Source organism: Adiantum capillus-veneris, chromosome 16 (assembly GCF_014529385.1).
Source record: "Adiantum capillus-veneris isolate H3 chromosome 16, ASM1452938v2, whole genome shotgun sequence".
Lineage (NCBI taxonomy): Eukaryota > Viridiplantae > Streptophyta > Polypodiopsida > Polypodiales > Pteridaceae > Adiantum > Adiantum capillus-veneris.
In genome coordinates, this window is record NC_140946.1 from 5141621 (window position 1) to 5285799 (window position 144179).

The 144179-nt window shown below is 42.4% G+C and overlaps 1 protein-coding gene across 2 annotated transcripts; it reads left to right on the forward strand.

Moving 5' to 3' along the window:
- Positions 1 to 11545: 11545 nt before the first annotated feature.
- LOC147438490 (Zn-dependent exopeptidases superfamily protein) lies at positions 11546 to 100538 on the forward strand. Of its 2 annotated transcripts, XM_086484587.1 has the most exons (10): positions 11546 to 11886; positions 11959 to 12043; positions 44566 to 44701; positions 45235 to 45507; positions 64525 to 64654; positions 64734 to 64973; positions 65314 to 65446; positions 99671 to 99852; positions 99943 to 100055; positions 100143 to 100538. In XM_086484587.1, exons 1-10 carry the CDS (start codon positions 11647 to 11649, stop codon positions 100249 to 100251), a joined length of 1641 nt encoding a protein of 546 aa, XP_086340713.1. In that variant the 5' UTR covers positions 11546 to 11646; the 3' UTR covers positions 100252 to 100538. The 2 variants fall into 2 exon arrangements, with proteins under 2 accessions (XP_086340713.1, XP_086340714.1); XM_086484588.1 differs by lacking the exons at positions 11546 to 11886; positions 11959 to 12043 and adding an exon at positions 18831 to 18854.
- The last annotated feature ends 43641 nt before the right edge of the window (positions 100539 to 144179 follow it).

Sequence of the window (144179 nt, forward strand, 5' to 3'; positions counted from 1 at the left end):
TCAGCTCCCTAGGCCAGATACCCACAAGGTGTGCCCAATTCCTATTGGAAGACCCTTGAAGTGGACCAATGAGAATTAAGCTAGAGTAAATCTAGTTTAATTAATTTAAAAACATTTAATAAAAGAAACCAATAAGAATTAAGTGTCCTAGAAGACTATTGGGCAGTCTCCCAAGGGGTCCAATGAGCATTCAGGAGCCCCATGGCTTGCCTGATTCCTATTGGCCAGGAGGCAAAGGGGTCCAATGAGAGTTTAGTTTAATTATTTAATTACCTAAAGCTCTCACAAAAGGGGAAAGGGGGACACATGTCAGAAGGCTATCACTTATGCTGCTTAATCCCTATTGGCTTGACCTGGGGAGGTCCAATGAGGCAAAAGCCAGACTTATTTAGCAGCTAGGGCTCGCCCAAGAGAGGGGGGGGGGCTGATTTTTGCTTGGCATTGACACACACACTCTCACACTTGACCATGTGTGAAGGGAAAATACTCTATCTCCTCCCAAGCTTTAATGGAGAGCTCATCACCTACTCCAAGCTTGTGAGATAGAAGCCTACATCAACACTCTCTTGGCATGTGGATGCAAATCCAACCAAGAGCCAAGCTTCAATGCATGCTCATCTTCTCTACCAAGCTAATTACTAAGCTAAGCTATGCTAATATGAGTGATTATGTGAGGAGATGTACTTCTTTCTCGTAAGATACTTCTTTTTCCTCTCAATCTACTCTCATACCCTGCTAGCTCTCACCATCTTCGAAGGTGTGTGAGGTCTTGGGTCTGAGAACGGGGATAATTCAAGTTGTGTTTGATTAAGTGTTTTGCTTGGTGTATGAAGCTTCCATCTTCATTGCACTAACTAGTCTTGAAGGAACACAAAGAATTGTATTGTACAATGTCTCTCTTGATGGGAGAAATCATAATACAAAGCCTTTTGGAGGGGGGACCGGCTCCATGCAAATCCGGTCCTCAACTGTTGTCAATAGCTTAATTGCTCTCTCTTTTGAAAGTATTGTCGATGCTATCTAACTAGGTGTTATGCTTTTTGTTGCTCTCTCCACCCAAGCACTCTTGTAATTCTCATTAAGAATCAACTCTAATGAAATGCCCACTATGTTCATGCTAAATTCCGCTACACAAAAGATTTTAGGCCATTAAATGTTACATTGGTATCAGAGCTCAAGGTTTCTCTTTTCTTGCTCAAGAAGGGAGGTCCTCAAGCTAGCTACAAATGGTTGGTATTATTAATTGCCTGTGAGTAAGTAGAATAGGGATTTTTCAGCCTTGCAGTGCGCCTGCCTTTGTGCAGTTAACGGGGCATCACCGTCGAGAGCTATGGTCTTAATAGTGGAGTCCTACGGGGCTTGCCTACGGCTTAACCACTATTGAGCTATTAGAAGCTTGACAGGAGCCGGTGCTGTTTTGGTGTCGAAAGACCCTCTCTTCTATTCCTTGCAATTAATGGTATTCGAGCCGCGGGTACAGTAGCTTGAGTGCTTTTTCTAAAGGGGTAAAGAGGAGTAGCAACTAGGGCTTGAAGTGCCAAAGTACACCTAAAAAGTTTACACCTAAAAGTTGTTAGAATGGCTGACAATATTAAAGAGAGTGAAATTAATGTTGATAACTTTGATTTTGCTCATGAGCAAGCTACTAATGATGCTTCAATGCTTGTTAATTATCTTGTTTCTAGGCTTCAACAAGCCATGGGCAATCCATCTCTCCAAAGTGAAGTGCAACGGCAGCTCCGTGCTCACGGGATTCTCCAAGCTCATCACCATGACGAGAGAACACCTAGGAAGCCTCCTTGTGAGACTACCAAAAGAGGTCTCTCTCCGATTCGGGAAGAAGAAGAGAATCCATATGAAGGGCTCAAGAACTTACTTCTTGATGATGCATCTCCTTCCCAAAGGAGAACTCAAGAGCCTCCATCGAATGAACGAGAAAGAAGCGAGTCTCCCGCCACCTCGGCGGAGATGGCTCCACGAAGACGGCGGGCTAAACGCTCTCCATCACCACCAAAGCGGAGAAGACCATCACACTCTTCTCCACGCCATAATTCAAAGAGGGATGATAAAAAGCAAGAGAAGAAAAAGGCGAGAAAGAGGACACCCTCTTCTCCATCTTCTTCATCCTCTTCCTCTTATGAAAGCTATGGTGAGGACGACAAAGATCAAGACAAGAAAAAGGCGAGAAAGAGGTCACCCTCTTCTCCACCTTCTTCAAATTCTTCATCTTCTGAAGAAAGTGATGGTGCAACTTTTGAACCATCAAAAAGAAGAGGCCATAGAAAATCCTATGCCGCATGGAAGAGGTCGTCCAAGCTGAAGAAATTCAAAGAGGGAGGGAAGAGCATCTCTTTCCTTACCTATGATGGCACCTTCGGTGCTACAGACAAAGTTTTGGCCTTTATCCAGCAATTCGATGCGGCGTTTGGAGATGAGGGCTTCACGGAGTCCTCTAAGCTACGCCATGTAGCTATGCACTTTCAAAAGTCCGCCAGACAATGGTGGTCTAGCCTACGAGCCAACGGTGAAGCTCCACGAACATGGAAGGCTTTAAGAGCTTCCATTATGAAGCAGTTTTTGGCCACCGATGCCAAAGACAAAGTACTCACCGAATGGCGAAGCTTAAAGCTCTCTCCCAATGAATCCATCCACAAATATGTAGACAAGTTTTGGGACCTACAACTCAAAGCCACTGTCTTCAAAAAGTTGGATTTTGGAGAGCAAAAGCAACAATTTTGTGCGGGCTTAACCGAAGAAATGGCGGAGTATGTCAACTCCCAAAGGCCACGTACCATATCGGCGGTAATACACCATACTATGGTGGCCTCGCGAATCAATTTCCAAACGGGGGGTAAAAGAAATAATAAGCCCCCGGAAAACAAGGGTTCCAATGAGCTTAAGGGGAAGGACAATGTCCAAAAGTCTCCTAAGGGCAATTCCAACAAAGCTAAAGAGAAGGGAGTTTACAAAGGAAAGAATAAACTCTCTCCTGAAGAGCTTGAGCGTTATCGTAAAGATAACCGGTGTTTCAAGTGCGGCGAACAAGGGCATGCGTACCGCGCTTGTCCCCAAAAGAACAACCGCCAAGATCCTCCTAGAGCTTCTTTGGTTGAAATCCAAGAGGAGGAGATTCACCAAACTCACCACAAAGGATCTCCTCTATGCCATGCTTGGGGAAAGGTAAGAGAACATGATGCTTTTATTCTCTTTGACCCTGGTTCTACTCACAATTTTATATCTATGGAGTTAGCCACCAAGCTAGGCATACAATCCTACGAGATGGGAGATATCCTATCCGCAGACAGTGCCTTCAAGGGGCAAGAAGCTTCAGTCACTCCCTTAATCGGGAAATTGAGGCTTCATGTCCAAGGCTATGTGGACAAAGAGGACTTCTTTATCTCTCCTCTCAAGCATGAGGATGTAATCCTAGGGGCACCATGGTTTGACCGTTTGGCTGCCCATGTTAAATTTCCTGAAAGGAGAATCTCCTTTAAGTTCAGGGAAAAGGACATGTATATAGATGCTAGGGAGATGGGTAACACCATCCCCATTGTACATACACTAGCTTTCAACAAGTCAATAAAGAGCTCTATTTCCGTGTACATGATTTTTGTTAGAGATTCTCAAAATGAACCTAATGCTTTAGCAAAAGAAAATAAAAGCAACCAAAAGGAATTAGAGTTATCCAATTTTCTCAAGGGGTTTCAAGATGTCTTTATTGACGACATCCCTTGTGAGCTACCTCCTAAACGAGGTAATGACGACCATGCAATTGAACTTCTTCCAGGAAGTTCACCGCCTAACAAACCTCCTTATAGAGTTTCTCAAGCTCAACAAGAGGAGATTATGCGGCAAGTGCATGAGTTAATTGAGAAGGGCATGGTTAGGCCTAGCTCATCTCCATTTTGCTCACCTGTGCTATTAGTGCAAAAGAAAGACGGCACATATCGTATGTGTGTCGACTATAGAGCACTAAATAGGATCACTATCAAGAATAGGTTTCCCGTTCCACGGGTAGAAGACCTATTTGATAAGCTACAAGGATCGACCTACTTCAGTAGGATTGACCTAAAAAGTGGCTATCATCAAATAAGGATAGTTGATCAAGACATTGTAAAGACCGCATTTCGTACTACATTTGGTCTTTACGAATACATTGTCATGCCTTTTGGCTTGACTAATGCACCAGCTACATTTAACCGCTTGATGGAGAAGCTGTTCAGACCTCATCGAACCTTCACTGGAGTGTTCTTTGATGATATTATCATCTACTCTAATTCATTAGAGGAACACAAGCAACACCTCCAGGTAATATTTCAAGTTTTAAGAGAGAATAAACTTTATGTTAATCGAAAGAAAAGTGAATTTTTCTTGCAAGAGATTCAATATTTAGGTCACATTATCTCTCAAGATGGAATCCAAATGGATCCATCCAAGTTAGAGGTAATAAAAGGATGGCCTAAACCAAGGAATCTTCATGAACTAAGAAGCTTTATAGGTATGTGTGCATACTATAGACGCTTCATAGAAAAGTTCTCACAAATTGCGGGACATTACATGACCTAACAAAGAAAAATGTTAGGTATACGTGGTCTGCTAAGGAGAACAATGCTTTCGAAAAGCTTAAAGAAAAGCTTATCTCTCAACCTGTGCTTACACTACCGGATCTCTCAAAACCATTTGAGGTCCAATGTGATGCTTGTGGTGATTGCCTTGGGGCTGTTCTGCTCCAAGAAGGGCACGCCATAGGCTATGAGAGTCGAAGGCTCGACCCTGTTGAGCAAGCTCTAGGCATATACGAAAAAGAACTCCTTGCAGTTCTACATGCCTTAGACTCATGGAAGCACTATTTATTGGGGACTCCTTTCATTCTGCGAACGGATCACCAAAGTCTTAAGTACTTCATGACGCAGACCAAGCTCTCCGACAAACAAATGAGGTGGGCAAATTTCCTTTCGCAATTTCATTTTCATATTGCTCACATTGCTGGCAAGCATAATCAAGTAGCCGATGCACTCTCAAGACGACCGAGAGTGAATGCGGTTTCCATAGCAACTCACAATGATCTATCTTTAATGATAGATGAGTATGCTATTGATCCCGATTTTAGAGATGTGATTTCAGCCCTTGCATTAGGGAAGAAAGAAGAACCATTTACTTTACAAGATGGTTATCTTCTCTATGGCAATAGACTATGCGTTACTAACTCACTACGTGAGAAAGTAATGTATGAATCTCATGCTCCCCCATATGCGGGGCATAGAGGGATTCAGTCTACCCTAAAGGGAATTGAAACATATTTCTATTGGCCTACCATGAAAGTGAACATACATGAGTATGTTTCCAAATGTGTGGTATGTCAAAAGACAAAATTTGATAGAGGGAAGCAACTTGGATTGCTTCAACCCTTGCCAATCCCTAATTCACCGTGGGAGAGCATATCCATGGATTTTATCTTTGGATTGCCTAAGTCTATCCATGGGAATACGGGAATATGGACGATAGTAGACAGGTTCAGTAAACAAGCTCATTTTATACCTGTCAAAAAGACTATCAAAGCCCATCAAATGGCAACCCTCTTCATTTCACAAATTTTCAAGTACCATGGCTTGCCAATGTCCATAGTGTCGGATAGAGATCCTAGAATGACCAGTAATTTCTGGAAGGGTCTCTTTGAGAATTTAGGAACAAGGCTAAACTTCTCTTCGGCCTATCATCCACAAACTGATGGCCAAAGTGAAATAGCTAACCTAACTATTCTCGATCTACTAAAAGCCTATGTAACGGAAGTAGATCAAAGATCCCAATGGGAGAAGTACTTACCCTTAGTAGAGTATGCTTACAATAACACTGTACATACTTCTACAGGAAAAGCACCTTTCGAGGTAATTGAGGGAAGATCAAAAAGTCCCTTGCTACTTCAGGTACATGGGAAGATCTTCGCTGCAGATGAGTATAGCCGAGACCTACAAGAATCTTTCCAAAAGATTAAGGATGCTATCTCTATCTCACAGCAAAGGCAAAAGGCTGCTGCTGACAAGCACAGAAGAGCCCAAGCCTTTAAAGAAAACGATTGGGTCTTGTTAAAGTTTCCCAAGGCTCGATTAAGGCACACTACGGGCAAGAATCCTACGGGCCACCAAAAGTACTATGCTAAACTAGCAAAAAGGTACTATGGTCCCTTCCAGATTCTTAGGCCAATCAATGAGATGGCCTATCAACTTAAGTTGCCCAATCATTGGCTCATACACAATGCTTTTCATGTGAGCCTCTTAAAGCCTTACAAAGGAGAGCCACCTCAAGAACCAACTATTGAAGACCCATCGGAGATCGAGGACCACGAGGAGGTGCTGCAGCCCGAGTCCATTCTCCGACATGAAGACAAGGTATTAAGAGGCGGTAAGACTATCAGACGATATCTTATTAAGTTTAAGAATTATCCTTTTGAAGATGCTAGATGGATGCAAGGCATACAATTAAAGGATAACCTAAACCTTGTCAATGCTTACAATGCTTCCCAAGAGTAAGCAAATGTACAAAATGTTAAAAATGAACAAAAAATTTTGTCTTATAAGACTCCCTTTTTCTTTATTTGTGCACAAAAATGAAGTAGTATGCATGCTTAGATCAAGTTTGCGGAGACGACGTCTCCCAAACACCAAGTAGAGCTTGTCACTCTAATGTGCAGACATGCTTGCGGCAGCCTCAGGCTCTCAAGCGCCAAATGGACTAGTCATCCATTATGGAATGATGTCGTAGGGTAACATAGGGATCCTCTACCCGCTAAGAAAAGGACTCATGCATATGCTTTATCTTCTCTACACCATAGTCGAGGACGACTATGATTTCAAGAGAGAGGTAATGTCATAATAATCAATATCTAATTCTCCTAAATGATTTTCTCATATTAAACTAATCATTTAATGTGGGGAAGTGCCAAGGGAGAAAAAGCTAGAATATTGGTTAAGTTAGCAGACCGGCCACAGTAGGGATCCAAAGGAGGGAAAATAGGGATCCAAAGGGGGGGCCATCTGCAAAAGAGCCATGTGAAACAATGGGCCAAAAAGACCCTAAGGTTCAGCCCATTAAGACTTCCAAAATGCTAAGGTTCCAAAATTCAAAGGTTGTGTCCAAAGGTCAACCCTAGGGAAAATTGGATGCTTAGTGTGTGCCCTAAAAGTCTTTGCATATCCCTACATGGGAGGGGGCGAGCCCCAAAGCTAGGGGATGAGAGAGAAAGCCACACACACACACACACAGGCTCCCTTTACACAAAGGGAATGAGGGACACATGTCAGCTCCCTAGGCCAGATACCCACAAGGTGTGCCCAATTCCTATTGGAAGACCCTTGAAGTGGACCAATGAGAATTAAGCTAGAGTAAATCTAGTTTAATTAATTTAAAAACATTTAATAAAAGAAACCAATAAGAATTAAGTGTCCTAGAAGACTATTGGGCAGTCTCCCAAGGGGTCCAATGAGCATTCAGGAGCCCCATGGCTTGCCTGATTCCTATTGGCCAGGAGGCAAAGGGGTCCAATGAGAGTTTAGTTTAATTATTTAATTACCTAAAGCTCTCACAAAAGGGGAAAGGGGGACACATGTCAGAAGGCTATCACTTATGCTGCTTAATCCCTATTGGCTTGACCTGGGGAGGTCCAATGAGGCAAAAGCCAGACTTATTTAGCAGCTAGGGCTCGCCCAAGAGAGGGGGGGGGGCTGATTTTTGCTTGGCATTGACACACACACTCTCACACTTGACCATGTGTGAAGGGAAAATACTCTATCTCCTCCCAAGCTTTAATGGAGAGCTCATCACCTACTCCAAGCTTGTGAGATAGAAGCCTACATCAACACTCTCTTGGCATGTGGATGCAAATCCAACCAAGAGCCAAGCTTCAATGCATGCTCATCTTCTCTACCAAGCTAATTACTAAGCTAAGCTATGCTAATATGAGTGATTATGTGAGGAGATGTACTTCTTTCTCGTAAGATACTTCTTTTTCCTCTCAATCTACTCTCATACCCTGCTAGCTCTCACCATCTTCGAAGGTGTGTGAGGTCTTGGGTCTGAGAACGGGGATAATTCAAGTTGTGTTTGATTAAGTGTTTTGCTTGGTGTATGAAGCTTCCATCTTCATTGCACTAACTAGTCTTGAAGGAACACAAAGAATTGTATTGTACAATGTCTCTCTTGATGGGAGAAATCATAATACAAAGCCTTTTGGAGGGGGGACCGGCTCCATGCAAATCCGGTCCTCAACTGTTGTCAATAGCTTAATTGCTCTCTCTTTTGAAAGTATTGTCGATGCTATCTAACTAGGTGTTATGCTTTTTGTTGCTCTCTCCACCCAAGCACTCTTGTAATTCTCATTAAGAATCAACTCTAATGAAATGCCCACTATGTTCATGCTAAATTCCGCTACACAAAAGATTTTAGGCCATTAAATGTTACACAGGGTTTGTGAGCTGAATTATGCTTTTGTGAATGCTCATTGTAGTCTTGCAATGTTGTTTCTGCACCAAAAAAGTTGACATTTTTTTTTCTTGAACTGAGGCATATAGGTTGCGTTCTTGGTTTGATGGGTGCAATGATCGCTTGTTATTCGTGTCGAAAAAGTGACGTGTTCACCTGTTGTGTTATGGCTCTGTGCCTTTGAGTGGGCATGCTTTGCTTCTAGTTGTGGGAAGTGTCTTTTGCTCAGCTGATCGTGTTTTCGCCATCCAATGCTGCCTGCCAACTCGTTGAGCTAAGTGCACCATCCAATATTGTGTGCCCAAGTCCACCAGGTTGCATGATTGATGCAAACTGGTTCTGCTAGTTGATCATCATCTGCCTTACATATTCCAGTTGCTGCCTGGGCGTCAAGTACACCTGATTTGTCATGGGGCTCACTCATTCTTGCCGATGCTTGTTGTTGATATGTTTTGGTTGTGCTTCCATTGCCTTGCTCCCACAATAGCCAGCTAGCCAGTCCCCTCGGGTTTTATTCGTTGGGAATCTTAGCCTGGCCTCCCAAAGCAACACCAGAAGCCATGTCCCATGCTTTCGAGCGTTTTGCTTGGATGGCCCGATTTTCCTCAGCGTTGGTGAGTGTGCTGGTCATTTTTATGTTGTCTTTGGCTTGCTCAGCTGGTGAATGTTTTGCTTGAGTTGTGGCTTCATCTTCTTGTTCTCTTGTAGAGTAGCGCAAACTCGTTGAGCCTCCTCCTTGCCTTGCAAACAAGCGTGCAAGGCACTCGGCGTCAGAGAGCTTTGTTGAGTCGTCCCCAAGCCCGAACTCCAGACAAGGTGTAGTCAGGAAGAGGTTTAGGTGCTCCTTGTTTGAGGAAAGCCCTGCTAGCCATTCTATTGCGTGTATGCTGGCCATGCATGTATGGCCATCATACACGTGTTCTTTGCCGGGTAGACTTGACGAGTCTTATGTTGTAGTCTGTTGGAGTGTGCTTTTCAATACGCAACCACAGAGATTGACTGGTGATACCGAGAAAAAGAACTTCAATTCCCTTATAAGAGATTACCGCCATAAAGATACCTTAGAGGTGCAATTCCCATTTTTGTATCTGTACTTCTGTAGTCAGAAAATTGCTGTTGATATTTATCCCATTTTGAATGTTTGGATATCACAATCTATTATCTGACATGTCTTGGCATTATCTAATTCGCTAAAGTATAGTGATTGATCACACGAGAGAGAGAGAGAGAGAGAGAGAGAGAGAGAGAGAGAGAGAGAGAGAGAGAGAGAGAGAGAGAGAGAGAGAGAGAGAGAGAGAGAGAGAGAGAGAGAGAGAGAGAGAGAGAGAGAGAGAGATTGGATTTACATTGGGGGGCACAAGAAGGGAGAGGAGGATTTGGAGCATCATGGAGCCCTTGTGCCTGTAGAAGAGCATGGAGCTAGGCACACAACTAGCTGTGGAGAGAACAAAGTAGCTCACTCTGCAGGGGGCCAGGCCGTTGTTGCTGTTGCTCATCATGAAGGCCCTCTGGAGAAGGTGAAGAACGGTAGAAATATCCGCATGAAGGGGGTCATCAGGGTGACGATGAAGGCAGAAACAGCTCCAGCAGTGAGAGCGACGGCGAGAGCGGTTGTAGGAAGAAAAAACATGGACAGTGACGGACTCTTCTAAGTTCTAGGTAAACAAAGCCGGCCTTCTGCACTTAGTCCAACACAATCGATAACCACATCAGAAGAGCTTTTACTTAAGGCTTGATTACATGCAAAGTTATCGAGTTTTGATGTAACATAAGCAGAGCCTAGAGGTTCATTTTTTCTGAATGCTCCCAATGATCGATAAAGTATCAACATTTGCAATTTTGTGTGTGTGTGTGTGTGTGTGTGTGTGAGAGAGAGAGAGAGAGAGAGAGAGCCCGGCATAGGATGCTTCTCCCACAATTTTTGCATCCCTCGACATAGGAAAAGATGCGTACCTTCCTCTTTCTTCACCTCACACCTTCCTCAATCTTCTCTTGTGCTTCATGTGCCGAGCATCACACACACAAGATATCAGCACTTAACATCATTCGTAGACACTTTCAAGACAAGTTGAATGATGTCTCCTACTTAAATGAACTGGACCATAGCAAACGGCATAAGCTCCACATTGCGAGGCTACTTCCATTCTTAGCTCACTCATCATGCTTTGTTAAGCATTCGTGGACAATCTCTCACTCTCACTACACCTTCACTTGATGTCTGAAACAATAGAAGAAAAATATAGGGAAAATTACGAAAATACCCCTTTAATTTGTGGAAATTCCCAAATACTTCTCAAATTTCAAAATTTCCCGAAATGGCCTTGTATCTTTTTTGGATAGATTGTTCAAGATTTTCTGATCTTTTTCCTTTTTGACGAATGAGATCTGTTTTTGAGTGCTTGCCACTGCTAGGGATGTAATTTGCCACAAATTACCTCCAAAAAAGGGCAATTTATACCTAAAAATAATGAAGCAATTCATCTCCAAAGCCTACATAGCCAACTCAAACTCTAGATATGCATCTTGATTTGATAGACAATCATTGTTCTTATGAAAAGCTACAAAAAAATTTATATTTGGAGAAATTTGATCTCACAACCAGGTGTATCTTTGAAATTTTGGTTAAGAGCATTTTCGAAATTAATGGCAGAATATCAAGGGTACTTTGGGTACTTTTAAAATTTTAGGGGTGTTTTGGGAATTTTAACAAATTAGAGGGGTATTTTGGTAATTTTCTCAAATCTCTCTCTCATATGAGAACACATCTATTTTGTCAAACATTAGTATATATAAAGATATAAAGAGATTATGATAAGGATACTCTTTTATTTTGAAAGTTCAGCCGCATCGTTAAACACAGAAAATTTGTACTTGATTTGATGTAGATATATTTTACCAATGGCAGGCCTTGTGATCTTATCACTTGTTTTTAAAACGTCCACACATACGAGGAACTTAGTGTGAACAAAAATCACAAAGAAATTTGTTTCCGATCAAGCTTGATAGTGATTGAACGGTGACGATACATCTCAGCTGGTCTTGCTTTCATGTCCGTGGGTTTATTACGCTAACGAATTTTCAATGTCAACCAGGATGTGCATCTATCCCATTCACCATCCTCAGCTCTTGCAGGAGGAGAAAGGTGCGCCGCCTGCCTGATTTAGGAGGCGAATGGGATCGTTCGCCGCAGCCACGCTTCTCTCTTCCTCTCCTTCATCATCTCCCTCGCCTCACTTCTTCAGTTCTTCCTTTATTCTTTTCCATCGGCCTCTGGCGAGGTGGTTAGCGAGCTGTTTCAGCAGCAGCTCGCCAGTGCGATCGTACTTAAGCAGCTGTTTTGTTGGCCGGGGTCGCGGGCATTTCTGCGTCTTGCCCGGCAGGGCGTTCAATCATTTGCACTCTGCACCAGAGGTGCCTTTCTACCTACGTTTCTACCCTTGTCACTCGTTCCTTGCAAGCTGATTCAGTTTAGCGTGTGTACAGGAGCCAGTTGTGCCAGCGGACGCATCCATCGTTAGTGATTTGCTGGCGTTTCTGAATGAGTCTTGGACTCCTTTCCATGCAACCGGTACTTTCCAAATGTTGTCTGTCAAGTGTAGATTTCTTCATGCCTTCAGACATTCACATGAGAGATGTCTGTGCAATAAAGGGAAACCTAACTTCTTAGTGGTGCCTTGTTGAAAAGTGTTATGCTTCATGTCGAGAAAGCTCATGCATTTGCATCAAACTAGAGTGTTTCGTTAGGTGCATGAGGAGGAGAGGAGGGGTAGAGTGAGTAGATGTCACTAATATGATCCGACGATCATTTGAGAATCTCGATGAATCGAGAACGGAACAAGGCAAGAGAGAATCTAAAAGACCTTGAATTTTATTAAAGCAATGTGCGTTTTACTATAGAGCGGACATAACATGGGTTGAAAAGAGAGACACAACATTGAAATTATACATATTAATAAATTTTATTTGATGTTCATAATGCAAGTGCGGTGACGTCAAATAGAGGGTTAGCAGTTTTGCTTGTGTGCACAGGTAAAAGTACAAATTGTTGTGTCAGGTGAAGATGAATGGAAATCACATTAGAGTAATTTATTTCTATAATCGCAATTAGTCCGAGCATAGGGTCACTCGTGAGGAAAGTCAACCGAGCTTCCAGGCGCGTCCGCGTGAGGATGACGTGAGAAATGTTTTTTTCTGACTTGGCAAGGATTTTTACACGTGGACATTTTTTTTGCCTTAAATGTGAGCTTGGGTCATTATGAGTTAGGGTGCCTGTGAGAATATGAACCTCCGCACCCAATTGTAGCCCTGTGCTCACTCAAGCCTTACATCGAGTGCCTCACCTCCTCTCTTCACCCACGAGCCGCTTCGATCCTACCTCCCGTTGCCATCTCTTGCTTTGCTCTAGTATCTATTGACCTTTGTTCCAACTCTCGACTCCTTGATTTAGTTAGATTCTACAATTTCTATGGTGTTTTCATGTAGTCTGTGATTTTGTGCTGCTCTCTAGTGTTTTAATTTCAAGTTCAAGTTGTTATATATATAGACTATTTTTTATGGTGCCGTATGGTATTCCACATATGGAATTTCTGGGGGGTTTGAATTGGGCTTATTTTGGGCTTCCATACCCGCCCGAGTGAGACACATGGTTGACGTATGAAAAACTATGAATCCAAGTATGTTTGCAATCTATACGATATTTTTGAGCTTATTTCTCATTGAAGTGCGATGTCTTGCTTTTGATCAATTGAGATGTATTTTGCGTTTTTTAGCTTGATCAATCAAAGGCTTATTTTAAATTCAATCTATATCTATTTAATTTCACTACAATGAAAAGGCTGTTATAGTCACTCGCTAGTCATGTGCAAGCAACAAACGATGGAAGCATGTGAAACAACGATGTACTTGGTGCTTGATCGCGTTGTTGTAGGTTTTGCAACTGGCTAGAGGTGAAAGGTGATGCTTGTTAAGGTGTGCCTTGCCAAAAAAAGGTACAAACGGTTAGAAAAATAGTAGTGTAGTGTTGAAGGTTCTCAGAGTACTCTCATTATTGTTATTATTCTTTTTTTATAGAAAACAAGAAAACATGCAAGTCTCTTTGCACGAGGAGTTTGCACAATCCCTCCCAATTTTTATAATACGAGGGAACGTGCTATTTCCACGACAGTGTGCAAATTCGAGTGTGTTCATTTCATTGCGTTTCTCACGGATCAAGAGTAAAATGTGGTAGTACGTACTCACCGCACGCTTATATCTCATGTCTGCAAAATGTATGAGAGTTGTGTCCAGGCTTTTTTATATGTTAACTGCAATGAAACATAATAATATAGGAAGGTTTGAAATTTAAGTAAGATGCATTAAACATTTTCCTAACTTTGAATGTTCAACAATTAAAATAGAAATCGGAACAATTTGTGAGTTTTTGCATCAATCTAAGTACAATGGTATTTCACAACAAAATTTTGTCGTTTTTCATAATGACTGAGATGTCAACGATAGAACTCTGACTCTATATTAAAGCTTGCTTGCAATAAAGGAGTTGGATATATTCTAGAATCAACGTTTACAATTAGCAATCATATTATGAATTCTCCCTGCCTTGCTTTAGTCCAACACTACTCATTTGTAGCAGCCATGGAGAAGCTGTGGGATATTGAGTGGCCATTTGAGATGCATGAGGTCCATCAATTTCAACTCTATAAACGACCGGTTCACCATAGGATCAGATGACAAAACGAGCCAATGATTTATCCTGGCTTACATATCGATCGAGGCAGTACCAAGCAAGACGTTCTGATTTAAAAATCCTTGTCTGACAATATCATCGTTGCCCATATTGGAGTCCTACAAAGTGTCACAAAATGGTGACATGGCATGACCACCTACTGACGTGGACAGACAGTGCAGATATACAATACGCAGCTGATGACGTGGTAGGCTATACGACATGCTGACATGGTCGTACGACGCTCGCAAAACGTGTTGGCAGGTTGACGTGGCAGATTGTACGGATCTCCACGTTTCACGCTTGCTGCTGATGTGGTAGGGCTGTACGGAATTTTGTGAATTGCGTTGGTGCTTTTTGGCAGCTTTTCGGAAACCAATTGCTTTTTGGGACTCTTTACTTTTGAGTTAGAAGCTTTTGGACCAATTGCTTTTGAGTTTAACTGCTTTTGGGGCTCTGCTTTTGGCATCCCTTGGGTGGAGTACCGGCATTGTACTAAGTTCAAGTAATATAAGAAATATCGAAAGGGGCCCCAAGGTTTGGGGTCAATACTCTCTGGGGTGGAACTTCGCCATTCTTCGTGTTGTCTCTCTCTTTCAGTTCAGTTGTTATTGAAGTGCTTAAAGTCGTTCTGTCCGTTCTTTTCCTTTGGCACGTGGTGCTCGTCCCGTGACAGTGTTATCAGAACATCAGGCCTGAGCTTTTCTCAAAGCATACCGGTCCTATCAAAGAGCAGACAAGGCATTTGGTACTTTTGGAATTCGATATTAAAGAATCTTCGTGCCCCGACCCGGAACTTGTTAGCCACTCCTACCCTTACTTCATCACGCATCGGACGCGCTCCTGTCTTCATCGCTCTGTCTAATAGGGCATAGCCATAAAGAATCCCGGATTACACATGGGTCTTGTGGAGAATCTGACAGAGATAACACCTCGACGAGAAGGCAAAGAAAAGTTGAAATCCTACACGGGAACTGAAGAAAAGAATGAAGATTTGGACAAATTTTTCAACGGAGAAGTTTGCTAGAGCGAAGTATAAGCGTTAACTGCAGGTTGATTGTTGGGTGAAGAGGGGAAGATTGACCGCTTAAAATATTCAACACAAGCTTCCAAGCTATCACCATCAACCTGTCCACCTCTTCTTCCAATTTCCAAGCACACACACTCACCTAAACTATGACACACACACACACACAATAAACATAGAATTGACATAGACAAGCTTGTAAGAGAGTGTAAGAGATGTGTAAGAGATGGAGACTAGATTAGAGAGTACACAACAAATAACCATAGCATAAGAGAGTAGAGAAGAGAATCTGCAAGAGAAAGGCCTAAATATAGCCCCAAACTCCACGGCACCTCTCTTGTGGAGTTGGTATTTAATATATTATTTTGAGTTTAAGGTGTCAAAAATTTAGGCCCCTCGTTTTACAACCACTTTACTTTTGCAAATGAGTGAAGCTCATTTGTTCTTGCATGACCCATAAGGGGAGTTCCCACTACAACTATTTACAAAGCCATAGTGGCTTATTGCAATGATGTTCTAAGATACTGTGCAAATATAAAAGCCAAGAGTAATTGCCGTCGCCTCTTCATCAACTCCCCGCATTCCACTCTACAAAATCATCATCAACTCAATTAGTAAAATAAATAGACAGCATATAATTAACCATTACGTCCAGCTATCCCAATTGCAGCTAACCACTACAACAGGAGGGTGCCCAGTCTCGTAACATCCCTCCCACCAGGGATAGCAACTGTCCTCAGTTGCTCAATAGAGAAATCAACTGGACCGTGAGTGATGGAAAGTGTGGAGAACGTTGGGAAAGTTGCGAAAAAACTTTTCAGGCATTCATTTGGCATCTTCTCTAGGGTGGCCTTTGAAAGTCAAAAGGTAATGGTTATAAACCATTCCAGTGTGTGTAATTGTGGTCAACTATTTTATCAGGGATGAGTTGCTCTTCTTGATCTACAAGTGAAGGTGGGTCTTCATAAATGTGGTGTGTAGGTAGGGGTCCTCGGAATGGGCGTAAAAGACTAATGTGAAAGGCTTTGTGAATGTGCTAATGTGCAGGTAGTTCTAAACGAAAAGAAACATCATTAATGACAGTTGAAATTTTGAAAGGTCCATAAAAACGAGGAGCAAGCTTAACAAAGACATTAGTATCAACGCTTTTGATCCTGCGTTTTTCGATGCGAAGTAAAACATGATCACCTTCTTTAAATTGGTGTGCCTTGCGGTGCTTGTTAGCATGCTTGGTGTAAAGTTCTTGTGAGTGTTTAATGGCATAATGCACACTTGCATAAATATCATGAAAGTCGGTAGTGAAATCATCAGCGGCAGACACAACATTAGAAAGTCGTGAAGCAAGAGTAGGAAGAGAGTGACCATATACAATTTCAAATGGAGACTTACCGGTGACAGTGTGAGTGGTGTTGTTGTATGCAAATTGCAAAATATGTAGGTAATCATCCCATTTTTTTGGTTGAGAAGAAACATAAGCCTTTAATAAGTCAATAATAGTGCGGTTTGTGACTTCGGTTTGACCATTGGATTTAGGATGAAATGCAGAAGTGAAGTCAAGTGTAGTGCCAAGATTTTCAAACACAGTAGTCTAAAAAGCATTACAAAATTTTGAATCTCGATCAGAAATAATCACTTTAGGCAAACCATGATGTGGAAAAACAGTCTTAAGAAACAAAAGTGCAGCTTGATGTGTTGTGAGTGTTTTCTTACAAGAAACGAAATATGCTTGTTTAGAGAAACGGTCAATAATAGTCCATATCATGTTATGTTTGTGTATTGTGAGTGGGAAACCAGTGACAAAATCCATTGAAATATGTTCCCAAGGTCTTTTAGGAATGGGGAGAGGGTGTAAAAGTCCCAGTTTCTTACCTGTAGTTGTTTTGATTTTTTGACAAATCAAACAAGTTGACACATACTGTTTAACATCCATTCTCATAGTAGGCCAATAGAAATCACGACATAAATTTTGAAAAGTTGCAGCAAATCCTCTATGTCCAGCGTAAGGGGGTTTGTGCAATTCCTCAATAATTAATGTACGGAAAGGTTTAGTCACACACAATTTTTGTTTGAAATAAAGGAAGTTTTCTTGAATAGTGTATTCGAGAAATGTGTGTACAGAATTATCAAGCATGTGTAACCATGCCGTTTTGAAATCATCATCATGTGCATAAGTGTCAGGCATAGTGTCAAATGAAGTTCCCGTAATGGTTGATAGATGATTAAGTGAGGGTCTTCTACTCAAAGCATCAGCTACAACGTTTTCTTTACCAGGTTGATATTGAATGTTGGGCTGAAAACTTTGAATAAAAGCGGCCCACTTAATATGTCTATCATCTATTAAGGACTGAGAGTAAATATTTGATACTTTGTTGATCAGTTTTAATGATCAAGTCAGTACCCATTACATAGTGTTTCCAAATTTTCAATGCATGTACCATAGCAATCAACTCTTTATCATAAGTACTGAACTTTGTTTCAGACGGTTTGAATTTACGACTTTCGAAAGCAATTGGATGGTTATCGTGTACGAGTACTGCACCGATACCTTTTCCACTAGCATCAGTGACTATCACAAAGAATGGTCTTTCAAAATAAGGCAATTGCAATACATGTGCATTAGTCAAAGCATGTTTAAGTGCATTAAATGAGCTTTCTTGCAAATCAGTCCATTCATAAGGCGTGTTTTTCTTCAACAAGAGAGTCAAATAATGTGCTTTGTAAGCAAAATTATGAACAAATTTCCTATAATAGCTACAAAGACCAATAAAAGATCGTAGCTCATGCAAGTTTTTGGATCTAGGCCATGATTGAATGACTTCAATTTTCTTTGGATCGACATGTATTCCCTTACCCGATACAATGTGTCCCAAATATTCAATTTCAGATTGGAAAAATGAACTCTTTTCAGGATTCAAATACAAGTGATTTTGTATAACCAGATTAAATACACGTGTTAAATGTTGCTTATGCTCTTCTTCAGATTTACTGAATACCAAAATGTTATCAAAAAATACAATCACAAAATCTTGATGGTCAATGAAAATTCGATTCATCATGCGTGTGAATCTAGCTGGTGCATTTGTCAAACCAAATGGCATGACAAGAAATTCATAGTGTCCAGTTTGTGTTCTGAAAGCAGTTTTTGTAGACATCATGTTCAAACATTTTGACTTGGTGACATCCTGATTTAAGGTCAATTTTGCTAAAGATGTGTGCCCCTTTCAGTTTGTCTAGTAGATCATCCACTCTAGGAATAGGAAACCTATTCTTAATGGTGATCTTGTTTAAAGCCCTATAGTCGATACACATACGAAAGGTTCTATTTTTCTTCTTGACAAGAAGTACTGAAGCTCCGTATGGTGAACTACTAGGTCGGATTAGGCCTCGGTCAAGTAAATCAATGATTTGAGTTTGTATTTTCCTGTGTGCGGTAGGATTTACACGATAAGGTGCTCTACAAGGAGGTTCACTACCTAGTATGATGTCAATTTTGTGATCTTCTGGGTGTGATGGTGGAATTCCAGGTGGCAGATCATGCATGAAACAATCTTTAAATTGTGAGAGAAATTCATCGTGTGTGGAGTTCCGTGAAGTTTCGGTTTCAGCAGAAATTTGATTTACCAAGACTAGGTATGTTTTCCCCTGTTTTCGAATTGCTCGTTTGGCTTGAGTGTGAGAGAGGAGTGGAAATTTTTGATGTGCCAGTGTTGCTTGGATGGAGAAATTTTTATTATTATGAGTGAGAGACATTGTACGTGTTTTATAATTAATCAACGGGTCAAATTCATGACGAAATGACATTCCCAAAATCATGTCAAGATCATGCAATGGTGCTACCAAAAATGTACGTGCTTGTGTGAATTCACCAATACAAACTTCAACAGTGGCTTGAGTTTTACAATTAAAACGTTGATTATTAAAAACTGTTTTGACCTTGTGAGGTGATGAAATTTCAGAGAGTGATAGTTGCTGTGCCAATCGTGTGGAAATGAAATCATGGCTACTACCATCATTTAGCAGAATAGTGACATTTTCACCCTTAACAGTGTCTTGCACTTTAAACAAAGTGTGAGGAGATATAGGAGTACCTGAGGATGGGTTGTCATTGTTATCATAATCAGGATTATATCCCTCACGGTAGTTAACTTCCACTTCGTTGTCGTCGGGTATAGCATCTTCGATGAGGTTAAGAGTAGCTCCGTTGGGGCGGTTGTTGTTGAAGGGTTTCTGATTTAAATTCCCGTTGATTCCATTTGAATGGCCATTGGATTGACCATTGCCCTTAGCATGACCATTTGGGCACTTATCTGCATAGTGACCATACTGAAAGCATTTAAAACACTTCACCTTTTTGTTACCATTAGAATTTGGAGGAGAACGCTGGTTAGAAGGATGTTGGTTGCCTCGTTGCTGAGTGTTGTTGTTGTTGTTGCTCGTATGAGGTTCAGCAGTTGTAGGAGGATTGTCAAATCTTCGTCTTTTGAAAAAAGTACGGCTTTGGTGTTTGCTTCTGTCAAAGTTAGGAGAGAAAGGAGGTCTCTTGTTGCGGTTAGTGTTAGCAGGTTGATCAGTGTGAGAGGAATGTCCACCTTTCTTCTTTTCTGCGTTGAGAGCCAAATTAATGGCCTTTGACAGAGAATCTGGTTTGAACATATCTACCTCAACACTAATTTGTAGTGCCAAGCCTGATATGTACTTTCGCTTCAATTTCCTGCGACTAACATGTTCAATAGCTTGCAATTGAATTAGATAATTCCAAAAACGGTCAGTGTAACCTTGTACATCTTCATTTCTACCCTGTCGAATTAAATCTCATTGACGTCGTGCTTTAGCTTTGTACTGTGTGGACAAAAATTGGGGTAAAAACACTTTTTTAAATGCATTCTAGGTGCGTGGTCTTCTTCCATGTTGTTTGGTGGCGTTCCACCACAATGCAGCGCTGCTAGTGAGATGATTTGATGCACACTTTACCATTTCACGCTCGGGAAAGTCTTTATCATGAAAATAGTCATCTAGTTGGCTAACCCATGCTAGAACCGTGCTAGCATCTTTAGTGCCATCAAAATCTTTGAAAGTGAAGGCTTTTCTGCTAATTTTGTTTTTCTTGGGTGCCGGTGCAGATTCGGTGCGTGCAGAATACAATAATTTATCTTCAAGTTCTTGCCTTCGCATGCGTTCATATGTGAGTGATTGTTGCAGATTTTGAAGTTGCTCCGCAATCGTGTGTCCTTGAGGAAGGTGTGTCATGATTGCATTGTTTTTTTTTAAATTTTTTTCCTTTTTTTAAAAAAAAATGGTAATGCTTAAAAAGGCTATTTGGTGATATTCACAGATGCAATTTGCGGAATAAAGAGTAAAATAAATAACAAAATGTAATGTACTTAGCTGAGAAATAGCGGTGGCGTCCAGTCCGGAATGGCAATGCGCTAGGAAATTGCCAGAGAAGTGGACGGTCCGACGGTGCGTCACCGAGCCAGTTGAATTTTGTAGCGCCCGATCTCCCTTACCCCAAAATGATAATATAACTGACAATTTTACGATATGGTTACCGCTCGATCCGCGCCCTGTGTTGTAGCGAAGAGTTGCTAATGATGCACGGCTTTTGTGGCTTCCAATTATCAATGCCTGCTTCAATCTCTCGATGTGAATCCTGGGAGACGGTGAAATGAAAGCGACCAAAAATTGGCCGTAGGTTGTGGCGAGTGGGTGATATCGCGTGTTGCTGGTATTCCAAGCGAAAAATAATTTGTATATGAAAATCTTCGGCTTTTGCTGGCTTCTTTGACTGTTCGGCGGCCGATCGGTGGGGGGGGGGTATGACCACCCTCCTTAAGCTATATAAGAGTTTAAGTTATAAGGAAAGAAGGGCTTAATAGCCTGCCAGTTAAATCAAAAGGAAACTTGGGGTTGTCACTACTTTAAAAAAGTAGTGTGAAGTTGAATGCATGGGAAATTGAAGAGGCAGCGAGCTCACAGAGAGGGAGGTTGCGCCCAGAGAAAGAAATGGTGATGGTGACCTAAGAAGGCATTTTCGGCCCGAGTGCAAGAAAGCAAAAAGACTCAGACGACCAGGGCGCTCAGTTTGATGGTAATCCTGAGTGTTTTCGAGGTGGTCGACAAAGAAGCTCTTCGACGGCAAGGGTTACTTTCCGCGCAGACTTGAGTAAAGGTAGATTTCAAGAGTGGTGTTAAGAGCCAGTTTTTGGGCTAAACTCTTTGGTCTATTCCCTTGCGTGCTTGTCGACTTGCTTCTTCTTCCGCTTTCCCTTCTTTGAAATCCTCACAATTTCGTCGTAGCTTACGAAGTCGATGACGTTGAAAAAGACATATCCAACCTTGATCGCCAATTTCTGTTTGAAACCAAGACTCTTCCGAATCTTCAAGCTCTTCTACTTTCTTCGACTCTTGCTCTCTTTCATGCCTTCACCATTCGCACGATTTGTTGCCGATTCATCATCGATTAGCGACCGAGCAAAATTTTGTTTTGCAAATTTGAACAATTAAGCTTTGAATTTCCACGAATCCTTGAGTCTTTGTATTGCAGATTTGATAAATTGCAATTCGGAGATTGTCGATTTGAGGGATTCCGTCTTGAGATTGAAATCGGGTTCCAATTTTTCCTTGAACCTGATACTCTGATACCACTGTTGGGTGAAGAGGGGGAGATCGATCTCTTAAAATATTCAACACAAGCTTCCAAGCAATCACCATCAACCTGTCCACCTCTTCTTCCAATTTCCAAGCACACACACTCACCTAGACTATGACACACACACACACACACAGTAAACATAGAATTGACATAGACAAGCTTGTAAGAGAGTGTAAGAGATGTGTAAGAGATGGAGATTAGATTAGAGAGTACACAACAAATAACCATAGCATAAGAGAGTAGAGAAGAGAATCTGCAAGAGAAAGGCCTAAATATAGCCCCAAACTCCACGGCACCTCTCTTGTGGAGTTGGTATTTAATATATTATTTTGAGTTTAAGGTGCCAAAAATTGAGGCCCCTCTTTTTACAACCACTTTACTTTTGCAAATGAGTGAAGCTCATTAGTTCTTGCATGACCCATAAGGGGAGTTCCCACTATAACTATTTACAAAGCCATAGTGACTTATTGCAATGATGTTCTAAGATACTGTGCAAATATAAAAGCCAAGAGTAATTGCCGTCGCCTCTTCATCAACTCCCTGCATTCCACTCTACAAAATCATCATCAACTCAATTAGTAAAATAAATAGACAGCACATAATTAACCATTACGCCCAGCTATCCCAATTGCAACTAACCACTACAACAGGAGGGTGCCCAGTCTCGTAACATTGATACGTGTGAAAAAGGTTGATTAAGCACCCCAGAGACCCAAGATTTATGAAACACCTAAAGAATTACCCATTGATGAGATTAACTCAAGATGGTGTGAGGCCATTGAGTCTCCTCTCAGGACGGGGTGGAAAGCTAAAAGGACAAACGAGTGCAGAAAAGCGGAAGCTTTACTTGCAGGAAGAGCTGGAACATAACTATTGACGAGAAGATGAACTAGATACTTGAAAGGACACTGAAAGGGATACTGATGTACTGACAATCTGGTTGTTTGTGACAGATAACTGGAAATAGGAGTGAGGAATTCGCATCTGTATGGATTGGGAAGCATGGAGCTGGACATCCACTCTTTTGCAACGAGGTGAGCCATCTCCTTGCCTGTTTTGCAAGTGAAATCGAGGATGAGATGGTGAGATCGGGAGTGACGGAAGCTCAAGAGTGGATCCATTGATTCGAGATAAGAATGATGAATTTAAATGAATGGATGATGACGCATGATGACGCATGTTGAAAGATTCTAGTACATCAAGACTCCATATGAATGAGATGACTGGATATTGTGGTGAGCGCATCAAGAGTTCCTGCAGGATGAGATGGCCACTTAGGGATCTAGGTGCATCAAAACTTCTAGACGGATGAGATGACTAGATGATTGAAACACTGTGTTCAGTATGGACTAAGTGTGTGCATGAAGAACTTTGAAACAAGAATTTCCCAAGGTAAATGTGATTTATATATGAGATTAATGTACTTTGGAAGAACTTGCTAGATGTGTGCAGATAACAGGTGAAATCGATGATAATGGATGACGAATTCAAAGCAATGACAGCTCGAGAATGAACCTGACAACGATAAGTGTCATGAATTTGGAATGAAACTAATGAAAGAACCTGCTATTTGTGAACACCTAGTAACAGGATTAAGAATGAAATGATGATGATTTTGGAGCAGTGACAACTATCGAATGAACCTGATAATTGAATCATGATCGATTCAATGGAACTGTCGTGCGCGCATCAAGAGTTCCCGCGGGATGAGATGGCCACACAACTGAAACTGAATGATTGGACTACTTTGTTCAATATTACCTTAGTGATGGATTGGAATTTTTGGAAATGATTACTCGCACATGACAGTGCTTGAGGCGAATGATTACCCACACACGACATTGCTTGAGTCGAAAATCTATGGACATGATCGCAATATGGGATTGATTAATCCGGCATCAGTGAGGTTCGGGATGGATCTAGATGCGATTGCTAAATACGTTACGAAGAATCACGATCTTAGATTAGAATGAACTCTATGTAATGTGAATGTGATGCGATCTGAACGTGATGTGATGTGATGTCACTGTCATCTTTGTAGAAGTGCTGTATTTGTGTCGTCTAGTGCATCGGTACTTAGAGTCGGTGTTTACTGAACTGGTTTATGGCTTATGTCTGATTTTGCAGGCGTAATCGAGGGCGATTACAATTCTTTCAAGAGGGGGTTATGTCACAGAATGTTGATGTGGCATGACCACTTGTTGACGTGGACAAACAGTTCGCACTAGATGACATGGCAGGCTATACCACATGCTGATGTGGCAGCTGCACGGATGCCCGTAAAACGAGGTGGCTATGTGAGATTGTATGGATCTCCGCGTTTGATGCTGGCTATTGACGTTGCAAGGCTGTACGGAATTCCGTGAATTGCGCTGGTGCTTTTTGGCAGCTTTTCGAAAACCAATTGCTTTTTGAGACTCTTTACTGTTGAGTTAGAAGCTTTCGGACCAATTGCTTTTGAGTTTAACTGCTTTTGGGGCTCTACTTTTGGCATCCCTTGTAAGAATTAAAGGAGCCCAAGGGACTCACTCTTCAGAGCATCTGGACGACGCAGAGTTTGAGAGCCGAGGCCTCGTAGAGTTGTACTTTGATCAAGCATTAATAGAAAAGAAATATCGAAAGGGGTGCCAGTCTTTGGGGCCAATCTCTGTGGGCACGGAACTACGTCGGGCCGTGTCGACCAAATTGAGCGTATTCTATTTAGAATACACGACGTCCCATATTGAAACGTACAATACGTCTCATAACGTTCTCTATTCTAACGTTTTTTTGCTCAAAACGTATGTCTTTTTCTAGTTGATCAATTGGGTTTTAGAGCTTCATGGTTCTTGTTTATGTATGCTATTGTTAAATATTGAAGAGTCATTGAGAAGGTCCATGAACGGCTTCATTTGTTCTTATTAAACTATCATATCTAAAAAAGTTGACGTATTTTATTTTTGATTCTCAAAAATACGTCTAGTACGTGTATTGTACACTGCGTATTAAACGTTCCGTCCCGCACCGTAGTTGCTATGATTGTGATTTTAAAGTTGCGAAGTATTTTAAGTGATTCTCTCGTGTGTCGTGTTGGATTCTTGACTTACGGTACCCAAGCCTGTGACACAAAGTGCCACATGCCTTCAAGATGCAAGCATAGGTGATTACATATGGAGAAATGTCCTCCGTTGAAATCAGCCCATTGCTTCTTGCCCTACTCTTGTTGGGAATATCCTGCAATAAGTGCATTACGAGAGATGGCATTCCGGACAGGAAACTTGTCAAGCACTTTTCTGAGCTTTTTGAAGTAAACTGCATTTGGCGTATATGTCAACCAAGGCATTTCCAAGCATGACTTCTTTTTCAACAGCCCTTGACTAAAAATATCATCGTGAATTCTTTTGCCCATATCAACGTCTTGCGTAATGTCACATGCCATCAAGATGCAAGTGCAGGTGATTCATTTGGAGAGATGCAATCTCTTTGTATCTGCTATAAGCAGCCCAAAGCTTTCTGGCCCTGTCCCTGTTGGGTATATCCCGCAATCAATGCACTCCAAGCAATGCCAAGCACTTCTTCTTTTTTCAACAGCCCCTGACTAACAATAACAAATTGAATTTTGTTGCCCATGTCGCGTAGTGTCACATGCCTGCAAGACGAAAGCATAGGTGATTGCATCTGAAGAGATACCGTCGCTTCGCATCTGCTAAAGGCTTCTTGGCCATACCACATTTGTCATACATGTCGATGAAGGCATTGCCAATCATAACGTTTTTTTTCAACAGCCCCTGACTAACGATACCATCGTGAGCTCTTTTGTCCATCCTAGCGTCTTCCAAATTGCACATGTCTTCAAGATGCAAGCATAGGTGATTCCAACATTTGGAGAAATGCGCTCATACGCATCGACTGAAAACAGCCTAGAGCTTCTTGGCCCCACCCTTGTTCGGCATATCCCGCATTCAGTGCAATCCAAGCTCCTAAAGAACTTTTTGTGCTTTTTGAAGTTCACACTGTAACCGGCTTGGATACTCCAAGCGAGAAATCAATAGCAACACACGAACAAAAACTTCATAATCACTGAACTTTAATGGAGAGAGAGAGAGAGAGAGAGAGAGAGAGAGAGAGAGAGAGAGAGAGAGAGAGAGAGAGAGAGAGAGAGAGAGAGAGAGAGAGAGAGTCGACATGTCTCGGCGGAGCTCCGTGCACAGAGGTATTGGCCCCAAAGATTGGCGCCCCTTTCGGTATTTCTTTTTATATCAATCTTTGAGCAAAGTACAACTCCCGCGGGTGCTCGCTCTCATACTCTTGGTCCATGCTCTGAGAAGTGAGTCCCCTTGGGTCACTTATAAACATTACAAGGGATACCAAAAGCAGAGCCCCAAAAGCTTCAAACTCAAAAGCACTAATCCCTCAAAAGCAACTGGCTCAAAATCTGCCAGCGCAAAAGCGGAATTCCGTATAGGTTGCCACGTCAGCACCTGTTAGCGCAAAACACGGAAATTCGTATTGTTTGCCACGTCAGCATGTTAGCGCAGATTCCGAAAATCCGTACAGTCAGCCACGTCACCTGTCTGTACTACAGTCCACGGGCAGTCATGCCACGTCATCATTTTGACACACCACATTTGACATAAATGTCAACCAAGGCAGTGCCAAGCACGATGTTTTGTTTCAACAACCCCTAACTAACAATATCATCGTGAATTATGTTTTCCATATTGGCGTTTTGCATAGTCCCACATGCCTTCAAGATGCAAGCGTGATTGCACCCGGAGAAATGCCCTCGTTTTGCATCTACTGAAAACAGCCTAGAGCTTTCTGGCCCTGTCCTATTTCGTAATTAGTCTATTTCAAGAGATGACATTGTGGACAGAAAGCTTCACAAGCACTTTTTGTGCTTTGTAAAGCACACGACATCTGGCATACATGTCGATCAAGGCAGTGCCAAGCACGACGTTTTGTTTCAAAAGCCCTTGTCTAACAATACCATCGTGAATTTTGTTGCCCATATCAATGTCTTGCGTAGTACCACCTACCTTCAAGACCAAAGCATCGGTGATTCCTGGCCCTGCCACATTTGGCATACATGTCGACCAAGGCAATGCAAGCATAACATTTTGTTGTCGATAGCCCCTGAGTAACAATATCATCGTGAGTTCTTTTGCCCATTTCAACGTCTTCCAAATTGCCACATGCCTTCAAGATGCAAGCATAGGTGACTGTATCTAGAGAGATATGCTCGCTTCAGCCCCTCAAGAACTCATTGTGCTTTTTGAAGTACACAACATCTTCCTGGCCATACCCCTGCTCCGCATATCTTGCAATCAGTGCGTTTCAAGAGTCGACATTGCGTAGAAGAAGCTTGTATCGGACTTGGACACCCCAAGTCATTATATGATACGACACTTTATCACAGTTAAATAGAGTCGACACGGCCCGATGTAGCTCCATGCCGAGAGGTATTGGCCCCAAAGTCTAGCGTCCCTTTTGGTATTTATTTTCATATTAATGCTTGAGCAAAGTTACAGAGTCCAAGGGTCCTCTCTGCGGAGCTGCTCGTCAGCAAATTGAGTCCAAGAGGCCCTTTCAATACATATTTAAAGGCCCGTCGCTTCTCACAAAAGCAGTTCATGAAAGGGCTTCAAACTCAAAAGCTACTTGCCCAAAAGCTGCCAGCGAAAAACGCGGAAATCCGTACGTTGTGCTGCACGAGCACGTGTCAATGCATTTCAGAGAGATCCGTACGGCTTGCCACGTCAGCATGTCAGCTCGTTTTTCGGGCGTCGTACAGTTGTCCACGTCATCAGTTTGACATACCCCCCTCTTGAAAGAATTGTAATCGCCCTCGATTACGCCTGCAAAAACAGAGCCATAAACTAGTTCAATAGACATTGACTCTAAGTACCAATGCACTAGACGACACAAATCCAACACTTGAACAAAGACGACAATCACTGAACATCAAATCGCATTCAAATCGAATCACATAGAATCCATCGAGATCTAGGACCATGATTCCTGGCAACGTGTTTAGCAATCACATCTAAATCCACACCGGACCTCATTGATGTAACATCCCAAAGCTTTGTGTGTTGAGCATATCCCGCAATGTGTGTGTTCCAAGAGACGACATTCCGTACAGAAAGCTCCTCGAGCGCTTTTGGTGCTTTCTCAAAAACACATCATCTCGCGTACGTGATTGTTGGTCCTACGTAGTGCCACATGCTTTGAAGATGCAAGCATAGGTGATTACATTAGGAGAAATGTTCTCGCTTTGCATCCTGAGAACAGCCAGCCAGAGTTTCCAGGCCTTGTCCCTGTTGGGCATATCCTGCAATCAATGCACTTGAAGAGATGACATTTCGGACGTCAAGGCAATGCCACATGCCTTCCACACGAAAGCATAGGTGATTGCATCCGGAGAGATGCCCTCCCTTCGCATTTGCTGAAAACAGCCCAGGGCTTGCATCTAGAGAGATGTGCTCGCTTCAGCCTTGTTCCGCATATCCTGCAATCAGTGCGTTTCAAGAGTCGATATTCCGTACAAGAAGCTCCTCAACCACTTTTTGTGCTTTCTGAAGTACACCATATTTGGTGTACATGTCGACCCAGTCAATGCCAAGCACTGCTTCGTTTTTCAGCAACCCCTGACTAACAATATCATTGTGAATTTTGTTGCCTATATTAGTGTCTTGCATAGTGCCACATGTCTTCATGAGGAAAGTATAGGTGATTGCATCTGGGGCGATGTCCTCGCTTTGTGTCTGTTGAAAACAGCCCAGGGCTTCCTGGCCCTGCGACATTTGACATACATGTCGAACAAGGCAATGCCAAACATAAAGATTTTTTCTCAGTCCGTGACTAACAATATGACCGTAAGTTCTTTTGCCTACCTTAGCATCTTTCGAATTGCCACATGCTCTCAAGATGTAAGCATAGGTGATTGCATATAGAGAGATGCGCTTGCGCCACATCAGCTGAAATTAGTCTAGAGCTTCCTGCGCCCCCCCCCCCCCCCAATGCTTGGCATATCCCGCAATCAGTGCAATCTAAGACTTAACATTTTAGACAGATAGCTCCTCAAGAACTCTTTGTGCTTTCCGAAGTACACCACATCTAGCATATACGATGACGTTTTGTTTAGCAGCCCCTGACTAACAATATCATCGTGAATTATGTTGCCCATATTGGTGTTCTGCATAGTACCACATGCCTTAAAAATGCAAGCATAGGTGATTGCATCTAGAGAAATGCCCTCGCTTCGCATTCGCTGAAAACAGCCCAAAGCTTTGTGTGCTGAGCATATCCCGCAATCAGTGCGTTCCAAGAGACTACATCCCGGCAGAAAGCTCCTCAATCGCTTTTTGTGCTTTCTCAAGAGAACCACATCTCGCATACGTGATCGTTTCTTCTACTTGATGCCACATGTTTTGAAGATGCAAGTATATCAGGAAAAATGTTCTCACTTGGCATCTTGAAAACAGCCAGCCAGAGCTTCCTGGCCTTGTGCCTGTTGGGCATACCCTGCAATCAATGCACTTGAAGAGATGACATTTCGGACGTCAAGGCAGTGCCACATGCCTTCCACACGAAAGCATAGGTGATTGCATTTGGAGAGATGCCCTCCCTTTGCATCTGTTGAAAACAGCCCAGGGCTTTTGCCCATCTCAGCATCTTCCAAATTTCCATATGCCTTCAAGATGCAAGCATAGGTGATTGCATCTAGAGAGATGCCCTCGCCTTAGCTTCTCAAGATCTCAATGTGCTTTCTGAAGTACACATCATCTTCCTAGCCCTGCCCTTTGTTCTGGAATCTGCATATCTTGCAATCAATGCATTTCAAGAGTCGACATTTCGTACAAGAAGCTCCTCAAGCATTTTTTGTGCTTTCTGAGGTACACCATATTTGGCATACATGTCGACCTAGGCAATGCCAAGCACTTCTTCTTTTGTCAGCAGCCTCTGGCTAACAATATCATCTTGAATTTTTCTGCCCATATCAGCGTCTTGGGTAGTGCCACATGCCTTCAAGAGGAAAGTATAGGTGATTGCATGCCCTTAACTAGTACTCTCATCGTGACTTGCTCACAAAAGCGTCATGCAAAATGCCAATTACCTTGAAAAATGCGAGCATATCAATTGCTTTGCATTTGATCTATTTAACCAAGAGCTTCTTGGCTATAACCGTAGGGCGGTAGACGTAGGCTTTCACCCGTAACTTTACTTTAGACTTTAAAACACAGAGAAACTTTGCAAATAAAAACCTGTAACGAGAATTAACACTTCAAACACACGGCTTGGAAGCTAGAGCGCTACCAAGCAGACACCGATACCTATTGGCCCCGAAGACTGGCGCCCCTTTCGGTATTTCTTTATTTTTAGTGCAAAGAAACGATCCGATCAGTTTCACTAATTCCCACCAAGCGGTCCGGACCTGTCCATGGCTGTAACCGCAGGTTTTTGACCCAATTTCGCCAGCATAACGGCGCAAAATCCCTGTAGGTCAAAAGTACACGCCTAGGACACTTTTCCCCACATTTTGGAAGGTTTACGATGAACTGCAGGTCATTTCAGCGTGCTGTAATTTTCTGTTTTGCCACTGTTAGGTGCCTACAGCCTTGCATACGCATCCCAAGGCCTTTTCGAGGCTCCCCTGGCGATTCCCTGCAGTTTAGATGCGAAACCCTAAACCTGCAAAAAAACACAGCAGGCTGTAATTCTCTGTTTTGGACTGTTTCAAGCGGAGCGAGCACGCCTACGCGTCTCAGGTGCTCCCGCACGCAATAGAATAGTTCCCCTTTGAAACAGATGAGTTTTCACGTGAGAAAATTCTCTGTTTCCCAATCCTTCGCGATGGAACTTTGTGTACTTGTGGGGAATTAGCAATTAGCTAATCTGGTTCTTGTTCGGAAGGCTCTTGCCTTGGCAAACGCGCATATGCCATAAACCCACAGAACCGTACATGGTCATCTTAGTAGCCCATCTAGTGGGGCATTACCATATGTACCAAAGGGGGGAGAGAGATACGCGAGAGCAAGTCATCGTGTTGCATGAGACAAGGGAGAAGGAAAGCTTTCCATTAGAGTTGTGATCACCTGCACCGACTACTCACCCACACATTGTAAGTCACAGTGTGTTGCAAATCAGCCTCCTCTTTCAATTTGGGCGCCCCCTCTTGTTGATGCTATTGGCAAATCGCTCTGGAGCGGCCATGTGTCCAATTTGCCTCTTTAGAGTTAATTCTTAGTACCTACCGATTTATAAGTGTAGCGAGGGGGCCTAAATGACTTTGAACCGAGCCTAGACACCCTTTTACTGCTTGGATTCGAGTGCTGACTGGCCCGACCATCTTGTGGCGACCTGCCCTTCTGAACTGCGGGTGAAACTCTCGGCCATCGGCTGTTTCACATTGGCCACGCAATGTCCAGCCATTTGTGACTTCAAAAAGAGAGTCCCAAAAAATTAAATAAGAATCATCGGAAAGAAACCAACAACTAAGGGTAGCAGTTGCCACGTCCTCGTGACATACCCCCCTCTTGAAATCGCAAACGTCCTCCATTGCATGCCATATATACATGCCATTGATGATCTTGTGTTGTTAGCACGCTTTTATCATCGCATGTACCCGCAAGAAAGATCATAACACATAGATACAAATGACTTAATGAGACCTTCATACTTTTGTCATTTCCATCTATGATAGAAGTGAGCATAATATCTTTAACACTTCTCAATGCACACTTCTATTGCAGTGAATCCGTATGTACATTTGATGTGCCAGCTCCATCACTACCCCTCCTTTGCACACGTTGGGTTGGGGCATACATAGGTTGTAACCCAAAGGCCTCAAGGTAAAGCTGCAATACATTTGGCGACTCTGACAGTTCATGCTCTTCCATCCACTTTTCCATAGGTAGATAGTTCTTGAACTTCACCAAATAATGCCTTGCAACCTGTCCCTTAATTTTTCTTTCTTTATGTGCCAAAATCTGCTCAGGTACCAAGATCTCATCAAGTTCATCGACTTCTGGCTGATCTTCCTGTGGCGTATCTTCTGGCACATCACCCACAAAGGGTCTCAGAAGACTCACGTGAAACGCTTTATGAATCTTCCAAGTGTTGGGCAATTTCAGCCTATAAGCAACATCGTTGATCTTATCAAGTACTTGAAAAGGCCCATAGTACTGCATGCTAAGCTTCGAAAATAACCTTTCCTTGCTCTTCATCTTCTTTAACCTTGCCTTTTCAAACCGTAAAAGTACCCAATCACCAAGTGAAAATAGTAATTCACAACGGTGACGATAAACAACCCTTTTCTGCTTTGCTTGAGTCTTTTCCAAGGTAAGCTTAATCTTGTTATACATTTCATCCATGTTCTCAACATATCGATCTGCCTCAAAGATCTTGTCCTTTGTATGCAAAATGGGAGGAACCTTTTTTCCACCTTCAACAATCTTAAAAGGTGCCTTGCCTGTGGACAAATGCACCGTATTGTTGTACGCATACTCAAGCATAGGCAAATACTGTTCCCACTTGCCCTTGTTATCTGACACATAACATTTTAGCAGATCCAAGACAGTAGAATTAGCCTCTTCTAACTGTCCGTCAGTTTGTGGATGAAACGAAGACGAGAACTTGAGCGTAGGGCACATGTTCTCAAATAATCCTCTCCAAAACAAACTCGTCATGCGAGGATCACGATCACTGACAATCGATTGTGGCATACCATGGTACTTATAAACACATTGTACATGAACAACCGTGCTATCTGGTCAGATTTTATCTTCTTCTTGACAGGAAAAAAATTGGGCCTGCTTGTTGAATCTGCAAGTAATGGTCCATATACCACCATTTCCCGAACACGTTCTTTGAAGATCAAAGATAAAATCCATAGCAATGCTTTCCCATGGCTTATCCGGAATCGGCAGTGGCGGTAATAACCCTGGTGCCTTTTGCCTGTCAAACTTGACCTTTTGGAAAATCACGCGCACAAAGGCATCCACATCTCTCCTCAAAGTAGGCCAATAAAAGAACGTCTCGATTGCTTTCGCTATCGCATCCATTCCACGATGCCTTGCATACAGTAGGACATGACTTTCTACCATGACCTTATGTCGCAATGGCCTAGTGACACAAAGTCTGCCATGCATCATCATAAAACCGTTTCGAGGAGGTAGTTCTCATGACGTTTCCGATCTTGCAACTATTCAAAGATCCTTGCAAAATCTTCATTAGTAGCTTGTTCCTTCATGTCATCAAGCTCATGATGATAAGGAATTGACACAATTGAAATTTGTGGCTTCCTTGATAAGGCATCAACCACAACATTCTTCTTGCCTTCCACATGCATAGTCTGGAAGTGGAACATAGAAAGAATGTTTGCCTATCACATATGCTTTTTGGATAGCTTTGACTGTGTCAGGAAGTATCGCAAGGTCTGATGATCTGTCTGGACAACGAAATCAACACCTAACTGGTAGTGCTTCCAGCTAGAGAGCTTATGAATCACGGCCAATAACTCTTTCTCATAGATTTGCATAGTCTTTTCTAGCCCTTGCAAGATTCTTCTCTCATAAGCTACTACCCGACCATCTTGCATTAGCATTGATCCGATGCTATTGCCACACGCGTCACATTGGACCACGAATGACTTCTTGAGATCTGGTAAAACAATCATGGGATTTGAAGTCAACTTTTCTTTAAGAGATTGAAAGCTGAAATCTCTTTTTGGGTCCATCTGAAAATGACCTCTTTCTTTGCAAAGCATGAGCTATCTTTGCAAAATCTAATAAACCTTCTAATTAGCACTGATCCGATGCTATTGCCACACGCGTCACATTGGACCACGAATGACTTCTTGAGATCTGGTAAAACAATCATGGGATTTGAAATCAACTTTTCTTTAAGAGATTGAAAGCTGAAATCTCTTTTTGGGTCCATCTGAAAATGACCTCTTTCTTTGCAAAGCATGAGCTATCTCTGCAAAATTCCTAATAAACCTTCTATAGTATGAGCACAGTCCCAAGAAGCTTTGGACATCATGCACAATCTTTAAGTCTGGCCATGTCTTAATTGCTTTAACCTTTGCGGGATCCATTCGGACACCATTCTTTGACACTATGGGGCCAAGAAAGTGGATCTCTTCCAAGAAGAATTTACCTTTCTTAGGATTGACAAGTAACCTGTGAGTGCGTTACTCTTCGAACACAATGGTCAAGTGATGCCTATGCTCCTCTTCATTCTTTGAATAGACTATCATGCCATCAAAGAATGTGCCAACAATCTAATCTTTTGATGCGAGCATAAAATCCGGTCCATCATCCTATTGAACGTAGCAGGAGCATTTGTAAGACCAAATGGCATCACTAAAACTCATAGAGACCAAATGTCGTCCTAAACGCAGTCTTGTGCATATCCTTTGGCCTTATACGAACCTAATGGTACCCACTCTTAAGATCTATCTCTACATTGACACCTAGTCCACCCTACTATTTCGCCAAATAATCAGTCTTAACTGTCTTCTTTACCGGAATGAAGTGGGCCCATTTATTGAATGTGTCGATGACTATCCAAATGCCATCCTGCCCGCTTTGAGTCTTGGGAAGATAAAAAATAAAATCCATGGCAATGCTTTCCCAGGGATGAGAGGCTATGGGTAAAGGCCATAGAAATCTTGGTGCCTTATGCCTATCAAACTTGACCTTTTTACAGACTAAGCAACTGCGAACAAACTTGTCCACATCCTTTTTGAGCCTTGGCTAGTAAAAGTAACGCTCAACACTTTCCAAGGTGGTATCTATGCCGCGGTGGTCGGAAAAAGGTGTACAATAGTACTCTGTCAAAACCTTTTCCCTCAAAGGTTGTGTAATAAACAACACTGTTTTCTGTATCAATTAGCCATCGCGTAAAGCCTGCAACTGTCTCTGAGCTTGGGTAAGAGAAAAGCCTTCTTAAACGCAGATTGCAAGCCAAGAACTCAAGAACCTCAAGAACTATAGAAATTCAAGAACCCAAGAACCCCAAGAACCCCAAGACCTCAGTGCATGGTCATCACCCGATACTTCGCGTGAAGGTGATGAGAGTCGAGTTAGAGAAGAAGAAGTTTCTACACCAGGTGGATCGTTCCCCGATCCTCCTTTATCCCTATCTACTCCACAGATTGAACCATATCCTATGGAGGCTTTGGTAAAGTCGATGATGCTACAACAAGAGGTGCAACGTGCTGCCATGGAAGAAAGGAGGGCAGCCATGGAGCGTGAGCGTGAGCGTGAGCAAGCGCACGAGGCTCAATGCATAGCGGATGAAGAGAAGCGAGCGGCTATGAAGTTAGAGCGAGAGGCGCAGAGAGATCAACGCATGTAGGAGTTGGTCCTACAGGTACTCTCCTCGAAGCCCGAGCAACTCAAGGAGATTGGCGATTTATTAGGTAGCACATGTAGAGACGTCGATTCCAACAACGCAGTCACTGAGAAGTTGACGTTTAGTAAGTATGATGGTAAGATGGATGCATCTTTGATTCATTCTTGGTTGCATCAATTTAATGCGTACTTTGCGACTGTCAGGAAAACAAGCTACTATAAACTTTTGACTGCTGCCATGTACTTAGCAGGTGATGCCATTAATTGGTATCAAGCTTGGCAAGAGTCATAGATGGCTCAACTTGAGCATGCCCAGGAAGGCGTACCCCTCTCTTTCAGTTGGGTTGATTTCCAAGACAAGCTCAAGGCTCTCTCCATGCCACCACACTACCTTGATCGGTTAAAAGAAGATTGGCGTGGTCTTAAGCAGAATGGATCCTGTGTTATGTCTTTTTCTAACCGTATTTTGCAGATTGGCGTGCAATTATAAGTCGGATGAGGATCGCAAGGAGGCTTTCCTCTTTGGGTTAGACGAGTACATCAAGTTCAATGTGCAAGTTTTCAGCCCTAAGGACTATAATGACGCCGTCAAAATTGCCTTAGCACAAGAAATGAAGCACAATGAAGGCATATCAAAGGAGAACCAGTTGAGTACTTCGCAGGACCAACCGAATGGTAAGCACGATAAGACCATTGGTAAGCATGACGGTAATTTTTCTTCTCAATCTTATTCTACATCTAGAGCACAAAAGTCTCACAATGATTATAAAGGAAAGGCTAAAACTCAGGACACCCCTAAGTTGTGCCAGATGAAAAATCTGCTCAAGGAATTTTAGGAGGTTGGTTAACTCTTCAAGAACGAGCCCAATATGCACGAGAAGAAGATGTTTTGAGTGTCACACTAAAGGTCACATGAATGGGATGGTCTTAAGAAAGAAGACCCTAAAGAACCCACAGGAAAACCCACCGAATCCACATCATCTGTGAATGCCCTCAGCGCACACTAATGTGTGTGAAGTTTCTTATGATCATGTAGATGAGTCTCTCATGTTGTGTTATGGTCATGTGAATAGTACACGCATTGTGATCTTGTTTGATTCGGGTAGTATGCATGATGTGATTAGCGACTTTCTCGTGAAGAGTGCACATTTAGAAGCTCTCCTCATAGATCCTATTGAGATCTCTGGATTTGCTCCTGGCATGCACTCTTCTTTCACGCATGAATGTCCTGATGACAGTGCTAGATCAAAATGGTGGTTTTCGTCATCGTTTTGTGGTTTCTCCTCTCAAAGGATGTGATTTGATTTTTGGCATCAAGCAGTGTAAAGGTTATAATCTAGCCTTAGGATCTTTAGCCTTGAGGCCAGCGTTGATCTGAAACACTGACCTTACTACAAAAATGAAAAACACTTTTACTTCTTCTTCAGCTTCAACCAGCAATGTTGATGACTCTCAGGTACACCTTTTCGACCCTTCTTTCTTTTCAGTAGCTAGAAGTAGTCATAATCTGTATCAAGAAAGATTTAAGTTTTTAGTTAAGTCTAATTTGAAGAATTTGCATGTTTTTAGTGACGGTCCTATTCGTTGGGCTTCTTTTAAGAATGTCTTAGTTAGTACTCATTACACAAGTTCTTCCATAAAAGCCCTCAATCGTTTGAGGCGTTTAAGGAAAAAACATCTTGTGGTAGATCGTCCTCTAATTCCGGTTCATACCTCTCGAGTTATTTATGTTAATTATAATATTCACGATAGTTCTATGATGTATGTTGGCCAAACCTTTTGAACAGCTTGTCCGTTTTCGGGAACATGTAAGAGAATTGAGAAAGTTCAAAGTAAGAGCACCGTACGTGAAAGTGTGAAACCCTTGTATGCGGCAATAGCAAAACATGGCGAGTCTTTCCGTTGTTTTCCCATTGAGCACATAGAGGGTAATTTTAGAAACTCTAAAGAGTTCTATAAATCAGCGTGGCCTCGAGAGTTGTTTTGAATGAGAATTTTGAATAATTTTTTCCCTAAAGGTTTCAACTTGGAAGGAAAGTCTTCTTTACGTAAAAATAAGACAATTTACCATAAGAAACCTATGCTTTGGCGAAGGTATCCCAAACCCGAGTTAGTTCTCCCTTCAAGTCAGTTTAAAAGAACTTGGATTCCTAAAGGTTCTCGTTCAGATCCGCCTTCTATCCCTGAAATCAATCTAGTTGTCTTGCACAACACTATTTCTAGTAGAGTACAAGGTCTCCATAGGGCTTCAATTTCTAGAATTGAGAGTGATGACCCTTCTAACCATAGAATTTTTGCTTATAGAGATTTCAAAGGGAGATTGATTTACCTATATAGAGTCATGGAATTGGGTTCTTTTTCTTATAAATTATTTGAAAGGTATAATATAAGGATCCTATTTAAGCTCTTGTATACCCTTGAGAACTACTCTTATGAAGATTTGGAGCTAAGAGAGTCTCATAGTATTCAACTTCGAGTACTGTTAGGCAAATTTCTGAAGTCCAAATGTCCTAGTCTGAAAAATCCCTTGGTTGGAAAGAAAGATTTGTTGATAACTATCTTTACCTCCCCTGACTTAGACAAGATTGGATTAAGCTCTATTTTGAGATCTCAAGAAGCTTTGGATGCTCTCCCTCCTTGTGTGAGAAAGGTATGGAACCATCCTGTCGTAGCTTTCAAATATGTGAAAACTTTAGGACAAAAAGCTTTCAACTATAGTGACATAGGACGTAATCTTAAAAAGCAAAATAGGCTAGCAATCTCAAGTATTGATTGCCCTTGTAGTAAAACTGCCTTTTCTTCTTACTTAAATGGAGCTTTGGGTCACGTAGTTACTGCCGATTGTTATATCCTGCCTTCGGATTCCTTCAAAGACCTTTTCTCAAGAGGTACTAAATATAGGCTCCCTTCCTCAAACGATTCTTGCCTTCTCAAAGCCATAGAAAAAGGAATTTCTAGTTTCGTAGTAAAGTTTGAGGAGTCTTTAGGAGTTCAAAGGTATCTTTACCCATTGGAAGTCTGTAGTCCGCAAGAAAGCTTCTTTGAAATTAGCATCATGCTCTCGGAACGTTTCTTCAGGAAGGAATAGCTTATCTTCTTCTAATCGTGATGCTCTTAGGAAATTTCATTGTGATTTTGTAATCTCTTATGTAGATAAGTGCTCTAATAACTTTGTTGTTACGTGCAAAAAGTTCTATTTAGAATGCTTGTTAGGTGAAGTAAACTCTCAGACTTACAATGATTGTGATCTTTCAATGCAAGAGGTTATCTTGAAACATCCTTTTTTATATACCGTTTGGAAGTTCCACAAGAACCCTATAAAGCCTAGATTTATAGCTACTTCTTGTAACACCTCTTTGACCGAGGTTTCCAAATGGCTTAGTTATTGTTTCAAAGCCATTTTACCTAGCGTAAATGAATTGTGGAAAAATATGCTAAAGGAAGTAGACGTACCTACCGATTCAAGTTGGATTTTAAATGATTCAGTAGGTGTGATTCCTGTTTAAAGTTTTTGAACTCTTCAAGAAGCCTTAAGGAGAAATCTTCTCTTTTATGTCTCCAAACTTTTGACTTTACAACGCTATACACGAAGCTAAATTTGGAGGACCTTAAATTTAGAGTCAAGTCTCTTATTTCAAAAGTTTTTGCGTACGAGCTTGAGAAGGATGGGTACAAGGCATTGCTAGTAGAAAAGTCAGCCTTGAACTTTGACTTCTTATGGCTGAAAAATAAGAATGCATATGTAGACAAAGGAAGAAAGAGATTCACCAGGATTGTAGATAACATTGACATCATATCTTGGTTAGATTTTCTTTTGGACAATTTATATATAACCATTGGCGACTCTCTTTTCAAGCAAACAATTGGTATCCCTATGGGCACCAATTGTGCTGTTTTTTTTGCTAATTTCTATCTTTTTACTTATGAGTTTGATTTTATGGAGCGTCTTGTCCTTGCTAACACTTGCCCAATATTTTTGCACAAGTTATGCAATGTAAGACGCTTTGTAGATGATCTTTTTGTCCCTGACGTTTCTTCTTTTCAAGATTTTATGTACTTGAATTCGAGTTCTGTAGGCAGAGGAATTTATCCCAAGGAGTTTTGTGAACTTAACTGTACCACAAATAGTGATTGTTGTGCCTTTTTAGACCTTAAGATTTTTCAGACTCCCTTGGGATTAGAAGTAGATATCTATGATAAGCGCCTTGAACCAGAATATGCCAATCTAAAAATCATCCGTATGCCTCACATTTCTTTGAACATTTCTCTTTTAGCTAAGTACGGTGTCATTTGCTCTCAACTATTTAGATTTTCTCGTCTTTGTTTTAGTAAATCTACTTTTGTTGTTCAATCTTGCCATCTTATTTCTTTACTAGTTGAAAAAGGATACTCATTTAAAAGAATCATGAAAAACGTTCGTTCATTTTTGCATCGTAGTAAGTTTATTTTTAATGTTTCTTCCTTTGGAATGTTCAAGATTATCAGTAGTAAATTCAATAGAAGTGGAGAGCTAAAAAGACCACTTATTGTTTGACTTAATAACACCTTATGTTGTTGTTTTGATCTTTAGCGCTTCTAGTATTTTTACTATAGCTTGACAAATGCTAGCCTTTATCATGGCTGAGTATGCCCATCACCTCCGGAGGGTGATAGAAACTCAGCTCGTTGGTTTTGTAGAGTACGTTCAAAGCATGAATGACCTCTATGTAAACCTGCACCTACTCTTGGGCACTGATGACGTGAGTAGGGATGTCATAGCTGTTGTCCAAGCTATGCATGATGAAGGTTATTCTTCCTGTTTGGACAAGCAGCAAAGTTGAGATCACATATTGTCAAGTTTGGTTCTTTGCTCTTCGTAGGTTTGTAGTAGTATTCATTTTTCGATTTTGTATTTAGCTTACTTGAGGACTTAAGGATGTGTTCCGTTAGAAGTTGTTGTGCGAAGTTTGATTTCTAGGATTAAGTTTTTAAGATGTCTTATCCTTTTTTTGCTTAAAGTTGAGTACTTGTTTTAAGCCAAGTAAGTTGCGTCAACTTATTTTACACATGCCTTTTTTAAAAACATTTTTAAGTTAATAATGTTTTGTTTTATCTAGTTTTGTTTCGTAGCAAACAAAGTGATTTAGTTTGTTTGTTTGTTTTTGTTTTTCTTTTCTTTTCTTATATCCCTTGCTTTTATAGTTTTATGAGTACTTTATTCCCTCTTATAATTCGTGAGTTCAGACTATTCTGAACTTATGAAGGTATATATAATCCATGTATTGATTGGAAAGAAAACACTCTCTCTCACAGTTGATGGAGCACCCCTTGTGGTCCTTCGCTGTGACAAGAACATTCCTTCTTTGCCATTAGTCTCTCACTCTCATGATTCGACAAAGGTTAAAACACGTAGTATGATTGTTTCTCTTAGTACACAATTCCACAGTCTAGAAAAGCATGAGTCATTGCATGAATAGAACTCTCTTGCCGTCACGTCTTATCAAAAGCACGACACACATTTTTTGCATGATAGGGATGTGATTGTTGGTAAGAAGCAGTTTGGTTTTGATAATGATGTTTCTAGAAAAGCTAACCTCATTGCAGATACGATCCGTCTCGCAGGACCGATCCTGGCTCTCTAGTCGAGATCCAAAGAACCCATTCAGGAAGTATTTTGTCTTCGCATGATTAGTCAGTACGCATTGTTCGAGTTTCCCATTCGTGACGGTCTCTCGTATTTTCGTTATCGTCTTTATGTGTTCCCTTTTCACAGGCATGTCATATCGCACGATGCACATGATTCACTCATGGATGAGCACAGATGTATGCGGATTACTCTAGGAAAGATAAAGGTTTTTGATTCAAGGGATTCACAATGTCTTGTCTGTTTGGTGAGTCGATTTTGCATGTTTATTCCTTGGCATGACACATTTACAGAAAAAGCATGAGCACGATTGTCCATCAAGCATTCGCAATTCCGTTGTGATCTGCCACAATTGAAGGTTTAGGTCAAAAGGTCAAGTTTTGATCTCCGTTTTGGGATGTGTTTGGTGAACGGCTTGAGACTTCGTCACTTTGTTCATCTGCATTGCATGCACACTCATTTAGGGAGAATAGTAATTTTTCAGTCACTCTACATGGAATGGATACGTTTATGGTGTTGTGTTTTAAGTGGTTTTTGGAATATTCCTCAGTGGAGATCCTTGAAGAAGATGGACCAGCGACCATAGACGAAGTTAAAGCACTGGAGCCACAACAGTTCTGTGTCGCCTTCTGCGCGGCCTAGAGAAGTAAGCATTGCAGACCTTCATGAAGTTCAAGTATTGCACGATTCACGCAGCAGAGTGTTGACGGACTCTACGGATGCCATACAACTCGATACCAGTATCTCACCTTGAAAAGGGGTGGATGTCACATGCACATCTAACCCTATGTGTACGTGGACAAGCTGATCCTACTACTAGGGTTTAGGAAGCCTAGGAAGTGTTCGGCAACCTTGTGAGCATGTACGCAAGCCGTGCATGTCCAGGCACTTTGAATAGCTGCATACCCTTTGATTGCACAACTCAGGATTAGCATCATTGTACAGTACCTAGCATGAGCATTTTCCACTGCATGGTTCGAGTTTCTAACCTCATGTGTGAAACACCTCTTATAGTCATTTATGCTATAAGTGACTTTTCTGACTTTATTATTTATGAGATCGTGGGCTGTTGGGACGGCTGCTCAACCCAGCAATTGCAGGCTATATAAGCAAGGCCCAAGCACCAAAGCAGAGCAAATGACAAAAGGAGAGCACATGCATCAGATGCACAGGCCCTCCCAGCGTTTTCTCAGCAGTTTAGCCCAGTGTTTTCAACATTAGCAATTCAGTGTTTTCAGCCTACAGCCACCAGCGTTTTCAATTTTCAGCCCTTAGCTTCGCAGACCGCAAGTCTAGAATTTGGCACCACACACGAGAGAATCACTTTAAAATACTTCACACTTAAATCACAGTTTAATTTAGTCGACACGGCCCGGTTCCGTGCCCAGAGAGATTGGCCCCAACGACTGACGCCCCTTTCGGTATTTATTTTTATATTAATGCTTGAGCAAAGTACAATTGCCCGCGGGTCCTCTGTGCTCGAAGGCTCGTCAGCACAACTGAGCCAGAGAGTAGCCCGGGGGTCTTATTTAAAGGCCCTTGGCCATGGAAAAATAGTTGCATGAAAAGCTTGCAAACCCAAACGCAATGGCTCCCAAAAGCTGGTGCTAATTTCAGCGAGCGTAAATTTGAGAAATCCGTACGCTGCCACGTCAGCACTGTTAGTGTGATTCCCGGGCATCCATACAGCTTGCCCTCCAGTCATCCATTTTAATTCTTAATGTTCCTAGGGTCCATCGTATGGGACCCTATAAGTTGGGACAACTTATTACTTTGGGTCTATTCCATCGTTGTAGGGGCTTGACCCTGATTCAACCATGCGATCCACCATTGAAGCGCATTCCCTTTCAAGAAAGTGGCACCCTTGCGTATCTCTGAAGACTCTGTGAAGTTTCCTCCAACATAAGCTGCATCAAACTGCTATATGCATGTCAAAGCCTTCAGTTGATTCTCAGTTCCCCTTAAGGTTTCAAACTTCACTGCCTGTTCACCTTACTTGTAATCCTTAGGTTGACTCAAAGGAGTCAAATTGTCATAAACAGATGCTCGTAAAAGTGGTACTCGAGAATTGGCCATTCCAACACTTGCATCACCTGTTTTACTTGTCATATCTGCATTTTGGGAATATGCCTACGAAAAACCAGCCATACCAAATTGTGTTCGAGGCATTCGACATTGACCATAGGCACCCTGAAAACCTGGTTGAACACCCATGTTCCCGTACATGGGGTTAACCATGCCTAGTTGCATTGTCCCAAACACATTCCCTATCATATAACCTTGCAAACTTGTGGAAGGTCCAACCGTAGCTTGAAATACTGAACCACCTCCAAAATAGCCAGGATATGAGGTAGGTAATGGAAGGATCTGACGTATAGCATATTCATTGCCTTCTTGACCATTCACAAACGGTTCTTGTCCAGGTAAAGCAATTTGTTTGGGATCATTGGACACTGCTGGTTGCTCAATCACATGGGCTTTCTCTCGAGCATCACGAGACCTCTGTGCATGGGAAATCTCCTTTTTGTGCAGCGGCTCAGTCATGCCCTGTGCCGAAGCCTGAAAACCATGTGTCAGAGCCTGTAAATCATGTGTAAGAGCCTGTAAGAACTCCTCCATCCTTGGGCTCTTAACCAATTGTTGAAAGATTTCCATGCAGCTATGCAGTTGAGCTCTGAACAACTTGTTTTCTTCTTGAAAAATTGAAGGAACTTTCTCTGTGCCATGTGAGGAAGATCCCTCTTCAGGTACTTGGTCTCTCTTCTCTGCCATAACAATAAGCTCTGTGTTTGCTTTCACCCACAACAATCCACGCTGCACTTGCACGTGATAGGGGGTGTTAGGAGTTCCGTTTGCAGGGAATCTCATTGGGTGACCATCACGAGCTATCGGGTCACATTTGGTTTTGTTCATTGGGGTTGAGTTTGCCCTTCTTCATAGATTCTGATGGGGTCTCCACTTGGGTCAGGGGTTAGAGTCTAAGCAAATACACTTAAGCTCCATTCATAGTTGAGTGGCCACATTAGAAAGCTGTTTTCGCATTATGCTCTTAGATGCAAGTAGGGCTTATGTTGTTTGGTATGCAAAGTGGTGGGAGATAGGTTGGGATAAGCCTTGGTTCACCTTCAAAGGAAACTGTATGGTATAGACTTGCGGTAATCGTCTACAAAGGCAATATAACCATAATCTCATCATGCATAACGTTGACTAGATATAAGATACAGTGGCCAATAGTGGGTGTAGAAAAAGGTATCAATATATGCTCCGATACATGCGCGCACACACGGACGCACAACTGACATACATCAATACATATTACAAAGTTCTGCATATCAGAGATGCAGGGCAGACTCAACCATGATGAAATGTAGCACTCGAAGAGCTCTAAGTAGGAAAATCATTCTAATGTAAAGGTATTTGATAGGGCATATACACCACAGAATATAGAGAGAAGACACCGCTATATGATGAAGACATATACCACCAAGATGAATCCAAGATGAGCTCAGATGCAAGGTGTAGACTCATGGTAATTATCCATAAGACCTAATAACCCATCAGCTTCATCATGCATAGCATTGACTGAATACTAGGACATCTATTTTTATCATTATATTGCAAGACATTTTGGGTAGTAACGTTGAGCTCAATGGATCAACAGTTTCAGGTCACTGCTCATTATTTGTAGCTGCTACCGTACTTTGACATTTCTGTTTTCTACTGCAGCTGAGGCCAAGCAGCTGCTGCTTGCAGCAGGATTTCAACTGCTAAGAGAAGAGGACGAATGGAAACTTATTCCAGGAGGCCGCTACTTTTTCACACGCAATATGTCAACTATTGTAGCCTTTGCTGTTGGACAAAAGTGTGCGAAGCTCCCTCTTTACATGTTTCTTGATGTCCTCATTTTTGGCACAGTTTCTTCTTACGCATTCTTATGCCGTTTAAAGTAGCTTTATTGGGACAAACTGTCCAGGAGTTTCATGTTGTTGACAGCTGACACTGATAGCCTGAAAGAAAGAGAGAAAAATTGTTGCAAATTAAATCATGATCAAAAGAAGTATGGAGAGGATTTATGACTTCTTTGATTCTGAATGTAATATCCCTTGTATAGAATATCATCTCACCAATTAGTTTTTTTGCATAGGATTTTCTCACTAGCAGATGATTAGACGCAATTGTATTGAGTATACCTCATTGTAATACATGGAAGATCTTGGGCTGAGGAAACTTAACATTAGTGTTATTCTTTTACCCTGCGGGCATACCTTTCTTTAGTAACTGGACAATTCCATGCAAATCACATCTGGAAACGAGAAATGTCTGTTTGAATCCGTCTCACTTATGCCATAGAAGTCGAATGAAGGATATATTTGTATGATTTCATTTTTTGTACAGGTATCAGCCAGGGAATGGCTTCCATGTCATTGCGGCCCATACAGATAGTCCATGCCCAAAGTTAAAGCCAGTGTCAGCAATATCAAAATCAGGGTTTTTGAACGTTGGGGTTCAAACTTATGGAGGAGGGCTATGGCATACATGGTTTGATAGAGATCTTTCTATTGCTGGACGAGTTTTACTTAAGTTGACTGATGGCTCTCTGTCACACAGACTCGTCAAAGTAATGAGACCAATCATGCGGATTCCGACTCTTGCCATTCATTTGGACAGGTACTTCAGTGTGTTTTGTTTTTTATTCAATTATATGGTTTGGAAAACAAAGAATACGTGTTTCATAGAAATTTGTGTGGTGCATGAACAGGTGATAATAGTTTCATTTTTTCTCTGTTGTTATAGTCAATTGACATATTATTCAAAAGATTGTACACACAGACACACAACACACACACAAGCGCGCGCATGCACACACACACACACACACACACACGCACGCATGCACTTACACACTCACACTCACACTCAAATACACATGTATAGATATATGTATATGTCTGTGTGTGTATACACGTGTGTATATATATATATATATATACATCTGTCTAGGTAAAAATATCTACACACATGTATAGATATATGTATATATTTCTCTGTGTAGACACGTGTAGATATATACATCTGTGTACACACACACACACACACACACACACACACACACACACACACACACACACACACACACACACACACACACAAACACATACACATATCTATGCATGTGTGTGTGTGTGGGTGCGTAGGATCCAACTTACAAATCTTGCGACGTATACATGAGTTTTGGCACAAATTGGATTACAAATGGATATACATATATATACTGCATATGCAGAAGTGTATATACATATATATCTATACATCTAAAGATCTCTATGTGTATATAACTATTGTGTATATATGTGTGTGTGTGTATATATGCGCGTGCGCGCACACACACACACACGCACACACACACGCATGCGCGCGCACACACACACGCATGCGCGCGCACACACACACGCATACACACACACTGACACTTTTTTTGTTATGTTAGATTGAATTACCAACGGGAAACCTCAAAATGAGGAAAACCCATAGGAAATATTACAAATAGTAAATCAGAAACAGTCAAAGTAGAGCTCGTAATGACTAACGGGGAGCTCTTCCAAGTCATAGGCAACTTGAAGAGACTTGTCTAAGAGATATCTTGAAGAAGGAGACATATTCCACTTGAATCTGTTGAAACATGAGGGAAATCCGTGCTCTCCACACTGTCCATAGCACCCAAAATCTAACCCAACCGAAAATGTATGCATACGGTCGAAGCAATGGCAGAAGTGCTCCAAAGATTCAGGAAAGTTTGCCAAAATTTATGCCAGGGAAACATGAGTGCAGAGTTGTAGAGATGCGATCCACAAACTGTTGTGTACGAGAACAAGACCACATTAAATGTGGAATATTCTCAATGCCTGCACCACAGCGAACGCATCGCGAAGAGGCCAATCTTCTAGAGTGCAGAAATTTACCAGTCAGGAGAACCCCAACGATACATCTCCACATAAACAATCTCTCCTTGAGAGGTAGCTTAGCATGCCACACTTTCATAACTTTACTCCACCACCAAGTAACACTCTTATCCATATTCCATACCTTTTTACAGTGTTCTTGGATCCAGGAAGATGACTGCAAATGATAGTACACTTTCTTTGCAAATATCGAACCAATGGAAGAACGAGCGTAGAGCCAATCGCCAATTCGATTGTCCTCAACTAGCGACGGAATGGGAGATATCAAGTCAGCCAGCTCCTTAATGGTGTCCCACATGCGCATGTAGTGTAACCCAAGCCCAAAGGTAAGAGCGGCCTGTCTAAATGAAAACATCCGTCCATCATCGTCTATCACATCCATTATTATGTCAATACCTTTCTGTGACGGTAAATAGGCCTGTCTAGGAGATCGCTGGACAAGACTTTGATAAAAAACTCGACTTCAATGTAAACTCTCCAATTGAAGCGAATTTCCACAGGCGTCATTTCTACCATTCCATAATAATTCCCGCGTGACCAACTTTCAATCCGCCACAAGACTGGAAGCAATAGGGCATCCAAGAATTGTAGCTTCAAACTTACCAAAAACCACATTCCAATACGACAGCTTCCAATGGCCGAAAGCTGGTGTAGAAATTGCATGATAGCACAAAATTGCAAACATCTGTATCGAGGGCTGTTTTTGCTCAAACAACACCAATAACAAAGTAGTCTTCCTTGCTGTAACATGAGAACACAAATGTAGAATGTTCAGACCACCACAACGGTTTGAAGTACACAGCTTGTCCATCGTAAGCAACCGCAGGTCCTTTTTTTGAGACCAAAAGTGTTCCAGAATCCGAGACATGAAACCTTAAGACGACGGGGTGGCCAATGCAGCAGTGGCAGGAAAAATTGCATATATGCCACCAAAAGAGACTGCACTATTCTTACATGTAGCGATCAGGTAGACAATTTCCAATAGTGCAATTTAGACCTCAATTTAACCCATTCCAATATTTTTGCATAGTTAACCGACCTAGCCAATGGATAACCAAGATGCCTCACAATTTGATCCGGCTTCACTATCTCACGTGGCCATAATATAGAGTGCCAATCCATTTGATGCAAAGGCAACAATTTAGATTTTCGGAAATTCACTTGCCAATTTGTAGCCAACCCATAAACATGTAGCTCTTCCATAATGCATCGAACATCCTCAGGTTGATTTCTAGGCCAAAACATGGAGTCATCCGCATGAGATTGTGCCACAAAGTGATCATGAGATGGTAGTTCCAATCCATGTAACTCACCAGATGTTGTTAAGGAGTTCAAATACAACAACAAACGATGTGTAGCAATAGCATACAACATAGCACTCAAAGGGAATCCTTGCCTGACTGATCGACCAAGATCCCACAACCGAGTCAGCTCTCTGTCAAGAATACCAACAGATTGACTATGTTCATAAAAAAAATAGACCACCCGGCCGACGCATTCTGAACCCAAAGCCCAAAGCCATCATGATTTGAGCAATGAAGTCCCAATGAACGATGACAAATGATTTCTGTATATCAACCTGCATGATAAGTACATCTTGTCCAGTATATTTTGCAAACTTAATTCCAATGAAAGCATTAGCAATATTATCCATAATTTGGCGGCGAGGGATGAATCCATATTGAGCCGAATGTATACCGGAGAACAAATGGTCATTAATACGTGCAACTATCATTTTCGACAACAATTTGTAAATGACCGGCATAAGTGTTATTCGACGCCAATGTGAGAAGCATTCACACAGTGCTTGCTTAGGCAATAATTTCACCAATCCTTCTTTCCACCGCGGCAAAGATTGTATAGTCCATGCATGATTTATCATGAAAAGAAGAGGCTGCTTAAGGGACTCCCAAAAGTGAAGGAAAAATTCAACCGTAAGCCCGTCCCATCCAGGCAATTTCCAATGACCAAGATGCAACAAAGTGTCGTGCAACTCATCCTCAATTAAACTGGCCTCAAGGGTAGCTACATCAGTCATTGATAATATAGGATGTACATATGACAACAACAACTGTATGGCTTGCAAAAACTCACTTGAGGGAGCCTTCGACCTGGCAAAAACCGGTTGAAAATGATCTGCCATGGAATCCGCCAATTGACTTTTCTCGGTCGTCCATTGCCCAATATCATCTTTAATCCTTTTGATAGAGACAGATTGTCTCGAATGATGCAAATGCTTAAAGAATTGTTTTGATGAACAACCTTTATCCATAAAAGCGTTTTGCCTCGATCTAACTTTCCATTTTTCAAGTTTCCTCTTGTCATTATGCATCAACGAGGCTTTAGCTGCACATAATTCCTCTTGTTCCAAGCCGTCAGTATCTGCAAGACTTTCTAAAGTTTGACATGTCGCCTGATTGACTTACAAGCTTTGCATAGATATTTGTATCTTCCTGCACTTTATTTCTCAACTAGTACCAAATGTTAAAATGGGAATTGGACGAGACAAGGCGGGCTTTCATGACACCAGCGTCTTCTCCTCCTACCGCCACTGCGAAAGGCTGTGTTCTGCATCGCTGACGCTCGTCCCTTATACTAGCTCTCACAAACACCCAGCCCCCGACTTGCGACTTGCAAGGGATGGGAATCCACAATATAATTGCTTCTCTTGTAGTGCTTAAAGCCATGCTAGGGTACACTTGTTTGGGGAATCTGTCTGAACTAGGCATCTGCCTATTCTAGGGCAGGATGTTTGGGCTCTCTATTGGCTATATAAGGTGCGTATACCCTTGGGTGATAACTCACTTAGTTGTGAGTGTTTGTTTTTCATCAGTTGTGCATTTCATCATTAAGAGTAAGTATTTTGAATTTTCAAGGGCAAAGGTTGCAAGCGACAAAGGAAGCTGCAGAAACAGCATTTGTGAATACAACTGTGTAGATGCATTTCGAAGGGAATATGCTGGACACTCATGCATACAATTATAAATAATTTTCTTGATCTAGGAATGGATTACCTCACTAAGTAAGAAACGGTTTGTTAAAATAATTTTCTCGATCTTTGAATGGACTACCTCACTAAGTAGGAAACAATTATTTCTAAAGAAAGGGGAACACTGAATAGGTAATTGCTAGTAGCTCACTTCACTAAGGAGGAAATGGGGTTTCTTTTTTTAAACAAAGGGGGAAGATCTTTGTTGGGTTGATGGTTCACATTTCTGCTTATTAAGAGATATCGGTTGGTATGGGAGCATGTAAACTATCATGAAGGCTTGTTGCTCCCTCTGATGGACTGCTGAAATTCGGTAAAATTAACCTGCATTGCTGAGGAAATCTTGAAAAGAAAATTGTCTTTACCCTATGGCATGGAAGCATTTGGATTTGGTCATGGACGGATAGTATGATTCTGATATGTTAAAAAGGCTGAAGCCTTTTCTAACATTAGGATGGCTACTAAGTTCTTGTGCAAGATGATTTTACTTGGTGACATAAGTAACTAATACGATAAAGGCTAGCAGACAAATGATTGAGGTTATGTTAAAGGACTATTGAGCATTACTGATTTGTGTTCCTTCTGGCTAAGAAAACCTGTATTGGCTTCAATATTGTACTTGACTTTGGATTATCTCAAGGAGGTAGTGCTCTCGCTCTCTAAAACCGGCCCGTAGGGAGGTAGGCTTTGGCTTTCACCCGAAATTCTTTACTTTTGACACACACAGAGAGAACGTGCAAAGGAAACCTGCGACGGGAATTAATACTTAAGCACACACACGGCTTGGAAGCTAGAATGCTCCGAGCAGACGCCGACAACCTATAGGCCCCAAAATTGGCGCCCCTTTTGGTATTTCTTTATTCTTTAGGAGGGTAAATTACAAAGAAGTGTCCTGGGAATCCTTTAACTGTATCCTGCTACATACCACCTATTTTGGCCAAATTTCGGCAGTATAACAGCCCCAAAACTTGCGCGAAACCAATTCACCTGCTAGAACTCACTTCCATTGGCGTAAACCCTCTGATTCCTGCCCAAAAACAGTAAATTTAGGTCGTTCTATTTACTCCTAAACAGTCCCCGAACTGTTCTCTGCCAGTGGGGCACGATTCCCAATGGTTCTAGCATCTGTATGGCTGAAAAACAGTCAATTTACAGCGCATACATAGCGCTGAAAACGCACCACACTAAACATGAGAGGGAAAGAAAGCACTCCATTGCTCTTAACCTGTGACATGAAGCCAATGAGGCCTCTCCCAACTTAAAAATTCAGCACCCTTTTTCCTTTGTGAGCCAAGTGCATAAAAACTGCCACTTGGTGCGATTACAAGCCATTTCCCCTATCGGGGTTGCCGCCTAAAAATCTCCCGACTGGTTGCCCAGTTGACTTCGTGGTAGAGTTGTTAAATGTTCCCCTGGTCATACTGAAGGTAATGTGTCACGAGGACGTGGCAGTTATTAACCATGTCACAGAGATGTGGCAACTGCTAACCTTGGTTGTTGGTTTGCAAGCCATTTCCCCTATCGGGGTTGCCGCCTAAAAATCTCTCGACTGGTTGCCCAGTTGACTTCGTGGTAGAGTTGTTAAATGTTCCCCTGGTCATACTGAAGGTAATGTGTCACGAGGACGTGGCAGTTATTAACCATGTCACAGAGATGTGGCAATTGCTAACCTTGGTTGTTGGTTTCTTTCCAATGGGGTTTATTTTATTTATTTTGAGACCCTCTTTTTGAAGTAGCAAACGGTCGGACATTGTATGGCCAATGTGAACGGTAGATTCACCCGCAGACGGGAAGTGGTCGGCACTGGAATTCGTATGGTAAGAGGATGTCTAGGCTCAGAGCAAGATCATATAGGTCCCCCCGTCGCACTTAGCAAGTTGGTGGATACTAGGAAGTGAACTCAATTAAGGCGTAAAGTCAAGGTGGGACTACCAACCAAAAGTATCCGACAGTTGGGCCACATTGCATTTTTGGATGCGGTCCCAATGAGGATAGATGGTCAGAAGACCAGTGGGAGCCCAACGGAAGCATCTCCTAAAATTTAGGGAACTGCTATTTTGGGCCACGAAATGTGTTCGCGTCATTACCTTCGGTATGACTAGGGGAACACTTTACAACTCTGCCGCGAAGTCAACTGACGCACCAGTTGAGATATTTTTAGCAGGGAAAGCCCAAACTCGGAAACTGGGCGACGTGTCAGCTTGTGAGCGATTCTGCCACTCTGGGAGGCAAAAACGAGCTGCATATCATCAAAGGGGGCGCCATTTTCAGCCACAGGCGGATTGTCACAGGTTAAGAGCTATGGAGTGCTTTCTTTCCCTCTCATGTACAGTGCGGTGCTAGGAGTGATGCCCTGCACACTACACACTGCTCTCTCTCTCCCCTACGTGCAGTTATGTGATGCCCCACAAGAGGGCTACTCATTTGACTGATGTACAGTTGTGTGGGTTCATGCTTTTGTGCTGAGGCAAGAGCCTCCTTGAGCAGGAACAGGGGTAGCTAACTGCTGCTCCAAAGCAGGCACTGGTGAGGGTCATAACCTCACCGTACAGGTGCAAAATCAGCGCTGTGTATGTGCTGTAAATTCACTGTTTTTCAGCCATACGGACGCCAGGATCATTGGGAATCGTGCCCCACTGGCAAAGGACAGTTAGGGGACTGTTTGGGGCTGAAAACAGGGCAAAAACCAGTAAATACAGCGTGCTGAATTTACTGTTTTTGGACAGGAATCAGAGGGTATACGTCAGTGCAAGCGAGTTCCAGCAGGGGAATGGGTTTCGCGCAAGTTTTGGGGCTGTTATGCTGCCGAAATTTGGCCAAATCAAATGGTATCTAGGTGGATACACGTGAAGGATTCCCAGGACCTTACCTTGTAATTTACCCTCCTAAAGAATAAAGAAATACCGAAAGGGGCGCCAATTTTGGGGCCTACAGGTTGTCGGCGTCTGCTCGGAGCATTCTAGCTTCCGAGCTGTGTGTGTGATTAAGTGTTAATTCCCATTACAGGTTCTCTTTGCAAAGTGCTCTGTGTGTGTGTGTATAAAGTAAAGAATTCCGACACCGACATCGACACCACCTCTCCGACATCGGCAAGGGCGGCCTCGACATCGGCGACTTGCCGCTCCATCCCGGCACATCGGTTTCGACACCGATCTTGACGACCACGATGGCGTTCTTGCACTTTACACGGGTAGATTTCTGACATCCGACCCCAACACCGAGCGTTCCCATGGACGACCTTTTTCCTGTGGACGGTCGTACTCGACACACGCACGGGTGGCAGATATTGTGCTCCTCTATCTCTGGCTCTCTCTAGAAAACTGGCATAATCTCTCGTTGGGGGGTATACCTCTGTATCAACCAATCTCTATCGCCAACTGATGAGATGAGTTGCATAGCTAACCAATAACACATCTAATGCTATGAGATAGGTGGGTGTTCCTATACTTGGGGACGTGAGATAAACCTATCATTTGTCGTTTGGAGAAGATGGTCTTGATAAACAACCATCTTCATCCCCAACTCATGTGACGGAGACAATGTCACGAGGGACGTGGCAATCGCTAACCTTAGTTGTTGGTTTCTTGCCAATGATTTTTGTTTAATTTTTGAGACCCTCTTTTTGAAGTTGCAAATGGTCGGACATTGTATGGCCAATGTTAATGGTAGTTTCACCTGCAGACGGGAAGTTGGTCGGCACTGGAACTCGTAAAGTAAAAGGATGTCTAGGCTCAGTTCAAGATCATGTAGGTACCCCCGTCGCACTTATCAAGTTGGTGGATACTAGGAAGTGAACTCAATAAAGGCATAAAGTTAAGGTGGGATCACCAACAGAAAGTATCTGACAGTTGGGCCACGTTGTACTTTTGGTGCGGTCCCAATGAGGATAGATGGTCGGATGACCAGTGGGAGCCCAACTGAAGCATCTCCTAAAAATTAGGGAACTGCTAATTTGGGCCGTGAAATCTGTTCGCGTCATTAGCTTCAGAATGACAAGGGGAACATTTTATTACTCTGCTGCAAAGTCAATTGATGCACCAGTTGAGAGATTTTTAAGTAGGAAGCCCAATGCGGAGAAATTGCATGCATGAGTGCCAAGTGGCACTTTTTGGCCAATTTACCAAGTTTGGGAGAACAGAACTCGTAACAGACTTTTTGGAGCAGTTTTGGAAGCTGATAACTCAGATTTTCAGCCATTTCTCTCCATTTTTGAGCTTCTCATTACTTTACCTAGGACCAAGGAGCTCATTTTCAGAATTGGAAGGCGTCAGATGCGTGTTTACAGGGTTGTTTTGCTGCGTTTTCAGCGATAACGCAGGTTTTGGCAGCCATGAAAATCTTCCCCTTTTGCATCTATTTGTTCATAGATGCATTACAGGTCAAGCGCAGAAGAGGGGACGCTCGATTTATGCTGGGGGGATGCTTCATTGAGAACCTGTCACAGGTTAAGAGCTATGGATTGCTTCCTTCCCACTCTATGTATAGTGTGGTGCTAGGAGTGATGCCCTGCACACTACACGCTGCTCTCTCTCTCCTCTACGTGCAGTTATGTGATGCCCCACAAGAGGGCTCTTCATTTGACTGATGTACAACTATGTGGGTTCATGCTTTTGTGCTGAGGCAAGAGCCTCCTTGAGCAGGAACAATGTGCTACTCCAAAGCAGGCACCAGTGAGGGTCATAACCTCATCGTATAGGTGCGTTTTCAACGCTGTGTATGCGCTGTAATTTGAATGTTTTTTAGCCATACGGACGCCAAAACCATTGGGAACAGTGCCCCACTGACAGAGGACAGCTTGGGGACTGTTTACGGCTGAAAACAGGGCAAAAATCAATAAATACAGCATGCTGAATTTACTGTTTTTTGGTAGGAATCAAAGGGTTTATGCCAGTGGAAATTAGTTCCAGCAGAGGAATTGGTTTTGCGCAAGTTTTGGGGCTGTCATGTTGCCGAAATATAGCCAAAACAGGTGGTATCTAGTTGGATACAAGTAAAGGATTCCCAAGACTCTACTTTGTAATTTGCTCTCTCAAAGTATAAAGAAATACAGAAAGGGGCGCCAATTTTGGAGCCTACAGGTTGTTGGCATCTGCTCGGGGCATTCTAGCATCCGAGTTGTGTGTGTACTTAAGTGTTAATTCCCGTTGCAGGTTCCCTTTGCACATTCTCTCTGTGTGTGTCTAAAGTAAAGAATTTCGGGTGAAAGCCAAAGCCTACCGCCCCACGGGCTGGTTTCAAGGTTCCATCGTCGGGACATCAATCACTTTTTCCTCAAAGAGTGAGCCTCGGTTGTTTTGGGTAAAGTTTTTTTCCCCTGTGCATTGTATATACACCCATCCTAGGACTATCTATCTTGCCATTGCACACTAAGTAACATACTCTCAATTGTGTGCCTTGAGCTGTGTGCATTTCTCTGCAACCCTAATTCCAACAAGGGTAACAGAGTACAAGAATGGGGGATTATACTATGGCCGACAAAGGGAAGGGCATTATGGAAGAGGGTTCCTCTTCACAGGACAGACAGGAAATTCCGCTTGTACGCCTTGCCAAAAAGTGGTCAAATTAGGTCTGATTTTCTGGTGCGTTTTTAGGGTTTGCAAGTATGAACCAAGATGAGATAGGGAGATGTCTCACGGTGGTAGATTGGCCACTAGATCTCCTGCGGGAGTGATGTGGGTCTGCCAGGTGGCACGTTGCTCGTCGATTCTCTGAGGCGATTGCTTAGATTCTTTGACGCATTGGTAAATCATCTTGAAATTTGAGCTTACTTGGTCGTGGGTAGTACGCTACAGTGTTGTGGAATTATGCTCGTTTGCAGAGGCAAGAGCCTCTTGCACAGGTAAAAGTTAAGAACAGGTTGCAAGATGCTATGTGGTGAAGTTTAAGAACTATCGACCTATGGATGGAAAGTGGATGGAAGAGCATGAACTATCAGAGTCACCAAATGTATTGCAGCTTTACCTTGAGGCCTTTGGGTTACAGCCTACTTATGCCCCAACCCAACATGTGCAAAGGACGGGTAATGATAGAGCTAGCACATCATATGTACATATGAATTCAGTGTAATAGATGGAAATGACAAAAGTATGAAGGTCTCATTAAGTCATTTGTATCTATGTGGTACGACCTTTCTTGCTGATACATGCGATGATAAAAGAGTGCTAACAACACAAGATCACCAGTGGCATGTATTTATGGTATGCAATCGAGGACGTTTGCGATTTCAAGAGGGGGGTATGTCACGAGGACGTGGCAACTGCTAACCTTGGTTGTTGGTTTTTTTTCAATGATTTTTGTTTAATTCTTGAGACTCTCTTTTTGAAGTTGCAAATGGTCGGACATTCTATAGCCAATGTGAACGGTAGTTTCACACGCAGACGGGAAGTTGGTCGGCACTGGAACTCGTAAAGTAAAAGGATGTCTAGGCTCAGTTCAAGATCATGTAGGTACCCCCGTCACACTTAGCAAGTTGGTGGATACTAGGAAGGGAACTCAATAAAGGCATAAAGTCAAGGTGGGAACACCAACAGAAAGTATCCGACAGTTGGGCCACATTGCACTTTTGGATACGGTTCCAATGAGGATAGATGGTCAGATGAACAGTGGAGCCCAACTGAAGCATCTCCCGAAAATTAGGAAACTGCTATTTTAGGCCGTGAAATCTGTTCGCATCATTAGCTTCAGAATGACAAGGGGAACATTTTATTACTCTGCTGCAAAGTCAATTGATGCACCAGTTGAGAGATTTTTAAGCAGGAAGCCAATGCGGGGAAATTGCATGCATGAGTGCCAAGTGACACAATTTACCAAGTTTGGGAGAACAGAACTCGTAACAGACTTTTTGGAGCAGTTTTGGAGGCTGATAACTCTGATTTTCAGCCATTTCTCTCTATTTTTGAGCTTCCCATGACTTTACCTAGGACCAAGGAGCTCATTTTCAGCATTGGAAGGCATCAGATGCGTATTTACAGGGCTGTTTTGCTGCGTTTTCAGCGATACGCAGGTTTTGGCAGCCATGAAAATGTTAGGTGCAGCGGAAGTGAATGTTGAACTTTGCTCAAGATGAGTGCTCCGAACTGTGCACAAGGTTCCTTTTACTTAGGGAAGGGAGAGCCTTTCGTTCTTTAATGAGAGTGCAATGGACACAAACAAAGTGAATGTTCAATGGACACTGTGTGTGAAGGTGCATGAGATTGAGAGATAGAGAGAGAAGAGACTATGACACCAGGGAGTTGTCAAACCCTTCTTCAAGGGCCCCACTCTCGACGGCGAGAGTGGTCTACTATTGATTGCACAATTTGGTACAAGATGGTGATGCAATGAGTCTAAGTACTTGATATGTCGAGGTCGACGGTGTGGACGACGAGGACGAGACTAGGGCTGAAAACTGAGTGCTTCGAGTCGGTAACTGTTGCTCCAAGTCGGGGGCTGATCTGCTAACTTGTTGGCGGAAAAAATCGGCCGTTCATGTTGCTACAAAAACGTTGGTCATAGGCTGAATTTTGCTGTTGCTGAATCGCTGTTCTACTGCCTTGTAAAGCACTGATCTATGGCTGTTTTCAAACGCTAAATCTGCTAGCAAAAACGTTGGCCTGCACTGCTGGAAAACGTGAAGTAGGCTGGCTGAAAATCGCTGAACAACAGGTCCAAAAACGCTGCTCTGCTGAGTCTTGCAAGTGATGAAAAACGCTGGTCTAGCTGAGGGGAAAACGCCAGGTTGAAGGGGTCCTTGTTCTTGCTTGAGAATTGGCCTATTGAGCAATGCGCGTGCTTCCTCTTCTGCTAGAAAGTGCTAGCTTTGGTTTGCTTATATATTATCGTAGCAAAATTGCCCTACCTAGTTCCCAACAAAAGTCACTTAAAAATAAGTAAGTGAAAAATGTCAAAAATAAGGAAAATAGGTCTATGCACTGTAAAAATTCCCTCGATGGATTCTGATGGTAATGCTGATGATCATGCTGTGTGCAACGGGAGGATATGTATCTAGTCTACGTGACTGGTCATGCACGGTCTGCGAATAGACTCACAAAAGTGCCTCACTTCCTATTCTAGACTGACTTGACTGAACTGAACCGTGGTCATGCTGTAGCTTGTCCTCGGCTACATAGGGTTGGATGTGTCACGTGACATCCCCTCCTTTTCAAAGTCAGGTACTGATACCGAACTGTATGGCGTCGAGGGAGATCGCCAACAGCGTCTGAATCCTGGAAAGGACTCTTTGCCGGCCCACTCTGATGTGTGGGTCGTGCGATACTTGAACTTCATAAAGGTTTGCAATACTTGCTTCTTTGGGCCGTGCGGAAAGTGACACAAAATCATCTGTAGCTCCTTTAATGCTTCAACTTTGTCTATGGACGTAGGTCCGTCTTCTTTAAGAATCTCCAAGGCTGAAAATTCTTGAAACCGCTTCCAACACAAAAACATGAACATATCCATTCGATGTAAAGTGATTGGAAAAAATCTCGTCTTCGCTAAAGACTGGGCATGCAATGTAGATGAACAAATAGACGGAGTGCCAAACCGTTCACCACACACACGCAAACAATGAGATCGAATCTTGTCTTTCTGATCTAAATCAATCAACTGTAACAATTCACAACGGAAATGCCCATGCTTGGTGCTCATACTTTCTTGTGCTCTTTCTACAAATGTGTCGTGCCAAGGAAGAGACATGGAATGTGACTTCCTTGAATGCATACTTTTCAGCTTTTCATGAATAATCCGCATACATCCGTGCTCATTCATGAGTGAAACGTGCTCAACATACAATATGTCATGCCTAGGAAAAGGGATCACATAAAGATGCTGACTAAAATACAGGAAACGATCACGAACGAAATACTCGTACAATTTGTGCTGACAAATCATTCGAACACACAGTACTTCTTGTAAGGGTTCTTTGGACCTAGGCTCGAGAGCCAAGATCCGTTCATCGTGTTTGATGGAATTTGCCCGGGGGGGGGGTTGTGGACCTCGACTCGAAAGCCAAGATCGATTCTTCGTGATTGATGGAATCTGCAACGAGGTTAGCTTCTCTAAAAAAAGTATCTACTAACACATTATCCTTGTGAACAATCACATCATCTTCATGCAAATCATCATGCTCGTGAGAATCACATGTTGATCATCATGCAAATCATCATGCTTGTTAGAAATCACATCGTGATCATCATGCAATTCATCATGCTTGTCATTCAAATCATCTTGCAAATCTTGTGGGTCATGCTTGGGAGAAGAAGAGACTAAGAGGATCTCCTTTTCCTAAATCTCTTCAATCTTCGCGTGCACATTAGAAATGAGAGAGAAAGAATGAACAACGTCCTAGCGATCCAATTCTGTTTTTCTTTCTGCGTACTTGCGATCAAATTCTTTGGCCTCCAAGCGTAATTGCTCGCGCTCACGCTCGCGCTCACGCTCGCGCTCACGCTCCATGGTTGCCATTCTTGCTTCGCGCCACGTTGTCATCATGTCCATCATCGTCTTGCACCAAGCCTCCATAGGATCTGGTGCAATCCTTGGCGTAGATGGGAAAGGGGGAGGGTCAGAAAAACCTCCTGGTGGGGAAAATTCTTCTTCACCCGTCTCATGCTCATTACCTCTAAGCGAAGTATCCATTCTGCTTCGAGTGATGACCATCCACTGAAGTCGAGGGTTCTTGTGGTCTTGGGTTCTTAAGTTCATGAGGAACTTGGGTTCTTGGGGGTCTTGGTTCTTGGGGTTCTTGAATTCTTGAGGTTCTTGCGGGTCTTGAGGTTCTTCTTTTGCTTGCAATCTAGGTTAGAGAAGGATCTTCTCTTCACCCGAGCTCTTCTCTTTCTCGCGGGCGCACCCCTTGGCGGCCTTGCGCTCACACTAAGGTTGCTTTTTCCCACCTCATGTCGATTGGCCGGCCGCTAAGTGCAGGGTCCGCTCTCAATGAGTGAAAAGAGAACAAGGGGAGGCTGGACAAGCCCTTCGTTCTTGGGTTTCCCGTCACTCTTCAAAAACGTGATTAGGAATCGACACGCCCAAGAGGACTTGGGTTACGTGCGACGACAAGAAGCAAAAAAAAATTATGAGTGATACAGAACACTGCCAAAGCTCTGATACCGATGTTAGGTGCAGCGGAAGTGAATGTTGAACTTTGCTCAAGATGAGTGCTCCGAACTGTGCTCAAGGTTCCTTTTACTTAGGGAATGGAGAGCCTTCCGTTCTTTAATGAGAGAGTGCAATGGACAGAAACAAAGTGAATGGACACTGTGCGTGAAGGTGCATGAGACTGAGAGATAGAGAGAGAAGAGAATACGACACTGGGGAGTTGTCAAACCCTCCTCCAAGGGCCCCACTCTTGATGGCGAGAGTGGTCTACTATTGATTGCACAATTTGGTACAAGATGCTGATGCAATGAGTCTAAGTACTTGCTATGTCGAGGTCGACGGTGTGGACGAGACTAGGGCTGAAAACTGAGTGCTTCAAGTCGGTAACTGTTGCACCAAGTCGGGGGCTGATCTGCTAACTTGTTGGCGGAAAAAAACGCTGGTTCATGCTGCTACAAAAACGCTGGTCATAGACTGAATTTGCTGCTGCCGAATTGCTGTTCTGCTGCCCTGTAAAACGCTGATCTATGGCTGTTTTCAAACGCTGGATCTGCTAGCAAAAATGCTGGCTTGCACTGCTGGAAAACACCAAGTAGGTTGGCTTTAAATCTCTGAACAACAGGTCCAAAAATGCTGCCCTGCTGAGTCTTGCAAGTGATGAAAAACGCTGGCCTAGCTGAGGGGAAAACGCCAGGTTGAAGGGGTCCTTGTTCTTGCTTGAGAGTGGCGGAGTCCACCTCTAGAGAGCACTGGCCCCAAACCTTGGCGCCCCTTTCGGTATTTCTTTATATTGCTTCAACTCAGTACAAGCCAGTACTCCATGCCCTGCACCTTCACCTAGGAGCGTGCCAGAGAACGAGCCCATGGCACATATTTAAAGGCCCTTGGCCTATGAAAAGCAGTTACATGAAAAGCTTCAAACTCAAAAGCATTTGGTCCAAAAGCATCTTCCCTAGAAGCTGCCAGTGCAAAACAGGGAATCCCGTACAATTGCAATGTCAGCACTTGCTAGTGCAATTTGCGGAAGTCTGTACACCTTGCCACGTCTGTAAATCACGGTCGTCCGTATAGCTGCCACATCATCATTTTTTTCCTCCTGCAAGAGATTGAGTGTGTGTTTGTGATCTCGCTTTATTTTAAGGGCTTTAGGTCCCTTGGTCCCCATCGGACGGGGTCGTGTAAGTTGGTGGGAAGTCTTCTTTAAAAATAGGCCACTTGGCAAGACTTTGCAAGCTGGTGAAACTTCTTGTGCTGCTGCTGCTTCTTAGGGTTTAGGCCCCTTGGCTGGGATCTACTAGTTGGTTCCATTCTTCACTGGCTTGACGCGTCAGTAGTTTGTGACACTCTCCATGGATCTCCATCCATAGAGAGGTTTTGTTCAGGTCTGCTTGTTTCTTTCAAGTTGCAATTCCTGCTCTGCCATATGTGTGTGTTAGTGCGTGTGAGTTGGTTTTGCATATTTTGTTTTCTTCACTCTTATATCGACCAACTTTGGGGTGAGTGAGTGCATATGGGTGTGTGCTTGGGTGGGTGTGTAGGGGTGAGTGAAGTTTGTTTTTAGAGTATGTTTCTTTCGTTTTGATCTTGGATTTGTATTTGCTGTTATCTTCCCTTGTGTTCTTTGCATTGGGTTTATTTGGGTTTACGTATGTTGGCTTACGGCTTTGCTTTTGACTCACTGCACTAGGCAGGTTTCCAAAGCTGTTGTCCCTCGAGTCTCCTTCATCGTCTTCCTAGAGTTCCCTCCCTAGCTCTATCTTTCAAGAGCTACCTTCAGCAAGTGGATTGGTTTCTACCTTGGCTGATAACTCCTTTTCAGCTCTATTGCTGTGCTTTGTTATGCATCTTGTGCCATCCTCTTGCAGTTTCTTGGTAATGTTGGTTGCCTCTTCTCTCTCATCTTTGTCACCGACAGCTCTCTTCCTTCCATCTTTCCATCGCCTGCTACTATTAGGTTCTACAGTTGGCAGGTAATGCCTGACATTGGAGCTCTTGCCATTGTAGATGTTCCTTGTCCTTTTCACTGCTGGTGGCTTTTGATGGTTCTGGTTTTTGATTTGCATTAGAGGAGTTTTCTCTTGGTGGAAGTGCCTATCTTTCAGAGGCTACTGTCATCCTCTCTCCACTTAGCGTGCCAGGGCACTTTTTATTCTCTTTAGGAGAGGTTTCACCCTGGCTTTCAGTTGCTACAATTACCATGTGGCTAGCTATTTCTAGTTTATAGTTTCGAGATTATTGCCTTCGGTCCTGCTTTGTAATCAGCGACGTACTTGGTCTCAGAATCGGCACCATTTGGGCGTTTTGAGAGACTTCTCAAGTAATAGAAATCAGCCTCCTCCGTTGAGAGAAAGAGAAATGTAATGTAATATTAACGTCTTCAAAAGGCCAAAATGACCTATGAGACTAAAAGGTTACATGTGGTGAATCTAATACCAAGTCTGGGTACAAAAAGTACAAAGAACTGAAAAGAAAATAGTGGGTAGGGGTGGGGTGAAAGCTGATACAAAGGAAGACAAAGGGTGAGCGGATACAATGGAGCTCTTCGACAGTCGAGGCATCATATACATATACATCAGTATCTGGGACAGCTCCTATGTCGCGCCAGTATGGTATGGATCCTCTGTCGCAGTCTGTGGTGATATCAAGAGGGCCCTCTCATCCGTGGGCGACGGGACCGCCCCAACTCTATCGCCCGATCAAGCAGTATGCCTTTGGTACCTCTGGTGTTGTTTTGCTGTGGGGCTGCTCGAACTCCTCTGTTTGTGACTGAAAGAAATTTGTGATCTTCCACTGTTGCTGGATCTCTCTCATTGTGCCCCTCTTCAAGAGGTCCTCTTTGTGTTTGCGAATCTCCAGTAAGTATAATCCGAGGCATCTCTAATCTTGGTATCTCATGACCATAGAAAGTGGCCCAAAACCCTCTCTGAATAGACAGTGAAAGCAGCTTCGTATCTCATAGTATACTGGGCAGTGACATATGTAATGTAGCTCTGTTTCTGGCTCTATTTGGCACACCTGACAAATCCTAGACTCAACGGGTACCCCTCTAAATGTCTCGATCTCTAGTTGATGTGAGGATGTGCGTATCTGACCAATAGCACATTGTATCCCGTGGGATAGATGAGTATCCATGTATCTTGGTCTGATTACAAAACCATCCTCCGTGAGTTGGAGAAGATGCTCTCTATAGAAAGTCATCTTCGTACCTACCTCATGTGTAGGCTGTATCCATGTCCTCTTTGTATCCGACTGAATCAAGTCCTGTCTGATGAGCCTGGTAATCTCTGCCCTTGTGAGGGGGATGGGGGTAGCCGGTCCATACTAAAGCCATGTAACTGAAACCAAGATGCCATCTCTGCATACCAACATGATCTATCTCCCTGCAATGCCAGCTGTCGCGAAGACTCTAGTGCTAATCGAGCATATCTGTCTCTAGGGAGAGCCCAAGTGCTATGCTTAAATGAAACTGATCGAGTGAGTGCCTCCACTACCAATGGAGGAGCAGCGAGCTCTGCCCTAACAATGTCATGTGGTACTGAGGCCTTGGCCCTAATCATCCGAGAAATCATTGACACCAATGGATTCTTCATACATCTCCATCCATCAGTACTGCCAGCTCTGCTATGATGATCAACTGAGGGTTCCCCATATCTCCACTCCGTACAACATGGCCGAAGTGACCAAAGTGTCAAAGAGCCAAAGCTTTGTCCGAGGTTCTTGGAACTGAACCTGCGAACATATCCTCTCAAGTCTCCCCAATGCTGCATAGGCTCTGGTCAATCGCGTATCTGCTGCACGCCTCAGGGAAAATATTGGACCACTGAAAACCGCCCCAAGATAAGTGTATGTATCTGCGTACTCCATAGTCTCTTGATCATATGTAAAGGTGGGGGCGGACGTGGTGTTAAACACCATTACCTTGGTCTTACCAAGGTTCATAGACAATCCATTGTCCCGTGCAAATACATGTAGTGCATCCAAATGACGTTGCATCCCTTCTTGAGAATCGGAGATCAGCACATTATCATCAGCATATAATAGCAACGGAATCCATGTCCCTGCAAGCTGAGCACCTCTATCACCCTATGTACCTACATAATATGAAAACTCATCTACATATATCCCAAAGAGAGTCGGAGATAGGGGACAACCTTGCTTCACCCCAGTGGTGGAGTGAACCATGTCGGACATGCCCTGAGTAGTGCGCACCTGTCCTACCACTGTCCTGTATAAAGCTAAGATCCCCCAGATCAGCTCTGTGGGCACCCCCATGTCTTGCAATCTGCGTATGAGTCTTGCTCGTGGCACTGTATCAAAGGCTGTGCAGAAATCCACAAAGCTACAATATATCCTCTTGCCATGGTGTCCACCCTCCTCAATAATGGCTCCGAGTGTCAAAATCTGGTCAAGAGTGGAGAAACCTCTCCTGAACCCTGCTTGTCCTGCTGCCCGTATGCCCTCTCTCTCTGCCCATCCACTTAACTCATGCTCAAGAATTGATGCATATAGCCTTCCCAGAGTGTGACCAACCATGGTAATTCCCGGGAAGCATAGGATCTCCCAACTTGAAGATAGGCACAAAAGTGGAAGAGAGAGAGAGAGAGAGAGAGAGAGAGAGAGAGAGAGAGAGAGAGAGAGAGAGAGAGAGGCTTTGCTCAGGTCTGTCAATACCGATGGCTTCAAGCCAAATTTGGAAAGTCACCTAGTACCAATTCTTGCTACTCAGCTCAAAAGCGGAATTGCTACAAATGATGTCCCCACAAAATTCCATCATCCACCACTTCTACAGGTGTGTATAAGATGCCAATTCACCTGTTTTTAGCTTCGTTATTTTCTTTTGATACCTGAGTCAACTGCACCTGATGCAGCTACTTGCAGAGGAACTACAGTGTACTGTGGAGGAGATTGCAGATTTGGAATTGAATGTTTGTGATACACAGCCTAGTTGTCTTGGAGGGGCACACGAGGAGTTCATATTTTCTGGGAGGCTTGACAATCTAGCGTCTTCTTATTGTGCCCTTCGAGCTTTGTTGGACACCAGCAAAGATCCTGGTGATCTTGTTGACGAGACTTCAGTAAGGATGGTTGCCCTCTTTGACAATGAGGAGGTGAGGCTATTTTTGTACTTCGTTACATGTGGACTGTCTTATTTTATTCATGATATAACTTCATTGTCTATTGGTGTGTGACTTATGTGACGTAGAAGAGCTTTCTCTGCATATAAGAAGCCATTCGTGTGTTACTTTCAGGGTTTGTTTGAGTTTACAAAGCTGCAGGCAGGGATTTAATGAGGCTTGCATTTGAATTAAATGGAGGGTTTTCTAGCACCTTATAATGAACGAGCTATGAATTTGTCGACATAGCAGATGCTTGGAAAGCTTTTCATCCCTCCCAAAATTCAAGAAAGAAGTGTGTCCCTCAATTTGATCTATATTAATTATTTGGCAGGTTGGATCAGACTCTGCCCAAGGAGCAGGATCTCCAACAATGTTCCAAGCAATAAGTCGGATATCAAAAGTTTTTAGTGGTACTTCTTTGCATGAAGGTCTTGTGGAAAGATCTATCAGACGGTCATTTCTTGGTATGATCTTTGTACCTGCCTCGCTGGATGCCTGCTGTGACAGCAAGAGATTTGTGCTGCGAATATGTAGATTTGTGTTTGCACCTGTCAACCATTGATGGGGCTAGATTGACCGAGTCGTAAAAGTTTTTTGAAAGAACATATAATGTAACTGGTTTAAATGACGAGAGAGAAGCCGATTGCAAGTCTTCTGTAGCATCTCAATCTTCTTTCAGCTCTAATTTTGGAGGCTTCGTCTCGCAATGAGCCTCCTGTTTGACCAACTTATCAGATTGCACCCCTGAAACCTCGATTTCCTGAAACATTGAACAGTCACGTTTCAGAATAAAATGTGCTCAATGTAAATGTAAATTAAACACGCAAACTTATGATTTTTACAGGTAGATTTATTTTTTGTTATGTCCACTTGAGATTTTTTTGTTTGTTTGTGTTTTCTCTTTTGCGTGAAAATGATCCTATTTTCAGTTTTTTATAAAACTGCCCAATGGGCTACATCTTTTATAGCAAGAGGGTACTCGGTACAAAATAAAAGAGGGAGACTCTCCTACGCAGAAAAAATAAATTTACAACGGCTGAATCACAAAATGGTAGGGGGGAATAGCCACCCAGGTGTCTGATAATTCCACTAGATACCCTGGCCCATCGTGAAGAAAGGCACCGAATGGCAGTTGGCGTTGTCTCTTTGCTCCATTGGAGCTACCCTGTATCTTGTCATACTGGCCATGGAGTGTGTGTATCAGCTCCAGCCATAACGCTTTTGGGTATGCCTATTCCGCGAGACAGGTTAGCTGCTTGTTGAGTAATGCAGGGTTAGAGTTGGTTGAACAGGACAACTTTCAACCATTGGTCCTTTTTATCTTTGTTGGGCACACATATATTCTATTTGAAAGGGGCTGGTCAAAATCAATAAAGAAATGGTCCTACTCTAAATTATTAACAAAATATAGACCTAAATTTTGGGTATCCATATTTTTTCAAACTAAAGCTAAGTGACGTGGAGTTCTGCCTCATTCTTGGAGAAACATAATCAAATTGTTGAAGAAAGTTTACACAAAGTTTCTTACTTGCGACAAACGTGCTCCATCATATGGTTGAATGTTGCATGTGTAGTGGTCCACCTGAAAGGGATGACAAGAAACTCAGAGAGTCCAAAAGTCGTGCGAATGGCAGTCTTTAGAATGTCCTCTGGCTTGATTTGGATTTGATGATAGCCACTCTTTATGTGGCTTTGGTGAAACAAGAAGATTATTGTAGACGGTCCAAGATGTCATCCATGCGAGGGTCGGAAACAAACTCTTATTAGTGATCTTGGGGCATGATAGTCAATGCAATTACACCAAGAACTATCCTTCTTTTGCACAAGTAAAACAGGGAACAATAGGGAGAAGAGCTTGGCTGGATGTAGCCTTTCTCCAAAAGCTCGGACGCTTGGCTGAAAATTTTATCTTGTTGAGGTTTTGCTGTGCCATTAAGTGCTATATTAGGGGGAGGTGAACCAAGAACAAGGTGAATTTCATGATCTCCTAGCCTCACAAGAAGTAGTACTCTAGGAGGTGATTCCTCAAAACAATGTTTATACTCACATCTTTGTCTAATTGAGAGACATGCATGGTTTCATCTCCGGACGTATCTAGCTCTTAATTCTAATGCTCAAAAGTTTAAACTTTTGCCTCCCCTCCCTTGCAATGTGCTCTAGGATTGTTCCTCGGGTGCATGTGGGAGAAATTGATCCAGCTTATTCCCTCACTCCGCACAAAGATACGCAACAAACATAGCACTAGGAGATGAGAGCACCTAATCTAGTAGTATATAACAAGGCAATAAGAGTAGTTACATATATGTTAATTAAATTAGTATTTAAGGTAATTGCAGTGTGAAATCTGTAGGTTTTAATCATAAAGGTTCATAGGAAGCCATGGGTAATAGGTGGTGTATGTACTAGGAACGTAGCTATAACATTTTATGAATCTCGGAGTTGTTGCTAGCATTATCTATGTGTGTATGGTTCAAAGCTTACACTAGTAGTAAGAGAGAGTTCTTATGAGTCTTAATGCTTTTGTGTTGTAGCTCTCACATGCCAAGAGCGAAGGAAACACAAATTTACTTTCTTTTTTCTAGATATATGTAGAGAGTATGACATTCTAGATCTAGACCTAAAATTATTTAATTAATCCTTGCAAGTTTTTTCGTCCTCTTGTTTCTTCCTACGAAGAAATGTATCAAGTGTTTCAAAGCAAAATGGGTTTTCATGTGACTATGAGGGGAGGTAGGCCTTCCACAATAACTTTCCTCTTCAAGAGTGTGATGCTTTCATGGTTGATGTGACACAGCCTCTTATAACAAAGAGTGAGAGAGCTTGGTGAAGTATGAGATGAAATGTTAGCATGATGCGATACATGCCAAAGAGTGAGAGAGCTTGATGAAGTGTGAGACGAAAAGTTTGCATGATGAGATGCCTGCAAGTGATACTGGGGACAAGTAGGACATTGGACAAGTCTTTGACTTCACCTTTTGACTCTGCAATTGAGAGGGTGGTTGCATTGTATTGGGTGTTGTAATCATCTCCTTTGAGGACTGATACTTCTCCTTGAGTGGGTCGAATTGATTAAAACCACTCATGGTGATGAGTCATACAATTAGATTCTCTTGAGTTGAGATATTATCCATCTTCCAATTCTTCAGGACGATTAGCCATGTAAGCAGAAAGAAAATCTCCTTCATGTTGACTTGAACTTGAAGATACATAGATACCTCATTGTTATTCGGTTCATTTTTTATTTGAGGCCGCCTATTGGTTGCCATCTTAGTGCATTCTCTTCCCCAACATCGAGGAATGTTGGGCCTTCTTTTTGTTTGGGTAAGCCCAACCTTTGACAAGGCTTGGTTCCGGATGGTTAGTTTATGGAAACCTTGCAGTTAATTGAGATTGTGCGACCACAGTAATCAGATGGTTGACCTCCTGAGAAGATGCTGCCCCTTGGGCCATGAATTAGTATCAGAGCCATGTTGGACGCGTTAGAAGTTTGTATGGTAGTGTTGTCTTTATGTAGTTAGTCATTGGTCCAAACCCCAAGGGGAGGTTTGTTGGGTGTGTGGGCTTTGTCGCATGATACCGACTACTCTATTGTGACAACCCTACTTTGTATCTTGCAAGAGTCTTCATGTCATAGTAACAGGGAATGGCCGTTTTCAGGTCTCCGTTCCCCATTCCCATTCCAAGTTCCCGTTCCGAATCCCCGTTCCGTGTTTCAAACGTGAGTACCCGTAACAGGGAATGGCATTTTGTTCCGCGTTCCCGTTCCTGGTAACTATGCTTCATGTGTAGCACCTCTTGTCCATTCAGATTGTAATCACTTCTGGAGACAGATTGGACAGAAACTCAGAGATAATTGCAATCCCTAGATGGCACTGGCCCCAAGACTGGCGTTCCTTTCGGTATTTCTTTATTATTGATTCGCAAAGGTACAATGGTCAGGGACTCTCCTTTGCTTCTCCACACGGTAGAATGCCAGAGAGAGACCCCTCATGACATATATAAAGGCCCTTGGCCAAAATCAAAAGCTATACTTGAAAAGCGTGTTTTGTGTTGTTGCAAAAGAACTCCATCATTGTGTTTCAATCCTTAAAATTGTTTTTTGTGAACTCAATGCACCACTTGGCGGCAAGGTTGTCCAATGCACATGGAACAACACTAGGTAAGCATCCTTGTTATTTGACCCACATGATCATTTGCATCTTCGGTTGATAGCCCCTTGAAGTTTGGAAACTTGATGTTTACTCTTGCCTGAATGTTAGTGAGGCCCTTGTCCCTTCTTGTGACTTTGTTTACTCTAAAGGGATAATAATGCCATATATATATATCCGTTACTTGTTAAAAATGGGCAAGTCATGGATCTATGATGCACCCACCCTCAACTTGTTATTTGAATGGCCAAGTGGTGAATTACAATGTGCATTCTGTTTCAAAACCTAATCAGAATGGCCATGTGGTGGATCTAGGATTCATCCATCCTCCACTACTTGTTTAAAATGGCGAAGTGGTGGATGTGGGATGCATCCACAATCAAACAACTTGTTTAGATTGGACAAGTGATGGATCTGGAATGCCCATACCATTTTCAAAATATGGTTAGAATTGGCCGTGGTAGATTAGATCGCACCGTCTCTTGCTAAACTCGTTTGGAATGGCCAAGTGATGGACATAGAATGCAGATTCTCTTTAAAAACTGGCTTAGAATGGAAAAATGGTGGATGTGAGGTTCAACCATCACTATAGAACTTGTTTAGACTGGGCGAGTTGTAGATCTAGGATGCATATATCTCTCAAAACTTGTTTAAATGGGCGAAGTGGTGGATCTAGGATGCACTCACCATCCTCAACTTGTTTGAATTGGATAAGTGGTGAATCTTGGTGGATGCACCCATCGTCCTCAACTTGTTTGAATTGGATAAGTGGTGAATCTTGATGGATGCACCCTCCGTGTCCAAACTTGTTTAGATTGGCCAAGTGGTGGATTTGGGATACACCTACCTTGCAAAGCTTGGTTAGAAAGGCTAAGTGGTGGATCTAAGGTCTACCCATTCTGTACACTTGGTCTAAAATTGCAAGGTGGTGGATCTAGGAGACACCGACCATTGCTTAACTTTTTAAGATTGAGCAAATGCTAGAGCTAGGATGCTTCCAATTTATAGAACTTGTTTAGAATGGCAAAGTGGTGGATCTAGGCTTCACCCATCACAATTTTTGTTTGCTTAGTAGTGCCAAGTTGTGGATAAAAAGTACACCCATCATTGTAGTACTTGTTTAAAATGGCCATGTATTGGATCTGGGATGCACATTGTTAGAATCTCCAAGTGATGGATCCAAGAAGCACATTTCCTTCCAAGTAAGATGGCCAAGTGATGGATCTAAGTTTCACCCATCCTTGTTCCACTTACTAAAAAAGGCCAAGTTGTGGATATAAATTGCAACCACCATTCTACTACTTTTTTAAAATGTCCAAGTGGTGAATTTTGAATTCACATTGCCTTCAAAAACTTGTTTAGGATCTCCAAGTCATGGATCTATGATGCACCCACCCCTAACATGTCACAATAGTTAATAGATACAAAACAACTATTGATGGCATAGCCGACTCTATTTTTGATAGTGGTATTATATATTCTACCCATATAATAGAAAACAAAACTATTTTCAGTAAAAGTGCTGGGGGCTAGTTTTGATACTAGATCAAAGCCTACGACTAAATCATAGCAACAAAGTCTCGAATTATGGCTTTGAAGCTATTACCATAAACCTCTTGTCTAGGTTTAGGGTAGTGTTGAATCATTGATGATGGAAGAAAAGATTTCGTTTCCAAACTACCGCCCACACTTGTATCTGCTAAGGTGTCTATTGCAATTGCCTAAAACCCCTTTGGTTTTAGCAGAAGGCCAACAAGAGGAATTGCAACATTGTTTTCATTGATGATTTTGAATTCATTAGCCATGTGTAACTTTGTAGATTCTTCAATTGGTGGTTGAATCTTTTGTTGCTTGAATAGATTTATTATCTCTTTAAGGCTTTGAACATCTTGTTGCAATAGTTGATTACTTGTTGTAGTGGAAGTTGTTCCTGATTTCACTCTCCCCTCGAGAGTAAAGAGCTTTTTCTTTGACCTTTAGGTCTGGTTCCCCTCGAAGCAGTGCTTCTTGCTTCTCAAGAAGTGCTTCATGTTTCTTAAGCTCTTTCTCCTTTTGAAGAAATTGGTCATAGGAGACAATGGACAATTTTTGTGAGGTTGAGGGAAGGTTTGTAGGATATTCCCATTCTTCATTGTCAGAGCTGGAGGAAGAGGAAGAAGGTTCATTCATGATGGTAATTCATGTATTGATCTGGCCTTCATTTTGCCACTTACCAAGTTAGTGTGAAATTATTATCAAAGAGAGCTTTACAACTTTGATTTATTTGATCTTCATTTTGTTGGCCAAAGCAGGTATGACCATTCGTTCTAAAGCAGCAGGTGCTTTAGTGTAAGGTGCAGTGGAAGTTGAATGTTGATCTTGCTCAAGATGAGTGCCCCAAATTGTGCTCAAGGGTTCCTTTTACTTACGGAAGGGAGAGCCTTCCGTTCCTTTAGTGAGAGAGTGCAATGATCACAAACAAAGTGAATGCTAGTGTGAATGAAGGTGCTGTGAGAGAGAGAGAGAGAGAGAGAGAGAGAGAGAGAGAGGGGTACGACACCATACGGTTCTCAAACCCTCCTCCAAGGGCCCCCCTCTCTATGGCAAGAGAGGTCTATGCTATTGATTGCACAAATCTAGTACAATGGTCTAGATGCAATGGACTTCCGATGATGTCGACGACAATGACGACGACGGACTGAAATCTGAAAATGCTAGGGCTGAACCGCTGAAATCTGCGAAAACGCTAACTTTCTGCGATCTCTGACACTGTGTAAGCGAGGACGGCGACGACGACGATGCGCTGAAAACGCAGATGCTGAAATCTGCGGACAGCAGGCTGAATCTGAAAACGCTGGCTGACTTGACGGAATGGTGAGGATCTGTTGCGGGTAGGTGAGATTTGCGAGGCTAATGGATGAATCTGCGGTGTGTGCTGAAAACCGAAAACGCTGATGTGCTGGACTGATCTGACGCCGGAATGTGCAAACGCTAGGTTGAATCTGCAAACTGAAAACGCCAGGCTGATCTGTAGCAAAAACGCTAGGGAATCTGTATTCTAAAAACGCTATCTGCTCTGTTGGCTGAAAACGCTAGGGCCTCCTGTGGGTCTTGCTGAGAAGGTGCACTGCAAGTTGCTGGAACTTCTTCTGCTTCTTCTGCCAGAAAGTGCTAGCGCTAGGTTTCTTTTATAGGGACTTAGCAAATTTGCCCTACTCACTTTTCCAACAAAGTCACTTGTTAAATAATAAGTGAAAAATGAGTAAATTGGGAAAATTGGTTCTATGCTCTGTAAAATGCTCATGATGGGTACTGAATGTCATGCTGATGATCATGCTGCGTGCAACCAGAGGATATGCAACTACTCTAAGTGCCTAGACATGCATGGCCTGCGCACAGGCTCACAAAGGTGCCAGAACACTTCCTAAACTGACCTAAACCCTAGACCTGAAGTAGCTTGTCCACATGCACATAGGGTTAGATGTGCACGTGACATCCCCTCCTTTTCAAAGTTAGGTACTGGTATCGAGCTACATCGCTTCCTTGTAGTCCGCCAATAATTCTGGGTAATCTCTGAAAAACTCTTCATCGACCCACACTGCCTTGTGGGTTCCTCGATCTTTGAACTTCAAAAAGTACCGATTGACTTGCTTCTTTGAGCCATGGTGAAACCAATGCAACAACTCTTGCTCTGGCTTCATGACTTCAGCTTCATGGATGATCTCGGGCTCTTCTTCTTCGGTAATGTCCTTCGGAGGTGTTCCTTGAAACACTTTCAACCAAGAAACATGGAAAACGTTGTGCATTGACCATGAGTTAGGCAATTGCAACTTCATCGAAACCTCATTGATCTTTTTAATGACAGGAAATAGACCATACATTCTGAAAGACACCTTAGGACACTTCCTTCCAACTTGCTTAAGACGTTGCTTCATGATCCTTAAATAAACCCAATCCTCTTCCTTGATAAAAACATCCTGACGATGCTTGTTAGCTTGTTGTGAGTAAGACTTCTGAGCCTTGCTTAGCCGAAGCTTTACACTCTTAGAAATCTCATCCAACGAATGACTTTCAACATTGGCATTAGGCATTGGACTGATCGAGGGAGTCAAAAGTGACTAGAACGGATGTCCAAAAGTTGTTTCATACGGAGTTCTACCAATGAGAGAGTAAAAAGAGTCATTCAAAATTGCTTGAACCAAAGGGAGATAGAGCTCCCAATGAGACTGTTGATCATGCACATACGACTTCAAAACATCAAAAGCAAACTGATTGTAAATTTCTGTTTGACCATCTTACTGTGAATGGAGAGCCGATGAAAAATTAAACTTAGTGTCAAAATTTTCAAAGAGTGCGCGCCAAATATTGGACGTGAACTTAACATCCCTATTTAAAACAATTGACTTTGGCAAACCACATAGGGGGTACCAATTCTTTATGAACAACCGTGCTATATCTTGTGTGGCGACTGTGGCCTTACAAGGAATCAACATGCAAAACTTGCTGAAACGATCAACAATTGTCGAACATTGAGTATTCCTTGAATGCAAAATAGGTGGAAGGTTAGTCACAAAATCCATAGGAATATCTTGAAAAGGTCCATCGGGAATAGGCAACGGAAGCAAGAGGCCTTGCTACTTACCTCGAGGAGCTTTTACCTTTTGACAAATGGTGCACTGTGTGACATAACGAAACACATCCTTTCGCATCTTAGGCCAATAAAAGAATCTTTCTATTTTCTCCAAAGTGGTGTTCATTCCCTTGTGCCCACATGTGAGAGAGTCATGAGCATCGTGCAACATGTTGTCCTGAGAGAGGGCAACACACATAGACGGTGACGAAAGTACAACAAACCTTCGCGAATGAGATAGTTGCTAGAGCCTGCAACCATTGCTTACCAAACTCGGAATTTGCATACTGGTTCTTCATGCTGTCGAAAGACACACTCTGAAGAGAAACTGTGGATCTTGAGTCAAGAGCCGGGATCTGTCCTTGACTTGTTCTCCTTAGGCTTTTCTTTGTTGTGCTTATCTCTTGTGCGAGAGCAATCGCTACCGCCTTGTTCTACCGCCTTGTTGAGATCTATAGGGTCGAGGACTTCGACATCGAACATGATATACTCGTCCAACTCGAAAATAAAAGCCTCTTTACGCTTGCATCCGATTTGCGTAATTGGGTGCCTAGCTGCACAACACGGTTAGAAAAGGACATGACTGGGGTACCATTTTGCTTGAGATTGCGCCAATCTTCCTTTAACCGCGCTAGGTACTGAGGTGGCATAAACCGTGCCTTCAGCTTGTCTTGGAAGTCGGCCCAATTGAAAGAAAGGGACACGCCTTTCTTGGCTTCCTCTAGGTGCACAGCCAACTGTGCATCTTGCTACACTTGATACCAATTAATGGCATCACCGGCAAGATATACGGCTGCCGTCAAAACTTTGCTATTCCCTGTTTTCTTAGTTGTCGCAAAATAAGCATTAAATTGATGCAACCAAAAATGAATAACATTAGCATTTGTAACAAACTTGGACACTCCAAGTCAAGATTCTACCGCGAGACACAACAGAGATTCACTTCAAAACAGTTCACAATTCACATTTGAGTTGTCACGGCCCGCCGTGCCTAGAGATATTGACCCCAAAGACTGGCGCCCCTCTCGGTATTTCTTTTTGTATTAATCTGTGTTCAAAGTAGAAGAGAGTGGGAGGGTGCTCACTCTCAGACTCTGCATCCAGATGCTCTGAGAAGTGAGCAGCCTCCCACTCTCTTGTACTTTGAACACAGATTAATACAAAAAGAAATACCGAAAGGGACGCCACTCCTTGGGGCCAATATCTCTAGGCACGAAACTACTCTGGGCGATGACGAATCAAGTGTGAATTGTGAACTGTTTTGAAGTGAATCTTTGCTGTGTCGCGGTAGAATCTTGACTTGGATTGTCCATGTTTGTTACAATGGTGTCAGAGTGTAGAAAGATTCTTCTTCTACTTTATTCTGAGCAAAGTACAATGTTTGAGGGTCCTCTCTCTGCTTAGTGCTCCCAAGCCAATCTGAGGGAGAGAGGCCTTGGTAATTCTTTATAAAGGCTTTCAGAGCCTTCCAAAAGCAGTTACATGAAAAGCTACAAGTTCCAAAAGCATCTAGTCTTTCACATTAGTGTTAGTAGGCAGCATAAAATCCGTCGCAAATCGCGAGCGTCCGTACAGCGTGCCACGTCAGCAGTGAGCGCTCTTTGCGGGTGTTAGTACAGCCTGCCACCTCAACTGCATCCACACAAATTTCTTGTTTTTAATGTCTTGTCTCCTTAGGGTCCCATCGGACGGGACCCTATCCCTATAAGTTGGAACAACTTTGTTCTAACTTATAACTATAAATTGGTCAGTTTCCATTGGGGCTCGTCCGGGTGGACATGCCACGTCATCACTTTGTGACATTCCCCCCCTCTTGAAAGAATTGTAATCGCCCTCGATTACGTTTGCAAAATCAAACATAAGCCAGAAACCAGTTCAAGAGACATTGACTCTAAGCATTGACCAGTAGACAACATATATCCAGCCTTGCACAAAGACGATAGTTACTGAACATTCTAATTACGTTCACATCACTACGTCCATCGAGATATTGGATCATGATCAATCGGCAACGTATTTAGTAATCACATCTAGATCTATCCCAGATCTCCACAGATGTCTTGATTGACTAATTCGTATTGCTATCATGTCCATCTCATGTCTCTTGAATCACAGTACGGAAATGTTGTAGTCATTTCATCTTTCAGACATGTACTCAAAATACTACTCACATGAGAGAGCACAAGTATATTAGATTGATTTTGGGAATTCCCAATCTGAACTACTTCTTTTATAAAGTCATATAGCAGAATACTATCAGTCCATTAATATCCCTGAAATCCAAAGGAAAATCAGACTTTATTCTATCTCTTTGGGACTAAGGAGCGGAGTAACTCCCCTCTTGTGCAGTCCCGTTTGCACTAGATTCAACCGTGTTGATCTGCGGGATCTCTTGGAATAGTCGAAGCTAGACCGAAAGCCTCAAGGTAAAGTTCCAGTTTCTGAGGAGTATCTGCCAGGTCCTCCTCCTCCATCCACTTACATCCAATGCCGGATAGTTCTTGAATTTAACTAAGAACCGCCGTATCACTTTAACTTTCACTTTCCTTTCCTGGTGAGTGAGTATCTGTTTTGGAATGAGAATCTACTCTCTCTCTTCTAGCCGTATCACTTTACCTTTCACTTTCCTTTCCTTGTGGTGGGCCAGTATCCTGTTTTGGAACGAGAATCTCCTCACTCTCTTCTACTTCAGGTTGCTCCTTAGGCTCCCTGTCGATTGGCACCTCACCTTTGAAAGGTTTCAAGAGACTCACATGAAAGGCATTGTGAATCTTCCAAGTATCTGGAAACTTCAGTCTGAAGGATACATCATTGATATTCTCTTGAATCTGGAAACGGCCATAATACCGCATGCTTAGTTTTGGAAAAAGCCGCTCCTTTCATTTTTGTTTCCTTAGGCGTGCCTTCTCAAATCGTAAGAGAACCCAATCATCTTTCTTCAGCTACAAGTCACGTTGATGTTTGACGGCTTTCTCTTATGCAGTGCTTGAGACTTTTCAAGAGCCTTGTGAACCTTGGCAAAAGCAGTGTCCTGATCTCGCGTGTACTATCCGCTTCAAAAATCTTATCTGTGGTGCTTAGAAATGGTGATACCTTCTTAGCACCTTCGATTACCTCAAATGGCGCCTTCCCCGTTGATGAAAGAGTTGTGTTGTTGTAGGCAAACTCCACCAAGGGCAAATGATTTTCCCATTGAGTATTCTCATCCGAAATATAAGATCCTATTCATCATGTGGTTGAATGTAGCCGGAGTATTTGTGAGACCAAAGTGCATCACCAAATATTCATACAAACCAAAAGTAGTCCTGAAAGCTGTCTTGTAGACGTCTCCAGGAGCAATTCAATTCGGATCTGACGATATCCACCCTTAAGATCGATTATGCTCAAGCAAGTAGACCCCTGAAGTCTGTCGAGTATATCATTGATTCTTGGGATAGGGAATTTGTTCTTTATGGCGATTTTATTGGAAGCTCTATAATGAATGTATATTCTCCAAGATCCATCTTTCTTTAATACCAGCAACACAAGCGAACAGAAAGGTGAAGTACTAGGTTGGATGAGACCCTTCTCAAGAAGTCTTTTACCTGGTTCGTTATTTCTTCATTTTGGGCTCGGCTAACTTAATAAGGTGGCCGGTTTGGTGGTGTACTACCAGGAATCAAATCAATCGTGTGATCTTCAAGACGTGAAGGAGGTAACTCGCTTGGAAGGCCTTCAGAGAAACAATCAGCCTAACTTGGAGAAATTCTTGTCGTTCCTTTTTGAGATCAGACATATTTGACCTTTGTTCATCATTCAGTTCTTTCAAGAAGCTTGAGTACTCAGTAAACAAAAAGATTGGATTTCATTAATTTGGAAACGGCCGAAGCCGATACAAGTCGGATGGACTTTCCCTTCAATTACATCAAGAGTTTCCATATGAATGAGATGACTAGATATTGTGGTGAGCGCATGAAGAGTTCCTGGGGGATGAGATGGCTACACAGGGATCTAGGTGTATCAAGACTTTTGAATGGATGAGATGACTAGACTCAATGATTGAAACAGTGTGTTCAATATGAACTAAGTGTGTGAATGAAAAACTTCGAAATGGGGTTTTCCAAAGATGATTCTGATTTATGTATGAAATTAATGTTTTTGGAAGAACTTGCTATTTAACAGGTGAAATTGACGATTGTGAATGCAATTGGGAGCAATGATAGCTCCCGAATCAACCTGATCACGATTCGAGGTAAGAATCATGAATTTTGAATCATGATGATGACTGATGATGAATGATTGAATGAAACTGTGGTGAGCGCATCAAGAGTTCTCGAGGGATCAGATGGCCACACAGTGATAAGATGACTATAATTGAATGATTAAAACACTTTGTTTAGTATGAACTCAGTGTCTGATTGATGAATTGGAATTCCCAGAAGTAATTACTTACACACGTGATTGTGTTTCAGAGCAGGATTGAAAGATGGAATGATTGGTGAAATGACTGCATCATTTTGGTCTTGAGAATTCTATGGACATGATCGCAATAAGGATTAGTTAATCCGACATCAGTGAGAGCCGGTGTGGAGCTAGATGCGATTACTAAATACCTTGTCAAGAATCATGGTCCTAGATCAGAATGGATCTATGTGATATGAGTTGAATGTGATGTGACTTGCCTTTGTACAAGTGCTAGATTTGTATCCCGTAAATTGCGTTGGTATGCTGATGTGGTAGAACTATGGATCCCCGCATTTTGCACTCACATGCCACGTGGCAGGTTGTACGGATTTTCGAAAATTGCGTTGGCTCCTTTTTTGGAGACCAAGCGCTGACTTCTGAAAGCAGATGCTTTTTAAGTTTATTGCTTTTGGACTGAATGCTTTTGGGGCTCTGCTTTTGGAGCATCCCTTGTAAGAATAAATAAGACCCTTGAGGCCTCACTTTGCAGAGCATCTGGATGCAGAGTCTGAGAGTAGAGGTCTCGCGGGTGTTGTACTTTTCTCAAGCATTAATATAAATATAAATACCGAAAGGGGCGCTATATTTTGGGGCCAATACCTTTGGGCACGGAACTACGCCGGGCTGTGTCGACTCTAATATTAAAGTGCAATAAAGTTGTGAAGTATTTTAAGTGATTCTCTCGTGTATTGTGCCAGATTTCCGACTTGGGGTGCCCAAGTCTGTAACACTCGTCCTCAAGAAAGTCATATTGGCTGGCTTTGTAAAAGTGCTTCCTCTTATAGTAAAACATTTGCTCATCGGAGTCTGAACTCTCAGAAGAGGATCAATCCTCCTCAGAACTGTCTGAATATGCTCCTCAAGATCTTTGGTGGGATTTACTCTTCTTAGCCTTCTTCTTGTTCTTGCCATGTCTTTGAGTCTTTCTTCATTTTTTGCTATCATCATCACTGGAATTAGAGGAGGAAGAGCTATCGGAACTATTAGAAGAGGATGAGGATGAATTGGAAACACCCTCAAAGCGTAGGCACTTCGTTGTCTTTCACGCATTTGCAAAAGTAGACTTGTGACCCAAGTAGTCTACTGCTCCACTGTATCTCTTCGATTGCTTCTTGGTCTTCAAGAGTGGGTTGACTCGCCTTTCTACTACTTCATCAAGTTCATCTTCCGTGTACACGCGTGGAGCAGGTGTTTTCTTCAAAGCTGGCTCCAGAGGCGAGTCGATGGTCGTGCGTCACCGGGAATGCACTTTGTCGATTGGGGGCTTGGTCAAAAATTTCGCATATTGGGGATCTTTTCAATATTGGAGCATCTGTCAACCATAGTCATTAACCTGCTGTTGATGGTGCATCTCTATTCGTTCATATTCTGTAGGTGGGAATGGCCCGTATTCTTCTCTCGAGCTGACAGAAGGTGGGCATTGTCCATTCGAGTCTTCCGTGTTTTCACCCTAACCTGAATGGTTAGGTGCAAACATTTGCTCCTTCTGGGATTCGTTGACCGAATTCATGTGTGTCGCGGTAGAAGGGATCAGACTCTCCGTAGAAGGAAAATCGAGTGAGCTTTGATACCACTATAACAGACTTGGACACTCCAAGTTGGAAATCTGGGCCCTGGCACGACACACGAGAGAGCACTTAAATACCACTTAACAATTTAATCACAATTCAAAGAGAGATGACACGGCTCGGCGTACTTCTGTGCCTAGAGGTATTGGCCCTAAAGTCTGGCGCCCCTTTCGGTATTTATTTTTATATTAATTGTGAGCAAAGTACAATGTCCGAGGGTCCTCGTTTTGCTCACTGCTCCCAAGGCAATCTGAGGGAGAAAGGCCCTGGCAATTCCTTATAAAAGCTCTCAGAGCGTTCCAAAAGTAGTTACATGAAAAGCTACAAGTTCCAAAAGCATCTGGTCGTTCACACTAGCGGTGAAAGCCAGCGTAAAATCTGCCACAAATCGCGGGCGTTTATACAGCATGCCATGTTAGCAGTCAGTGCTCTTTGCGGGTGTTTGTACAACCTGCCACATCAACAGCCTCCATGCAAAGTCCTTGTTTTTAATGTCTCGTGTCCCCAAGGCCCCATCAGACTTGACCCTATAAGTTAGAATAACTTATAATTGTAAATTGATCAGTTTCCATTGGGGCTCTTTCGGATGGACATGCCATGTCAGCGCTTTGTGACATTGGCCTCTAAAAGCAATTACATAAAAGGCACTAAGCCCAAAAGCTTTTGGTCCAAAAGCATCCGACCAAAAAGCTGTAGCGTAAATTTTGGAAATCCGTACAGTTTGCCACGTCAGCAACCCTTAGCGTAAAATACAAAATCCGGATTGTATGCCATGTCATTAGCCCAAATCGTGGGCATCCGTACAGCTGCCACATCAGTAGGTCTTTACGCATGGAATTGTGGTGTGTAGGTCCTGCTTTACTTTATTGCCTTTGGGTCACCTGGGCCCCATCGAACGGGGGTCCCATAAGTTGGTAAAGACTTCTTTTGCTGCTTCTTGTTAGGGTTTAGGCCCCTCGGCCGAGTTCTATAGGTTGGCTCCGGTCTTCAGTGGCTTGACACGTTAGCAGTTTGTGGCAATATACTTGGAGATGTTTGGGTTCCCATGTCGTCATTGATGTGTTAGTTGAAGCAGCAGTTTGCACCCGTACTGCAGTCTATCAGGAAGAAACTTTGCCTTGCATTTATCTATGGCTCGCAGAGCCCTCGTGGTGAATCTAGTTCTTGCGATGGCTTGGTTCACCACATCCTGCATGACTCTTCACTCAGGCGTCATGGCGCGGTTGAAGCGCCTTGTACGCAACTTCTTGTGGGGTGGCCTAGATGGCTCCATTGACACTTGTGACCACAAGTACATTGGGACAATCATTTTGCCTCGAGAGGAGGGAGGAGTGGAGATTAGTGATCCAGAGATGCAAAGCAAGGCATTGCTTGCGAAGTTGATAGTTCGTGGATTGTTTCTAGGGGCAAAGCCTTGGAAACAATTTCTGCACCATGCTTAGTCACATACCTCTCTTCATTTTGGATCTCTTGATACTACAAGTGTTTCGCGTCCAACCATCAGATTCATCTGTACAGAAGCACCCTTGGATACATCTTATTTGTCATCATCTATGCGCTGCTTGCTCAATTGCTTTGATTTGCCACCCGCCTTTGTGTGTTGAGGAGGTAGCAAGGCAACCACTTGTATGGAATGCATATGTGACAGATTCAGAAGGCCGTCAGCAAATCGAGAGGACACATTGATTGGGCTAGATGGGATGATGAGCCAACACGCCCTCCACAACGTTGGTCAGATGCTTCCTTAGTTGGGGCATATGTGATTGGACAAGGGAGCTACCATACAAGAGCAAACAATGGTTGAAGGCAACTACTTTATGGATATCAGAGAGTTCACAAATTTGTTTGAGAGTCAGCTTAGTGAGGCCTTGGGGAAGTTAGTGTCACAAATGGGTGACGTGGCATGTCATGCTCCTGGACACACTCACAGAGTGGCAGCAGACCCCGACACACACACACACACACACTGAAACGTGGCAGCACGGACCCACAAAAAGCATCGAGAGGCTGACGTGGCAGGTTGTACGGACTACTGTGCGGATCTCTGGATTTTGGGGCGCTTTTCACGCTGACAGTGCTCTAACATGGCCTGCCGTATGGATTTCGTGTCTTTACGCTGACTGAAGTTTGCTGGCTGATTTTAGCAATGCTTTTGGGACAAATTGCTTTATTTTAAAAGGCTTTTAAGCTTTTGATTTTTGGGCTCTGCTTTTGGGCATCCCTTGTAACAATAAATAAGTGGGCAGGACCTCACTTCTTAGAGCATCTGGATGTAGAGTCTGAGAGTGAGCACCTACCCACTCTTTTGTACTTTGAACACAGATTAATACAAAAAGAAATACCGAAAGGGGCGCCAGTCTTTGGGTCCAATATCTCTAGGCACGGAACTACACCGGGCCGTGTCGACTCAAGTGTGAATTGTGAACTGTTTTAAAGTGAATTCTATTGTGTCGCGGTAGAATCTTGACTTGGGGTGTCCATGTTTGTTACAATGGTATCAGAGTGCGGTCGATTCTCTTCTAATGGGAAATCCGATCCTTTTCTCGCGACACTTATGGATTCCAATAGAGATTAGTCAACTTCTTCTGCATCTGGGAATGCGGTAGGAGATCACGAAGAAGATTCTCATGAAGAGTATCGCCCACCTTGGCCTACTCTGGCTGAGATTGAAGAGATGGAACATCGAGAAGTGGTTGACGATGCAACAAAGATGATGAGTAACATTGCGAAGGATCTAAAATTTGCAAAATTTTTGACTCAACAATCCTTCAAAGAAGTGCACACCCAGTGGCAGAAGGCCACATAACCACCCATCAAATCGGCACTCAAGAAACCTCCTTCTCTGAGGATGCTCACAGAGCAAGAATTAGAAGAGGTGGTTCAGACATAGATCATCTGACTTTTGGATGCGAACAATAAAGCGACAAAAAGCAGAAGAAAGGAACTGACTTCCCGGGTTATTTGGGTCGTCAATCTACTTTTTCATCGGCAAGAAAGTAGAAGAAGCGTGTACGATTTGAAGGACTACACAGTTCTTCTTCTTCTTCTTCTTCTAGCTACAGTTGTTCTAGCTCTTTTGACTCGAGCGAAGAAGACAAAAAAGGGAAAAGGCGAAGCAAAAAGCAAAGCTTTGGAAAGGGCAAGAAAAATGCAAAGAAGCCTAAGTTTCGCCCTATCTGACAGTTCTACAGAGCACTCATCCTCAGATAGTTTGGACACCGAGATCACACGTTTTACGCAAAGAAGAAGCATTTCTAGAAAGCCAACTAGTATGACTTCCTTGAAGATAAAAGCGAAAAAGCTATAGAATTCAAAGAAGGTGGACAGTCAATTAAATTTGACTCTTTTTCTGGATTTCAAGATGCTCCGAGGGCTTTGGCCTTCATAGAGCAGTTTGACATAGCTTTCTCTGGAGGGCATTACTCAGAGCACTCCAAGATTCGGAGGGCTACCTCTTTCTTCAAGGGAAGTGCTCGAACATGGTGGTCCACCCTTCTACTGAGAAAGGAAGCTCTGTTTAAATGGTTGAAATTCAAAAGGCTTTTTATTTCTTCTTGGCTGACTAGAGATACGAACGAGATATACGAACTGCTTGGAATCATCTTCGGATGACCAAGGGAGATTCTCTGGAAAAGCATATTGCGAGAGCTTTTGGAGCTCTTTTCTACCAGCTTCTTCATTTAAGGTCTCATTTAAAGAACAGATTGAGCGGTTTTGTTGCGGACTTCCTACAGAGATCCAAGATTACTGCTTAGAACAAAAGTCAAATTCTAAATTCTATTCAAGAATTGATGGGTCATGCGAAACGGGGTTTTGCCATACATTCAGGCAATCTGACTTACCCCACTGATGAGATCTTGACTCAAAGAATCCAACAGACTTCTAATAATAAAAGTAGAAAGAAAAAAAGTCCCCAAGAAAAGAAAGACAAGGATTCATGACCCCAGCTCACTCTTCGAGAGAGGGCCAACTACATCAAAGAGGGGAAGTGTTTTGGATGCGGGGAACATGGGCACGTCTCCGCGAAGTGCCCTAAAAAGGCATAACAAGAACAGAATGAAGACATGCCAGAGAGTTCAAGAGAAGCCGAGGAACGTGGATGAAAAGGCAAGATGAAAGCAGGACTGGTTCCAGATTGCATGGGTACTGACCCAAGCACGATTGATGAAAGTATAGAACTTTACCGAGCTCGGGGCAAAGTGAAAGATCAAGAAGCCCTGATTTTCTTTGATGGAGGAGCCAAAATCAACTACATTTCACCTGAATTGGCGGTGCGGCTCGAGATTACACCCGATCGGATGGGACCACAAGCAGAGGCAGTGCTAGCGGCACCCGGACGGGACATGGCCATTACACCTGTCATTGGCAAACTTCGGTTGCATTATCAGGGGTATTTGGGGCACGAGGACTTCTACATAATGCCCTTGGAAGGTTGTGATGTTCTCCTGGGAGTCCTTTGGTACCATAAGAACAACGCCGTGGTCGATTATCAGGCGAAGAAAGCGACATTGACCAATGAAAAGGGCCGAAAAATTGTACTTGATGTGAAATTGAAGGGCCAGTCTGTCCCTATTGTATCTTTCTCGGCCGTTTCGAAATTAATTAAATCCAGTCTGTTTGTTTACTCGATCTTTTTGAAAGAATTGAATGATGAACACAGGAAAAATATGTCTGAACTTGATAAAGAACGCCAAGATTTTCCACACTCATGCCGATTGCTTTTTAGAGGGCCTGCCAGGCGAGTTGCCACCAACTCATCCTGAGGATCATACCATTGATCGGATACCTGGACGCACACCACCGAACCGGCCACCTTACCGTGTGAGCCGAGCCCAGAATGAAGAAATTATGAACCAAGTGAAAGACCCCTTGGAAAATGGTCTTATCCTGCCGAGTACTTCACCTTACTGCTCTCCGGTGTTGTTGGTTTTGCAGAAAAATTGAACTTGGAGAATGTGTATTGATTATAGAGCTCTCAATAAAATCACCATCAAGAACAGATTTCCGATTCCAAGGATCGACGATATTCTTGACCGACTACAGGAATTCTCTTGTTTCAATACGATCGAATTGAAGAGCGGATATCATCAGATCCGAATCGCACCGGGAGATGTGTACAAGATAGCTTTTTGGGCGAGCTTCGGTTTATATGAATTTTTGGTGATGCCTTTTTGCCTTACCAATGCTCCAACGACTTTTAACCGAATGATGGACAAGATTTTTAGAGAGCACAGATCTTTTGTTGACACTTTCTTTGATGACATTATTGTCTTCTCCAAGGATGAGGCAGAACATAGACAACATCTGCTACAGGTCTTTTAGGCATTGCGAGATCACAAGTTGGTGATCAATGCAAAGAAGAGTGAATTTTTCTTATCCAAGATACACTTTTTGGGACACATCGTCTCAGCAATTGGAGTGCAGATGGATCCGGCCAAGATTGAGACTATACGTGATTGGCCCGATTTGAAGAATGTCCATGAAATTAGAAGCTTCTTGGGCTTATGTTCTTACTACCGGCGGTTCATTAGAAAGTTTGCAGAGGTTGCTTCCCCTTTGCATATCTTGACACAGAAAGGAGTCCCTTTCTTGTGGGGACCTACAGAGGTGACTGCCTTTCAGACTTTGAAAGAGAAGTTGACTACGGGACCAATTTTGACGTTGCCGGATTTGCAAAAGTCATTCGAAGTATATTGTGATGCTTGTGGTCGTAGTCTGGGTGCGGTCTTAATGCAAGAAGGCCATGTCATTGCCTATGAGAGCCGATTGTTTTCAAGGCCAGAATTGACAGCACAGATATATGAGAAAGAGCTTTGGCGGTTATCCATGCTCTTACTCAGTGGTGACATTACCTAATCGGAGCCGATTTTACGATCTTTACTGACCATCAGAGTTTACGCTACTTCTTTTCATAGAAGCAGCTATCGGAAAAGCAGATGCAGTGGACTAATATCTTGTCATAGTTCCACTTCGAGATTGTCCATGTGCAGGGACAGAAGAACTTGGTGGCAGATACTGTGTCCCGGAAGCTGTTGGTCTTGGCTATTTCTGCGATACATCACTGAAGCTTCGAGGACATGGTCGATCATTACGGCATAGATCCAGATTTATCAAATGTATTCGGTCGAATACAAAATGGGGAGGTAGTAGCGAGATATTCCATTCGGGATGGCTACTTGATGAAGAAAACGATGTTGTGTGTTACATAGCTGTTGAGGGAAAAGGTTCTAACCGAATACCACTGTCCACCATTTACGGGTCACCACGTTATTGATACCACCTTGAAAGTTGTGGAGTGATACTTCTTTTGGCCGAGACTCAAGAAGGATGTGGACGATTTTGTACGCAATTGCTTGATATGCCAGAAGGTCAAGTTTGATAGGCATAAAGCACAGGGATTGTTACAGCCTTTGCCCATTCCCACCCGCCCCTGGGAAACTATTGTCATTCACATATTTAGCAAGCAGGCTCATTTCATTTCAGTGAAGAAAACAGTCAAGCCGGATCATTTAGCGAGACTGTTCATTGCCCAGATATTCAGATTACATGGCATGCCTGAGATAATTGTCTTTGATAGAGATCCCCGATTCACGAGTTTGTTTTGAAAGGCTATTTGGAGTCTTATTGAAGTCTTACATTTCGGATCAGAAGACTCAACGGGAAAAGTTGTGGAGTTTGCCTACAAAAACACAATCCACTCTTCGACGGGGAAGACGCCATTTGAGATTATTGAAGGTGCTCCGAAGGTTCCACCCTTCTTGAGCACAAAAGATAAGATTTTTGAAGCAGTCCAGGACAGGAGGGACTTGGACACTGCTTTTGCCAAGGTCCGGGAGGCTTTAGAGAAATCTTAGGAAAGACACAAGAAGGCAGCGGATCGACACCATCGCGATTTGAAATTAAAGGAAGACATTTTGGTGCTCTTGCGTTTTGAGAAGGCACGTCTGAGAAAGAAAAAGGGAAAGGAGTGGCTTTTTCCAAAGCTTAGCATGAGATACTATGGACCTTTCCAGATACAAGAAAAGATAAATGATGTCTCCTTTAGACTGAAGCTGCCCGATACTTGGATAATTCACAATGTTTTTCATGTGAGTCTCTTGAAGCCTTCTAAAGGCCATGTGTCCGATGATGGGGAGCCAGATGAGCAACCCGAAGTGGAGGAAAGCGAGGAGATACTCGTTCCAGAACAGATACTGGCACATAAAGATAGAAAGATTAAAGGTAAAGTGATTAGACGGCTCTTGGTTAAATTCAAGAACTATCCTGCATTGGATGCGAAGTTGATGGAGGAGGAGGACCTAGCAGATACTCCTCAGATTGTGAACCTTTATCTTGAAGCATTCGGTTTAGCATAGTCTACTCCGATAGAACCCCGATTTCAGCATGGGAGAATCTAGTGCAGCGGGGTTGCACAAGAGGGGAGTCACTTCGCTCCTTTGTCAACAGATTGCCCCGATTTTTGATATAGAGTCACTGATGTCCCTTTGGGCTTCAGGGATACTGCTGAGCTGACAGTATTCTGCTGTATGACTTTATGAACTGGAATTCCCGATAATGAAAATGATACTGATTGATTTGTACTTGACTTGTTTGAGTGCAAGAACTGATAGACGAAATGACTGCAACATTTCAATCTGATAAATCTCTATAGACATGATTGCAATATGGAATAGTTAATCGGACATCTGTGAGGTCTTGACTGGATCTAGATGCGATTGCTAAATACGTTGCCGATTAATCATGGTCTGAGATTTGGAATGATTTTGAATGTGATTTGTCATGTGATGTCAAGTGATGTTCTGTGATGTGACTGTCGATTGGTACATGTGCTAGATGTGTTGTGCCTAGTGCGTCGGTAATAACAGTCAGTGTCAACTAAGACAGTTTATGGCCTCTGTCTGTTTTGCAAGCGTACAATGCTTTCAAGAGGGGGGTATGCCACAAATGGTGACGTGGCATGCTCTTGGACACACTCACAGAGTGGCAGGCGACCTTGGCGCGCGCGCACACACACACACACACACACACACACACACACACACACACTGACACGTGGCAGCATGGACTTGCAAAAAGCACTGACAAGTTGACGTGGCAGGTTGAACGGACCGTTGCACGGATCTCTGGATGTTGCGGTGCTTTTCACGCTGACAATGCTGACGTGGCCTATCGTACGGATTTCCTGCTTTTACGATTGATTTTAGCAAGGCTTTTGCGACAAATTGCTTTATTTTAAAAATCTTTTAAGCTTTTGATTTTGGGGCTCTGCTCTTGGGCATCCCTTATAACAATAAATAAGTGGGCAGGGCCTCACTTCTCAGAGCATCTGGACGCAGAGTCTGAGAGTGGGCAATGTACCGAGTTCAAGTAATATAAAGAAATAGCGAAAGGGCGCCAAGGTTTGGGGCCAGTGCTCTCACGGGGTGAAACTCCGCCACTCCCTGTGTCGTCTATCTCTTTCAGTTCAGTTGTTATTGAAGTGCTAAAAGTCTTTTCAGTCTGTTCTTTTCCGTTGGGACGTGGTGCCTGTTGGTGACACATCATCAAGAAGTGTTAGAATGGATACGGATTATTTTGGAGGCACGGCTTAGAGGCTTTACAATCCCTTGGCTTTTGCGAGCTGCTACAAGAGGTTTTTACAGCGGATGCTTTATATCAATCAGACACAGAACATTGGACTTTGTGGTTTTCGTTACCTGGCCTGTGGTGGATAGAGCATTGGGCAGATTTGTGTAGACTTGATGACAATAGAGAGCTACATTTACCCCTCTCCCGGGTCCCATTACACTTGTACCAAAGGGTGGCTCTCCCAAGCCCAAAGCCGCCAGTGCCTTGACTTAAGATCTGCTTGGTCGGGATCTATGACACGAGTCCTCCCACAGATGCCCACAACTCGGATCCTCTGAAAACTGTTAACACTCTGCAACCTGTGGTGCCTCTACTAAGACTGTGAAGATGACCCTCTCCCTGAACCTCGGAAAACATGCAGGGTCCTAACTTTGAGCAAGCGTTAACTGCAATGAGGACCTTCAATTGTATGAAAGCCCCATCCAACAGGAAGCTGCTGTCTCAAGAGGGGTATGCCACTCAACAGGTATAGCCTCTGTAATATCCTGACACATGCTTTGCACCCCCCTCATGCCTCGTAACTCGATGCTCTGAATCTCCTCGGGAAGGCCTGAAACTGTAGCCAGTCTCCAAAAGTATGGGATGGACCCTCTGCCATGGGACCCCAAGAAACATGAGGCCTGCTACCAACAAGAATTACAGCCTGCTGTGTTTTTCAGCAGGTTTAGAGTTTCACACCTAAACTGCAAATTAACACTTGGGAAGCCTCGGGGAAGCCTTGGGGTGGTCATACAAGAGTTTGGCCACATGTCAGTGGCCGAACAGTGAATTACATCATTGCTGAAATTCAACCACAACTCACTGGAAAGCTTCTACAATGCAAGGAAATCTATCCTAGAGGTGTACTTTTGACCTACAAGGGTTTTGGCGTCGTTTTGCTGCTGAGATCAGGTGGGAAACCTGTGATTTCAGTCCTTGACAGGTTTGGGCAGCTTGGTGAGAGTTTGATCCAAGTGTTCGGATCGTCTATTTTCAATTGAATAAAGCAATACCGAAAGGGACGCCAGTCTTTGGGGCCTACAACGTGTCGGTCTTCGTGTGCGCAGTGACGATCTAGTCGCTGGGCGCATCTGTGCTCTTTTTTCTTCTCAATGCTTTGTGCAAAGTTAACAGGTACCTGAATTAGTATCGCCATGTACTGTGTACTGGCCGGTTATTTCTGGTAGCAAATCCAACACACCTGTATCTCCGAAGAGTAACCCATATCAACACGGGTATCTCCACCATCCATGTCGAATCAACTCGGACACACAGCTCCTCCCAATGAATGTAACCACTCTCATCTGGCACGCCATGTAACATATGGTTTGAAGTAACATGTGTAAGAGTAATCTCTGTTGGTGGGGTGAGTCCAAATATGATGGAAGAGGTCAAATCGGTACAATCCACTCACCATTGTACCACCTCTAACTTCCACACCAAAGACTTTTTCTCAAATGCTCGCAAGTACTACCCCCATGCCAAGCCTGTAAAGCTTATACACTGACAAGATGTGGTACCCTAGATGAGGCACATATAAAACATGGGAGGTATACATTCCCCTCCTGCCGTCTAGAATAGGCTCCATAGCCCCTTCACTATGTACAGGAGCCAATGATCTGTCTCCAAATATAATGACACCTTTGTACTGCCTCAGGTCGTACATCAATTTTCATCAAATCACGAGAAAAAGTCATGTACCAAACAACAACACTAGTGATTGTCTCAATCCAATCCCTAGAGTCAAGGAAAGTAAAGGTGTTTGATCTCGTGGGATTTCCATGTGTGTAATAAAGGCAAGTAGTAGAGTCACTACAGAAGACTCTGCTCTTCGTTAAGGATATTTACTCCAGTAATGACCCTTCTCTCCACAATTGTTGCGATGTCTCCAGGCTTTCAAGGCTGCCTCCAATGCATCCGTCTTCGAAGAATGAACCTTCTATTTTCCTTTGGAATCTCTAGCCTAACTTGGGATTTGAACTACTCTAGGTCCAAAACCATTGGCACTAACTCCTACGTAATAGGATTTAATTGTCCACTTGTAATGAACGAAGAATAGAAACCGAGATACGACAGTGGTAGCTGGGACATCAAATAAATGGCCATGTCCTTCGAGGTTAATCAACTGCACTTGCAAAGCAACTCGTTTCATAGGGGTAACATACTCATGAATAGACTCCAAATGATCCCAAAGCTGCTTCGCTGTCATCGTTGTCTTCACATGCTCCACGACATGTGGGGTACAATTCAAGTCAATAAAAGACCGAACTCGAGCATTGACACGCTCCCAAAAAATAGCCTCCTCCGTCAAGGTCATACTAGTCGATCCTGCCATCAATGTCAAACTCTAAGTACTATAGTTGATACCATCTGGTTGACGACCAATCGGAAAAGCTGAAAGGGTAGGTATCTTCACCGGTTTGTCACCCCTGTCCTTCTGCCACCATTTCCACATAGCACTTGGTGATGATCCTACATCAGCACCATTTGATTCAGCTTCCGACATGTTGACATGAAGAGTATGGTCGTGTGAAGAGGATAGGTTCGGGTACTTGGAAGAAGCTGCTCCAAATAAGCCCATACAATTCCAAACTGAAACAAACACGCAGAGAGGATCTCCCAGCTAACACGGACCGCCTATAGACACGCGTCAGAGGAACCGCCCACTCATTGCCACCATCCGGTAGCAACCCTGTGCTGGGGCAGCGTTTGCGGATGTAGGCGTGCACGTGTTAAGACCGACCATCCCATACCACCCGGCCTCACCTCCTGGAGGTGACCTCACACACTCCTGGCCTCACGGGCTAACCATTGGCACTCTGTCAGGAGGGTCAATAATTACAAATGAGGCTTTCGCCTCCCTTTTATAATAATGGCCGGCCACACTGGCGGGGGTTCACACTACATCCGGGCGGACACTGGACGCCCATTCTGACGGCGTCTAGGCTAGATCCCCTCTCCTGTAAGCGAGACATAACATACTTCCCCCCTTAAGAACCATTGATGTCCTCATCAATGAAGTGGGGATACAGAGCTTTTAAAGCTCTAACCGATCCCCAAGTAGCAAACCTTCCGGATTGACCCTTCCATTTAATTAAGTACTCGTCATAAGCCTTTTGGTGTGAATGATGTGTACGATGATCTAAAACCGCCTCTGGTACTTAAGGAATATACTCAGTTTGCATATCTTGCCATACATTTTCCTCAATAGGCACCACAACGTTGGCCTCGCCTAATTTTTCTTTAAGGCGGCTGACATGAAATACTGGATGTACACTATGTGGTACTGTACGCTTGCTGCGAATCATCCAAGATGGCATACAAATCTAGGGTTTCTCTATCTGAGTCCAGGTGTTTGCTATTGGGCCTAGAGCCCATACTGTAGCAGCGTACATCATAGCCGGTGTCACCAAAGTGTCGAAGAGCCACCCTATGGTGCGAAGCTCCTGAAAATGTGTTAAGAGTGGCATCTCCGCTCTAGCATAGTCAATGTTGCATATTCTCTAGTAAGCCTATCTGTGGTAGCCTGACTCATGGTGAAGTGCACAGGGAGATTGGCACTCTAGATATACATATGACTCTACCACCTGCACTCTCCCTCCACCTGAAAATTGTTCCGTGTCTGACTCCTCTGGATGTGTGGAAGATCATGACCATCGTTTTGCCAAGGTTCATTGCCATACCTTGCTGTGTGCAAAAATCATCAAGGGCGCCGAGATGGCACTGCTGCCCCTCTTGTGACTCAGAGATTAAAAAAACATCAGCATAAACCATAATATGTATTGGGGTACCTGCTAGATGTGCCTCCTGCCCTCCGGCTCTTGAGTACAAAATCAGAGATCTTGTCGAAGTTGTGCCCAAACAGCATGGGTGAAAGGGGACACCCTTGCTTCACACCAATGGTGCTAGCAATGGTATCTAAGAGTCCTCCTAGGCATCTAACTCGTCCTATCACCTCCTCATATAAAGCATATGTGGCCCAAATCATCTGTGCCGGAACCCCCAATCCCTGTAGGCATTGGAAAAGTCTCTCTTGAGGCATTGTGTCAAAAGCTTTGCAGAAATCCACAAAGCAGCAATATAGCTTCTTCTTCCATGCTTGGCCCCATTGATCACACAACGCAAAACGAAGATATGATCCATGGTAGAGAAAGCTCGTTCTAAAGCCTTTGCCCGCCTTGAAGCTCTAAGGCCCTCACTCTCTGCATATGAGCTCTGCCTCAAGTACTACTCCGTAAAGTTTGGCCATTATGTGGCCAATCATGATAGTCCTGTAATTCCTTGGATCCAAGGTGTCGCCAAATTTGTGAATAGGCACTATGGTGTGGCTAGTCCGCTCCTCTAGGAAGACTTTCACCATAGCCCTATTGAAAAGGTGTGCAATCAATGGAGCTAAGGTGTCGACTGTGTAGATGAGGTGCTCGGTCTATAGACCTGTATGATCCGTAGATATCCGGTGTTGTAGTCTTTGGATGGCCCACCCTACCATGTCTGCTATGAAAAGTGTGGATGTTGTGGGCCGTGGCTCTGGCTGCCCAGGAATCTCGTCTGCCATGCTCATAAGTAGCTAATACAACTCGAGCTCCTTGGTCTCCTCAAACGCTTGCCGTTTTCGACAAGTGAGGGCTCTCATCCGTCGTCTAACATCTTGCTCTGTGATCTCCTCTAGTGCTCTCTGTGCTCGTAGCTTGCGGTATAGCTCTCTACAGTCATCATCATACCATCTGTTCTAGGGGGTCCCAAGTGGAGGTGTGTGACTAGTGGGTGGTGTGTGAAATGCAACTAATGGTGAAGGTGTGAAGGACTAATGAGATCTGAGAGGTGAGGATGGATAAAAGGGTGTCAAGGTCAAGGGTAAGAATGCCTTGGTAGACCTGTGATGAGTAAACAAAGGCTAGCTCGTAAGTGAAATGTCTAGTGGTATGGGGTGTGTATGTGGTCTGTGTATGAGAGATGGGGGTGCCTATGAAAGAGAAAGTGAGGCGGGTATGGTCAGCTCCAATGGGCCTGGGAGGAATGGTAAAAGAGTTGAGTAGGTGTGCTAACTCTTTGGGTCCCATGATGTAGTCCACCATATTGCCTCTCCCCTTTGCTACACCATGTGGCATGCATGTCAAACATCAATATTCCATTAGATGTGGACTATTGTTTAGAAATGGAAAGGTCTACATGCCGGAAATCGATGAGGTTCGACAAAGGATTTTGTTCAAATGCCACGTTCCTAGCACTGGGCACACAAACATCCAGAGAACTTTGGCTACTTGTAGATAGGCTCACACGGTTTTGAGGCCTCTAGGCGGCTCTCAGAGATTGGGGAGACAGGCACATGGTACTCATAGGTGACACAATGGTTTGACCTACATGGAATAGACATGCAGAGACTACCCCCCTTTCAATATGATCTAAGATTCCCCATTCATCCGGCTCACACATAGTGAGCAGAACAGAGTACTCAGACAGACCTTGTGGCAGCTCTGCATCAAAGAGACTTGGGTCACACCTAGACAGACTCTTCCCATGAAGATGTTGTACAAAAGAGAGCAGTTCCTGACCATACTAGCAGATGGGTTCATCCAGTGGCCACAGTACATGGGCCACATAGCTCACGAGTGACGATTGGCCAGCTCAGAGTCTCACCACCCAAGCTTGAGCTAGAGACATGTAGGGCTGCACAAATCCCACAAAAGGAGAGGACATGTAGACTATGCTCAGAGGAGATAGAGAGTGAAGAGCACCATGTATGCAGATGCATAGCAGGTGAGGGGATTAGGACCAGATACAAGCCTTTGTTCTTAGGACAACAGAGACTGAGACACCTATCACCGCAGTCGCGATCGGGGGGAAACAGGCACAGCTCACAAATTTCTTCTAGCGGGACACCACCGCAAGGGGTGACAGAGGAGGTGAGACCGAGATGGAGAACAAGAGGTCCAGGATACAGGGCCAAGAGACGTTACCACCTGGAGCTCTAGGAGATCCAGACTCGGCACTATCGGGCCTTAGAGGCAGCGTGGGAGAGAACGACAGCAAATCTGGCAACCATACTTAGAGGGCGTCTCATCCTCGACCCTCCCATGCACCACATACTACAGCCATATTATGGCACTGGATGGAGCTAGATGATTGATGCCTATAGATATTACACCTTTTTTCACCCCTAGAGATAGAGCTTCAACAAACGACCCACAAACACCCCCCCCCCCCCCCCCCCCCACGCACACCCCCCAAAACCCACCCACCACCATTGCATACCTTCTATTGGACACCCATGGATCACTGCCCCTTAGCAATTTCCTATCAGTAGCATTGTTACATTTTTATTTTATACCTTTGCCCTTTTGTCGGTACATAGATGAATGATGATACCCTATCATGTACATTGTTCTGTCTCATCGGCCGATTATGGCCTCTAATAGGCGTGAAATCTGTGTCTCTCTCTCTCTCTCTCTCTCTCTCTCTCTCTCTCTCTCTCTCTCTCTCTCTCTATGATCTCGCGGCTCATTAGAGCCAAGGCATTAGTACCACGGGCCATTATCCGAGCAGAGCTAGCGGCCCCCCCACTAGTGTTGGAGGCGCTCACCAGATCAGTCTCCTTCATAAACCGCACATGGGAACTTCCCAGAGACAGATATGCTTGCATAGCACTTGAGTCCTCTCGACAGTTAGCCATACAAGGAGATACAACATGTTGGTATGGGGAGATGACATCATGGTTTCAGGCGCATGGGTTCAGCATAGACAGGTTGCCACCATTCCAGTACTCATTGGATGCACCATCTCTCATTCTTATACGGTCGGAGATCACCAAGCTCATCCGCCAAGACCTTACCTAGCTAGACACCAGGAGGACATGGATACAACCAGCACAAGAATTGGGCACGAAGATGGCTTTCTACAGAGACCACCTTCTCCAGCTTACGGAAGATGGTTTTGTGACGAGACCAAGATACATGGATACCCACTTGTCTCATGGGATACGATGTGCTATTGGCTAGTTACGCACATCGTCTCACCAGCTGCGGATTGAAACTGGGAGATATAGTGGAGTACTAGCAGAGGCCAGGACATGCCTCTTCTGTGACATGGAACCTGAGACAGAGCTGCATTATACATGCCGCTGCCCCGTCTACTACGAGATACGAGGTCGCTTCCATTGCTTGTTCAGAGAGGGTTTTGGACCACTCTCAAGAGTAATGGGATACGAAGATCACAGATGCCTGGGTTTGTTCTTGCTCGAGCTGCGCAGACACAGAGAGAGCCTGATGAATGGCGAGGCTAGCCAGTCTCAAAGACGGATCAGACTTCTTCAAAGCAGACACGGGATAGCCGCAAGAGCCACTCCCACAGCAGAGCTCCCCCTCGTCTCACACCGGAGACACACTGATCGACCGAGCGATTGAACTGGGGAAATCCATGCACCCACGACTGCGCAAGGCCTACACAGCATCGACGGAGGCTACGTCAAAAGATTCGGAGCACGCTGGCCAGGCATGCATGACGCCCGGTCAGACTACTAACCATGGAGGAAATTGATGAGATTCGCCAACGACCGATGCTAGATCTTTTGTGATTCAGCTATCCCAACAAGCCGCCCATTTTTGCTTAGTTTTTTACTTAGCTCACATCGACCAATCTAGGATCCCATAGTATATATCTTTGTTTTGTACTGTTGTTAGGTTATTTTGTTACTCTGACTTCGTATCAGATCCACCACCTTGTAACTTTCTGGTCTCATAGGTCACTATGGCCTTCTGAAGACGTTAATATAACATTTCATTTCATTTCTCTCTCTCTCTCTCTCTCTCTCTCTCTCTCTCTCTCTCTCTCTCTCTCTCTCTCTCTCGCGCGCGCGCGCGCTCTGTGGATGGATTTATAACGACCCGTATACATGGAGGGTTTCGTACCATATGGGTCTAGGGTCACGATTGGCCAGCTCAAGGTTTCGTCATACCACCTTGAGATAGAGACCAGCAAAGCAGCTCACATCTCCAACTATGTTGAGAAGATATGCATACTATGTGAAGAGGAGATGGATACTATGTATGCGGCTGTAGAGCCTACACTGCCATCATAGAGAGATGCCCCACCTTGTTCAGAGAGCAGCACTCCTCCGCTAGCTCTTGAGTCAAAAGACCAGCGTATGCTAGGGAGGTTCATACTGGAAATTCAGTGGTACGGAGAGATCTCTTTACAGGACGATATTGTACATGAAGGGGCGAGAAACACAGATCACCACATTCTTTCAAAGATCCACCCCACTCTCAGCACCCAGACCATAGGGGATTACCCTCCAAAGAGTAGAGACATTCAAAACCAGTAGGAGATAGAGAGCACTTGGATTTCGAACATCTCGTCTCTATCAGTGAGAGATGACACTAATTAGAGACCAAGGTGGTCGACGTCAGGGAAGGCTATGACCACTCTTGCAATACGTATTTCTAGAGCGAGGGTCTAGTTTGTCTTTCTTACGCAGGGAGCTGTCTCGTAGTTGATGCATTGTCCTTCGCAGTCATTTGTTTTTGGAGGGTGCTCCCATGGATTCGGTTTTCATGCTGGCAGCCTTAGGGTATTTAATGGGTACCTTGAGTATGATACACCAAGGGGATGTGCAGCATGATGCTCCTCGGTTCCGAAATGAGGTGCTCTGCATGCTGGTTGCGATTACGTTGTGGAACATTTGGTGAGCTCATTGCCCTCACGTTCTTAGTGTTGCACGGTCCTCTACTATGGACATCCTCGCAAACATTCGGGTGGATATTATCCACACTCTATATGTAGTTAGTGGGATTCAGCAGCGTATTCCTCGAGGGCACCCGGGGAGCGCAGGCGTGTTTTTCTCAGACGATGGGCTCACTCCCAGATTTTTTCAGTTTTGTCAGAGGTCACATTCAATGGCATTACTCCCCACCGCAGTGGTTCATCCTGCATTCCTCTCATACCCAACCTTGAGGAGCTGCTTTTAGTGGATTCTTCCATATCCACCTTTGGTTTTTTCAATCCTGTACATCTTGCAAGATAGGCTATTTCTAGTATCTCGAGGGTTCTTTTGTCCTTAGATCTTTAGAGATGATCTTTCCACTAAAAAAAAGGAGAGAGAGAGAGAGAGAGAGAGAGAGAGAGAGAGAGAGAGAGAGAGAGAGAGAGAAAATGAAATGAAATGAAATGTTATATTAACGTCTTCAAAAGGCCATAGTGACCTATGAGACTAGAAAGTTACAAGGTGGTGGATCTGATACAAAGTCAGAGTAACAAAATAACCTAATCAACAGTACAAAACAAAGATATATATTATGGGATTCTAGATAGGTTGATGTGAGCTAAGCCGAAAAACTAAGCAAAAATGGGTGGCTAGTTGGGATAGCTGAATCACAAAAGATCTAGCATCGGTCGTTGGCGGATCTCATCAATTTCCTCCATGGTTAGTAGTCTAACCGGGTGTCGTGCATGCCTGGCCAATGTGCTCTGAATCTTTTGACGTAGCCTCCGTCGATGCTGTGTAGTCCTGCGCAGTCGTGGGCGCCTGGATTTCCCCAGTTCTATCGCTCGGTCAATCAATGTGCCTCTAGTGTGAGACGGGGGGGAGCTCTGCTGTGGGAGTGGCTCTTGCAGCTGTCCCGTGTCTGCTCCGAAGAAGTCTGTAATCCGTCTTTGAGACTGGTTAGCCTCGCCATTCATCAGGGTCTCTCTGTGTCTGCGCAGCTCGAGCAAGAACAAACCTAGGCATCTTTGATCTTCGTATCTCATTACTCTTGAGAGTGGTCCAAAACCCTCTCTGAACAAGCAATGGAAGCGGCCTCGTATCTCGTAGTAGATGGGGCAGCGGCATGTATAATGCAGCTCTGTCTCAGGTTCCATGTCACACAAGGGGCATGTCCTGGCCTCTGCTGGTACTCCGCTATATCTCCCGGTTTCAATCTGCAGCTGGTGAGACGATGTGCGTAACTGGCCAATAGCACACTGTATCCCATGAGATAGGTGGGTATCCATGTATCTGGGTCTCATCACAAAACCATCTTCCGTAAGCTGGAGAAGGTGGTCTTTGTAGAAAGCCATTTTCGCGCCCAGTTCTTGTGCTGGTTGTATCCATGTCCTCCTGGTGTCTAGCTGGGTCAGGTCTTGGCGGATGAGCTTGGTGATCTCCGACTGTGTGAGAATGAGAGATGGTGCGTCCAATGAGTACTGGAATGGTGGCAGCCTGTCTATGCTGAACCATGCGCCTGAAACCATGATGTCATCTCCCCATACCAGCATGTTGTATCTCCTTGTATGGCTAACTGTCGGGAGGACTCAAGTGCAATGCGAGCGTATCTGTCTCTGGGAAGTTCCCATGTGCGGTTTATGAAGGAGACTGATCTGGTGAGCGCCTCTACCACTAGTGGGGGGGCCGCCAGCTCTGCTCGGATAATGGCCTGTGGTACGGATGCCTTGGCTCTAATGAGCCGCGAGATCATAGAGACGAGAGGCTTCTCCATGTTCCCCCATCCGTCTGTGCGACCCAGCCTCCCGTGGTGATCCAATGAAGGTCCCCATATCTCAGCCCCATAGAGCAATGCTGAGGCCACCAAGGTGTCAAAGAGCCAGAGCTTCGTCCGGGGTTCCTGAAACTGAACCTGTGAACACATCCTCTCCAATCTACCCAATGCTGTGTGGGCTCTAGTTAGTCTGGTCTCTGCTGCTCTTCTGAGTGAGAATGTGGGTCCAGTAAAAACCACTCCAAGGTAAGTGTAAGCGTCTGTGTACTCCACAATCTCCTGGCCGTATATGAATGTAGGTGCCGATCTCCTGATCCATTGTGGGGTGGTATTAAACACCATAACCTTGGTTTTACCAAGGTTGACAGACAAACCACTTTCGTGAGAGAGAGAGAGAGAGAGAGAGAGAGAGAGAGAGAGAGAGAGAGAGAGAGAGAGAATCCACACACTCACACACCATACACATCTCTACACTTCATACACCCTCATACGCACATACAAATAACCTGCACGTCAGCATCATAGAGACAGGTACAGGCATAGCCTATCCTTGTTGATAGACAGGTAAGTGAGACACAGGTTGGGAGAGGTGGAGCAGCCCCAGATAGGCCTCTTGAGGAAAGGTTACGAGATCAGGATCGAGAGGAGATCCCAGAGCAGTTGGACATAGTGATAGAGCAAGAGGATCAATAGTCGGTGGCAGCATAGCAATAGTACAAGGCTCATTGGCTCTAGGGTTTTAATTCTTATTAATGATCATCATACCTGCTACCTTAGGAAAGTTTTAGTTGTACACACTGCTGTCTGTAACTCTTTCCTAACTAGAAATTGGTACGTGCAGTGTCTGCTGATATGGCCCATGCATTGCACCCTAATTATTCTGATCGGCATGAGGATCATCATCAACCGAAATTGCATGAAGGAATAGTTATCAAACATAATGCTAATCAACGCTATGCAACAACAGCAGCCACAGCCTTTTTATTCAAGGAGGTTGCAAAGGCGAGGGCAATCCCAACACAGGTCATAATGTTGGTCTGGCATTGTCTGGGTGTTTGCTTAATTTATATGTCAAATTGGTAATTGTTGAAATCGGCTTGCTCCTTTGCACAGAATTTTGTGGTCAGGAATGATATGGGCTGTGGTTCAACCATAGGTCCAATTCTTGCATCGGGCATTGGCATCAGGACCGTGGACTGTGGCATACCACAGCTTTCTATGCACAGGTGGGAACCCCCCTCCAAATCTCAGACTTGTTGAGCAGAGGGATGCCATCGACTGAATCGGATGTATTTTGTCTTTGTTTGATACAGCGTGAGAGAGATTTGTGGAACAGGGGATATCGATATCAGCTACAATCATTTCAAGGCCTTCTATGAACTGTTCCATTCAATAGATTGTCAGCTAGTGATTGATGGATGATATTTGAATTTTGTTGTGCGGCCTCAAATGACGTAGAACTCCACCCTTGATTTTCAAACACGTTTTCTTTCTCTTAGCTCTGGCTTGCTTTCTTTTATTGCACCAAGAGAAATGTACATGCAGTAGGTGGAGAGAACAACGAGGACAAGTTGTGGCTTTTTCTTCTGGAATCAGCACATTACTGACAAGCAATCCTCTTTGTGTTGGTGCGTGCGCAGACACAGACACAGACACAGACACACACACACACACACACACACACACACACACACACACACACACACACACATGCCCATATCGAAGGTCTTGGTTGATTTGCTGTCTTCAGCCCTAACAATGATGTAACCTCTACAAATTGCTTGACACCACAAAGCCACACGATTCAATTAAACGCCAAAAAAGTTGTCGTCATGCTGAACGGCTGTCTCAAATAGGATGACAAATTGTTATCTAGTATGCAACAAATCCTTTAAAGCGGAGGTAATCAAAAGGCAGGCGAAATTTGTGAGGATGTCCACCAATGTGATGTTGCTGAAAAGCCCATTTCTGAGAATAAATGGGCTTCCCTCTCTTTTCATACTAGAGCATGGAAATGCATGCTTACTACCTAATGGAGTTGACATTGGTTGAAGATAAGGCGAAGATAATACTGGTGTCGCAAATGCCAACCTAGCCATGAATGATGCGAACCTAAGGATGGATCTGCCCTGTGAAAAAGGAAGCTTGAGCTCTCCGCACAAGCCACCACCGAGCATGCACGCTTACCTATTTAATTGAAGCAATTGGGTACTTCCATAGTCTTGTGACTGTCGCTTCAGTGATGGTATTCAGCCATGTTGGCAAAGTGGTCGAGCCATGTGAAAATATCCTGTCGGCAGTCCTGGGAATGTCTTTGTCCGAACTTTGCTATTTGTGTCGGGTTTGCATGTGTTATTAGAGGCCATGAAATTGATGAGGGTCTGGTTGGTGCGGTTTAACATACTCGAACCATCTTGCAACATCTGCTCCAATTGGATTGATTGTGGGTTACTAAATTTGGGGTTCATGGATGCGTCCTCATAATGAGGAGACGCAAGTGTGTGTCGTGAGGATGTAGCCTGGCGCATGTCGTGGGTTTTGAATGGGTCTTGTGGGTTAGGATTGAAGTAGGAGCGGACGGGGAAAAATCAGTCTCGTGTGACAGCAAGAAGAGACCCAAGTCAAGAAAATGCCCGTCAACTCCAATGTAGAATACTTCGAATGGGAGTAAACACAAGACTCGGCACAACTACCTCTGCCTACACTTTGGCAAAGACCCTTGTGTTTATGCCCAATATTTGGTTATATCAAGAAGACTAATTGCCAGCTCTAGCACATGACCTGGCAAGGCCTGGTGACAAAGCTGATGACTTGGCTTCTCTACAACATCAATATTAATGGCTTCAACACAACCAAGCCAACACAAAACGGTAGGGTGAAGAAAAGAACAGAAGGTAGCAAATCTTCATATACAAAGCCCAAAGTCTTTTGGCTTTCCATTTCCCAAGCCACCTATATTTTCTCCCGTCCCTCACTTTTGCTTATGAAGATGACTTGAAGAACCTTTTTTTTGAAATGGTACATCCGTTGGCTTCAAAACAAAAGAAATCCAATTTCTACGTAAAGAGTCCAAAGAGTGCAATGAAACTCCAAGGAGAAGAGAAGCCTATGAAAGGTAAGAGTAAAGAAGCATGCTTGCTCTACAAGCTCTCTATATAGAAAATATACAATCTTTAGATGTTCAAGTACCTTAATGTTGCTTATGATTTAAAATTTTTGCCTGGTTTTCTATTTTTCCAAGATCGTAGAGATTTGCTAGAAACAACGAACGCATGATTTACCTTCAATGTATATGAACTGAGCTTGCTTGAAACTGGTAATGCAAACTTACCAATAAGTAAGGGGGAGATCCATTTAGATTTTTTGCTAGGTTTTCTATTTTTCCAAGATTGTAGAGATTTGCTAGAAATAACAAACACTTGATTTACCTTTAGTGTATATGAAATGAGCTTGCTTGAAACTGGTAATGCAAACTTACCAATAAGTAAGGAGGAGATCCATTAAAATAATTACATGCCAATAGATTATCATGGTTATAAGAAAACTACATGGAGAACATGTGCACAAATAGTTATCCATAGGTGTTGATATTTATTTATTTCAGTGTAGGATAAGAGCAAGGCTACAACCGAGCACTCCCTCCCAACTTAGAATCTCAAGGTTGCATTTTTAGAGGGGAGAAGATGATTTGTTGCCACGCAACAATGTTTGTTTTATGTGGTGTTGAAAGAAAGTGCTTGATCCCCTAGGGTTAACTCTTTCTTTCCAATGAAAGTGTATTTTATTTGAAATTTTGTATTCTTCCCAAGGTGGTGGAGTCGTCCTTAGATTTGCATTGCACTTCTTTATCCTTAAATTGGCATGAAGGACCTTCCTTTGTTGTGGCTCCTTGCTTTGTTGTAGCTTCAGAAAGTGTTTGATGGTCTACTAGCTATGTACTTGTATATAATATTTCCCTTTCTAAAAAAGAGAGTCCCCTCATTTGTATCAATCTTATTGAAGGGAAGTAGATTATACCTTTTCCATAGTAGCAATTTATAATAGGTTGATTAAGGACCTTTAAGGTTCCTCTATATACGAATAAAACAAAATGATTTCGCGCAAGTCATGTCTTATATGTTGATCGATGCTGATTAGGCCAATAAAAACATATTGTTTATTATCACACAACATATTTAAGCCAACCTTTAACACTAGCTTGATGCAATGATTCCTTAGACATCTCCGTTTGGCAATGTGATGGGATTATTTAATGCTTTTGTATTGAGTATATATACTAGGTTTCTGTTTAAGTGTCTTGAACAACATTGGCTCAATGCTTCATTTCAATAGATTAGCTCCAAGATCTAGTATATTCTTCAATAAGCAATTAACCTAATGCATTTGAAGACATGGTAAATGAGTTCTTTCCCAAAAATAAATGAAATGAAAAACATGGTTTTGTAAAGATGGGTTGAAAGCCACAAGTTTCGCTTTAAAATTTGGTAGCTTATGCATTTTTAAGGTAGAAGTGGACTTCTAAGTTTCTTCCAAGACAAAGTATAGTTATGCATTGAATTGCACAGAATCTCCTTGTCTTTTGCATTTTTAAGGTCAAAACATTTCCATATGCTTTGAGAATGTTAGAGGCTTACACAAATTATCATTAATATTGTGCAATTTTCATTTGATTGTAATAATTGATAACATTTAATGGCATCCCGTTTAAAACATATATTTGCGTACTACAAGGGACCTTCAATGAGAAGACACTAAGTATTAAGGGAAAGGCTTGCATGGATGTGATACACCCTCTTTATGCAGAGAAATACATAGCCCAAAAGTCTTTTTTCAATGTCATAAGATTCTTTATACCTTACACTATCACCCTTCACTTTTGCGATTTAGATGTTTTGAAAGGTTTTCTATGATCGTGTTTCTGATTTATGAACTTCAAAAAAGAAGCATTTAATTGCAAAAAATCTTCTTTGTATTTTTGTCAATTCCTTAGATGTCTTGAGAGAAACCTGTAAGAATTGTTTTGAGATTTTGTATGAACGGAGGAAAATTGAATTCATACAAATGTTTCACATAGCCACAAAGGTGGCTTACAATTGAGTATTAGACCTGGCGATTGCAAACAAAATGCAACACCAAGCATTCAGCTTTACGCGTACCAGGTTTCAATTGATTTACTACATTGCATGCCATGCAGACCTGTAACGGCTCCGAGCAGACATGTAGATGGGATGGATGGCAAAGGAGAGTGAAAACGAAAAGGCCGGAATAGAGTCCTCAAAGGCCGCAACTCTGGAGAAATACACAAACACACATGTAGTAAGGCAGTGGCCCAGACTGCCGGTTCCATTAGTCTAGCATTGGCTAGCTCACTACTGAGATCGAAAATGTAGCGGACAACGCGTCACACCTGAAAAGGGGGGCCATGCTAATCCCCTGCATAGGGCCAGGGAAAGCGAAGGTCTCTTTCTTGGGCTCCCTTCCCCTTTCTTTGCCTAATCCGCTTGGTGCCATAATTCTTGAGGTATTGTATTAACATGTTTTTTGGGGCGTTGATTTTGTCTGCATACTTGTGGAAAAAAATTCATTAAAAAATGTCCCTTATTGGAGTTTTTTTATTAGTCTAGTTCAAGGCGTCGAAACTATTCAAGCACTTTAGGTTGTTTTCTATGTATTGACATAAGGCTTGTGTTTAGATTAAAGAAAAGGTGGACATGGTTTTTGTTCCTCTTTTGCTCTACCTTGTTTATTTTAATTAACATTAAATTATCCCTTCATTTGATATTCCTCATATAACACTCTAATAGAAAGTTGCTCAGTCAATAGTAGGTGAGTTGATACCTTATCCGTTGGAAAATGTAGGAGCATATTTATACTGAACATTGAAGTTTACATCATGATACTTCCACCAAGCAATGGAGAGTCAGCTTGATGCAATGGAGAGTTGCAATTAGGGGAAGATTTGTGATGCCACTCAATGAAGAGAGAGTTTGTCATAAGGTCAACATCTTCTTCTTTCAAAATAAGAAACATTTTTAGAGACTCAACAAAAGGCAAGTTTGTGCATCCATTAAGACAATTGGATGCCATAATCAGTGTAAAAGCTTATAGAATACTTTTATTCTCTCTCTCTCTCTCTCTATGTGTGTGTGTGTGTGTGTGTGTGTGTGTGTGTGTGTGTACAAGTGCGTACGTGTGTGTGTCAGACTTTAGAACAATCCAAGACTATTGGTTGTAGCGTGTCATATGGCTGCTTCCACATCTATCCAGAAAAGATTTAGTAAGAAATGTTTGGCTAAAAACTCATTATACTGGCTACTCTTGTCATGGCTTTGGAAGCGCTTGGATTGTAAGCATGGCTCATTAAACATGGATTATGGATTGCTCTTTATTGTATTTTTTAATGGGGAGTTCTTTAATCTGGTCTTGTTGGGTCGATGAACCTTTGGTGACAAAGATCTCTGGCAGCGACACACAAAACTTGAGTATGTTAAAAAACTGCTTCTTTGATAATCGTTGAAGGTTCTTAATGCCTTCCTTATTACTTGAAGAGTTTAAGATAGTTGGTTACTCTTGTGTGATTGAGTTCACTCTTGATTTTTTCTACCATTGCTTGAATATGTTAGGAGTTCCCTTGTATCATTTTCCAAATCTAGATGCCTTATTGGTAACAATACAATCTTCGCGAGGCTGATCCTATATTCCCTATATTATGGGATGTTGAGATTTGAGTGGCATTCCTTGTTCTAGATAAACCTTGTTTCTCTAGAGGCAAAAGTGATCCTTGCACTACTATTCAAGGTTGAAATTGATTGATATAGTTCTCGTTTTCATGCTATTATCGTAAAGCTTGAAGGGTTATGTGGATAGTAAGGATATAATTCTTGGTGCTATGGGCTTTTATAATCTTACTCTTTTACAACGGTTTTTTTAAATACACTTGGGAGCTTGAAAATTATGAGTAAAAATTGATTATGCTATTGGGAAAACTGACCCTCAGAGGCTAATGCTATCGATGCTATTGCCATAGATGACTATGGCAAAGAAGTTGGTGCTACCAAATCTATTTCTTCATGTATGGAATGTCATCTCTTGAACACATGTGTTGCATGATAAAGCCCAAGATGACTATGACAAAGACACTCTTAGTTGTCTTCAATAGAGGCAAAGTAAAGGCTTATTGATTAGGCCTATTTACCATGATTTTATAAGAGTGTTCATTGAATACTGCAAGCACAACTTTATTTGATCTCAAACTATAGCCAATGCTCAAAACTCAATGATACCAATGGTATTCTATAGATGCTATTGCAAAAGAAGCCGATGATTCCAATGCTATTTCTTCATGTATGGAATGTTGTATCTTGAACACATGTGTTGCATGATATCCCCAAGATGCATTTGAGAGAAAGTAAAGGCTTGCTGACTATGGATTATTTAACATGGTTTTATATGAGTGTTTCATTGAGTATTGCAAGCACAACACTCCACATCACAGTGGTGAATTTAATTGCAAGTATTATTATACTATTTCCAAAATGCAATGGCAAAGGCTAACTGAATGTATATCCAACTATAGCTCGCACTCAAAAGGCAATGCTTCACATCCTATTTCTATAGATAACTATGGCAAAGAAGTAGATGCTATTTCCTCATGTATGGGATGTCCTCTCCTAAACATGTGTTGCCTGATACCCTTAATATGACCATGGAAAATAAGCTTTGGGTTGTTTTAAAAGTAAAGTCCTCTTGACTATGGCTTGCTCACCATATTTTGCTAAGACTCTTTTGTTGAATACTGCAAGTGCAATGTTCCATGTCAAATGGCTAATTTAGTTACAATTTATAGTAGCACAACTGAAAAGCAGCAATAACTAATTTAATTGATCTTGAAATAAATGACAAGCCAAGTCTAGCAATGACATTTCTAACGATGACTATGCCAAAGAAGCATATGCTATTGATGTTATTTCTCCATGTATGGAATGTCGTCTCTTGAACATGTCTTGCATGATATGCCCAAGATGACTATGGCAAAGAACATCTGGGGTTTTTTTTTTCAGTAGAGGCAAACTAAAGGCATGTTGACTATGGCTTGTCTACCATGATTTAGTTAGATTTTTCAATACTGCAAACACATTGTTCCATGTGACAATGGGATAATTTAATTGCAGTGTTGCTAAAAGTAGCAGCAAAGGCTAATTGATCTCAAACTAAAGGTGATGCTCAAAATTCAATCTTATTGATGCTACTTCTACAAATGGCTATGGCAAAGAAGGTGATGAAATCGATGTTATTTTTTCATCTGTGGAATGTCATCTACAGAACGCATGTGTTGCATGATATTTCCTTTGACTAAAGATGCTCAGAAGGTGATGCTACCGATGCTATTTCCATAGAGGACTATAGCAAAGAAGTTGATGTTACCAATGCTATTTCTTCGTGTACGGAATGTAGTCTCCAAAATGCATGTATTGCATGATATGCCCAAGATGACTATGGAAAAGAAGCTTTCCGTTGTTTTCAATAGAGGCGAAGTAAAGGCCTACAAAAATGGCTTGTTACCATGATTTTATGAGAGTGTTTTGTTGAATACTGCAAGCATATTTTTCACACCAAAAAGACTAATTTCATTGGATATTTGATTGATTGTTGTTGAAAAAGCAGAAGCAAAGGCTAATTTAATTGATCTCAAACTAGATTAATAACTATGGTAAAGAGGCCCCGGTGCTATTTGTTCAAGTATGCAATATCATCTCTTGAATGCAGTTATTGCATTGTATGCACAAGATGACTATGGCAAAGAAGCTCAAGGTTGTTCTTTGAAAAGTTAAAGGCCTTTTAACTTTGGCCTATTTTCCACCTTCATAAGAATGTTTTGTTGAGTACTGCAAGTACAGAGCTCCACGTCCAATGACTAATTTAATTGCAGTGATGTTAAGAAGCAGTAGCAAAAGCTAATTTAATTCGTCTCATACTTTAGCTAACATTCAAAATCTAATCCTATTGATGCTATTTTTATAGGATGACTAAGGTGAAAAAGCTCTTGGTTGTTTTCAATAGAGGCAAAGTAAAGGCATGTTGACTATGGCCTATTTACTACGATTTTATAACAAAGTTCTATTGAATAATCTAAGCACATAATTTGAAATCACAACAAAAATTTAAGTGCAACCTCACTAAAAAACAGTGAGATAAAGACTAATTTAATTGATCTCAAAGTAAAACTGACACGTAAAAGCCGATGCTATCGATGCTATTTATTCATATATAAAATTTCATGTCTTGAATGTTGTGAGGAAGGTGGTGTGCATGTGCATGTGCATGCGGAAATGGAAATACGAAGAGAAGAGTAATTGGGGGAAACAACACTAGTGAGAAGTTAGTATGTGTTTTCTTTATTCATATATAAAATTTCATGTCTTGAATGTTGCAAGGAAGGTGGTGTGACTGTGCACATGCATGCGGAAATGGAAATAAGAAGAGAAGAGTAATCGGGGAAACAACACTAGTGAGAAGTCAGTATGTGTTTTCTTTATTGTATATACACTTGAAGAGTAGATCAAGTTAGTGAGTTAGTGTGTAGAGGGTGTTAGGCATGGGCACCCGGGTGGTCATAGGCCTTCTCCCCACTTAAAGGCCAATGTGGCCGCAATTGGCTATGATTGAAGCTAGTATGTATAACCGTGAAGCACAACCCTTGTACAATTGTGTCCACACTACACCCATTAACTCGATGCAATGTGCAAACCTCTCCATAGCTAGGTACTTCATACGAGCATACGCTGGGTTGTCATTAGTTTGGTCCTTGATAAGCTCCAATTACTTATCCAACAATGCATCTTGAATGAGATGATATCACACCTTAACATGTTTCGACTTTGAGTGAAACACAAAAGTTCTTGCCAAAGCAATGGCACTCTGACTATCACAATGCAAAATTGAAACCTGCTGAGTGTCTAAATCTCCCACTAAACATGCTAACCATATAGTCTTCTTGCTAGCATTTGATGTTGCAACTCACATAATCTACATCCATGTAACCAAAAAAATATGCATCACTATTATTAAAGTGTAAACACCTCCTCAATGTACCCTTAAAGTATGTGAGGATGTGTTTCATTGCTATTTGATATTTCTTACCAGGATTAGCCATACGCCGACTAACCACTCCCACTACAAAAGTAATTTTTGGCTATGTAGCTACCATAGCATACATAAGGTTGCATATAGTTGAAGAGCATATATGGAACGCTAGCCATTTTTGCTCTCTCAACATTTGACTTGGGAAAATCTTCCTTCCTTAGTTTCAAATATGACACTTGTGGGGTACTCACAGCCTTCCTCCCTTGCATATTGAAATGTTACAACACCTTGTGGATATAGGATTTCTAAGACAACTCAAGAACACCCTTTTTCCTGTCTCTCTTAATACGTATACCAAGAAAATGATTTGCTTCACTAAATCCTTTATAGCAAAGTTTCAACTCAACATTTGCTTCAATTTTGCAATTTTCATAGTGGAATTTCTTGCAATTAGTATGTCATCTACATATAAAATGAGAATGAACAAAGAACCATCACTAACTTTCTTTGTATACAAGTAGTGACCCTCTTGACTCCTTCCATATCCTTAGGATCGCATAAACGCATCAAAATTTTGATGCCACTGCATTGAACGATGCTTTAAGCCATAAAATTTTTTTTGATTTTGCATACAAGCTCCTCCCTACCAAGATTTTCAAAACCTTTAGGTTGCTTCATGTAAACATCCTCTTCAAGATCCCCATGAAGAAAGGTTGTCTTCACATCCATTTGGACAAGCTCCATGTACTCAATTGCTAACTAGGCCAAGCAATGTGCATAATGTAGTCATCTTTACCACAGGCAAGAATATTTTTTCAAAATCAATTCCGTTCTATTGCTTAAACCCCTTAGAAACCAATCTAGCCTTGTACTTAGACTTGGATCATCATATGTAAAATTCTTCTTGTAAACCCAGTTTCAAGGTAAGGCCTGCTCTTATTATGGCAATTCAACAAAGTCCCATGTATCATTGTTGACAATCAAGTTGTACTTAGATTGCATGGCCTGTTCCCACTTGACCTTGTCATCCATTTGCACGACTTCTTTATAACATGAATGAAACTGCTCAGATGGATGTGAGGATCTACTAGATTGTCTCAAAGCTTGACCACTGCTCTTTTCCTTGTCAACTAGAGTGTTGCTATTGGAAAATCTATTGGAAAATACACCACTAGTCTTCTAAGTTTTCACAGATTTTAAGGCTGTGTCCTTGAATGTGACTTTTGTATACTCAACCTATTTGATAGGTTTCTTATGGATCTTCGATTCCTTGAAGATAACAAGTGAATTGCAAATTACTTTGCAAGATTCCAGTTGCCACATACGATATTATATCTCTCCATCTGCACCATAACCAAGGAAAATGCACTTGTGTGACTTTGGGTCTACAAAGCTCTTTGGGCACATGTGCATATGCCTCGCATCCAAAGACACAAATGATCGTAATGTGGCTTCTGTCCAAACTAGAGCTCCTTTGAAATTTGGAAGTTCAATAGCATACTAGGTGACATGTTAATGATATGTACCACTCTCAGTACTACCTCTTTGGGAACATGTGCATATGCATTGCATTCAAAGACACAAATTATTGTAACGTGACTTTTTTCTAGATCACAGCTCCTCTGAAATTTGGAAGTTCAATGGAATACTAGTTGACCTATTAATGATATGTACCACTCTCAGTACTACGTCTGCCCAAAAACCTTGAGTTAGATTCACCATAGAATCATGACTGTGACTTGCTCCTAAATTGTTTGATTCATGCTTTTTGCAACCTCGTTGTGATTGGGTGTGTAAGGTGCAGTGAGTTGCCTCTTAGTACCTCTCTTGTTATAGAAATTATCAAACTCCTTGGAGACATATTCTCTACTATTATCAGTCCTCACACTTGATATTTTTGTCAGGCTAATTCTCGACCAGTGGTAGAAATTTTTGAAAAGTAGAGAAGATTGATTCTTATGATGCAAAGGATAAACATGTACATACCTTCCTGGTGGAATCATCTATAAAAGTCACAAAATAGCTAGCAAGACTTGGTTAGCATAGGATCGTAAAGGTTGCTGTATGGGCAAGCTCTACTGGCTATAAATGTTTTCTATTCAATGGCAATGAGGTGTTTCTAGTTTGTTTCCACAATGCTCATAGATACAAAAAACATAATAACTTAGCACGGGCAAGTAACCAAAACAAGATAGTGCCTTCATTCCCTTTTGAATCATATGGCCTAGCTGGCTATGCCACAACTCAGTAGATAGTAGCTCCGATATGGATATATAATCCTCTTTTAGACACAAAAGAAACACAAAATAAAGCGTTCCATGATTTTGACCCCTAAGAATCACAAGATTTCCCTTCCTAATTGACTATGAACTAGTCCCAAAAATGATTGTGCAACCAAAGTCATCAAGCTAACTAGAAGATATTAAACTTTTTGCTAACTTGGGAACATGTCTGACATTTTTATACTATGAATAATGTGCCATTAGAACTAGCTTGATATCTCCAATTCCATGGATCTCAAACTCATAGGCACCACCAAGCTCGATTTTACCGCAAATATGTGCATACTAGGAAACCATTCTCTATGAGGCGTTACATGGAAACTCGCTCCAAAATAGACGACCCAATTATGATCAAAGGTAGCATCTTGTGCAATAACAACAATCTCAACTAAGATCTGTTGTAAAGACTAGAACATTTGAGGAAGTTTGGACCTTAGGCACATCGACAATCTTAAGAGGCTTTAGCACATTGAGCTCCTCAATCTTAGCTTTGTCCATGTCATCATTGTTGGATTTCTTGCTACCTTGAGACTTTTTCTTGTCTCTTTTCCATGCACTATAATCTTTCTTTTAATATCCTTTCTTGTGGCAATGGTAGGACTCCACATTGTGCAAAGAAGCTCTAAATTTGCTACGATAATTCTCACGATCCATACATTTGGAATTGTTAAGAGTGCGACCTCTCTAGCCTTTGCCACTGGCAATATATGCTTGACATTTCTTTGCAGGCTCCATAGACTTATTGTGTATCTCTTCACTGAGTAGACTGGAAACTTCAACATTGTAGGCTAACTTACCCTCAGACACAAAGTTGCTAATTTCTATGCAAAATACGTCCATGAAGAGAGTAGAGAGCACAGTGAGAAGATAGAAGCACTTAGTTATCAAACCCAAGTCCCTATAATATCAATTTTCTTAAAAGTATATTGAATGCATTCAAGTGAAACGAGTTGAGGTTTTGAGGAGTTTTTTCTAGATTTTTGCACAACTGACCAATTCATAGAAAATAGCTTGCTTCGCTCCAAAATCAATTGTTGGATGCGAACTTTTTGGAAAGAGTTGTTTTTTTAAATCCTCTCTCTCTCTCTCTCTCTCTCTCTCTCTCTCTCTCTATATATATATATATATATATATAAAATAAATTATGTATATATGTGTGTGTGTGTGTGTGTGTGTGTGTGTGTGTGTATCTTCCTCTATCCCCCATTGTATTACTCTCTCTCTCTCTCTCTCTCTCTCTCTCTCTCTCTCTCTCTCTCTCTCTCTCTCCCCCCCCAAGATTGTAGAGATCCGCTAGAAATAACGAATGCTTGATTTACCTTTAGTGTATATGAAATGATCTTGCTTGAAACTGGTAATGGAAACTTACCAATAAGTAAGGGGGAGATCCGTTACAATAATAACATGCCAATAAAATTATCATGGTTATAAGAAAACTACATGGAGAACATGTGCACAATTAGTTATCCAAAGGTGCCAAAATTTATTTATTTTAGTGTAGGATAAGAGCAAGGCTACAACCGAGCACTCCCTCCCAACTTAGAATCTCAAGGTTGAATTTTTAGGGGGGAGAAGATGATTTGTTGCCACACAACAATTTTTTTCTTGTGTGGTGTTGAAGGAAAGTGCTTGATCCCCTAGGGTTAACTCTTTCTTTCCAATGAAAGTGTCTATTTTATTTGAAACTTTGTATTCTTCCCAAGGTGGTGGATTCGTCCTTAGATTTGCATCGCACTTCTTTATCTTCGTTGTGGCTCCTTGCTTTGTTGTAGCTTCGAAAAGTGTTTGATGGTCTACAGCTATGTACTTGTATACAATATTTCCCTTTCTAAAAAAGAGAGTCTACTCATTTGTATCAATCTGAATGAAGGGAAGTAGATTAGAGTACTAAGAAGATTCATATGATATCACCTTTTCCATAGTAGCAATTTATAATAGGCTGATTAAGGACCTTTAAGGTTCCTCTATATACTAGTGAAACAAAATGATTTGGCGCAAGTCATGTCTTATATGTTGATCAATGCTGACTAGGCCAATAAAAACATATTGTTTATTATCACACAATGTATTTAAGCCAACCTTTAACACTAGCTTGATGCAATGATTCCTTAGACATCTCAATTTGACAATGTGATGGAATTATTTAATGCTTTTGTATTGAGCATATATACTAGGTTTGTGTTTGAGTGGCTTGAACAACATTGGCTCAATGCTTCATTTCAATAGATTAGCTCCAAGATCTAGCATATTCTTCAATAAGAAATTAATCTAATGCATTTGAAGACATGGTAAATGAGTTCTTTCCCAAAAATAAATGAAATGAAAAACATGGTTTTCTAAAGATGGTTGAAATCCAGAAGTTTTGCTTTAAAATTTGGTAGCCTATGCATTTTTAAGGTAGAAGTGGATTTCTAGGTTTCTTCCAATAAAAATTATAAGCATTTCTTTACAAGAAATTTTCTTTGTATTTTTGTCAATTCCTTAGATGTCTTAAGAGAAATCCGTAAGGATTGTTTTGAGATTTTGTATTAACAAAGGCAAATTAAATTCATACAAATGTTTCACATAGCCACAAAATTGGCTTACAATTTAGTATTAGACTTGAGGATTGTAAATAAAATGCAACACCCTAGCATTCATGATGCCATAATTCTTGAGGTATTCTATTAACCTGTTTTTTGGTGCATTGATTTTGTATGCATACTTGTGGAAAACACTCATCATAAAATATCCCTTATTGAGAGTTTTTTTATTAGCCTAGAAATCAAGGCATCAGAACTATTCAAGCACTTTTATTGACATAAGGCTTGTGTTTAGTTTAAAGAAAAGGTGGGCATGGTTTTTGTTCCAGGCTTTTGCTCTGCCTTCTTTCTTTTCAATTATCCCTTCATTTGATATTCCTCATATAAAATTCTAATTGAAAGAGGCTCAGTCAATAATAGGTGAGTTGATACCTTATCCATTGGAAAATGCAGGAGCATATGTAAAATGAACATTGAAGTTTTCATCATGATACTTCCAAGCACATATAGCTCATTTGTCTTCTAAATATTGTTGCAATTAGGGGAAGATTTGTGATGCCACTCAATGAAGAGAGAGCTTGCCGTAAGGTCGACATCTTCTTCTCTCAACATAAGAAACATTTTTAGAGGCTCAACAAAAGGCAAGTTTTTGCTTCCATTAAGACAATTGGATGCCATAATCAGTCGAAAAGCAAGATAAATGTGAAAGTACAATATTAAAGAATACTTTTGTTTCCTGTTTGTGTGTGTGTGTGTGTGTGTGTGTGTGTGTGAGAGAGAGAGAGAGAGAGAGAGAGAGAGAGAGAGAGAGAGAGAGAGAGAGAGACTTTAGAACAGTCCAAGACTATTGGTTGTAGGGTTTGGTTTCTTCCACTCTTTCCTTGAAAAGACTTAGTAAGAAATGTTTGGCTAAAAACTCAATATACTGGCTACTCTTGTCATGGCTTTGGAAGTCCTTGGATTGTAAGCATGGCTCATTAAACATGGATTATGTATTTCTTATGTGACTTTATTGTATTTTTTAATGGGGAGTTTTTTAATTTGATCTTGTTGGGTTGATGAACCTTTGGTGACAAAGATCTCTGGCAACGAGACACAAAATTTGAGTCTGTTAAAAAACTGCTTCTTTGATAATTGCTGAAGGTTCTTAATGCCTTTATTATTACTTGGAGAGGTTAAGATAGTTGGTTACTCTTGTGTGATTGAGTTCACTCTTAATTTTTTCTACCATTTCTTGAATATGTTAGGAGTTCCCTTGAATCATTTCCAAATCTAGATGCCTTATTGGTAACAATACAATTTTTGGCAGGTTGATCCTAGATTCCTATATTATGGGACATTGAAATTGAGTGGCATTACTTGTTCCTAGATAAACCTTTTTTCTTTAGAGGCAAAAGTGATCCTTGCACTACTATTCAAGGTTAAAATTGATTGATATAGTTTTGTTTTCACGCTATTATCATAAAGCTTGAAGGGTTAGTGGATAGTAAGGATATAATTCTTGGTGCTATGGGCTCTTATAATCTTGCTCTTTTACAACTGTTTTTTTTAAATACGCTTGGGAGCACTAATGATTAAACTTGTATAAAAATCATGATTGAAAATTGATCACGCTATTGAGATATTCTTTTGAAAAGTTGAAAAATGGCCTTTCTAGTTGGGAAATCTAGGTAAGAGTTTATTTTTAGAATACAATGATTTCTTTTCTTAACAAATCTAGCTTAGTACTCTTGATAAGTAAAAGAATCTGTTGGTAGTTTTCTAACATCTATTGCTATTTGGATTGTGGAGAGGTGTTGATACATGGTTACTTAAGCTTGGAGCCATCAGCCATCAAAGAATATAAACCCTATGGGCATCCCTAGATCAAATAATGGTTGAAAAGGTTTTGTACGTCACAAATGAGCTTGTATTTAGTCATAGAAGCTGGTGACATCTATAACATGTCTCGATGAACTATGACACCTGCCTTCCAACATCAATAAAATATGTTTTAAAAACTTTTTATGTAATGATAATAGCAAGTCACAGTTCTTCCATATCTGGCACCATGGTGTTTGGTGTGCCACTCGATGATCCCTTTGGCATCAACACCGTCACTAATACTACTTTCTCCATAATTGGTTTTTGTGTCTCCTTGTAAGAATGTAATTTTGAACTATTTATCTTTTCAAGGTTCTAGGAGGATGTTCTTCATGAAACCTTTTTTTTTTTGGAATAATAAGGTAAAAACCAAAATAAAAAAGTAAGGGTTTTCCATAAAATATTTCAGTAGACCCTTCCTTCATTATTCAACAAAGCAAGTCAATAAATTCAGCCTTTTACCCAAGGATTACCGTGCTACCTCATCATAATACAAATACTTGACAATAGGAATTCTTCAGCCTATCCAAGTAGGTAGTCAATATCACTAAAAGAAAATTAAAGTATAGTAGCACATGCATTATATTGATCATCTAATTTTTGACTAATAGCCATGCAATACTCGATCACACATCATCAAGTACATCAAGAAAGATCCAAGTAAAACAACAAGAAAAATGACCAAAACCAAGTATTGTGCCCTTGTTTTGAAAGCACTGTGTTCTACAAGCTCCCTTCATACATTGTAAAAAGAATTATATTCCTATCACATAAGATATCTACTATCCATTAGAACCAATCCCATCATCCTAAAGTCTATCAAACATAACTTAAGCATGGAAACTAATGTGCCATGATTACTTTGTAAAAATGGTTAATTTTATTACTAAAATTCATGTATTGATTTTTCTTTCTTGAAAAAAGTCCATTTATATTCTCAAGATCATTTACATTACATTAAGCTCTTCTTATGCCCATTTTTACATGTTTTTTTAATATATGCTGTGTGTGTGTGTGTGTGTGTTAGCCGTTGGACACACCCTAAGGAAAATGACTGCTCGGCGGAATATTATTTTTTGTAATTATTCATTTATTGAGAAAAACCAACATTTCATCTTTGTAAATATTGGGGCTTACAGAAGTTTCCAGATTGTATCTCATTTTTGACATTTAGATTGAGTAGATGGTTAAATTGGAACATTAGGGTTTGAGATTGTAAGGTATTTATACCACTTTTTGACCTTAATGAAAAAAACCTTTGTCATTTTAAAAAGTTGTCTGTGAGTGAGCGTACTGTGTACGAGTGAGAGTGAGAGCTTCATCTTGACGCTACGCGCGCATCGGTGGTCGGAATCGAGTGCGGAGAAGTGCAGTGTGTTGCCCTTGAGGAGAGATACGCGCCAATACCGACATTGAGGGCGTACGGTCTGGTTTTGCGAGCTCCACCTACGAGCTTCATCTGGTGATTCGGTGAGCATACGTTATCCGTTTTCGCATTTCAGCATATCCACGCATTCGCATTGAGTAGAGATACACATTAGGCACTTTAGTTTTTGGAAACGACAACCTACAAATTTCGGCCAGACATCCTACGTGATTTTGCACTAGGTGTTTAGGGTTGGGATTTTGGTTCATGGACCTTAGGGAGAGCAACCTATTGGTGTTAGTAAGGTCTCCTTCAAGTTCTATGGCGTTTCAAGACCGTTTGATGGGTATTTGGCTCTTGAAAGCGTTGTAGGAAATCTCCTCTTATGCACTCCTGAAGGCTATAGCTTAGACATTGGGTAGAGACCTCTGTAGGAATTAGTCGAGAGTCGTTCGAGTGTAGGTTGACACCCTATGCTTGCTTCCACGCGCATGTGGGTCGAGCTTCGTCCTTAGCTGACAAATCTTGTTAGGTGAGTTCTCGCTGTGCTGACGTCCGTCGCGGCGTATCCGCCAACATTGGCACCGCTGCCGGGGATGAAAACCCTAGGTAGGTGACTGAGACTATTCCTTGAGGATAGGGATTCTTTGGCTTGCCAGAGTCTCGTTTTACATTTAGATAGGATTAGAGGGTGGAGGACTCTCTAAGTCTTAGAGGGAGTCTAGGGAGCGTGTGTCTGACCTAGATCCTTCGACTTAGGTAGACTTAGGTAAACTGAAACAGTTTTAGGCCTTAGTTGAGTTGATGAGTAGGAGTTGGAGTGGTAGAAGCGGTGAAAGGAGAGCTTGAGAGTCCGGAGAGGCCAGGAAGCAACCAAAACACCATTATCACCATTTCACATGATGAGTAGGAGTAGGGTAAGTAGGACATCATGATTTATGATCTGGAGCACTTCATGCATGTTATACTTGCTTGTTAGGTTCATCACAAGGTTGTAAAAGATGCAAAAGAGTGTTTGAAAGCTGAAGTGAAGTTCAAAATTTGTTGTGAGTGTTTCTGAGAGAGCTGTAGAGCATCAGGAGCATTTCCGTCAGGAAAAAAATAAATTTTAAGCCAGGAGACATCCTACGTGTAGGATGTCTATAGGCTGATCTGGTGGGAATTTTGAAATTTTGAGTTGACCAATGTGTTCAGAAGATAGGTTTTACCCTATTTTCACCTGGAAAGTGGAAATTTGACCATATCTTGACAGGATAAGGCCAGATAGACAAAAATTGCCATACATCCTACCCAAATTGTGTCAAGGCATTATTTTAAGACCAAAACCATAGGATGGCTGCATGAGCATGATCTGCATGATTTATTGAGTGCCTGAGAAGGGTTTCATCTCATTTGGGCGAGAAAATTGGGTTCTAAGTAGACTTTAGCATCTGTGACTGAAAAGGGCTAGAACAGCTAAAATTGGGGTCTTGTGAAATCCAAACCAAAATTTAAGCATAGCACTGGGTTGCTGACATCAAAGGGAAGCTGTGGCTCAAGTCTGGGGTCAAACAGGCCAAAAAGACATCCTACGCGTAAGATGTGTTCTGTGTGATTTGGAACTCCAAACCCAGATTTGAGCATACCAAAGTGATCAGCACCTCAAGAGTTGTCTGTGCTTTGCATTTGAAGCTATTTTGAGCAATAAGACATGCTACGTGTAGAATGTCTAATGCATGAAATTGAAGCCAGAAACTGACTGTATGTATAGCAGGGTGTTGTGTAGCCTGAGGCAAGCCTCCTAGTTAATTTTGGTCCAAATTGGAGTTGATTTGACTGGTCAGGACCAACATCAGGCTGCTGTAACAGATTTCTGATCCATTGACCAGCTTATAGGTGTCCAAATTAAAAAGTAAAAACACTTGTGGACTCAGCACATCAAAGGGAATCCATAGTGCAAAAATCCAGGAAAAACAGAGCAGGGGACATCCTACGCGTAGGATGTCTACTAGAGCTTAGAGAAGTGAAAAACTGACTGAGGAAATACAGTGATGTTCCAATTGACTTAAGAGTTCCAGAACTTCTTTCAGAAGTGAATTTGGACCTTGTTTGACCTTTTGACAAAGCAAAGACGAAATTAAGACTTTTCATGTAAATTGACCAACATCTGAGGGAAGTACAGTTCCAGATTAGCAGACCTAATCGAGAACATCAGAAGTGTATAAATACAGTAGTGATTAAGGTTAACTCTCCAGTTATACCAATCATTACTAAGACCACCTCTAGCGGTTAAATGCTTTGATTCAATTGTCGAAATTAAACGCTTGTGTATAGGTATATTCAGCGGCGAAGCAAGAAGTTGTGTGGAAACTGGTCCTTTTCCAGGTGAGTGGTTGGATTTGTGTTAAGTTGCATTGCTAAGTTTGATGAATTTAAGATTAGGAAGACACATTTTTAGAGACCAAAAGGTGACATGTGATCAAGGTAGCTTAGTGTCCACCGAAGAGAGTGTAACTCATGCAAGGCTAGATCCACTAGCATCGATTATTGAGGAGGGTAGTGATACTGACACTTCATCAGATAAGTCCTTCTTCATGATGGGTAGTCAACAGCCAGGAGGTTTCACCTATGACGGACCAATGCCAGGAGGAAACACCTCCCTAAATCCTTTGAATGACTCCAAGTTCACTATAATCTTCTTAGAAGGAACAAACTCGAGGGGAGCCCTAGTTTATTCTGACTATCGAGGACGCAAGTGTATTTGTATTGAAGAAAGGCCTGCTCAGAGACTAGAGATAATTCGAGTCTATGATGATGGAGATAGATTCCCAGACGAAAAGGGGAACCACTATCCGATAGTTAGTAACCCTGAAGATTACAACAGATATGGAGATAACGTGGCAAAAGGAAAAATGGTTTCAGAAAATCAAGAACCGCCACCAAACATTGATCGACCTGAAGCTCTTTTTATGTATGATAAGAAAACAACCAGGGTCTCAACCTATAATGAGAATGTGGGAATTTACAAGCACAAGAGCGAGGGAATAGTCTCTTACTTTCGATGCAAAGAACCCTACCCAAATGAATTAAGAAAAGACAAGGTTCTTTACTTATTCTGTTATGAAATTTCTATGGGGAAGGATATCGTTTTTGTTGATAGGTACGGACGAAAAATACAAACGTATTCTCCCAGAGGAGGTAGAAAAGGCAACAGTTCCAGAAGCATCAACATATACCCCCGAAGAAATGCCAAGAGCCACCTACACCCCTAGCAAGTTGACAAATCCCTTTTCAGAAGATTATGACACGACCTCACATTCTACCTGACAGCAGACATTCAACTACCAAAACCAACTAGCAACCAACCATCATTGCAGGCATGGCTTCGACAGAGTGCAACATAAGAACAAGACCGAAAATGAAATGGTTATCAAGCCGCACGAGGGCTAAGGGATTTACAAGAACCACCACTCTATTCACGGTATCAGGGTGAGAGTAAGCCAAAAACTGAAGGGTCAACAGAGCCTAGAAGACCACCCATAGAATGAGTTCGAAGAGATGAACCATCTCTTGCAAGAACCGTCAGAAATTACGGCTTAGGAGCACCACTGGGAGAGGAACACGTCCACTACCGAAGGCCGAAGGAGGTATATAGATTGGGACGAGGAGATCCAATGATGAGATTTGTAGACCATCGTAGAATTAGACCTTCTCAAGTGCAAAAATGGGTAAACAAGAAATACACGGGAAACAGAGATCCTAGAGATCATGTAGCAGCCTTTGTGCGTGTAATTAGAGCTGAAGAGGTGTTAGACTTTCCTACCCAATTTGCAGAGTTTGGACTAACCCTAGAAGAGGATGATGCTACTTGGTTTGACTCTGTGGAGCGTAGAGACTTTGAGTCTATGGAGGAGGTGTTTGACGAGTTTATTGAGGAATTCTCACAAAGGGGGATAGCTCATGATACAGTCTCACAAATCCATAAATTCAAACAGAAGGATGGGGAATCTATCCGAAAGGCATCCCTATGACTAAAAAGATATGTTAAGTTCTGGCCTGTGGAAGAACTGTCAACTCAGTCCAGACTTATGCTTATATTTATTCAAGGACTGAGGAATGTGTCAACTCAGTCCAGACTTATGCTTATATTTATTCAAGGACTGAGGAATGCATATCTCCAGAAGGACTTACATATGAAGAGGAGCACGACGTTAAACGAGTTAACTAAGGAGGCTCTTTACCTTGTAGACAATTGTGCGGTCTACAAGGAGGGTGAATTCAAGGATCTTGATGACGATTCATCCTCACAACAAAGTGGAAGCAAGTCCGCTAAGACAACACCGAAAGGAGAAGTAGTTGTAAGCCAGGAGCAGCTTATAGAGGAAGTGCTAAAAAAGATTAACCTGTACGCCAAACCTCAGGCTAAACAGCGAAAGTGGTCTGCTATTGAACAAAAATGCACAAACCATGGGACGGAGGAATGTTATTATAACAAGGGGTATATGAGAGAACGACCTTACGCTCCCCAGGCTCAGGAAGCATCTCCTAAACTTCCACCGATGCCTAGGTATCAAGCAGGAAACCTACCAGGACCTGTAGGTGTAGAAAGACTGCAACCAGTGTTGGGGCAACAACCAGCCCTACCAAGATTACGACCAGTCGGCATAAGATACACACCAATATTAACTGAACCAAAAGAGAAGGCTTTGGTGCCTATGCATGCATATTACGAACATCCCAATGGATATGCTGCAAATCCTGCCTATTATCCACCGAAAGAACCCTCAACGCCAGAACCATGGAGCATGATAGAAAGTGCAAGACCACCAACAGCTGCACAGGCAGCAGGAGAAGGAAGATATACCTTGGATGAACGAACATTGTTTTTCATAGCCAACGGAGGCATGGGAGGGCAGAGACATGCATACCAACAAAGAGGAGCTCAAGGAGCACCTCAACAACCTAAGGGACCCTGCTACAAGTGTGGTGGAGACCATTGGCTAAGAGACTGTCCTCATGATGAAATCATTAGAGTCAACGCATATTGCACCGAGTGTGGAATTACTCATTTAATTCCCGATTGCCCTAAGAACCCGAGCAAAGGAGGAAAAACTACCTTGAACATGCTGGAAGCAGTGCCTTCCAGTGGAGGGTCGAAAACGAGACAATAATACCTATTCAGGTAGTGACACGAGCCCAAGCTCAAAGAATGACGAATGAACCCAAAATTGAAGAGCCAAAAACCGATGCCCCAAGTTCATAAAGGAAGAATCAGAGAAGCACTTGGAAAGCTAGAAAGGCGCGTATGAAAGCCAGGAGAGAACGAGAGCAAACGGCTCTATCCGAGGAGTTAAAACACACAAAGGATAGATTAGAGCGGTTAGAGGATCTAGCTAGTCTAAGCTCACACACTGCGGCAACCATAGCACCCAAGGAAATAGCACAACCCAAAAGTGCAGGATCAGAAGGGTCAGTATTGGCAGAAAAGGTAAATGAGCAGTTAGACGCAGTTTTAAAAGCTTACGAAGCCAGACTCAAAAACAACCAAACCCAAGAGCAAAGATGGATGACTTATCCATATGCCGAAATAGAAAAACAGAGGTTGGAAATGTGTAGAAAGATGATTGAAACAGCTCAATCCCTGATAGAAAACCCGCTTGGTAAACCTGCAAGTTGCATGAAGTGCCAACTCCAACCCCTATCAAACCAACTTTAGAGAAACAAGTAGAAACGAAGGAAAGACTCACGAATGCCTCTGAGTCTAGGGGAGAGCCTATCATAGTGCCAAATACAACAGATGAGACAAGTAATGGGTTTCAGCCTGAAACATTGGTAGAAATGGGTAGGGATTGTAACGATCTAGATGACCTGTGGAAGCAAATACGGGATGCCAACGAAGTTAACAGGGTGAGTTACCACATGAATAGCACGAGAAAAGAGAAAAATGAGATCTTACCTCCTATTGAAGAATTTGAGGCAAGATCACAAATGAACTTTGATATGCATTCACATGGGGGAGACCAGGGATCAATTAGTTCGGGGCACAGCCAACCAGACTCGCTAAAAACTCTACCCTCTTACCTAGGAGAGTATGAAGCCAAGTCTGAGGTGAGAGCAATCCCATCTCAAAGAATTTCTTCTAACAGAGTGATGGATTCACAAGGGTTGATTGAGTTATTGTCCACCCCTGTGGCATGCACAATCACATTAGCCAAACTCCTAGGTTACGACCAAACATGTGGACCACCGTAGGCAAATGCTTAGAAAAATTTGGAGTAAAAGACCCCACCTCGAAGCTTCAAGAAGGGATCAGAGAATTGGACAAGCCTCAACTAAACACTAGGCCAGTACCTTTAAACAAGGTTGGAGAATATTGCGAGGGAGAAGATGGAAACACCACGCTACCAGTAGAATTCCAAAGAGTAGTTTCCAAAGCTATTCTTGATAGTGGAGCAAGAGTCGCTATTGCCACCAACAAAATCTGGAAAAAATGGGAAAAACCGGCTTTGAGAGCTACCATAACGAAATTGCAATTGGCAGATGGGTTTATGGAAAAGCCTCTAGGACTCTTAGAAAAAGTAACTGTCACCTCGTGCAGAATCTAGTATGAGCATACGTTTGCACTAGTCGAATTCGACAAAAAGAACACTACAAGAGGCTATTCATATTAGCGACGCTCACACAACGACGCTAAAAAAAAATTTCCCGACGTCGCTATGAGCGTCGCAAATTTACAAAGAAATTTGCGACGCTCATAGCGACGCCGGCTGGGCTAAAAAAATAACCGAGCGCGCCCAAAAACTCAGATCTCAGATCTGAGTTTTTCGGCGCCCTCAAGCAAGGAGCATGTAACGCTCTCCCTCCCTCTCTCTCTCTCTCTCTCTCTCTCTCTCTCTCTTTTTCTTCTCCACACACACACACACACACACACACACACACACACACACACGAGGAGAGGAAGGAGAGCCAGGCATGCTCCTTCCCTCTTTTCATTCTCATGTTCCCTTCCCCTCTTTCTCTCTCCCTCTCTCTCTCTCTCACACACACACACACACATACACACACACACATAGTGTTTTTGAGAGAGAGAGAGAGAGAGAGAGAGAGAGAGAGAGAGAGAGAGAGAGAGTACAAACAAAAACAAAAACGCACACACACATACATAAACAAAGAATGCACACACACCTTGAGAGAGGAAAAGAGAGAGAGAGCATGCATAAACAAAAAACGCACGCATTGAGAGAGGAAAAGAGAGAGAGAACATGGATAAACAAAAAACGCACACATTGAGAGAGTAAAAGAGAGAGAAAACATGTATACGATCCAAAAAAACGCACACACATTGAGAGAGAAAGAGAGAGAAACTAATTTAACGTCGTAGGAAACTAATTAAAATTAAAAGACCTAAAGATCTAGCCGATGAGGAGTTGAACTCAAGACCTATTATTCAAGAGGGAAATGGCATAATCAATCTATCATACTTGGCATGGGTGATAGAAAGGTTATACCATTTATCTCTTTTTATTGGCACACACGCGCACACACACAAGAAGAAGACAGTTATAACGTCGTAGGAAACTATCTTAAAAGACGTTAAAGATTAGGTTATATGTAGACTTACATTAAATTAAATTTAGGTTTATTTTTAACTAGATTTACGTTTATTTACGCTAGATTTAGATTTACGTTATATTAGATTAGATTTAGGTCTCCATAGACTGCGATGCCTGCATGAAGCGGGTGAAGAAAGCCCTCAATGGAATATAGGGTATTGCTGCCTTCACTCATGGTGGGCTCCGTCGATCCAAAAGTACTGGTGAAATGTCTTCAGAAGATAGGGAAGAAGGTGGATCTTCAGGGCGGCAAGAGTCACTACATCCCCGACACAATGACCATCTAGACAACCTCTAGTCATTCAACAACAACTTCAAAGTTAGTAACAAGAGCAAGAACGGTCTAAAGGGCCAATTGCTGTCGTCAGATGTGGATGGAGATGAGGCAGCGTCACCGCCGGAAGTTAACTCTCACATCTTTAGTGATGAGAATGCCAACTCTTGCCGAGTTATGTGAAAAATTATGTGTTAAATCAGTTTTAAGGTTCTTATAATCCCTGTTAGTTTAGTTCTTTGTTTTTAATATAACATAATTTACGTTATATTAGATTAGACTTAGGTTTATTTAGGTTTACCCACACACACACACACACACACAAGAAGAAGAGAGTTTTAACGTCGTAGGAAACTATCCCAAAAGACGTTAAAGATTAGGTTAGATGTAGACTTACGTTAAATTAGATTTAGGTTTATTTTTAGTTAGATTTACGCTTATTTACGTTAGATCGAGTCCACGCAAGAATTACTTACGGTTTAGGGTTTAGAGTTAGACGAACAGTGAAAAGATCTACTGTGAAAAGATGTTAAGATGCTGTGAAGTGCTACAGCTAGAGAAGAAGCAAAGGGGTTTTGTCCACTACATGCAGTATCATGTAGACGTGGGTGTGTAGATTTCTTGTACCCACAAATATAGGTATTGACCAATAAAGACGAGATTATAACCCGGTGGTTCTGATCTCCGTGCACCTCTAGACCGAGGTGTGTGGGGATTGGACATGACTAGAGAATGTGAGGTAAAGAGAGAGAGAGAGAGAGAGAGAGAGAGAGAGAGAGAGAGAGAGAGAGAGAGAGAGAGAGAGAGATAAGACGAAGAATGCCAATAGAATATTAAATTTTTTGTCCAGGTTATAAGTTTTTTATCCTCATTATGAGTAGTGACGAGGATGTGGGACACTGTAAATCTTGTTTTTTCCCATAGTTGATCTATTATCATGTGTATACATGCAGGGCTTCAAACAAGCGGATACGGAGCATGTGTCACATGTGGACCTAGACTGAATGCACGTAGGGCACCCTCACTGAAGAAGCAAATCTACGAAGGTCATCAAGCGTATCTTCCAGAGAACCATGTGTTACGCGACGGCTTTTTGGGAAGAGAGCCACCAAGGATGTCTGCACAAGCATGGTTAGAGCAGAAGGAGATGTGCGATGACGGATTGCCTCCAGGGATGAAGAGACTATCTCTATGGTACGAGTTACCATACTGGCCCCGACTCATGATCAATCACTTGCTCGATCCAATGCACATATTCAAGAATGTGGGTAATCTACTATGGGACCATCTGACCGACAAGAAAGATACTTTGGGAGCCAGAGTTGACCTTAGAAATGTGGATCGTATGGAGCAATATTGGCCGCAAACAGCGTCTGATGGATCGATAAAACTCCCTAAAGCACCATGGATTTTCACAGGAGCCCAAGAACGCAAAGTAAAAGAGACCATTCGATCTTTGCGGACCCCCACTGGCGTAATGCACTCGCTCCGAACGTGTTTTACTAAAGAAGGAAAGCTTACCGGTTTGAAGTCACACGATTGGCATAAAATGTGTCAGGTACATTCATAGTGGACTTTAATATCATTGCATAAAATGTGGACTTTAATATCATTGCTGCACATACTTTACAGTTTATTTTATCGGTTGCCATTGAGGGATGTTTGTCTCTCGACATCCGTAACACAATCTACAAACTTGCAAAGCTGGTGCAATGGATCTCACAAAAGGAGATCAACGTAGACTCCATACCATTCGCCAAACTAAATGCTGCGGAGCTTGTGTGCATGTTTGAGAAACATTTTCCTACTACAATGCTAACCATTCAGGTGCATCTTCTTGTTCACATAGTTGATGAGGTGGAAATAGCTGGCACAGTTCATTCCAGATGGATGTTCTTCTTAGAACGTTTCATGAAAACGCTTAAGGGATATGTGCGTCAAAAGGCACGTCCGGAGGATAGCATGGCAGAAGGTTGGTTGGTATCAGAGTCCCTAGTGTACATTGGAGAGTGGCTAGACAGATTTGATAAATCCCGCGACACGCTATGGCGAACCATAGATGATGAGCGCATATCTGGGATTGTCATGTGCAATCTCGGTGTTGAGAAGAAGATGACGGAAGATCTAGAGGCTAAAATCAACCGATTTTGCATGCTTCACAATCCAGTGATGCAAAAGTGGATTTCACAATATGAGGATGCAAAGCAAGAGCGACAAAGGGCACGAATCGAGTGGAGACGGGGAAGACGACCACTGATGCACTATCCAGCGGTTCTGGAGAGCCTACCAACCTTCATGAGCTTAAGATGGTTGCACAACCAATTGAAAAGCGCACAACAATGCGGTGACGAAGTGACTGAGGAAGAGTGGGAGTACTCTCGGGGTTGCGCAACCAAGGTAAGTTTGCAATGTACGACTAGCAAGTGACTTTATTTATGAACGTTTGAACGGCCACTCATAATCTTTGTTCGTTGTAGTATAAGTCATACACAGCAGCATGGTGTAAAGGTCGACATTTTAGGGTGGAACGAATCGACAAAAAGCGTTTTACTCAAGATTGTGGAATCATGGCAAAATTTGAACAGTCTAGTCGACGACGTTCCTCTGATGCAGATCCTGTGGTGGCGGAACTCACTTACTTTGGCACGCTGCAAGAGATTTTGAGGATCGATTACAGAGGATTTTTTGTCGACTTGTTCGATGTGCAATGGTTCAAGATAATCATGGAGGGTCGCAACGCTACTGTGCGTAGAGGAGAGTCTGGTTTTCTTGAGGTGGATTCTACTAAGAAATGGACTGACCTAAGAGACACTTTCGTACTACCCGAGCATTGTGAACAAGTAAGTATGTAAATAGTTAACATCCCCCTTTTACAAGTTATGTGTTTGAAAGCTCTCATGTAAGTTATGTGGCTCTGGCAGGTAATATTTCATCCTACAAAGTCTACATCAAACTGGTGGTACGTCACAGAGGTAGCCCCTCGTAGTGCAAGGACGTATGAAGGCTACCATGTGCCAATCACAACGGCATCAATGGAGGAGATCAGAGAAGATGCTCAATCAGAAGCCGCTGCGGTGGTGCCAGACGAGCATCAAGATGCTACTACTCTATATGGGGTGCATGCAGAGGAGCTACAAAATGAAACAGAGGATATGTGTTTAAACGGAGAGCTCTATATAGATATAGGAAGTTATGCTGAGTTATGCGAGGATGAGAGAGAGATCTCTTAAAGCCACAAATATTGTATTTGAACAATTTTGCTCCGTGTTGTAAAAGCTCTGGCTCTCTAAGTACCTTCCATGGTGTATAATGCTCTTTTCTACTCGCGCTCACATCTTTTGATTGAAAATTCTGAGTTTTCGACTTGCCTCTTCTATCACTCAATTCATTGCTTCATTGTATTTATATGCGTCATTACGTCATTGTATTTAATGGTCTTTGCGTCATTGTCTACTCTATTCATTCAATATTAAGTTTAAATATTTGTGTGTTTAATGTAGGTATGGATGATGAGGAGTTTCTTTCTTCTTTGTCACCGCAGCAGAGACAGTGGTACGTGGAGCGTCATCGCTCTGGCGCATCATCGCGCGTTCCTACTCCATCCGCATCTCCCTCTCTTTCGGAGCATTTGGCGCGCTCCGAAGCTTCGGCGTCGACGAGACGAGCTTCACACTCGTCTAGACACCGGCGCTCTAGTGGTGGCGGTGGCGGTTGTTGTGGGGATTCCGCCACCGATGCCTCCACACCGCCTCGTGTTCGACGAGGCTCTTTAACCTCCCCTTCTTTGCCCGCCCCCACACCAGCCACAGCATCGCCATCTACGCCAGGTTTTGCACGACTGACTGTTCCTAGAAGCTACACACCTCTACCTACTCCGCCAGGAGCCACCCCACTCGACACTCCTCGCTTCGGGGCCCAGACGCCGGTGGAGACACCTGACGTCCGTACCCCCATCGACACGCCGCTAGAGACCCCTGCCGGGACACCCAGGTTCACGCGTCACCGGCCAGAGGGCTTGTCTTACTCCATCGACTTCAGCGGCGGCATCATCATGGATGATGACGACAAGAAGGTGATCTCGCGCATGCGTGGTCTTTGCTCTCAGCTGTTTAGACACTACATACTAAACAAATGGAGTGAAGTACCAAGTGATTTAAAAAACAGAGTCATCAGCATACTTCATGATGAGTTTCCCGTTCCAACACGGGATCAGTGCTTCAATGAAGACCTGATGAAGATTCGAATGCGCGAATACTGCAAACACAAGCGTTCCGAAGTGCAAAAAGCAATCAAGAATGGGTGGAACAGGCCAGATTGGTTGGCCAAAGAAGATTGGAAGAATGCGAAGAAAGCAGCGCGCGAGAATCCCGACAAGTGGAAGCAACAAAAGGATGCAGCCAGAGCGCGAGTAGAGGCAGGGAGCTCGCACCACTTGGGGAGCGGTGGATGGGCATCATTTGAGGCCGATTTTGTAAGTGTTTTCACATTGCTCTTTATGTTCGATAGTTTAGGGTTTATGAGTTTTTTAATTCTAACATAATGAAATCTTTGTATGTTTTGACAGTGGTCGATGACAGGACGTGATCCCACACCGTACGAGCGCAAGTACGCAGGCAGGAAGGGCTTAAACGCCCTGATGGACATTCTCAGTTCTCGCGGCGACATGGTTAGTATTAGGGTTTACTCTTTTTTATTTTTTGTATTTTTTTATAAATGTCGTTATATGTTTATACTTACTGAAAGCTGTCTTATTGTCTTTTTTTGCAGAATCCGACAGATACGCCGCTTGGACGCGATGAGACGTCTGACTAGACGACGTCAGTTTAGCCGTAGCTAGATAGCATTAGTTTAGGGTTTCTCATAGCTTATGTATCATGAGACAGATTTTATACGTCTTTTTGAACCATGTATATTATTACATTTGTCACCGCAGTTCCTTTTGCCAATCAATTCTTTATGCCTATGATGTTGTACAATTGTCATTATTACATTTGCCAATCAATTCATTTTGCCTATGATGTGTACAATTGTCAATTTTGCAAACAATGCGTCTTTTGGGTGACTATTTTGGGTCTATTATCTACCCTTGCACTTTTTTTTAAAAGTGAATCAAGTACAATATGGTTGATGGGTGGCAGCGCATTCAATGCCCTGCCACCAAAAAAAATATCTCTCGGGCGTCGCTATAACCGTCGCTATTTATGGCTCTGTAGCGTCGCTATGAGCGTTGCTATAGTCTTCAGTGTAAACGTCGCTATAACCGTCGCTATGAGCGTCTCTATATTGCGACGCTTATAGCGACGCATATAGCGACGCTCTTGTAGCGACGCTCGTAGCGACGGTTTTAGCGACGCCGGGGGTTATAAAAACCCAGTGTATTTCCGTCGCTAACAGCGTCACAAGAGCACACAACCTCTTGTAGTGGAACAATTACGAGATCATTTTGGGAAGACCATTCATGAGACAATTAAAGACGGTCCAGGATTGGGGTTGCGACCACATCTACTTCAGCCATGGCGAGACTACAACCAAAATACACTTAAAAGACCATAGTTACAAAGATGTGAACCAGACACCAGTGGAAGAGTTTGATTCAGCTACATTGGCACGGTCCGAACTCCCAGCATGGTCAGGGCAAAAAAAAGAGCTATGGATGTGCGGAGCTTCACATTGTGGGAGCTTAAAAAGAGAGGAATGAGTCTTCGAAAGAGCTATTGAGGACAAGGATTATATTCCGGAACCTTTTCCTGAAGATGCCTTAGAACCTTTGGAATGGGAACACATACTAGCAACATTGGATGTCTTTACCATTACAGATAGTTCAACGACAAAATTTTGCGATAAGGATGGCTATGATGTGCTACCCTATTACATGGTAAGCCTTATACCAGGAGGAGATGAGATTGTAGAACCACCAGAACAAGAAGAGTTTTATAACTCCTCTGAGCATCTGGAGGTAAATAACGATGCAGATAATGAGTGTTCAGACAGCTCAAGCGAGCGTGGGGAGAAAACAGAGAATATCAAGTTTTATGATTTTGCCAATCAGCACCTAGATTCCAGGAACGCTATAGGAAAAAATGAGCAGAAAACAAAATGAGAGAGAACCTGATGCCTAGGATAAAAGATAAAACTCACTATCTAATGCTTGTCAAAGCAGAGGATTGTGTAAAAGACCAAATATTAGGAAGATTCTCGAGAGTTCGAAGGGAAAGAACGCAAGAGGAAATAAAACAGGTACGGAAGGCTAAAACAGAAACAAAATAAAAAAAATCTCAAAAATCAAAACAAGAAACAACAAAAGACCCAGAGTGGACTAAATTGGAGCGTAAAAAGAAATACCAAGAACTAAAACGGTCTTTACGAGAGGTATGGACTACTGAGGGAGAAAGTGATGGTAAGGAGGAGTCAAAAAAAGGAAACATGAATGTACTAGCACACTATCGGAAATTCACCATCCAGGATAGAAAAATCATAATGACACCACCAGTCAGGGAAAGAATAAACTAGGAATCTTACGATGGGCCGGAAAATGCAAAACGAATAGACCTCGCTGAACCAGGTGAAAAGCCTCAGCCGGTCTATATCGCAACTGGTTTAGAGCCTGAAGAAGAAGAAAGGCTAACACAACTTCTCAAGAAGTATAAAGATGTGTTTGCATGGTCCTACAAAGACCTCAAAGGAGTTGATTCATTGATATGCCAACATACAATTCCTTTGAAATCAGATGCCAAACCTAGCAAACAGCTTCTTTATACATATAATGACACATTTGCTAAACGAATCAAAGAGGAGATTGACAAGCTGATGGATGCTGAATTCATCTATGAAATTGAGCATACAGATTGGGTGTCACCCATTGTGGTTGTCCCCAAAAAGAACGGAAAACTGTGAGTGTGTGTCAACCTCAAAAAGGTAAATGCAGCCACCATAAGGGATAATTATCCCTTGCCGATCACAGAACATGTACTTGAGAGGGTGGCCGGGAAACGGGCTTATTCCTTTCTAGATGGGTTTTCAGGGTATAACCGACTGGCAATTGCAATAGAGGATCAACACAAAACAGTGTTTTCCACAGAATGGGGAATATATGCGTATTGAGTTATGCCTTTTGGCTTAACTAATGCCCCAGCTACCTTTCAAAGGTTAATGATGCATGCGTTCAAAGAATACCTGAGAATATTCTTAGAAATATATATGGATGATCTTTGTGTACACTCTCTTCTATGAGAGGAACATATTGACCATTTACAAAAGGTATTTGAGAAGTGCAGAACATATCGAATCTGTCTTAACCCGAAAAAGTGCATTTTTATGGTTAGGCAAGGCCGCATCTTAGGACATATTGTCTCAAGAAATGGCATAACCACTGACCTAGACAAACTCAAAGTCATAGTAGACCTGCCCAGGCCTACTAACGCGAAACAAGTGCAATCCTTCATGGGACACTGCGGATATTATCGAAGATTCATATATATATATATATGCAGTCATTGCACAACCTCTATATCATTTGTTAGTCAGTTTTGACTGGACTGAGGAGTGTGAAACTTCATTCCAAAATCTTAAGGAAAACCTTGTATCAGCACTTGTACTTAAAGCACCAGATTGGGAAAAGATATTCCATGTTCACATTAATGCTTTTGCATATGCAATCGGGAGTATTCTGGCTCAACCTGGGGACGGAACAATGGATTTCCCAGTTTTTTATGCGAGTCGACAGTTAAATAGTGCCGAAAAGAACTACACAACCACTGAAAGAGAGGGGTTAGGAATGATTTATGCTGTGAAGAAATTTCGGCATTATTTGCTCGCAAACAAATTTGTGTTCTTCATAGATCATCAAGCTCTTTTGTATCTGGTAAATAAACCATCCAATACCGGGAGAATTGTACACTGGTTTATTATATTGCTAGAGTTTGATTTCACAGTGGTGGTCAAAAAGGGTAAAACACATCTACGGGCGGATCATCTTTCAAGAATACAAAACAGGGAAGCTCCTGAAGGAATAGATGATGACATACCTGACGCCTATCTTTTCAATATTGAAATGATACCCAAATGGTCTCAGGAAATTGTTAACATTCTTTCCTTTGGAGGTAGGTTTGATAACAAGGAAGACAAATTCAAACAACAAACAATTCGACAAACAAAAAACTTCCAGTTGATTGCAGGATGACTGTATCATCTAGGATCGGACCAGATTCTACGATTATGTATAAATCCGGAGGAATTCGAGTGTTATCTTGAAGAAGCACATGTCCAGGATTGTGCATTTCATTGTTCAACAATGAAAACACACCAGAGACTGAAACAATTAGGGGTTTATTGGCCAACTATGTATGCTGACACACATACTTATGTTAACAATTGTACTATATGTTGTGCCAAACGACCAGTGGATCACGCGACATTGTTTCAGGTAAACATTGCACCTGCATGGAGTCAATATATCATTGATTTCTTTGAAGGAGTACGAGCGGAAGTGCGATGTGAGAGCGAGTGTGAGAAGAAGAGCACGACGATATGGTGAACTCGCTCTACTGTAATGTGTAGAGCATAGTGAGTTCTTATTAGGTTTTTACAAAAGAATATGTGTACATACCTGGCGGCCCGCCCACTTACCTGGGCGACCACATTGGGCTTTATACCCCAACAACCTCCCACTTAAATTCCAATGTGGTACTTTAAGTGTGAGAGAAGCTACTATACAAGCTAATAAACAAGAGATGTAGAGAAGTGATGTACTACCCTACACCTAACTGCTTGCGAAAATGCGCAAAGCTCTCTGAGGGAAGTCCTTTTGTAAGTAGATCAACAAGATTTTCTGTGGTGTGAACTTTGACAAGATGAAGTTGCTTATCCTCGAGCATTTCCCTGATGAAATGATACTTCACATCCACATGCTTTGTCTTTGAGTGATAAACTGGATTGCGAGCCAATTGTATAGCACTTTGACTATCACAATATAACACATGCATCTCTTCTTTGATTCCCAAATCTGTTACTAGTCGATTAAGCCAAATTGATTCTTTGCATGCCTCTGATGCTGCAACATATTCAGCCTCTGTAGTAGACTGAGTAACACAATCTTGTAATCTAGAACGCCATGATACTGCTCCACCAGCCAATGTAAAGACATACCCCGACGTAGACCTTAGGTTGTCTAAGTCACCTCCATAATCTGAGTCTGTAAAACCCTTTACACTTAGCTCATGACTCCCATAGCATATGGGCATACTCTTTGTAGCTTTCAGGTATCTCAATATTCCTTTCACTGTCTTCCAATGTTTCTGCCTGGGTTTGACATGTATCGACTTACTACTCCCACTGCAAATGCAATGTCTGGGCGAGTAGCAATCATTGCATACATCAAACTACCCACTGCAGACGCATATGGAATCTTATCCATTTCAGCCTGTTCTTCCTCAAACACAGGACAATCTTGTTTGCTAAGTTTCACATATGGTGGCAATGGAACACTCAATGCCTTTCCCTTCTCCATATTGAAACGTTGCAAAACCTTGTCAATATACTCTGTTTGAGATAACCAAATCAACTTCTTTGATCTGTCTCTCTCAATGCGCATACCAAGTATATGACTTGCCTCACCCATGTATTTCATGTCAAACGATTTTTCCATCTTTGACTTCAAAGCTGAAATTTCTTCCAAGTGCTTGCTAGCAATCAACATGTCATCCACATACAAAATAAGGATCAGCCAACTGCCATCCTTAGCCTTCTTTGTATATAGACAGTGATTGAACTCACTACTTTTGTAGCCTTGAGAAAGCATAAACTTGTGGAACTTATGGTACCATGCCCTCGGTGATTGTTTTAAGCCATAAAGACTCTTTAACAACTAGCATACCAAATCTTCCTTGCCTTTCTCAACAAACCCTTCTGCCTGCTGCATGTAAATTTCCACATCTAAATCACCATGCAAGAACGTTGTCTTGACATCCATTTGGTGCAACACCAAATCTAATATGGCAACCAATGCAAGAAAGCATCTCAATGTAGTCATCTTGACCACTGGAGAGAAGACTTCATCAAAGTCAATGCCTTGTTCTTGCTTAAAGCCCTTGGCAACAAGCCTTGCTTTGTACTTTGGCTGACTATCAGGAGTGGTGATCTTATACCTGTAAACCCATTTACAAGGTAGAGCCTTTTTGCCCTGTGGTAATTTAACTAGCTTCCATGTCTGGTTTTTATGCAGAGCTGTCATCTCTGACTGCATGGCCAATTGCCAATTCCCGGAGTCCTTCATTTGCACTGCTTCCTTGTAACATGAAGGCTCATTGCAATCAGTCAACATGACATAGTTCATAGATGGAACAAACCTATCAGGAGGTCGCGTGATACGTCCAGATCTACGAACAATAGGTGGCTCAGGGTCAACCACAACCTGTGGTTCCAATCTATCCTGTCCTTGCTCCTCTTGAGCCCTGCCATTTTGTCTTGCACGTGCAGGTCCATCTTCTTGGAAGACAACTCTTCTAATCTCCTCAACCCTCTCTGGTTTAGAATGATATTTGGATTCATTAAAGTGAACATCATTGTTGCGGACAACCTTTCTGGATTCGGGATCCCAAAGTCTGTACCCCATCTCACCAGAATTACCATAGCCTAGAAAGATGCACTTTCTACTCTTTTGCTCAAGTTTGTTCCTAAATTCCTTTGGAACGTGAGTATATGCCTCATAGCCAAAGACTCTGAGATGCTTGTATGAGGGCATTTTGCCTGACCATACCATCTCTGGCACTGAATCCTTCTGCAAAACCTTGCTAGGAGATCTATTTACAAGATGAACAGCTGTTGATACAACTTCAGCCCAAAATTCATTGGGCAGCTGTGCATTAGACAACATACTTCTGACCTTCTCTTGTATGGTCCTATTCATCCTCTCAGCAACACCATTTTGAGGAGGATTGTAAGGAGCAGTAAGTTCACGTTTTATACCTTTTGACTCACAAAAGTCCCGAAAGGCCTTTGAAACATACTCTCCACCATTGTCAGTGCGTAAGCATTTAAGCTTCTTGCCACTCTGATTCTCCACAAGTGTCACAAACGTTTTGAAAACACTAAACGCTTCATCCTTGTGCTTGAGAAAGTAAACCCATACTTTCCTCGAGTAATCATCTATAAATGTCATAAAGTAAGAAGCTCCCCCTAGAGATAAGTTAGGCATAGGTCCACACAAATCACTATGAACAAGTGCCAACTGTGTATCTCTTCTACTGCTTCTATGCTTATGTGGCTGCTGTGTTTGCTTACCATACAGACAATGTTCACAGAATTTAAAATCATTAAATGAAAATCCAGGCAAATAACCAGAACGAGACAAGATTTCCATTCCCTTCTTGGACATATGTCCTAAACGGCTATGCCACAAAGAAACGTTCGGCTGCTCGGTTACATTGATTACATTTTTAGAGACATTTGATACATAAATCATGTAAAGTCCTCCAGAATTTACTCCATGTGCTACTGTCATAGAACCCTTGGATATCTTCCACATGTTCTGTCCAAAAGTGGTGACGTAGCCAGCATCATCAAGTAAACCTGTGTTGATCAAGCTCTTTGTAATTGCGGGAACATGTCTCACATTCTTCAGCGTGAAAGAAGAGCCATTCTGAAACTTCAATTGAACATCTTCAACACCTAAGATCTCACATGTCTGCCCATTTCCTAGCCGAACATGATCTTTAGTGGTCGACCACATAAGAGGTAAACCACTCCTTGTTTGGAGACACATGAAGTGATGCCCCTGAGTCTTTAATCTAGCCACTCAGTGCATTTTCATCAGATGCTGTAAGAAGAGCCGAGTCCATTGTATTCTTCAAGAAGTAGATGTCTCCTGACACTAGACTGTCATCCTCTGCAACAGTGTTTGTCACATTTATTTCTTGAATCTTCACTGAGGACTTGTTCTTCTCACCATGGTCTTCAGCTTTCTCTTTGCCTTTTTCTGCGTTCCATTCTCTGCAGTCTCTTTTCATGTGACCCTTCTTGCCACAATGGTAGCATTCTATGTCACTCTTGCCTTTAGCACTGCGTGACTTGCTACGAGACTGATTCCTCTTTCCACCTTTGTACTTTTCTTTGGTACTTCCCCTGACAACTAAGGCTGTTCCTTTGCCTTTGTCCATTGTCTTTCTATTGGTTTCTTCAGTAAGCAGACTTCCTTCTACACCTGTTATGTTCAAACCATCTGGAGGTGCATAATTACTCAAATCTGTGCGAAAAGTGTCCCAACTTTCCGACAATGTGATCAACAGGAACATAGCTCTAACAGGTTCATCAAACTTGACACCTTGAGCTAACAATTGACTGTAGATTGTGTTGAATTCATTCAGATGATTGGACATAGGTGTCCCTTCTTTCATCTTCAAGTCAACAAGCTTCTTAAGCCAGTATACCTGTGAAGCTGCACTCTGCTTCTCATAAATATCACTCAGCTTTAACCATGCTTGATAAGCCGACATCTCGTCTGCTACATTGAAGTAAACGCTTTCTGCCAAAGTCAGCATAATGGTAGAAAGTGCCAATTCATCCATTTCGCTCCATTCATCTTCGTCCATATCTTCTGGTTTTATCCCCTTGAGCTTTATAGGTTTTATCTGCTTCTTTTGTACCAACACGTGCCAAATCTGCTTCTTCCACAATGGGAAATTGGTTCCATCCAGCTTCTTGATATTGTAAAGAGCAGTGTCCTATGATCCAGCCATAGCTACGCTTCACAGTAGTTTACTTTCCTGGGAAAAATTCGGCAGAGTTTCCCCTGTAAACTGACCTCTGAACCAATATCAATCTGTCAAATGAACCAAGAAAGCTTCAGATTCTGCATAAATTTTGGCAGAGTCTCCTTTGTGAAATGGCTCTGGTGTACTAAAAAATAGACCAAAAAACAGCTCAAAAAACCACTGTCTCTGTAACACTGTAAGCTGTGGGTAAACCTGTCCTGCACCTGTACTGTCTCTCACTGTCCTGTCACTGTCCTGTAAGCATAGACTGCGACAATTCCTCAACGGCAGTAAAGCAAAGATGCAATCCCAACTGTCTAACTCATAGTCAATACATCCTAGCTGCCTATCTAAGGGTGCTCGAGGGATCGCTCCAAGACCTGTATCACCGAAAGGATCTCAACATTCGAGAATCCCCCAGCTCAATAAAACCTCACTCGACCCTCAACAAAGGCTGTAGTAAATCTGACAGTACATAGACTTCCCACAAAGTCATACATCCACAAATTTCCCACTATATGCTGTAACCGCTGCGGCGGTTGTTTGCTGCGTGACTCACAACCAGCAAACCCTCAACAGACATATATCATCTCTGACAATACATCCCATGTGGAAGTACCTACAATGTCAGGACGAAATCTAGAATATCAAGCAGCAAACACAAGCTACCTGATGAACTAGTGAATGTCGCCTACAGTCTGTGTGTAGATGCGCCCGTGTCGTATGTGACACGCCTCCAAGAACTGTGAGCCGTCCTTCGATGTGTAGACAGCCACAAATCAACACTCTGGGAGTGCCGATATCCTCAGCACCTGCCGTCGTAGGCCGAAACCCCAAATTTGTAGAGTCGGATCTGCACCCGCTGAGACCACGTAGTCAAAAATGGCATGCGCAGAACTTTGTAGAAGCCGAACGGTGGCCGAGATGACCTCAGAATTAAATTCTAAGAACACCAAGCCCTATGGGCTTTCCCACAAGATTTGGGGCCGTGTCTTTGCCTGTCGAATCTCACTCCAATCTGAGCAGGTGACTCTGGCTACCTGCAAATGCTGCCCCGAGCCTCGATCTGAGCTCTGATACCAGTTGAAGGAGTACGAGCGGAAGTGCGACGTGAGAGAGAGTGCGAGAAGAAGAGCACGACGATATGGTGAACTCGCTCTATTGTAATGTGTAGAGCATAGTGAGTTCTTATTAGGTTTTTACAAAAGAATATGTGTACATACCTGGCGGCCCGCCCACTTACTTGGGTGACCACATTGGGCTTTATACCCCAACATTCTTAACCACAAGGATGTTTTCTGAAAACATAACAAGAGCACGGAAAAGGGCTATAGAGCTGGAGGCTCGCGACTATAATTTAATTGGGAACCAACTCTATAAGCAAGGAAAGGACAATCAACTTAGAATCTGTGCAAGTGAAAGTGAATACCTGCTGATTCTAGAACACGCACATGGAGGAATAAGTGGAGGCCAATTTTCAAGCGATAAGAAGGAAAAAATTGTCTTAACCGCAGAAATATGGTGGCCTACATTGCATATGGATGCTGAGGAGTTTGTAAAACGTTGTGACGCATGTCAGCACACCAAGGTGACGATAAAGAGAGATGAGATGCCACTACGGCCAATGATGGGGAGCAAGGGCATTTGCAAAATGGGGCATTAATTTTGTGGGACCTATTTCACCCCCTGCATATTGCACCCATACCCAATATATCATTGTGGCTACGGACTATCTCACAAAATGGGCTGAAGCCAAGGAAACACAAAAAGCAAACGCAAGAACCACTGCACAATTTTTGTATGAGAATGTCTTTGTACGATACGGGTTACCAATAGAAATTATCAGTGATCGAGGGACACATTTTCTTAATGAAGTCATTGAATATCTGCTAGAGGAATTCATGGTCATACATAGAAAATCTGCTCCATATCATCCACAGGCAAATGGACAAGCTGAGGCCACAAATAAAAAACTATGCACGGTTTTGACTAAAATTGTATCAGAGTCAAGGAGAGACTGGGATCAGCAGCTACACTCAACACTATGGGCATAAAGGGTAGCTTACAAAACATCAATAGGAACGACATCGTACAACATGGTGTTTGGCCTAAACGCTATATTACCCATAGAGTTTTTAATTCCAACTCTACGAGTAGCGAAACCCTTCGAATGGACAGGGCATGAGCTCTCTTCAAGAATAGATGATCTTGAAAAGCTAGATGAACTTCGCTTGAGAGCTGTAGCTTCAATCTATGCTAAAAAGAGAAGACAAAAAGAGTTTTTTGACAAGCATGTGTGCACGAAAGAGTTCAAAACAGGTGATTATGTACTTGTTTATACCTTGAAACAACATGCCAAGAAACTTAAAAAGCGAGGGATGGGACCCTTTGTGATTAGTGACTTATCACAAAGTGGAGCTGTCAAGATTGCTACATTAGCAGGTGAAGAAATGCCAAATTCGATTAGTGGGTGTCGATTAAAAAAATATCATTTACCACTAACACAGGATATGCTTCAACAAATCCATCAAGAAAAACAACGGATGAAGGAGAAACAGAGGGTACGGGAAGAAGCCCAAGCAGAAGCAAAAGAACGCATTGCAAAAAGATGGCTTCTACGACAACAACAACAATGTGGATCACCGTTGCGAATCTATGCCATTCGACTAACGAATTTTGATGAAGACACAGTGGAGCCAATAATTGCAGTGAAAGTGGGTAGCGATCAAGTTGAATCGACGGAATTGCTTGATTTTGGAGCTCAAGCAAATCTAATCTCTTACAGATTATACAAATAGCTCAATCCCAAACATCAACTACATCCTACTCCACAAGTGCTGGAAAGTATTACATCACATTCGCTAAAAACAGTGGTTTAGACTATATTGCGTGTACAAGTACATCAATATATTTACCCACACAAGTTTTATGTGGTTGAGGATGAAAGCATACAACACCCCATGTTGTTGGGACAACCTTGGCAAAAAGAGTATAATGTGCAGATAGATTGGAATGCGGATGCAGTAAAAATTCAGCATGCACAAGAACAACAGGTGGTAGCCTTTGCTCAACAACCCCGTAAGAACCAGATGGCATCAACACAATCAAGCAAGAAAGAACCAAAAGGATGGGTGCCACTAAAGAAAAACATGATACCCATGGCGACCACACAGGGAACTGCCAACCATGTTCACTCCAACCATAAAACAACATCGACCGCAATTAAAAGATCAAGGTTAGCAACACGCGAAAAACAAGTATGGGTGCGGAAGGATAGAAGTGATATGGCAGACAAACCACAATACAACAGAAGAAGCCAACAAAAGCAGACAGTTCAACCAAAAACCAAGGGAATAAAAAAGATATGGATCCCAAAGAAAATGCTCAACAACAACTTAAATGCGACTCGCATTTGGATCCCGAAACCGAAGCAAAAGGAACTCCCTTCAGTACAAGCAACATCGACATACAGACACACACTACATATGAAACCGACAAACCAATCTATGTGGGTGCCAATCAACAGCAAACAATGACAACCGCGGAAGTAGCAATCAACCTACAAAAACCTCAAAAGGAAAGCTACAAATGGAAAGAAAAAGAAACAAAGTCTATGGACAATTCCGCCACGAAAATTCTCTCTAAGGAGATGACTACGGCCATAATCGACTGTAGCGGCAAACCAATCGACTTTTGCAGGAAAGACGATCAACAAAGAGCGGTAGAATTACAACGCTTACTTGCAAAGAAAATATGTTGACCAAATCCCCCACAAACAGGAAACCTCGACGGAGAATGCCAATAAGCATATTGCTTATACCCTCCTCTTGCACAGCATTAATTTTTCCATGCATTGACCGAGTATGCATCATATAGGGCCACATTTCACGGCCAAGCATTAGCACAATTTTTCACTCCATGCACGGCACATACACCGAGGCGATACCTTGTCGTCCGGGAGGACTCCGGCTAGGAGGGGGGGAGGCATTCTCAAATGCGGACCCAATGGCAGAAAGAGCAAAAAAGGGCATGCTTTTCGACTAATTTTAAGGGTTGTCGTTTGATTGCAAAATTTTTTGGACTAACCCAAGTACATATGCCCTTATACAGCATGACTCTACAAGTATATGGGGCCAAATGCCAAATCAAGCCCCTAGGTGTGTCTATATAAGAAAAAATAGCCATTTTTCGGGCAAAATATTAAAAAAACAGAGAAATCCGACCATAAAAATTGCATGTGAGTGTATATAGTGTCTTGTGGTGATGTTTTTGATTTATTATGATTTTTGGGGATTTTTTGGGTTTAATTTACTATTCTCATTTTAATTTTACTAATTTTTGGCAGAAAAACTTTAAAAATACAAAAAGCAGGTGAAAAACGGTCGTAATGAAAAACAAAAAATATGGGGATGATCAGTGACTATAGGACAACCTATGGTACAATGGGGGTGCATTTTTTAGAATGAAGCGAAAAGTGTGTTTTGGCCAGATTTTGACCGAAACGTCAAATTTCTCAAAAACTGGGCAAATGGAGTCCAAATCAAGAAATTTTTGAGCCTAAACCCCATTTCGCAAGAAGTTGGAGCACATGTCAAATTTCATGGAAAGTGGTTCGGGGACCCCCATTATAAGAAATTTTCACTTCATTTCAAGCTCATTTCTACTATTAACTTTTGAGAGAGAGCTTCTACCACCTAGAGCGAACGGGACTTCCCACAGCTTCTATGACATGCACGACCACCCGACAGGCTCCAGACATGAGAGGTAGGCTCACCACTTTGAGCTTTTCGCGCATGTTTGTTGTTTTGTCGCGAAAACTAGCGTAGGGTTCGCACAGAAAGCGAGCGGTAGAGACCTACAAGTAGAAGTGACCACCTAACGGCTAACCCAAAAGCAATGAGGCTTCATTGGCAGCTTACCCTAGCATAGGAGGCCACTTTTGGATGACCAAAGGCAATAGAAAACCATCGGGAAAAACCCTAATTCCTAGAGCCCAGCAAGAGGCTACCAAATGGAAAATCGGCGAAAGGTGCCCAAATGCTACCAAAACTCATGGGTAGGAGCATCTCGACATGCTCGACAAGTCTATATAGCCCACATGGCCATACGGTGACCCGAAGCGGCACTAAACTTCAGAAACGGCATCAGACACACAAAGCGTCAAATAGCTCTAGCGGCCAAACCGCATGTCCGTTTGCCACCAAACTTCACGAGCGGCTTTCCTAGACCATCAACAACTAAGTCCTATGGTGGTAGACCACCGCAAGTCATCGAAGACATGTAAACGCAACCACGGGCGCTTCTAGAGAGACAAATTGCCAAACGGAGCTCCGGTGAAGCCAAAGTCGACAAAAACCATATGGCAAGGATCCCCAAGGGATCGGGAAGCTATGGAGACCAACATCAAGAAATTTCATCACCGAAAAGCACTCCAAGAGTCAGAAAACGGTTTAGAGGCTCTGAAATCCACACAGGGAGTTTCTTTCTATCTAGTTGACTTTTTTGTTGAAATAATGCTTAAAAGAGACTCAGGGGGGCTCAGGGCAGGCACCAATAGTTTTTCCAATGAAAATTTCATCAGGAGACATCCTACGCGTAGGATGTCTCAAGGCCAAATTTGGGCACCAAACCTAACATTTCTCATCACACACGGCTTTTGAATAGCCTGTACATGCTAGCCATCAAGTTTCATCACATTTGGATAAAAATTGACCTCATGTGCATCAAAAAACGCAAAGTCGAGGCATAGAGGCAATAATGGGCCATAGACCTACCAAAACTTGTCCAAATCACATGAAACTTGCACAATACCCTCATGAGCACATTGCCAAGCTATCTGTGTGGTCACAAGTAAAAAATGATGAAATAGACATCCTACGCGTAGGATGTCTATTTGATCAAATTGGCCCCCAGCTGATATTTTCCAGTTCCAGATCTCTTTATGACACTTTCATAAGCCCATATATCAAGTTTCAAGCCATTTCCATCACTTTTGACCCCCAACACCTCCAAGATGCACTTTTTGAGCCTAAAAATACTACACATGCTCTAACCAACACCAATTCTTGTCCAAATCAAAATCCAAGAGGAGGACCGTATTCCACAGGCCAAGAGCTACCCACAGAACCAATTTCAAGCTATTTTGATGAAAAAGACATCCTACACGTAGGATGTCTCCATCATGATTTTGACCTACTGTGCAAGATCTGACTTCATGAGAGCCATTACCATGGTGCAAGAAGCTCATATATCAAATTTCAACCCATTTGAATATCATTTGCCACCTGTTGTGGACATCCTACCCAATTTGTGAGCCTAAAAGCCAAAATCTGCCCAAAAATGCACTTTTTGATGCCCAAACCCAATTCCAATCACATAGCCATGTTCAACAGGTCAAGGACCACCAACCTGCCAAGTTTCACCAAAAACTGATGAAATAGACATCCTACGCGTAGGATGTCTAAATGATAAATTTTGGCCAGAATGATACTGTGAGCACATGCACAGTTTCCCTAGTTCGTTTTAAGTCTTATTTTCAAATTTCAAGTCATTTGGATAGTTAAAACTCAGTTTCTCAGCTGATATGGCAAAAATGCTAACTTCGGACTACTGAGTGCGACAG

Bases quoted from the DNA above. Each gene is read 5' to 3' on its own strand.
- LOC147438490 (XM_086484587.1), top strand. From the start codon at position 11,647: ATGGGATCGTTCGCCGCAGCCACGCTTCTCTCTTCCTCTCCTTCATCA. The intron at 11,887-11,958 runs GTGCCTTTCTAC...GCGTGTGTACAG, and splicing joins ATTTGCACTCTGCACCAGAG to GAGCCAGTTGTGCCAGCGGA. The intron at 65,447-99,670 runs GTATGATCTTTG...TGGTACGTGCAG, and splicing joins TATCAGACGGTCATTTCTTG to TGTCTGCTGATATGGCCCAT.